This window comes from Capra hircus, chromosome 11, assembly GCF_001704415.2.
Source record: "Capra hircus breed San Clemente chromosome 11, ASM170441v1, whole genome shotgun sequence".
In the NCBI taxonomy this organism is placed as follows: domain Eukaryota; kingdom Metazoa; phylum Chordata; class Mammalia; order Artiodactyla; family Bovidae; genus Capra; species Capra hircus.
The window spans coordinates 73,819,786-73,951,843 of NC_030818.1; the positions used below are offsets into that span (position 1 = coordinate 73,819,786).

Below are 132,058 nucleotides of genomic sequence, written 5' to 3' on the forward strand. Positions count from 1 at the left end.
GCCCCAATGGGACTTCGAGCACGCTGAAGGTAGGGAGCATCTCTGAGTGTACCACCAGACTCTCATGGCTGGTCTCTGAGCAGCCGCCAAAAAACCAACAAATTTGGCCAAGGTAAATCTGGTTAGACAGGAGCCAAATGAGAGCCCGGCAGCCTTCCTTGAGAGATTAATGGAAGCTTTTAGGCAGTATACCCCCATGGACCCACAGGCCAATGAGTCACGCGTGGCAGTTATGCTAGCATTTGTGAATCAGGCAGCCCCGGATATCAGGAGGAAACTGCAGAAAATAGAGGGGTTAGGGGAACAACCCATACAAGACCTGGTGAGGGCAGCAGAGAGGGTTTTTAACCTTAGGGAAACTCCAGAAGAAAGAAAAGAATGTGTTAGAGGGAAAGAAAGAGAGTTCAGGGCCAAGGAAAACTGAAGGAATCAAAAAGAATTAGCCCAGATATTCTTTGCAGGGGTGAGACAAGGAGCTAATTTTCAGGAAACTAGTAAAGTCAGGCCGAGAGACGAAAGAAAGAGACTAAGAAAGGACCAATGTGCATATTGTCAAGAGTGAGGACTCTGGAGAAGAGAGTGCCCTAAAAGAAAACCGGGGGAAAAGCCCACCAGGGAAGAAGCACCTTCCCTGGGCGCCCACGTCTTATATGCAGGAGATGATAGCGATTGGGGGGTCAGGGTTCAGCCCCCCTCCCCGAGTCCTGGGTAACTATACATGTGGAGGGGAAACTGGTCGGCTTCATGGTGGACATGGGGGCCCAATACTCAGTCCTTACTCCTCGTCAAGTGAGAAAATTTCTTGGGACTGTTGGGTACTGCAGGCTATGGATCTTGGGGTTTGCTGAAAAGGCCCAGCCATTATATGAAGGGAGCAAAGAAAGTAAAAACTGGACTTGGACTGAGCCAATGAGACAGGCATTTCAAGAACTTTGGCAGGCTCTGCTGAAAGCCCCGGCCCTTGCTCTCCCTAACCCGTCTAAGCCCTTCCAACTGTTTGTGGATAAAAAACTGAGAGTAGGAAAGGGAGTCTTGATGCAGCAATGGGGGCCTTGGAAGCGACCTGTAGCCTACCTCTCTAAAAGACTGGACCCAGTGGCCGCGGGGTGGCCACCCTGCCTCCGAATCATCACAGCTACTGCTCTCCTGGTCCATGATGCCGACAAATTAACATATGGACAACAGCTCCTGGTCTACACTCCCCATGCCATTGAAGGGATTCTCAAGCAGCCCTCAGAGACTGTAAAACCCCCATATTGACTGTGAGATTGCCACCCCCGGAAATGGGAACCCTGCCCCTGACCCCTGTGTATTCCTCTTCCAATCTAAGCTGGATTCAAGAAAATGCCAACTGTCCAGAGGGCAAAGACGGATGGTATCAAGACCAAAATGACAACTTGTTGCTTCTGGCTAACTTGGGTCAACACCTTTGCACGCACCTACATCAGACCACCCATCTGGGAGAGAAAAAGACTCTAGCACTCTTACAGACAGCGCGTCTGCGGTATCCCTGAAAAAAGGCAACTATACAAGACATAGTCCATGCCTGTAACGTGTGCCAGATGATAAGACCAGAAAAGGACAGCGCACGGGTATAAGGTACCGGGGAGAAAGGCCAAGACAACACTGGGAGATAGATTTTACAGAGGTAAGGCCAGGCAAGTATGGGTACCGTTATCTGTTAGTTCTGGTCAATGCTTTATCGGGGTGGGTAGAAGCATATCCCACTAAGAGGGAAACAGCAACAATGGGAGCTAAAAACTCCTAGAAGAGATAGTGCCTAGGTTTGGGCTGCCGGTAACCATTGGCTCTGATAATGGATCTGCTTTTGTGAGTCAAATTGTTCAGGGATTGGCCTTAGCTCTGGGGACCAATTGGAAACTACATCGCGAATACGATCCCCAGAGCTCAGGACAGGTAGAAAGAATGAATCAGATTCTAAAAGAAACTTTGGCAAAACTGGCAACAGAGACTGGTGGGAACTGGGTGACTCTCCTTCCCTTCGCTCTCTTCCGAGCATGTAATACCCCCTACAAGTTAAACCTAACCCCCTTTGAAATTGTTTATGGGGGGCCCCCTCCAGTGTGTCCTATGTTCGAGGGAAGAATCCAGCAGCCTTCTTCATTGCGGCAGTTCCAAAAAGCTCTATTGGCCTTAAGCAAGGCGCCTGTGCACATCTGGACTTTACTCAAAGACATCCATAAAGGCCAAGAGAAGGGAACAATTCCTTCACACGACATTGGTCCGGGGGACTGGGTTTGGGTCAAACGGCATCAAGTCAAGACATTAGAGCCTAGATGGAAGGGCCCTTATGTTGTTCTTCTTACTACCCGTACTGCGCTGAAAGTCGACGGCATTGGACCTTGGGTGCACTGTAACCACGTGCGCTGTGCCACTCCGGAGGAACAAAAAAGGCCCAGAGAAAATGGAAGGTGACACCACATTCCTCCAACCCTTTAAAGATGAAGCTCACCCGTCGACAGGACCCAGACGAATCACCCTGGACCCTCAGATAGAGGAAGATTCCTCTATATGATCAAAAGACAGCGGGGAATGTTGGGACCTGACCTGAGCCATGACAGGCTCGACGGGCCACGCTAGGCCTAGGCCTCAGGTTCTTGTAAGCATGAGTCACAATTCTGGGAAGCCCCACCAAGGTCCCCGATGACACCAAGGTCCCCCCCGATGACGCCAAGGTTAAGTCAATCACCACGATGACCCAAGGTTGAGTCAATCACCACATGCCAACTACACTATTGCTGAGACAAAAGACCACTTATATATAAGCAGCTGTAATTCAGAGCTCGGGGCTCTCGTCAAGACTCCACTGTGCTGGATGAGACTTGAGCCTTAGCTCGAGCTAGCAATAAACCCGTTTATGCTTTTGCATTGCTGTGGACGTCTTATTCTCTCAGTTTTGGGGACTCAGACACTGGGCATAACAGAGGGCAGAGAGCCCCTGCCCAAAGCCTGCTCACCTTCCCGCCCTACTGTGTGCTTCCCATGGGCCCTCCTCTCTGCAGGGCTGGGGTGGGCCGGATCCTGTTTCCTGCCCCCATTCATCAGCCCTCCCACCTCCGTTTCCCTCACTGAGGATCCACCTCTGCTTTGCTCTCTCACCAGGAGGCCCCCCTCCCTGGCACCCATAACACACTTGGTGTTCTCTCTTCTTAGCTCTGAAAGAGGAGTCATGGGGCACCAGAGTTACTCCAAAGCGGCCCGTGCACCCTGAGCTGCTTGCTATAGCCAGGGAGGGTTGAGCTTCTTCCTGCTGTCCCCACCAGACATGTTCATGAAGGGACAGGTGCTGGGCTATTTCTAATCCAGTCACATTGTGAGGAGGGAGACCACCTCTCAGGTTCAGGTTTGCATAGCCTACAGAAGAGGTCTGGAGAGTATTTTAGAGGATTGTGAGCTTCTGCACTTAGGCTTCAGAGGGGCCCCCTTCCTCAGGCACTGCCTCCAGCCTTCTCTCTGCAAATAACTCTTGAGCACCAGTTCTGACAAGACACACTTCTCATACACTGGTTTGGGAACTGTCCCCTTGCAGGCCAGGGGCACCAGCTGAGTGGGCCTGAGGCCTCCCCACCCACCCCGTGACCCAGACCATGGCAGGAATGAAGTGCTCCCTCCAGCAGAGACCCCAGAAGGGCCCAAGGAGCCCTGAGAAGGCACAGTGGTTCTGACTTGAGATGGGACTGGCAGCCTCCTTGGCTTGCCCACTGTGACTTGGAGCATAGACTTGGAGTGAAAGTGAAGAAGGGCGGCCAGGATGGAGGTGGGAGTCACTCTGACCCTCCAGGCTTGAGTCGATGCTTGTCCCAGAGTTTTCGAAATGCAAGCCTTGTCCCAGAGTCTTCTTTTCCCCAGTGAAATGGTCCCTATTGCCTGGCCCCAGGGGCCTGGAGGCTGGGGGGGCCAGGCCACCCTCCTTGTGCCCCCTCCTGTGACGAGCTCTTGTCCACCCGGTGCTTGCTGCCTTCCGCCCAGCCCTTCCTCTCCCCGCGGAGGCTGCCTCCACACCTGTCTCTGTTACGCATTCACACCCTGGTGACATCGCTTTTCCAATTAAACCCTCAGAGGTGAGAAGCTGGGGTGACGAGAGGAGCCCTGGCCCTATGCCCACAGCCAGGTGTAGACGCATCACCCTGCCCCAGGAATCCTCACCGCAAGCCCTCCAAACAACACATCTGCTCCCCGCCAAAGACTCATGTCGGCTCCGGTCTCCTTCCATCTTTTGCTCCTTCCCTTCTTCCTTCCCTCTTCCCCTCTCTCCCTCCCTCCTGCCTCCTCCCTCCTTCCTTCCACCCAGGCAGTTTCTCTTGTCACCAGCACTTCCATGATAACAGGGATAAGGGCTAACTAACGCCAGGCCCTGCTCTACCATTTTTACTTGTATCACCTCTTTTCAGCCACATGGCAGCCACATGGGCGGGAGCAGTCATGCAGATAGGACACCTAATACAGAGAAGCTGGGAATTTGCTCCAAGTCACCCACAGCTAGGCAGTGGGTGAGCAGAATTAGGACCAGCTGTTCCGGCTTCAGAGCTGTGCACTTTTTTTTTTCTTTTTTGGCACCATACACACACACACACACACAAATCTATATTTTTATATTGGATGGGGGAGTAGAAAAGAAAGTAGCCCCTATACTGGGCCCTATTCAGTGGCAGCTTCTTGTTCCATAGGGTTAAGGAAGACTTTCAGGAAATAAAAGTTGTTTGGAAAAATCCAGGTGGAGTTGCTTTGTATGTTGTGATGGGTTGAAGGGATGAAGTGAAGTGTGAAGGCCCCTCGCACCCTCCATCTTGCCTCAGACTATGTCCTGGAACCCTGGGGGCAGAGAAAGCGCAACTCTCATTCCTGCTTCTTGGGATTGTTGACGGCCGCGTGGTGATAGAGAGCGACAAGCAAGAAGAGTGACACGCCCAGAATGTTGGCGAAGATGGCGAGCTGCACGTCCGTGATCATGCTGATCAGCTGGGTTCAGCTCCCCAGAGCTGTGTTCTTAACCCTGACACCACACTGTGTCATCCACGCGACCTCAGATGGGGAGAGTGTCTGTGACTTCTTCCCTGACACTGATGCCACCTCTTAAGTATTTCATGAAGCTGCCTCTGTCTGTTCTCCTGCCCCACTTTTCCCACTGCTGGCTGGACTGGTCCCCAGGCCCTGGAGCAGAGCACTGGACTCTGAATCACCCCTTGCTGGCTCCAGGCTCCCACTCCTCTGATCATCCTCCTCACTGCCACAGAAAGCTGGTCCTGTGGCTCCTTTGACCCAATCGCTGAATGGTCGCCAGCTCCTCGCCTCTGGCCTCTGACCGTTTCCACTCTTTTCCCTCTCTCCCTCTACCACCTGTACCAGCATTCTGTGACCATAAGGCTTTTCCTGCCTTGAGGCCTTTGCACATGCTGTTCCTTCTGCCTGGAATGACTTTCCTCTCTTCATCCTGGTATCAAGACTCAACCCACCTCAGCATCCCTTTCTTGGGGAAGCCCTTGCTGACTCCCTCTAGCCAGCAGAGCAAGTCACTTCCTGATGCATGTTTGGGAGGCTTGAGGCTCTGTGGAAGCAGTCTAGCTCCCCTAAGGCATGCTGAAGAGGTCACATGGCCAGACTGCATGGAGATAGAAATGTCTGAGGATCCCCAGCTCTCCTTGCCCCCAGCTGAGTCTTCCCAGTCAGGAACCAGCTACATGAGTGAGCGGCTTCAGATGGCTTGTAGAAGCCAAGCTTTGAGCTGCCCAAGCTGAAGCCAAGTAGAGCAGGGATGTGTTGGCCCTGCCAAACCTTGGCCATACTGCAGATTTGTGAGCGAAATAAATGTTGTTTAAAGCCATCACATTGGACTTCCTTGGAGGTTCAGTGATTAAGACTCTGCACTTCCAATGCAGGGCATGTGGGTTCAATCTCTGGTTAGGGAAGGTCCCACATGCCACGTGGCCAAAATGTTAAAACCAAATAAATAAAATTGGGTCTTAGCAAAAACAAAACAAAACAAAACAAAAAACCATCAAGTTTTGAGGGTAGGTTGTGATCTAGTATTAAACAACCAGAACAAATATTATTAACACTCTGGTATCTTTTCACTTTTTCTCTATTTCTATTTCTCTGTATTTATAGCCATTCCCTCCATTTCTGTGGACAATTGGTTCCAGAACCCCCTTAGATACCAAAATCCACAGATGTTCACGTTCCACAGTCAGCTTCCCCTATCTGCAGTCCCACCGCCATTGTCTAACCACGATCACGTAGGACAGTCGCACATATTTACTTAAAAAAATAGGAGTATAAGTGGACCCGTGCAGCACAAGGGTCAACTGTATATTCATGTTTTATCATGTTTCCTCCCTTCAACATACAGTGGTTATTTTTTATGTCTAAACATCTACTTTATTTTGAGTAACTGCAAAATACTCCATTGCATAGCTTTACCATAATTTTTATAAGTATACTCTACTGTTTTTATAATTATACCCTAGATGTTTAGTGTATTTCATTGCTACTATGAACAATATTGTGTGAATAGTCTTAGACAGCATTTAGGATAACTATCAGATATTTCCTCAGGAAATTTTAGGTTAAAAGGTAAAGGCTTTGGTACAGAATCACTCATCTTCCCATGGCTTTTCTTACAAGTCTCCTGTGTCTATATCTCCTTCTTTTTTGGAAGAGGAAAGCATTCCACTGTTGGGAAGCCAGGTTCTTCCTCTGAACCTCACTCTACTTAGGACTTGGATCATTTGGTTTTTCTGACTCTCACCTGCAGCATCAGTTTTCCCTTCTCGACTCTATTATTCCCATCAGCATGCAACCATGTTCTAGTAACTCTCTGCCATCTTTATCCTAGGTCCCATATTACCCTCCACCACTGCTCCATGTTCACCACTAGATTTCTAGAAAGCGTTTTTTTTAAAAGCCAGGATCAAAAGTAGAAGTAGTTAAATTCACAAGATTAATGGGGAGACTTAAAAAACATATATCTATTAGTAACTAATGAAGATGATCAATAATCAGAAAGAATATAGGTATAGAAAGGATATAGAATATTTGAGCAATCATATAATACATATTCTTTTGAAGTTTACATAAAGCATTAATCAAAATGGACCATATGTTCATCCATTAAGCAGCTCCCCAGACTTCAAGGGACTAGAAGCAAAGCATGTTCTTTGACCACAGAGGAATTATGCTAAAATGTAGTTTCAAACCAGATCTAAAAAACCCCCAGTGTTTGAAAGCTAAACAGAGCACTTCTCAATAACCTACAGGTCAATTAAGATGTCTCGATGAAAAAAAAATATTTTAAACCAAATGGTAATAAAAATATGACATATCAAAACTTGTGAGATGCAACTGGAGCTATACTTAGGAATTTATAGCCATAAATACACAGGTCAAAAAGAATAAAAGTTGAATATCAATTATCTAAGTAAAAGCATTTATTTATAATATCCAACTCAAGAGAATAGAAAGAGTAGTTAATTAGAAATTAGAAGATAAGAAATTATAATAAAAGTGGAAACTTTAAAAATAAAAAAAGTAAATGTAACAGAATATCATCACCATTGAAATTCATTCTTTAAAAATACTAATAAAATTGCAAGCCCCTAATAAAATAAATAAAAAAGAGAGAGGACATATTAATAAATTATCAGTATCAGAGATAAAAGAGGACCATAGAGATTCCATAGATCCTAAGATGATAATAAGAAGATATAATAAAAATTTCAAGCCAAAATATTTTAAAAATTTAAGTGAAATGGACAAATACCTAGAAGTACTAAACTTACACAAAGAGAAATAGACAATTGGAATAGTGTTATTTAAGTAATTGAATCTGTAGTTTAAAACCACTCAACAAACAAGCAACCTTAAAGACCTAGATGGGACCACTAACAAAACAAATGTTTCGGATAACATTTAAGGAAGAGATAAACACCATTGTATACAAACTCTTCTATTAAATTAGAGAAAATGAGAGTCAGTGGAGGGATTTCCAACTTGTTTTAGAAAGACAGCATAATTTTGACACCAAAACCTAACAGGAATCTTACAAGAAAGGAAAATCATAGGTTGAGCTCATAAACATAGATGCAAAAATATTAGATAAAATATTAGTAAGCTGAATCCAATGCTACATAATGGTAGCACATCATAATCAAATTGGGCTCATAGAACAGGAATGCATGGTAGGTGCAACACTAAAAATCAACAACGTGATTTACCACATTATCGGGGAAGAGAGGGGTAAATCATATTGTCATCTCAGACAATCAGAAGCACCTGCTCCAGGCTTTCAAAGAGGAGCTAGTGATATGACGAAGCAAGGGCGGTGACATCCTTTCTGTGACATCAGTCAAAATGGGAATAGCAAGCGCCCAACCTGGACTTAGAAGTGTCATCTGTGTCCAATGCCTGACTTTGTGGCCTCTTGTTCCCAGTAGTGGTCTGTTTGTCTTTCTCATTGGATCTGACCAGTGGCCATGATTCCAGACACCCTTTTTCCCTGCCCAGTTTTGGATCCTGGTTGCCCAGCCTTCCCAGTGATTCTAAATGTGATTCAATAGTCTGTGAGTTTACATCCCCTAAAGTTGGTCCTGCTGCACGTAATTAAGAACCCAACTGACAGAGCAGGACAGAAGCTGGGTCAATCTGAACTTTTCCCGGTCTGGCTCTTTTGCTACCATCAGCTGCCTCTTAAAGTTATAAAAATAGTACAGAGAAAAATGAGGATCTCTGATTGAGAGGGCTCATAAGCCTGGCAGTGGCAGGGGTGGGGCAGGAGTGGCTGGAAGAGGAAAGATGGAAAACAGAGTGAATTTGTTCCAGCTGTGCAAGCTACATATACAGATAAGATGAATGTGGGCTTCTCTGGAAAAGAGATGATCATGTTTCGTGCCTTGGAAGGACAATTGACCAAGGAGATCTTCAGGGAACTGGTGATGATGGATAAGCTAAATCTTAATGCAAGAGTCTAATTTTCCAAGGTGGTTGGAAGGAGAAAGGGTGTTTTAGGAAGGAATAGCATAGACAAAGAGGTGAGGCCTTGAGAAAATAGTGTTTATGGGAATGTGAATGCTGTGAATGGTCAAAGTGCCAGGAAACAAGATGGAGAGGGAAGAGATGACCCTGGAAAGAAGCCAAGGCCAGGTAATAATACCTTATTTAACTATTAAGGAGCGTGAATCTCTCTTGTGACTCCAAAGAAAAGGATTGCTGAGTATAAAGCCAGTGTTGCCAACCAGAAATTCTCAAGGGTGTCCTGAAGTCCAAAAGATCATCTGGGAATAAAGAAATTTCTTGCAAATGACACATTAAGCAAGAACCTTTTTGAAGTCCAGTTTAGTTCCAGCACTCCTGTTCACCCCCACTGCTTCCCACAATTTGCTTTTGCTTCTTTACTCCAGGTTAAGGTAGAGACTCCTCCATTGCAGGTTTCAGCGCCATTCTTTCTTCCTTGGCTTGACATTAGGGCCCTCCAGTTTGTAACAGAGGGATTGTAAGGACTCCTGACATTTTCTCATCACAGTTTCCAAACGTTGGGGAAAATCAGAGGCATCACAGACGCACTCCCTGGGTGGTGATATTTACCTCCAAATGAGAAAGAGGCAGATGCCAGCCCAAGCAGGCACACAGGTAACTTCGCCCTCTCGTTAATGATCTCAGCCGGCCGGCCAGGCCAGCCCCACACCGGGGTGCTAAGCCTCCCGCTCACCGAAACTGGAGACCCAAAACCATCCTTAATTAAGTTCTTTCCTGACGGCTGCCAGGTGTGCCCTTCAGCAAGAGAGTGTTAATTCCAGCCTCCGGGGGACAGAGATCCAGACCCCTTTCCAGGCACGTCTGCTCTCCAGCTCAGCCCCTACCTGGAAACCCCCTCCCGCGCCCCCACGCCCCCGCCCCTTCCTATGGACGGGGGAGTTGCCTGTTACGTTACAGCTGCCGGGAAGTCCACTCAACGTCTAGCGCCCACCCGGGCGGGCCCCGCAAGTATATAAAGACCGCGGAGAGCGAGTGGGACAAGACGGCGCGACGGAAGAGAACGAAAGGAAGAAAAGTGACCGAGAGGCCGCTGAACATCCTCGCCCCGGCGCAGCGGGAGCCGCCAGAGGAAGCTTCCCCGTGACAGGTAAGGGCGCAGCGGCGGGGGACTTCAATCTTATCCCCGGATCCCCTGCTCCGGGGGCCTCGGGATGCTGTCGCCCAGCTCCGATCTCAGAGGCATCTTTTGTCTCGGCGCCGTCCTGAATTCTTTGAAAACTTTCTGCGCTGAGCAGCAGCTGGCGGCCGCGTCTGTCCTGGGCAGAGGAACTCCTGAGGAGTCCTATCCGTATTCTGGGGAGATTTCAGGAGACCCAGTCTTTTGGGACTTCTGATTTGCCGGGTAGGTGTCACTTCTTAAAAGATACGGTATACTCTAGCGTAAATTGATGTTGGAAACGGGGGCAAAAGAGAAGAGGCTAAAAGTGACAACAAACTCCCTGCGTTCAGACTTCTTTGAATTCAGACTTCTGAAACTTCGTTTCCCTGCCCACCTTAGCGCCCCCGAAGTGGCTGCGCTTAGAGAATGACACCGTCTGCTCTATATAAGCTGCTGGTGTTAAAAAGAGGTGGCCCCGATGGGAACTGTCCACGGTCCTGAACCACCCAGTCTCTGCTCTCAATAGGACCGCAGAACGGACCTCCAATCCCGCAGACTTTAGAGAGCAGGGCAGCAGCAGCAGCCGTAGGAGGCGGTGGAAGCTCAGGCAAGATGCAGGCTCAGGCAAGGTGGGTTCCCAGTGAGGGAGGGAGAGTCTGCAGAGCATTTGGATCCCCCAAATTCTTCGTGTATAAATGGGGAGCTGGTGGTTCTCACAGAAGTGCTGGAAGAAGCACTTGTTTGTGTTGAGATCTATAGATCATGGCTTATTTAATGATGTAATATTCCTTTGACATTGTTTTAGGACTTGATGGGTGTGTATCATGGTATCAGGACAAAACTCTGCATCTCTGTTCCTCTAATCTTTACAGACTGGCATGGCCAGTGTGCAATATTAGAGGGCCAATTTTAGAGGGGGGTGGGGGACAGAAGGACTGGGAGTGTGGGATTAGCAGAGGCAAACTATTATATATAGGATGGATTAAACAACAAGGTCCTCAATATCATCTGATAAACCATAATGGAAAAGAATATTAAAAATGAAATTAAATAAAACAAAATATGTTTTCTTTAGCTCATAGAGAATTCACCAACACGTATGAATTCCTAATTAGTGTAGTTCTATTATAAAGTTAATGTCAAGATTAGCAAATTACAAGTTTACATTCATTTTTCCAAGCTTTCAATTATTCAACACTCCTTACAAAAAGCACATTTGACATCTACCTATTATTTTATTGCTTTAAAAACATGCAATGTAATATTTGTTTATTGTAGAAAAATACAAAATATACATGAGCAGAAAGAAGATAAGTTGCTTTCAGGAAGCTACCTAGTTTTTTAGCAGGAGATTGCAGCTCTGAGAGGTGGTGAGTGAGGATGTTATCATGTTGTATTATATAGCCCATGGGGCAAGAGAGGAAACACTGTCTGAGACTTTTCAGGAAGGTCTGACATCATGAGGTAGGTTTTTAGAAAAGGGAAGTCATCTCAGACTGGCCAACTTTGAGAAGAATTGAAATATAGTTGAGAGGATTGTCAGATCTGTATGACTTTACTTTCTTCTCTACTAAGATGCTATTTTACACTTGTCCATAGTATATAAGGCCTTCCTACGTGGCACTAGTGGTTAAAAAAAAAAAACAAAAAACCCAATTGCCAATGCAGGAGATGCAGGAGACTTGGGTTGGATCCCTGGATTGGGAAGATTCCCTGGAGGAGGGCATGGCAACCCACTCTAGTTATTCTTTCCTGGAGAATTCTATAGACAGAGGAGCCTGAGGGGCTACAGTCCATGAGTTTGCAAAAGAGTTGGACACAACTTAGTGACTAAACAATAGCAATAACAACAACATAGTAACATAAAACTACCACTTTTCTGCTTCTCTTTTTTAAACTTGGGCATTTTTTTCTGACCAAAATGTGCTGTGTGGTCTCAGAGATTTAACATAAATTACCTTGTCCATCAAATTCAGGCTTTGTACTTGAACTGGAGCACCAAAAGTCTACAACAGGAGCATCCTGTCCTTGGTCACAACTGGACACCAGGTTGACCAATGTTCTCCTAGTTACCCTGTGATGCAGATAGGCCAGCTCACTGGCTACCAGCACCATCTAATGGCTGCTCTGAAAACACTCGGGCTGTGCTTGGCAACCATTCAGAAGGGAGCCTTTTCGGCTCAGCTTTTGGGAAAAGGAGTGGGGTGGGACAGAGAGAAGGAAGTGGCTTCCTGAAGCAGACAATGAGAGGCAGGGGAAATTTCACTTCCAAAGCTGTCTCTATAAAAAGGATTTGGCCCATGCCTTCACAGATAGGAGATTCCTTTGGGCAAATAGTTTTAAATCAGAAGAGACAATTAGTCATCTACACCTTAATATAAATTTATTTTCTTATCTAATTAGATTTCTTCCATAATGGCTGGGTTGAAAAGATCTAAAATCTAGAATGACTGTGGAGTGCATGGTAACAGAGCTTAGGGTCATTTTGGAGGGGAGACCTCTGTGAGGGGTGGCAGGGCAGTATGAAAGCTAGAGGGATGGGGAAAATGTTGGGCACAGTGGGCAAAAGGCAGCATTGATTCTCCCTTTTACTGCATCTGGATCTCTTTAATTAAGCATCTGCCCAGTGGTGCTTCCTGATTTCTCTGAGAAAGTGTCTTTGGCAGGAGTTCATGATGTGATGTAGTTCCCTTCTGCTCTGTGTGATCATGTCCTTCCTTTCCACACCAACAGCATCTTCAGGTCCAGCTATTTCAGACTACATTTGAGAGACTCAGAGAACAAGAGGAAGTCTGACGTATATTGCACTCAGGAGATGAACTTGTTTCAAATGGGGATCTACTTTAAAAATAACTCTCCAAAGTCACAGGGGTCTGGGAAATAGTGATTCCCTGAGTGACTTATGTACAGGACATCAAACTGGGTTGGCTGAGGTTTTGGCTTGGTTGGACAGAGGTTTCATTTGCCATTATGCAAACCTACTATTCATAGGAATTGGAGTTTCTGAGGAATGATAGAATCCTGGTGGAGAGGAATAGACCACCTCGAGCAGGAGTTTCACAGTCCTTTGTCTTTCCCAAGTTACTCCTTGAATCTGGAGTGTTAGAACTTTAGTTTCCTGAAGATGGGAAAACAGAAAAGCTCAGTGACGGAAACAAGAGAACTTGGCCATACCTCATTGTGAAAAACCCAAGTCATTTGTCTCACTCTGTCTCAGTTTCCTCATCTCTCAAATAAGGGGCCATACCAAACGACCCCTAAAATAGCTTCCAGCCCTAACATCCTTTGGTGTCTGATTTTTAATAGGAGATAAAGGGAAAATTGTGCAGTTTATCCAGGTCCCACTGCCCTCTTCTCTATTACAACTCATACGACCACCCTGCACACCAACCTGCTCCTTGAGCTGCTCTTGTCCTCAAAAAGCCTTGAGCTCCACAAATGAGAGTATTGTTAATGTTGGCTCATGGTCCTTCCTGATGAGTGGCCAACATTGTTCTGCTCCTTGCAGGGGTCCCACTCATCTTGTTTGCCTCTGCAGAGCCTCAGCCTGCCTGGAAGATGCCGAGATTGTGCAGCAGTCGTTCGGGCGCCCTGCTGCTGGCCTTGCTGCTTCAGGCCTCCATGGAAGTGCGTGGTTGGTGCCTGGAGAGCAGCCAGTGTCAGGACCTCACCACGGAAAGTAACCTGCTGGTACGTGGGCTGTGGCCGCCATCTTGATTTGGGTATCAAATGGTACTGGGGTGGGGACAGCACAAAGAAAGGAGCATGCAAAAGGGGAGATTCATTTCCAGAGATACGGCTAACTCAGTCAAGGGCAGGAATAGACCTCTAGGGCGAAGTAAGAATTGGCCCAAGGAAGGGAGGAAGCAGCTTCAGGGAGATGGGTCTGGTCCATAATGTCTTCTTGATTTTCTTTACTTCCTGCCCTGTCTTCTTGTATAGAGAGCCACTCCTTTTAAACTATTTAGAGATAGTGCTATTAAAATAAACAATACTAATGATAGTAATAACCATAATTGCTCCCTCGACTGACCCTACCTATTCTTTCAATCTTTTAGCCTTCAAATTATTCCTTTTTAGATAACCTCATATCGCTTTCCATTTCCATTCCATTTTTCTTTCCTTATATCTGCTACCAGTTACAAAGTCAGGAAGATAATACCACAAACCAGCTCTAGAAGGAAAAACTCAGGTGCCATTTTCCACTAACTGGTGCCAAATGCCTCCTGCTTCTCGAGGACTGACCTTCTGCAGCCTTTCCATAGCATCTCAAAGCCCTTTGTGCCAGGCTGGAACTCCCTGTAGGTCACCATAGCTTGCGTGTGTATTTGTTATTATTTATTTGTATTGGGAAGTATAAATGAGGAACAATACCAGCTCAAGGCTACAAGAAACACTTCTGGTGGCCATGACTGAGTTCCAACCTACTGCCTGTACCTGCCTGGCGAGGGTGGAATGCACACCACTACATTCTGTGTGTTTTGTCAGCAGACAAGCTGAGTTAAGGTGGAGAAAGACTTTCTCAAAAACAGAGCAGGTTGCACGTAGAATATAAAATAGAAGTAAAGAGCCCAGGAATCCCATGAGCTCTGTTTCCGAGAGAACCAAGACACTCTTGATTAGAGACACCCACTGCACAGTCTTTCCTGTTGAGAGCTCACCAGCGAAGCAGCACTGGCGGTGGTCAGAGCCTGTGGGTTCTAGTCCCAGTCCCAGGTCTGTCAATGGGCGGTGGAACCTTACCAAGCTCCCTTCTCCTCTCTGAGAAATTGTGTATCATTATATGTCCAGGGGAGAGAAGTATGAGATAATTTGTTTCTCACTGTTACTATTCTGCAGTGTTATAATTCTAAATTCCTGGAGTATGAAGTTCCCAACTCAACAGAGTGGGTGGGATCCTTCTTTTTCCTCCTTTGTTGTCCCGAGTACCTGAAAACTCAAGGCTACAGCCTCAAGATCATTTTCCTAAGCAAATGTGTGCCACAGTTGTCTAGTCACAGAAAGCAGACAGGGCTCCACGTACAGGACTCCATGACCCCTGCGATGGAAATAATCCTGACTTCCTATCCTTCCATCCAGTTAGAAAGGCACAGTGAAGTGAGTCACCCCCTCCCTAAGCTCACTGATTGAGGAAAAGACAGGATCAGCTCGGAAGACCTGAAAGAACCAGAGAAAGTGCCAGATGGGTGTGGGCAAGTTTGGAGGGAGATGGCTAGGGGAGGGCATGAGGTATGTTTACAGACCACTGGGGTACGGCTGACACATTATTGAAACTACAGACCCTGGAAGCCAGACTTCTCCCAAATTTCAACCCAATGCCCTTCCCAGACTCGAAGTGAACCATATTTATTTCCTCAATATTCATTAAGTGCCGACAACTCCCACCCACCTGCCATTTTTTGATGAATTCCTATATATCTGGCTTATAAAGTTTAGGACGTTTACCCTACCCACAAAGTGAAGTTGCTCAGTCGTGTCCGACTCTTTGCGAACCCATGAACTGTAGCCTACCAGGCTCCTCCGTCCATGGGATTTTCCAGGCAAGAGTACTGGGAGTGGGTTGCCATTTCCTTCTCCAGGGGATCTGCCCGACCCAGGGGTCGGGCCCGGGTCTCCCGCGTTGTAGGCAGACGCTTTACCGTCTGAGCCATGTCACTCCAAAGCAGAGATGGGGACTTCCCTGGTGGTTCAGTGGTTAAGAATCCGCCTGCCAATGCAGGGAAGAGGGGCTCCATCTCTGGTCTGGGAAGATCGCACATGCGGACAAGCGACTAAGCCCATGAGCCACGACTACTGAATAGACTACCCACAAAGCTACAACGCAAGTACACCAGCAAGTGGGATGGGGATTTTGTTGTAGCTGCCGGGCAGGGGTACCAGGAGCCCAGGGGACAAAAAAGGCGCTGTCCGAGCTGAGTCTCAGACGTCTGAGGAAGCTCAGAGGTGGGAGTGGTAAATATCCTCTGCAGTTAGCCCAGTGGGCCCAAGTTCCCAAGCGCCCAGTGGGCGAGCCCGCACGTGCGGAGGGAGTGGAGGCGCAGGCGGCTCGCGTGAGGGGTGGGGGAACGCCGCGGCCTGGAATGGGCGGGGCCTGACGCGCTCGCCGCTCTCCCGCAGGCCTGCATCCGGGCCTGCAAGCCCGACCTCTCGGCCGAGACGCCGGTGTTCCCCTGCAACGGCGATGAGCAGCCGCTGACTGAGAACCCCCGGAAGTACGTCATGGGCCATTTCCGCTGGGACCGCTTCGGCCGTCGGAATGGTAGCAGCAGCTTCGGAGCTGGGGGCGCGGCCCAGAAGCGCGAGGAGGAAGTGGCGGTGGGCGAAGGCCCCGGGCCCCGCGGCGATGGCGCCGAGACGGGTCCGCGAGAGGACAAGCGTTCTTACTCCATGGAACACTTCCGCTGGGGCAAGCCGGTGGGCAAGAAGCGGCGCCCGGTGAAGGTGTACCCCAACGGCGCCGAGGACGAGTCGGCCCAGGCCTTTCCCCTCGAATTCAAGAGGGAGCTGACCGGGGAGAGGCTCGAGCAGGCGCGCGGCCCCGAGGCCCAGGCTGAGAGCGCGGCCGCCCAGGCTGAGAGCGCGGCCGCCCGGGCTGAGCTGGAGTATGGTCTGGTGGCAGAGGCTGAGGCGGCCGAGAAGAAGGACTCGGGGCCCTATAAGATGGAACACTTCCGCTGGGGCAGCCCGCCCAAGGACAAGCACTACGGCGGGTTCATGACCTCGGAGAAGAGCCAAACGCCCCTTGTCACGCTGTTCAAAAACGCCATCATCAAGAACGCCCACAAGAAGGGCCAGTGAGGGCGCAGCGGGCAGGGGCCTCTCTCCGCGGAAAGTTGACCCCGAAGGCCTCTCTTCTGTCCTCCTGTCGCCTCGCAGCCCGGGTGAGGACTTGCCCAGGCAGTGATGGCGCCAGGTATCCCGACTCTTAAAGCTGTCTGTAGTTAAGAAATAAAACCTTGCAAGTTTCACGAATATTGACTGGGTGAATTAAAAACGCATTTCCATCAAGTAAAGGGCAGCACATATTGGAGGGGCGATAGTGGTTTCCATGTGACTACATGTTAGTATGTTTAACAGGATATACTGAGAATCAAAGGAAAGTGTACTTCCTTCCTGCCCCTAGCAAATGGGTCCACTAGGGTCAAATAAGGTGATGGCTCAGTGTGCTGTGTTTCCCACTCTCCATCGAGTGCGGAAAGACTGATCAGCCAGCTGATGATTCCTCCCAAAGACAGGATTCCTCCTATTACCCTGGTTCCCACCTAAGTCCAAGAGCCAGTGGGACACAGATGAGCCCCCAGTGGAACTAGGAGGTCTCTGGGCTCCCAGGTGGGACGCTGTGGTTAATGCCTATGTGGATCTAGCAGTCTGTGAGAACTTGGGCAAGTCTCTGAACGTCTCCAAAGTTTAGTTCTCTCATTCCTTCCTATTATGAGTGCTATGTGATGGTTAATGAGAAACTGGAGAGGTCATCATCACTGAGAGGCCAAGTGTGAGACCTGAGGGTTGGTATGGTTCAGATTTGACTGCTCTCCCAGGCTACCCTCAGATACTCTCAAACACAGGGTCTCACCCACATAGACATATACCCATGGAGACACATCTGTAGAAATACAGTATGCACAGATGCTTCTTCCAGCCTCTGGGGCTCAAGATTGAAGTCTGTCTTGACCTGCTCTTGTCATGCCCGAGTTCTCTCCCCAGGTTACCCAGCGTCAGCCTTCTCTTCATGCTCAGTGCTCTCGCTCAGGCCTCAACTAGCCTAATAGCTTCCTAACCAACTGGTATCCTGGCCTCCAGTTGCTTTTTCCCCAATCCATTGTACAAATTCTTTATATTAATGTATATATACAAAATCTTGCTTTTGCCACGTTAGTTGGCTCAAGATACAATCACCCCACCCCGACGACTCTTATCAGTTCCAAACAACTGGGCATGACACATACAAGGGCCCTTCTCTGTCAGTTTCACTCTCCTTACCAAACTCCACTTCCCTGGTTTTATCACTTCTTCCATCCTCCTCCATCCTCTGCCTGGAATTCTCCACCATTCCCCTCTATTTTGAATGTTACACTGTTTTCAATGTGAATCCAGGCTCAAGTCCACTTCTGCTGGGAAAGATGGGATGTTTTGCAGCCAAGGCTGCTCATTTTCAGGGTTTCTGCAGTCAGCTCCTCTGCACTGAAGAGCGAGCGTGTTGTCCAGCTCAGATGACAAGTTTCTTACTCCACACGCATATTGTGCTCTTTTCTTTCAAGGAAACTAAGCTCCAAAAGGGCAGAGGCCAGGGGTTGTGTTTCTTATGTTCCCAAGATGTTTTCACAAAGTTGGGGCCACTGGTTTGTAGTCACACGTTCACAGAGTGCACACACACAGATGCATGTCGCCATGTCAACTGCATCAGTGGGTGATACAGATCAAAACCGGCTGGGGAATATTTCTGTATGGCACTTCCATATTTATATTTTGATATGGACGTTCACAATTAAAACTGGAATACACCTGGGAAGTCCTGATATAAAGGGGACAAGAAAGCCAGATTCAAAGTCTTCCTCAATGTGGGTTCTATGAAATGGGGTTGTATCCTAGTCGCTGTAATAAAGCAATGTCCCAGGCCTTCCCATCTGAGGATGCTCCCACGCTGGGAATCCTGGGCCTCCTGTTTACATCTTTGTAGCATCCTTTCACTTACTCCCCTTCCGCTGAAGGCAAGTAAAGTAATGGTAGGTGGGGGTGGCTAAATGTCAGTGGTTAATGCTGGTGGTATTTTCAGATCCTGTTTGCATCTCAAAACACCATTTACTTTAAAAGAAATAAAATATACAACTGTGCAGTGACAACATTAACATTTATTTGAAAAGGGCACTGGGAATTCACAACTAATAGTCCTAAAGAATAATCTTGCTAAGAGTCCTTCTTCCTACATACCGAACGTCACCCCCCCAATCCTTCTTCCCCTTCCTTCAAATTTGATTCAATGAGTTCAAAATACAGAAAACTTCCACAGGCACTGATTCTGCACTCACATATAAATACATCAGCAATTATATACAAACATTGTCAACTATGAACTACATTATACACACATGCACACGCATGGGCACACACACACTCAACCAGGTCATGAAGGTCTTAAGTGGACACAGACATGTTATAATGTATGAGTAACGCTGCAGCATCTGTGGATTTACAGCTCTGCACTCCATAGGCCAGAATCAACAGCCATGGAGGAAGAGCTCAAAAGGGGACAGTGATGGGCTGGGGCCCCAAGGTCCCCTGAAGGAGAAAAGACTTGGTCAACCTGGTTGGTGATAAAAGACAGAATGGAAAACAGACCATAGAGCCCTCTCACAGGTCTGTGTCCCCTCCCCACTCCCTTAGCTGGCAGGCCGCGCCACCACCGTTCTTTTGCAGACTAGTCCTAGGCCAGATTTGGGATAAAGGGCATTTTAACTAGAAGATTTCTAGGGTCATGAGATGAAGAAGTAACATGCTGCCCTAAGCCTTCTCCCCAGACATAAGGCAGATATCTTGTTTCACCACAAGCTGCCTTCCAGGGTCTGTGGGTCCAGAGAATTGGGTGTGGCCTGCCTTGAGGAGCCTCCCTCCCTTTCTACCATCAAACTTAATATTCAACCTAACAGCTCAGGTCTAGTTTTTTCCCATAAGCCCCAACTGGCCAGCTGCCATTTCATGGTCATGAAAAGGAATTGGGAGAAATAGCCTCACTTCTCAATGAGACAGTTTCTACCCAGGGACAATGGAATAGTATCTGGAAAGGTTTCCTGACCCAGGGGCCCCAAGTGAAGCCAAGAGGTCTGGCCTTTTAGGCATCAAAGCAACTGCAAGGCTGTTCTGATCCTTAAGCCAGTTGAAACATACCCTTTGGGACTGAGAACACTAGGGCAAAGGGCAGCGCCTCCATGACCCCTGCACTTCAGGCACTGTAGATGGTCCCAGCCCTGCCTTTTAACTGCTCATTCATCTATACTGATGCTTGAGGTGGAGGGCTGGACAGAGGAGAATGTCTGAGGACTTTTCTATTTCTTCTTCTGATCCACCCAGGCTCCTTCTCTGGGGAGGAGGTGTTCAGAAGTCAAGAAATCACTTATTTCTACTTTTCAGAAAGAGGAAAATGGGAACAGGCACAGGCCATGGTGGATCCCTTTGCAAGGAAAACCAGAAGGAGCCTCTAGGGTCATAATGGGGCTCTCCTCTCAGCTGCTTCTGACACACTCATGTGACTCAGCCAAGTTAAGTGAACTTCCAAATCCCCAGTACATCCGTGCTACTGGGTTCTGTCAGTATTCGAGCCAATGGGCCCTACTCCTTGCCCATGAAGTCTTTAGTGGTTTGGGGGAGCAACTGGTTTGGATGGCTTTGTTAACTCAAAATCATAACACAGAAGGGTAACAAAGAGGGCTGGTCACTTGACACAGTGTCACTAGATTCTGTAGGGTTTGGAAGGCAGGAAGAGTGATGCTAGGCTGAAGGCCTGGGTACCCACCATCCTCTGCTTGGCTTCTTTCCCAGGGCTTGGGAGGGCCAGGGAAGGGTGAAGGAGACTGCTTAATTTATCATTGAATTGTTTGAATTAATGTTCATCTCTTCTGATTCCAAGGAATCTTTGGCCAGAAGCCAGATTCTACAGCATGTCAGCAGGCAAGACAGTATTTCACTGAGTATGACTTTAAATTGAAACTGAGAAGAGGGCTACTCAAGATGCAGTCAGGTCTCCAAAAGCAGCACATCTCTGCTAGGCAGTGATGGCATAAAGAGAAAGCTGTTTCAGACAGAGGAAACAGCAGTGGAGTGTATGAAGACAGACATCCTACACCTTTTCCTTCCTCTACACCTTTCCATCCTACACTCTATTCCCAGGGTGGGGATGAGGGAGAGACAGTAGATGGACCTGGAGGTCTCTGGTTCTGGGGCTGGCACTAGAAGGAGGCTCTAGGGAATGACTCCCAAGTCCCAGAGCCAGGACCCCCAGGCAGGGCTCAGAGTACAGATGGCACAGGGTGGACCCCACAGTCAGAGAAGCATGAGAGAGAAACAGGGCCTCATGTCAAAGCCGAGCAGCGGAAGAGCCAGTGAAGACATGATTGTGGTTCAAGATTTAGATTTTCTCCAACAAGACATCTTCCAAAGCTTACTTGTCTTCAAGTTTGTTTCTAGTTATTTTAATCTTGGTTTCTTAATAAAGAGATATTAAATTAAAGAGAGATCTCAATCCATGCTTGTAAAGTTGGGTTGAACATTAGCCAAAAGCCATAGCGCAGAGCCAAAGGCCATGGTGGGAGCAGGGGCCACCAGCCCCCCTTGGCCCCGGAGTCATGTAGACCCTCTGGAAGTTGCAGGCTTGCAGCACAGAGGCAGCAATCAAGGCAGGAAACTACAGGAATGAGGGTCAGACAGCCCCCCTATCCAACAAGTTTACTGCATATGCAGTAAGAAAGTACCTAGGTTCAGAGCCTCCTGGTTTGGGCAAATACAGCTCTCTGTTCTGATAACCAGGCTCTCACAGTGCACCTGTGCTGGGCCATGCACAGGGGTGTGATCCGAGGGGGTCTCAAGAAGACTGCCCTCTCCTTAGCAGAAATGGCTTGCTTCTGACCTCACCTCATGCTGTCTAAAGCTGTACCCTCAAAAGGGGTTCCTTTGGGTCAAGAAATCTACTCACTCTCCCTCTTTTCAAAAGCAGTTTCTCCAGGGAGGAATCATTTGACCATTCTCCCCTTCCTGTGAGTCATATCAGCTCAAAAGTTATAGGAGGTTAGACTGGAAAAGAAGCAAGGGGCTCCCCTGGGCCAGAGGGTGCTTCCCCAGGAAGAGGCCCAGGGGAGGTTCTGCCAGAGGTGGCTCACATTGGGATCTTCAGGCATCAAAGAAAGAGAATCAACTTGGGAGAACATCCCTCTGGACAAAGGAGGGGAGACGCTACAGAGTGGGACAGACTTGCCCACTTCTGCCTGCTGCTCCCCTACAGGAGGCCAGCATTTGGGGAGCAGGAGCCCCTTCTATCAGCGGCTTCATCCTCTGCTGTCCCCAACTCCCACCATGGGGTGTCTACCCCAGCTCCTGTTATAAGGGCTCAATATTAACCAACATTATAAAGAACCAAGGAGAGGCGCAGGGTGAGCCAGGGAGTGGAAGAGACATCAAAGATTTGGAGGCCTTTGGTCCCTCAAATGGGGAGGAGGTGGGGACGCTCTGGAGGAGATCAGTGCCCCGTTTTCCAGCTCCCACACACCACTGCTTTGCATGAGGAGCCGGCCTCGCTTCCTCCTTATGTCTTCAGCTTCCTGTGTCTCCATCGAGTTCCCTCCTGGGGGAATGGGAACTGTGCCGCTCCCTGCCCAGGACCACTCCCCACCCCCCCAACCCCCGCGTGAAGGCCATCACTCACTACATTAAGCACAGCTTCCTGGGACCTCAGCCTCTCTCTGGAGAACCTCCCCTCCACCTCTGCCCCCTCACTTTTGGCCCCGGGCTGACACAGAGGAGACAAAGGGCACAGGTGGTATGCTTATTGGCCCCAGAGGGGCAGGTGGCCGGATCTCCCTCAGGGAAGACAAGGAGGAAGCAGGGAAGGGAGGGGCCCTTAGGAGGTGAGGGGGCCCGGGGCTCCACCTTGCTTCACTGGGGAGGTGCTGCTGTCCAAGGTGCTTATTCTCTGAGATCCCAGTTAAGATTTCCATATCATAGGGATGGGCTTGAAGGCGAGCTCCTCCCTCAGACCCTGCCCCTCAGAGAAGCTGTGTCTTGAATTCAGTATACGCAGAGATCAGGAAACTTCATCTCATAGACAGGGATCGAGTGGTTCTGAGGCTGGCCATAGGCTGCAGTGATGGTTCCTGATGGGCTTGGAGGGGGCCTGGGGCAGAAACACAAGGAAGAGAAAGACATGAGGGTCCAAGGGTCCCACCTTGTGCAACAGGGCAGCTGATTGATTTCTCTTTGACTAGGGACCAGAGATTTTGTCACTCCGTGGGTTCCAAGGTTTCAAGCTGTTCTAGAATCTTCACCTTGAAGTCAAGCTTCATAGCTGGTTCTATAGTGACTGTTGCTTTAGAAAGTAAAAGTACTAGCTTGGGACACTAAGGTCCCTGGCTCTTTTCCAGGGTTCACTGAGCTGTTTCTTTCTCCCTTCAATCTCTTGTTTCCTTACCTGGGGAGAGCTGGTGGCCGAGCCCTGGAGACAGAGGCTGGGGGCAGGGAGGGCTAAAGACAGGTGTGAAAGGAGGACTTGTGGGGAGGGGTACCTACAACTGGGCCACAGAGGTGGGGATCCCCTGCCCAGGGCTGCCACTTACCGGATAGTGATTTCAAAGATCTGATTGAGTTTGCTCTGCAGCAGTGATGCCTAGAGACAAACAGAGAAGCAAGTGAACTGGGGGCTCCCCACACCTTGACTCCCAAGCCTACTGGTCCAGCATGCACTGCAGGTACAGGGCAGCTGCAATCTTAGGAAAGAAACTGCTGTGAGCTTGTTTCCAGTGCTTATCAGTGAACCCTAACAGTGAGTACAGATCAGACAGAGGGGCCAAGCAAAGGCCTGCCGGGGACAGCACAGAGGCCAGGCAACCCCAGAAAGGACTTCAGCAGCAGTTCTGGAAGGGCCCTTAGCTCCTCCAGGTGAGGCAATAGGGCCTGTTGGAAAGAGTCTGGAGGTTTGCAGCTGGTTCCAGCTCTTTCCTTAACTCCCAAGGAGCAGCTGTGCAAAGCTGGTGTGTTAGGGATGACACTCTCTCTGGTCCCCTCTGGCTCCAACTAAGCCCATGGACACAAAGAGTGAGACTGCACTCAACTCTGAGCTCACAAAATAGGTACCTCTCAAGATAGGACAAGAACTTAGTATAATATAGATCCAGAAAAATCTGTATTATACTTACTTATATTTTTATATACCATAATGCATATTACTATAATTATTAAAACATATGAGAGGTTTGAATATATGTATATATATATTAGAAAGTTACATGTATTTTTATGGGGAAGAAAATGTACAATAAAGTATGTTATCTGTAGACTTCAGATATTTACAATTATGTTTCATTGTTACTAAGATGGACCCTGGGTCTAACAAATCCTGGTCTATCATTTTCAAGAAATGTTTGCACTCCTCCCTTACCCAGAGACATCAGACTGTCTTTCTACTTATCTGGTGCCCTCTCATTTAAATTTCTTTTCCAAGGCCAGGCTGTTCCATTCTACCCACCAGTGTTCCCCAGCTGGAGCGGCCCAGTGGCTAATGCTGGCCATCTTTCCTGTGCCACAGCCCCTCCTGTCATCTCTCCATAATGTGACAGTCCTAATGGCAACCTCACAGAATTATGAGAAGGAGATAAGCTGATAAATGGAAGATGCTCTGGTGAAGAGTGAGCGCTATTTATGTTCTTCCTCTGACGATTATTATTATTATAATCTGTTCAGTACAAGAGGCGCTGAGGTCAGGATTTCTCCCTTATATGAAAATTGTGACGTCTGAAGGGGTGTATGACTAATAGGCTTTTGGTTCATGGGGAATCAATGCAGTGTTGGGCTCTGAGCCCTAGTGTCTGGTGACAATGGTACCAAGATCTCCTAGAAACTCAGTCCTGCCCTGGACACACATCCTGTGTCCAGTTGGTCCTGGGATGGGCCCCATTCCACCTCACTTACCCGGGCCCCGCAGTGCGCTGCAATCTCCTCAAAGGGTGCCTTCTGGAACTTCTCCACCACCTGTCGCCGCCGTTCCCGCTCCTGCTCCTCAACGGCCACGCTGTCCACTGTGGTGGAGAGCCGGGTCAGCACGCGGGTCCTGCCCGCTGTTGCGGCCCCAGATGGCCACCAGCTTTCCCCTCTGCCAACAAGGGGCAGGGTGGCATGGAGGGCGTGGTGCCTCCATGCCTCCATCACTTGGCCCCGGAAGGGCTGGACCCTTTCCTGATTCTGCCTGAGGGCTCAGCCCCCTTCCCTAAGAGTCTGAAAACTAGTTAAGTAGACCCTTAATCGGGGCTAAAGCTCCATGTAGCTGCACTTGCTACTGGGACTTTCTCTCTCTCTTTTTTTTTGGTTTGTCCTATCAGAATTTTATTTTTCAAAATGATGATTCACTTTCCCACTCACATAAATGTATTGTATATTCCCACTCCTTTGAGACTTTAAATAAAATGTTTCTATCTTAATCAAGAGTTAACTGACATATAACATGGTATAATTTTAAAGTACCAGATATTATGATTTGATACAGATATGTATTATGAAATTATTACTACAATAACATTAACTAACATATCTGCCACTGGGACTCTTAAACTAAGCTTCTGGAGCAGGAAGTACTATGGGGGTAACATGAAAAGGGACATCAACAATGGAAAAGCCAGTGAAAAACCCCTGTGGCAGAGAAGTCTGAGGCCATTTAGTTTAAGGCTTCTACATATTCCTCGTGGCCCCCCAAAATGAAAAAAAAAAAAAGAGAGAGAGAGAGAGAAAGGTATGAAATGTGTTCATCATGCCCAGCTTAAAAAGACAGAGCAGTGAAACATTCAGAAAGAGCACCATGAATGACGAAAAAAGTAAACATTTGTTATCAGCAGAAAAATTCTCTAATTCAGGATACTTCGTAATCCAATAATTCAGATGAGGTAATAATACTGTATTTTAAAATCCACTGCCATTATTAAATATTAATAGGATTTGGTCTTAATAGCTTTCATTGATCAACTTGCTCTTTTTATCATACGCCACCAAAAAAATTGTCAAAGTATTCATACAAATTAAAATTCCTTTTTCACCTGTCTGATTGGCCATAACCCTCAACCAGCTACCTTTAATGGCAACCATCAGTAGAAAAAGAGTTCCTGGCATAGGACACTGACCCCTGTTAAGAGAGGGGGACTATTAATTGCAGCTTCGGTAGTTGTGAAGAATTTAGAGGAAACTGCCAGCCTCTTCCCTGACATCTGTGTGAACCACGCTTGGAAGGGCAGCAGACAAGTCGCAAGCACACCCACACACACCCCAGGACCCAGCCCCATTTGCCTCTCCCCAGGGGCCTCCCACTCACCAATGGCCTTCTTCAGCGTCTCGTAGGTGATCTCCTCGGCAGGCACTCGCTGGGGGAGAAGGGACAGAAGTGCACAGAACGCTCAGGAAGGTGGAGGGGGAGGGAGGAGGCGGCAGCAGGCACAGACCCCCCAACTGAAGGGGAGCAGTGAATGATGGAGGCTAGTTCCTCAAGAGCCACAAGTCTCACCTGAAAGAACTCACCTTCCCTTCCCTCTCCCCTCCCTCCTCCCAGAGTGTCCACTTAAGTCCCCTGGGAAGAAAACACTATAATTCAAACATCTTCAGAAAAACGTCACAGAAAATATTCGAAACAAGAGAAGGCGGTTAGCAAACATAATCTCATACGAAAATTTCAAAAACTGACTAAGATTTTTGTTCCCTTGTGGCTCAGCTGGTAAAGAATCATCTGCAATGCAGGAGACCTGGGTTCAATCCCTGGATTGGGAAGATGCCCTGGAGAAGGGAAAGGCTACCCACTCCAGTATTCTGGCCTGGAGAATTCTATGGACTGTATAGTCCATGGGGTTGCAAAGTTGGACACGACTGAGTGACTTTCACAACAACACGTGAAGGATTCTCGTCGAGTCACTCAATTGCAACTGCAAAGTATGCTACCATAGAGAGCAATCGTTTTACTCTGAAGACTCATTCACTGAAGGTTTATTCTTTGTATGTACATTCATCCGTCCGTTCACCCATCCGTCCACTGTCAGTGCTGACCAACATCAGGTGGCGACAGGGATCCATGCGGTAGTGAGAGAGTACAGGAAGCCAGATCACAGGGTAAGGGCAGGTAGAGGGATGCTGATGGAGGAGGTGGCCACAAGCTGGGCAAGGAAGGAAGGGAGATTCATGAACGTGGAGGTGGAGAGGAAGGGTGATTGCAACATGGGATTCCACACTAGCAAAGACACGGAGATGAATGAGATAGCATGGGGAAGACTGAATACCAGCCAGACGGGAGGGGAGACGAAACGCCCAGGCACTCCTGACTCCAAATGGCTCTGAATGCCAGGCACTGGGTTGGGAATTTGACCAAACCAGCCTTTGTTGATTGCCTGCTATGAGCCTGGTATTTAAGGGTTACAGGAAGTCACTGAGGGACGCTGGAGGTGTGGGGAAGGGGCATGGTGGGCTGGCTTGTAGACCAGGCTTGTGGCCCACCTCCTCCATCAGCTTCTCTCTACCTGTCCTTACCCAGTGATCTGTCTTCCTTTACTCTCTCTCTACTGCATGGTTCCCTATCACCTCACCTGTGAATATCTGATGTTGGTCAGTACTGACAGTGGATGGATGGGTGGATGGATGGACAAAGAATAAACCTTCAGAGTGAATGAGTCTTCAGAGTAAAAGTGGAAAAGGAAGTGAAAAGCATGGCAGAGGATGGAGGCCCCCACACTCCTGCTCTAGCTACTCAGCCATCACTGGGCTGAGCTGACTCTCAAAGAGGGGGAGAAACCCATGTTAGTGACAGGGAGGCCAGCAGGGAGCAGGTGGCTATGTACCCAGGGGAGCATTTCTCGTCCTTCTGCTGATTTACTTTATTTATCTATTTCTAAGGGTCTCTCGACTCTTAGGAAGGAAGAATTATAACTACGGAGGGGACAGCAGCCAACTACACTGTGGTCCTAACATGTGTGAGGCTGGCCCTGCAGAACTGGAAGGGCCTTGGAGGACACCTGGCTCAACCTCATTCCGCTTCTTTAATTAGCGTGAGTCAGAGCTTGCTTCCTTCCAGGGGAAGCTTCCAGACAAGCCTCGAAAAGCCCAGCCCTGGAGGTGTGCCCCGGTAACTGAGGAGTTGAAGGAATGGCTGAGGGCATGGTTGGGGGAGGCTTGATCTTGACCCCATTGATTTGTCTTTGCCCCAAGCCCACTGGGGAGAGGCTAGGTGTCCAAGCTGCCCTCCATGGCTAAGCCAGGCTGTTCATGCTGAAGGACCCTGCACATCTTCTTGTCCTAATTCCACTCAGATGTGTGTCCTCCTCACTTCTTGCTAAGTTCCCTCATCTCTATTAATTCCCTTAATTGGCAGTGAAATGTGAGAGCCACTCAGTCGTGTCCAACTCTTTGCCACCCCATGACTATACAGTCCATGGAATTCTCTAGGCCAGAATACTGGAGTGGGTACCCTTTCCCTTCTCCAGGGGATCTTCCCAACTCAGGGATCGAACCCAGGTCTCCCACATTGCAGGCGGATTCTTTACCAGCTGGGCCACAAGGGAAGCCCTTAATGGACAGAGTAGCCATTAAAAGCTTCTGTACTGTGGGGAGGGGATAAATTGGGAGATTGGAACCAACATATACACACTGCTGTGTATGAAATAGGAATGCAGGAGACCCCGGTTCGATCCCTGGGTTGGGAAGATCCCTGGAGAAGGAAATGGCAATCCACTCCAGTACTCTTGCCTGGAGAATCCCATGGAGGGAGGAGCCTGGTAGGCTGCAGTCCATGGGGTCGCAAAGAGTCGGACATGACTGAGCGACTTCACACGCACATATATGAAATAGAAAATAGTATAGCGTGGGGACTATACTCAAGTCTCTGTAAAGGCCTGTATGGGAAAAGAATCTAAAAAAGAGTGGATTTATGCATATGTACAACTGGTTGACTTGCTGTACAGCAGAAACAAATACAACATTGTAAATCAACTACACCCCAACAACAAAAAAAACTATAAGGAAAACAAGTGTACTGTGTCCTGAAGCTTCTGCTCCCTCGAGAGGCCTTTCTCCCTCCTCTCTGTCCTGCCCCCATTTCTTTCTCATTTGAGGGAAAAAATTTGGTATTTCCACTATGACTCCTTATTCTCTCTTACTTGTGGGTACATCTGCCTCATTTTATGAGGCAGAAGTAATAATGGCAGAAGAGATACCACATGTTAATTTAAACAGAAATTAGATATTCACAGTCCTTAAGAGATGATAGAAGAAACAGTGATCTTTAAGCTACATCTTTCTCTTTAAAAAGCACCTTTCTTGACATATCTGGAAGAGACATTGTGAAAGCTATTTTTGCCTTCATCCTCTCCGTGGGGCCTTCCAATTTCTAGCACAGATCAGGTTCACCTCCATCGTGAATGGGGAATGACAACCAGAAAAACTTTCAAGACTGTTTTTTAGAACAGCCTCATGGGAGTGTATGGAGGTTCCGTTACTTTTTCCAGATGGATGGAAATGTCTAGGGTATATATGACCAGAGTCAGAAAGAAAACGGGGCTTACTTGAGAAATTTACCTTCCATGCATCCTTAAATGCATAGTGCAGTTAAGTGGGCCTGGATCACGGAGTGTCTGACCACCTGGCAAAGAGGCAGAACCAGTCCCCTCCCCCAGGGATGCTGAGCTTCTCCAGGACAGCAGATCAAGAAGGGGACACTCACCTCCTCCTTCTCTGGGCTGTTCCTCGATTCCACCTCCACCTGCAGGGAAATGGTCTCTCCAATGCTCTTCCTCTTGGATAAGCGATCCTCATCTGGGAAAAGAGAAGCCCGGAAGCTAGAGTCCCCCAGCCCTGGAGAGGGAGCCAGAAGCATGCCTCTAGCACCATCTCCCATCTTCCCACCCTCCTCCAACCCCTCCAGGCTTGGCTGGGTCCTCAGAGGGCTCAAAGGGATTATTTATACCCTGGGGGCTACAGCTGGAGTTTATAGAGGGCTTCGAGGCTTCTCTGCCCCTCTTAGGCTGGTGAGTTTTGCTCTTCAGGGCTAAGATTTTGCAATCATTGATGAGCACAAAGAAGCTGCTTATGACTAGAAAGCATGGGCGTCGCCTGCTAACAGCTCCAGCAGCATTTGCTCCTATGGACATTTTCCTCTTCCCTCTAAGGCAGGTATTGTTAACATTCCTATTTTACAGCCAAGGCAACTGAGACTCAGAGATGCCAAGGGACTCAGCTAAGAATTTTCAGGAGGGAAGTTGCAGAGAACTGGGTCTCTGACTCCATAGTCTATGGGCGCTCTTTACAGCACAGTGGGGGCGTCTCCCACAGACAAGCCAGGCTATCTCGTGGGCCAGTTATTCCCAAGGACCCTGCACTGAGGGGAAGAGGTGGGGATGCTGAGGATCTCACCACAGATTTCCAGTGTGATATCCAAGTTGCCGTGGAAGGTGACAGAAGGGCTCACAGGTCCCTTCCATTCTGGCCCTTACCTGGCCAAGAAAAGCCAGAAGCAGGCTTGGAAGTGCTCGAGCAGAGCTCCTACCTGTCAGCTGAGGGATGTACGGCACACAGAGCCTGTCGGCATTGTAACCGCTGCCGCCCAGGACTTCACTGATCTTGCTCTGGCGGAAGAGCAGCTCAATCACCACTCCGTCAAGGTTGTGAGTCAGCCTGGGAGACAGAAAGTGGGGAGAGGCATGTGAAGGCCCTGGGTGACCAGGCTGACTTCCGGAGGCCCTTCCTTATTATAAACGCAATGCCCAAGGGAGTGCCCTCGTGGCCCAGTGGCTTGGATTCCAGGCTTTCCCTGCCGTGGCCTGGGTTCAATCCCTGGTCGGGGAACTGAGATCCTGCAAGCTGTAGCAAGGTAACACTTATTATACAAAATGACAGAGGAGAGAAAGGAAAAAAAAACAAAACAAAACACCTGCAGTCCCACTTCCCAGAGAGAACCATATCCACATTTTGTGTAGGTTCCCGTGATCATACACATTTATGCACACACGCAAACATTCCCCCGCTCTCCACAGTCCTGTTCCAGGACCTATTTTATTCACCTATTATGCAGTGACTATTTCACATGAACTGCTCTTCCAAAACATTGTGGGTGGGCTACCAGTTGTCTAATGGTATGGACAGGCCATAATTTATAAAGCCATCCTCTATTATGGGATATTTTGTTTTTTCAGAATATCTTTTCCTTGAGTTCCCCTGATGTTGAAGTGATGCTGGCCGCTTGGATTGGTGGAGCGGCTTCTCCAGGATATGTTCCCCTGGGCTTGGCCAAAGTACCCAGAGGCTCTATCCCATACTCTATCATACAGCACGTTGAGATAGTGCAAGGTGGGGATCACAGTCACATGAGGGGGATTAAACTTGACCCAGGACTTCTGCGTCACAGGCAGGGTCCATTTTCTGTCTGTGAGCTCACAGAAGCCCGAGTCTCTGGCCTCAGATCACCCACTTTCTTGCTCAGATGCCCTGAGAGTTTCCTTGACCATGTCCCCGCTGTGATGCTCACCTGGGCCTCTCCACAAACACGTCCTCTGGAAGCATGTATGGGGCCTCTTTCTTCCTGGTCTCTATCACCTGAGGTTTGGGAGGAATCAAGAGAAGAGCTGAGTTCAGTGGGGAGAGGGAGATGCAAATGGGCCAAGGAAAGAGCTCCCGCCCCAACAGAGCACTTCCTTCCTCCCACGCAGTCCCTGGTAGAGCACCCAGAGCTGAGGGAGAAATTCAGACCAACCAGGACCTCGGGGCAGCTCAGGAAGCCCAGGAGGACTGCTCAAGCTGTCTCCAGTGACACACGCGCACTAAACGTCTGCCATAGGCAGGGGACTTTGCTCCCAGGAGAGTCAGTGTCTTGCTCCCATGTCCTATTCCTGTTTTCTGTTTATACACGAGAGAGGAAGCACAGATCGCACTGTTCCCCAAACCCAGAGGCACCGCAAAGCATCCTGATGGAAAGTGACACAGTGAGTTTCCCTCATCATCCTTTGCAAATTTTTAACAAGAAAAGTGACAGCTATTAAGATGGTGAGACGTGGGAGGACAGTTGGCATCAAAGTACGTGCAGGAGGTGAGGAAGCCCCGAGGCGACTGTTTGTACTGAAGAGGATGTCAGCATCGCTTTTCCTGTCCTGCTGGACCAGCCCACGGCTGGCAAGGTCCTGCTTCGTTCAGGCTGGTCTTTGGCACAGCAAAGGTGCTGTAGCACCTTCCTCCACGCCCCCCAGCGGGTCAGGTTAGCCGAGACCTAGGCTTTCTTGTTTACTTTTGTTTTGCTGGTGTAAAGTTAACCCTGCATATGATATCATTCTACAGTTCAGTATGTTTTAAAATGTCTTTTTGCAATAACTGAGAACATTGGATTGTAGACTGGCTATAAGATAATACCAAGGCATAATCAGTCATTTAATTAATACTTTCATTATGTAAATAGCATAGCAATTGAGCAGGAAGTTGTCCATATTTTTTTAGATATGAATACTGATGTCTTTAGAGGTGAAATGACGTGATAATGAAGGTTTGTTTAAGCATATTTCAGCAGAGGAAAAGAAAAAGAGACAGATGAAGCAAATGTGGAAAAACCTTTATAAGTGTTTAATCTGTGTGATAGCTGTGTGGATGTTCACTACCCTACTCACACTGCTTTTGTGATGTAACAAAAACACTTATTAAATGTAGTTTCAGTCCCAGATGACCTGAGAAGTGTGTACATGTGTGCTTCTGGGAGTGAGGGGGGGATAGAGGGGCAGGAGGTACGGGGTAGGGGGCAGGTAGCAGGCTGGGAAGAGGTACAGGATACTGGCTATGTCTGATCCCACCTTGCTATGTCATGTCCTGCAGCAGGAGATGCTCTGCTGGGAATTTCTCATCATTAGTTCTCATGCCTGGACTAAGCACGGAGGTCATACAATTCAGCAAAAGGTTTTTTTGGGAAACCCCAAGTCAAGGGCCTCCTGAGCTCTTGGGGTCATGAGGACACCAACCTCACGGATGTGCTGGCAGAAGGCAGGCACCGTCGTGAGTTGGCTGATAAGGTTCAGGTAGGCGGCGCCCAGCGCGTAGAGGGCACAGCGGTTGTAAACAGGCAGGTTCTCTTCATTGGCCTGGGCCACATCCTAGGACAAGGCAGAGCGGACAGCCCACATGGGTGCCCACTCTCCACCGACCTCTCCCAACCTCCCTTAGAGATGACCCACCATTCTAGACCAAGTCTCTCCCCGCATCTGTCCCATAACCTTCTGGGGGACAGAAGTCACTGAGGCAAACGGTCCCTAGAACAATCCATGAGCTGGATGCCCATAAATACTTGAGTGGAGATGCGATGACCTCAATGCCCACTTTGCAGTTCCAGCTGTAGCGACCTTGATTGTCCAAACCCTCATGAATCCCCACTTCAAGGATGATGTTCCCTTCACTGCAGACCTCGGATAATTCTTGGAGGACTGGATTGGTTTGCTATGCTGGATTCACACATTAAATTGACAAAGCTATGAGAGTCACTAGGGACTGGGACAAAGAGGAATCTCATACTCTAGAATGAAGACTATCATAGCATCGGGGTTGGTCTTGCAGGATTTAGCACCATCAAGCAGGTAGCTAAAGAGTCTCCCTGACAGAATTCCCAGGTTCACCACCACTCAGAATATGATGCCCACTTAGCTTCAGGACTCTACAGACCCTGGCCTTTGAGGTCTTAAGAATCTGCTCCAATTCTTAGCATTCTGGGGAGTGTACTTTCACCCGGGCAGACCTTGGAAGTCTAAACCCTATCTAGCGCCACACTGGCTGCCTGGGAGTCATGACAGGGACTTGTTGAATCTCTAGGTCCCCGAACTTGGGTACAGTATGGGGATTATATATTTTTAATAAGTGTTTAAGGCAATTCTGAAAGCACAGCCAGTTTTGGGAACCAGGTGACGTTTAGATAAACAAGTTTGTTTGGGGATCACTGCTTCCCTGGGAGCTCAGCTGGTAAAGAATCCACCAGCAATGCAGGAGACCCCAGTTCAATTCCTGGGTTGGGAAGATCCCCTGGAAAAGGGATAGGCTACCCACTCCAGTATTCTTGGGCTTCCCTGGTGACTAAGATGGTAAAGAATCTGCCTGCAATGAGGGAGACCTGGGTTTGATCCTTGGGTTGGGAAGATCGCCTGGAAGAGAGCATGGCAACCGACTCCAGTATTCTTGCCTAGAGAATCTCCATGGACAGAGGAGCCTGGCGGGCTACAGTCCACAGGGTCATGAGAGTTGGGCTAAGAGTTGGACTGAGCGACTAAGCATAGCCCCAGGCTATGAGTACTCTCTTGGTAATCCATGAAGCCTCATTCAGGCCTTGCAAGAGACCTGAAATACTAGGGGTGAGTGGTGTTTTTGAAAGATCTTGTTCCCTGGGTCTCCTTTAGTCTGAGGATGGGTCAAAGCCATGAATTCAGCATTCTTTGGTGGTTACCCCAGCAGGACCGTGGTTTGTGGTCTTCAGAGGAATGGCCGACCAAGAGTGCAACATACCTGGGCTCCAAAACACAGTAGTTAAAACAGTGGCCACTGGGCACTCTCATTAGTGCTTGGCCCAAACAGGTCCCCTCCCCTGACCCTAACCTCCGTGTCCTGCCCACACCAGGCCCCACCTGGACGGCCAGCACCAGGCGGATGAGGTCCACCACCACCTCCTCGTTGGCCAGCTCGATGCTGATGAGCGCCAGCAGGCCGTAGAGCGCCTCGTAGTGCTTCCGTATGTTCGTTTCCTCCTTACAGCTCAGGTAGATGTGTCTGTAGAGCTGCTGGGAGTGCTGGAGAAGTGGGTGAGGGTGGGAGCAAGGCCACGGTGGATGGGGACAGGAGGGGCCAGGGCTATGGAAGAGCAGTCTGAAGGGGGTGATGCAGCTCCACCTCCTTCCTCCTGTACCCTCCCTCTCCGCCCTCAGGGACAGGCTACCTTTAAAGCAGACCCCAGTGGAATGGGGCACATGCAGGAATATGTGCTTAGGGAAGCTGGGGCCAGTGAAACCAGCAACAGAAGCTGCTGCCCAAACACAGGGGAAGATGGCCAAGCAATGGTCCTCCTCTGGCTTGGGATGAGTATGACCTGGGGGCTTGACCCCCTAGAGGGGTCGGCTGGTCATCCTGACGAATCATAGAGAGGAGGAAGCGGGCTCTGTAGGCATGGCCAGTGGTGACTTGGGGGCTGGAAGGCTGGGGTCCACAGGGCCTGACCCACCCAGGTTTCACTGTGTCTTGAGGTCACGCTTGCTAACCTTCTTCATGAAGATGGTGTCCTGCCGGGAGCACTTGTCCACTTTCAGCTTCAGGACAGAGATGTCACTGAGGGTGCTGCGAGGGGACGTGAGGGGTCACCTGAGCCCTGGTGTGAGGCCAGCAGGGCTCACGTGGTATCCCTGAGCCCTGCCCCAGTCCTTAGTTGTATCAATGTCTCCCTGTGTCCTCCCACCCTTCTTAGCCTGATCGCCACTTTCGCTCAAGTTCTCAAGCTCCTGTCTCATTTTTTCTTAAATACTGATCCAGATTACCTTCTTCCTCACTTTCTTTCGTCCCTTTCTGCCCCGAGTCTACTGATAACCCAGCATCCTCTTCTTCTCTTCCTACCAAAGAGCTCCCATGAGTACCTGCTCTTTATCTCCCAAATCTCTACTCCCTCCCTTGCTCCTTTAGACGCAAGCACCCTTTCAGTCTCCTTCCCTCACAAGAACCTTGGGGCCACGTCCATGGTCAACTCCCTGGTGAGAGGTCCCCGTTGAAGATCTGCACTGTTCTCCCACCTGAGGGTGAGACCCTAATGGGAGCCTTCTCCCCCATCACATACCAAATTGAGGTGGGGGGAGACCCTAAGTTCACCTGATGGTAGAGAACTTGTGACGGTTGCCATGACGATCAATGAAACTGATGAGAATCTCTAGAACGAAGAGACGGATCTCTGCGTCCTCCATGAGGGCGGTGGAGAGCAGGCGGTCAAGGAAGTTGCTGGGCAAAGCTGACATCATGTTGTTGCTCTGGAAGCCAGTGGATACCTGCAAGAGAGTCCGGGATCACGTGCCTAGGAACACTGGTCCTCCTGGCAGCAGTGAGGAGATGGAGAAGCAGCCAGCAGGAGCTGGGTCCCAAGCATCCATCCTCTCTAAACATCTCCCAGTCCAGTTCCCCCTGTCCTTCACTGTAGGCAGCTTTGGGGAACCCTCCAACATCTACTGAGGCGACCTGCTCAGCTCAGTTTAGCTGAGCAGATGGGGACAGTATCCAGGGACATTAAGCTGCTAAAAGCAAGCAGAGGATGAGCACTGGAGGGGAGCAAGAAGCCAGAGAGTATCTGGACCTAAAGTTCCAGCCCAGTAAGGCACACACGGTGAATGTTCACCATAAACACACTTCATCAGGAGCATGGACAGCCACAAACAAAAGGAGAGATAGTGGAAGAACTTACAGCTGGGCCGACGAATTAGAACCCACAGACATAGTCACAGTCAGAGAACACACATAGAGTTTGTTTACACCTCTTCTAGCTAGGCCATGATGGTGGTCTTTGGATTAAAGCCTGTTGGCATACTGAGACATCTCATCCGTGATATTGTCAAAAAGCAGCCAAACAGATTTATTGTTAAGTCCATGTTGCAAAACAATGCCTTTGATGATTCAGCAGGCCCTTGAGGCTCTGGTAAAGCCTGGTGACATCAGTGTTCACTGAAGTGGCGTGTATTTAAGGTGTGTCCCTAACCATCACCTTGGTAAGATGCTGGGTACAAATCAAAGAGGGTAAACTCAGCAAAGAAATGGCAGGAATACATAGACCAAGGAGATAGCCAGGTGTGGGTGTCAGTAGGAAAAGCCTTTATAATAAGGGGTGACATGAAAGGTGTGGGCTGGGAAGGGGGGACAGTAGGCCTGATCAGGAGCGAGGAGGCTGTGCTGACTAGCATGGTTAGCACAGAGACAGGTTGGGGGTGACATGGAGGTTCTAGGGGAGGGAATGGGTACGGAGGGTCTTCCAATTTCAATCTGAGAAGTTTGACATCTGGATGTACATCAATTGGAAACTGAGATTGACTCTTTAACAAGGAGCAACATTTCTAGAAAATTCTTGGTTGAATTTAAGATTGGTAAGGAGGGAGGGGGAGAAGGCAATGGCAACCTGCCCCAGTGCTCTTGCCTGGCAAATGCCATGGATGGAGGAGCCTGGTAGGCTGCAGTCCATGGGGTCACTTTCATGCTTTGGAGAAGGAAATGGCAACTCACTCCAGTGTTCTCGCCTGGAGAATCTCAGGGACGGGGAAGCCTGGTGGGCTGCTGTCTATAGGGTCGCACAGAGTCGGACACGACTGAAGCGACTTAGCAGCAGCAGCAGTAAGGAGGGAGGGAGAAACCAAGAGAGTAATCTAGTTGTGAAATGTCCAGAGTTTAGGCCAGGGCTGTTCACAAAAATACCTGAGGCACCTGTTACAAATACACATTCTAGGACCTCACTCAAACTGATGGTTCAAAGTCTCTAGGGACTCTATATAGTAAACAAGTTGGTCACGGGAATGGCATTTGAGAACAATAAATCTAGGCTCCAGTGATGGCTGCAAAGATGGAAAGAAGACAAATGTAAAAATATTGCTAAGTGAAGGGTGGGGGCGGAGATTCCCTGGCGGTCCAGTGGTTAGTTAGAACTTGGCACTTCCACTTTTGAGTCCCGGGTTCAATCCCTGGTCAGGGAACTAAAATCTTGCAAGCCACGTTGCATGGCCAAAAAAATTTAAAAGATAATTTTAAAATTAAATTACCTAAAATAATTATAGTCATTATTTTTAAAAAACTGATAAAGGGAAAGATGGTGACTGGGAGATTGAGGTGAGCATAAATGCCAAGGGAGAAACAGGTGGAGGGGACCTGGTGAGGTACTTGGAAGGAGAAAGGGCAGGGACCAGGAGATTCCATCTCAATCCAGAGATAAAGTTTGAGTGACAAGACCATCAGTAGCTGAGAAGGTACCTTTGTGAAAGTTAGAAACAGGTGTCCTGCCTGCTCTGGATAACCCAGCCTTGTGGGTGCCCAGCCTGCCTAGTGAGTGGAACACAGGTTAGAGTCAGTCCCCTAGTCACCCCTTTGGCTGGGCATGTTTGTGCAGTGTGCAACCTGCACAACAGAAAGTGATAGCCTTCTCTTGGCCCCTTGGAAGGAGCTGCCTCCTGCAGAGGCAGAGCAGGAACGGGGACAGAAGAGGCTTACCTGAAGGAGGGATTTCAGCAGCATGATCTGGGTCAGTCGATTCCTGTTCTCCCTATAGATCAGAGATACAGATGATCACCAGGATGGTGGTACAGATACAGACGACCCCGCACTTGTGTGCCCAGTTCTCTCTTGTGATTATATTCTCCATGAGGCTAAACTTGTTGGGTTACCCGGGACAGTGACTTCCAGAGGAAGGACGCTGACCAGCTAGTGGTAAAGTACCAGCCTGTCAGTGCAGGAGATGTAAAGAGATGCAGGTTCAATCCCTGGGTCGGGAAGATCCCCTGGAAAAGGTCATGGCAACCCACTCCAGTATTCTTGCCTGGAGAATCTCCATGGACAGAGAAGCCTGGTGGGCTACAGTCCATGGGGTCACAAAGAGTAGCACATGACCGAAGCGACTTAGTGCACACACACCCCTCAAGGTGGGCGATTGTTACTGATGGGACAGTCAGTGGAGTTACGTAGGATCCAAAGGCCCACGAAAGGCTGTGGAGGGATTTGCGAGTAGAATGAGAAAAGACGTGTGAGGGCAGAACCAGGAAAGTTGAGGTGGAAAAGGGAGAGAGCCGAGAAACGTGGGAAGGGGAGTTGGTGGAATCTAAGAAGGGAGACGAAGGCAGGGTAGACTTACCCAGTCCTCCCCGTCTCCATGGGGTGGTGCAGGGAAGGCAGTGGAACCTTGCTCATGATGAAGAGGATCACCTCGGAGCGCTGGTAAGTAGGCAGTGTGCTGGCAAAGGAGCCTGCGGGGAAATGACAGAGGAGAGGGCTGGCTCTGGTAAGGCTGGCAGCTGCGGGGAAAGGGGCGGGGGGGCCCTGCTCAGCCTTTCAGCTGAACAAACTACTGTGAGGAGTGCCAGCTGACTCTTCCAGGCTCCTGTCCCTGACCTGTTATTCCCATGGCTGAGGTGACTCTTTCAGGCTCCTGTCCCTGACCTGTTATGCCCGTGGCTGTGGCGACTCTTCCAGGCTCCTGTCCCTGACCTGTTATGCCCGTGGCTGAGGCGACTCTTCCAGGCTCCTGTCCCTGACCTGTTATGCCCGTGGCTGTGGCGACTCTTCCAGGCTCCTGTCCCTGACCTGTTATGCCCGTGGCTGAGGCGACTCTTCCAGGCTCCTGTCCCTGACCTGTTATTCCCGTGGCTGAGGTGACTCTTCCAGGCTCCTGTCCCTGACCTGTTATTCCCGTGGCTGAGGTGACTCTTCCAGGCTCCTGTCCCTGACCTGTTATGCCCGTGGCTGTGGTGAAGGTGTGGGACCTAGAGGGGACGCTCCATTGGCACTGGAGCAGGGAGACTCTGAGCCCTTATGATCACGTGTGGACTTCAGAGTGTCCATGCGCATACTATAGCTTTCTCCCTGTCCTCTTTCCTTCCTTTTGTCTTTCTTTCTCTCCCCTCCCCTCCAATACTTTGGCCACCTGATGCGAAGAGCTGACTCATTTGGAAAGACCCTGATGCTGGGAAAGATTGAGGGCAGGAGGAGAAGAGGATGACAGAAGATGAGATGGTTGGATGGCATCACCGACTCAATGGACATGAATTTGGGTGGACTCTGGGAGTTGGTGATGAAAAGGGAGGCCTGGCCTGCTGCAGTTCATGGGGTCACAAAGAGTCAGACACAACTGAATGACTGAACTGAACTGAACCCCTCGACGTGGAAGGATCAGGCAGGCCTAATGGGGACTGAGGTGCAAGAAGAGCTCGCCTCTCTTAGCCTCTGATCTGAACTCCAGGCTGAGAAACCCAGGGAGATTGTTCTGTGATCTGACTCAGGCCTGGCCCCAGGGACGATGTGAGCTGTGAGCTGTAAGCACCGTGGGCTGACTCCACTTCTTCCAGTGTCCCTGCATTAACACCAAGTGCGAGCATGCGTGCTTAGTCGCTCAGCTGTGTCCAACTCTTTTCAACCCTGTGGACGGCAGCCTGCCAGGCTCCTCTGTCCATGGGGATTCTCCAGGCAAGAATACTGGAGTGGGTTGCCATGACCTTCTCCAGGGGATCTTCCCCAACCCAGGGATCGAACCCAGGTCTCCTGCATTGTAGGCGGATTCTTTACTAGCTGAGCTACCAGGGGAGCCCTAACGAGATGTTGAGTGGACGACAAACCTACAACGCCAGGGACTAGCATCCTTGGGGGAACGGGGACCGCCCATCTACCCCTCCTTCAGCAGGTCTGGCCGGGGGGGGGCCCCGCCCCTCCCGGGGCCCACCTATGGTCTTGATGACTGCCTCCTGGAACATGCGCTCTTCGTGTTCTTTGATGATCTTGGTGCCGAGGCTGATGGCCCCGTCGTAGCTCCCGGTCAGAGCGTAGTCGATACTGAGCCGCAGCTGCCTCAGCAGAGTGTTGAACATCTCCAGCACTGTGGGCCCTGGGCACAGTAGGGCGGAAGACCTGACATCTGGGGCTGGCACTCCTGGCTCATTGTCCCCTGCCCAGGCTTACCGGGCAAGCTCAGACCCACTTCCAGCCAGGGGCTTCCTCTGCCCACCCCCCCCGCCCCCCGCCCCCCCACCTTCCCTGGCTGATTTCTCCTCCTGAGGTTAACTGCTCCGACACCTCCCTACCCTTGCCCTTTTCTGGAAGGAGGGACAGCCCACCGTAAGGGCAGTGCTTCATCTTTGAGGGGGTTCCCAGCCCCTGTTCCGCTCAAGATCCCCCCTTACCCACAGAGCCGGTGGCAGCGATGACGGCAGCTTCCGACAGGACCTCCACGATGCCAGCCCGCACCGTGGCCGCGCTGCGGCTATTGGCATCCAGGTGGCTCAGGAGCTGCTGGATAACCAGGTGGGAGTGCTGCGGCTGGGGGGGAGGAAGACGTGCTGGTCCCCAAACAGCAACCCCCCCCACGTGGCCTCTGAGCCAGGGCAGCCCTCCAGGAGGACCCAAAGTTGTGTGGACAAAAAGTGAGGTCCCAAAGCTAGCGGGCACTAGAGGTGGAGCCCAGATACCCTGGCTCCTCTTCCTGAGTTTCTCCCCCATCCTTGGTCCAAGGAGGAGTTGAGTCAAATCCCAATGAAGACTTGGATTTCCACGTATTTCCTGGGCCCTTTCACTTCAAGTGCGTCAAAAGTCAGTTTAAAAATACTGTCTTCCTTTTCATTTCCCCCAGGTGCCAGGCCTTAAAGTAAGGGCCACAAGCACTTCAGTCCAGTGCTGCTTAAAGTGTGGCCCATGGTCTGGTGCCAATTCAAGATCTATCTGATGCCCATTTACATTGAGCTGAGGACAGAAACTGAGAGCAAGTGTTGAGTGAGCAATCTGACAAAGCCACGGCAGCCAATTATGGTCTGTGGGCTTGTATTTTGCATGAGGCTTTCACTTACTTTTTCTGGGAATTCTTTTCATGTTTTATAAAGTAGAAGTCTGTGACATATTAGAAATAAGATGGTTTAAACCAGTCCATCTCCACGACTAGGTCAGGCAGCACCAGTTCAGACGACTAGGGGCTGGCTTTCTCCAGGTGTGCACCATCCCGCTCCCAGGGGTACCCCTGGCCAAGGGGACAAGCTGAACCTGGAGAACCATCATACCTGAATTGAGTACATGATGATTTTAAAGCAACGGATGGCGAACACCTTGGGTTCCCAAAGAGAATGGTTATCCAGATGGCTGTGAGGGAAAAAACGTGGACAGTAACTATGAAATGCAAAGAAGGAGGAGAAGCTTGGTGGGAACATAACCCGTCCTGAGAGACCCAGTCCCTCTCAAAGCTTCCAGGTAAGTAGCAAGGGCTTTCAGGTCAGGTTAGAGAAGCGGAGAAGTCAAGGAACAGGGGGTGGGGCGGTGGACTCAGGAATGAAGCCGAGCGCCTTCCTTTAGCCTTGGGACTCCTCCTGCCAACTCCTCTCCCCAAAACTGTGCTTGGCCACTACGTGGTAGCTTTTGATGCCACAATGCAGAAGAACATGGGCACAGAGAAGGGACCAACTTGGCTGCAGCCCCTCAACTGTGACACCTGCTTCCCTCCTCCCGAGTCAGCAAGGAGGTGCTGGACCTGAAACAGTTCAAAGCTGGAGGCCGGGGGGTGGGGGGCGGGGAAGGGGAACACTCACATGAGAACAGGCTTGATGGCGTTTTTGATGTTGCCAAAGGCAGCCCGGCCCAGCAGTTCCCGGAGGCACCTCTCGGCCAGCTCTGCCGGGTTCTCTTTCTCCTTCTCTGGTGCTTGGAGAGGGGAGGGGGACCGGCTGTGGAAACACACAGCCCGTGGGTGAAGAAGGATGGAATGCACAGTCTGAGAGTCAGCTTTGTGCAGGCTTTCTGTGCTTCCCTCATGCAAACAGACCCAGGAGGACAAGCAGGAACTTGATGTAGGCTGTGCGAGGTCACAGGGGCATGGCCAGGCTCTCAGAAGTTAAATGGGGTAAAGAAGCCCAGAGTGGAGGAAGATGGCAGGAGGAGGGATAAACTTCTTTTTCTGGACACCCTAGGGACAGGCCTGATGGGTCTCTGTGGGAAGGAAGGTGCCCTGAGCACCATGGACCTGGGGAGGTGCAGACCACAGGTATCTCCATGCCCGCAAGGCTTTGGAAGGGACAAGAGATGAGATAAGAAGAGAGGGATGCAGGCAGAGTTGGAGAAAGCAAAAGAAAAGGGGAGAGAGGAGCAAGGGCAAAAAGCAGGAAGGGAAAAAGAGAGGCTCAGGAGGGAAAAACGGGTGCTAGCTTGGATGTGACTCAGTGGTACCCGAGTCACAGGGAGGGGGCTCAGATCTGAACGGGAGTCCCAGGATTCCTCATCCTTAGACCACCTGAGACCACCAAGGAGCTTGTCAGAGATAATGCTATTTCAGGAACAACCACCAGAGGGCATACTAAATTTCCCAACCAGCTCTAGTTACATAGCATCAATGGAAAGAAAGTGGGGAACTCAAAAGATCTTCACTTGGTGTCATGCACAGCAGAGGTGGACAGCACCAGCAACCTTGCTCTCCATCCCATTTCACAGAGGGGAAGAGAGCAAGTGGCATGAACAGGATGAATTCATGTCTGGGGGTTCCCAGATTAAAATCTAGTATCTGGAGCTCATGTCAAATGGCTGTTGGCTAGCGGGCATTTTTTAAGGACCTGAAACACCATTAGGAAGTGAGGGAGAAGAAGGGCCCTCCTCAGCAAATTGAATCATGTTGTTCAGTTGCTAAGCCAAGTTCGACTCTTTGCAACCCCATCAACTGCAGCATACCAGGCTCCTCTGTCCTTCACTATCTCCTGGAGTTTGCTCAAACTCACGTCCGTTGAGTCAGTGATGCCATCCCACCATCTCATCCTCTGCCACCTGCTTCTCCTCTTGCCCTAACTCCCAGCATTGGGTTCTTTTGGCATTTAAAAACTTCCTTGTCCTGCTGCTTCTTGAAAGACTGAGGAAACCCGACTCTTGGTTCTTTGTGTTCAGCACACACTCACCCCAGGGAGCCCAGCACCATCGCTGCTTTTCCTTCAGGAATGCAGACCTTAAGGGGTACGGAGGGCTGGCAGAAGGCCAAAGCCAACGTTCCCAAGGAACCAGCTTTGGATGCTCTGCGGAACAAGCCACAGACGCCAAGATCCCAGGCCTTGGAGCTGGGTTTTACCAACCAGCCCCAGCTGTATGGTTGCTGAGCACCCTGGGAGGGCTGCAGACTGGCCGTGCAAGCCGCTCCCTCGCCTGCTCACCTCTCTGCCTCCTCCACGTGTTGCAGATTGAAAAGCAGTGATGGCACGATCTTGTCCATGTGCTGTGGGTCCCAGATATTGGCCTGCAGTTCATCATTCACCGTCTTCCTCACCACCCCTTGTAGACCTTTGATGCCTGACATTCGGATTCTGTAAAGAATAGGGAGACAGGGCCACGATGTCTGCAAACCTTGGCAAGTCCAGCTTCTGTGACAAGGAGGGGAGCACAGCGAGGGGTTTACAGATGCCCATAAAGGCAGAGGGGAGCCCACCTTCTACTCTTTGTGTGACTGGGCCTCCTGGCTGGCTGCCTGAAAGCCATGTCTTCCAGCTTGTCTTGGAGATTCCTAGACTGCCCTTGCCCTGTACCACCCAGGTTTCATCCCTAGGGTGCCAGTTTTCTCCAGGCTTCTTAATACCCAGCTGGGTTTTTTCCAGCTTGAGACTAAGATAGAAGAGCCCAAAGGGCTGCCAAGAACTGACAAGGCAGAATAGGGCTGAGGGCAACTTACAGGGGGAAGGGATCTGGAGGGGGAGGCACAGAGCTGTCAGGCTCTCGGGCACAAGAGGGTCTTGGCTGGGACCAAGCTGGCTGAGAAATCAGAGGAACATGAGTAACAGCATAGAGGGGACCCCTTTTTCACAGGTCCAGTCTCCAATGAAAGTGAAAGTCACTCAGTTGAGTCCCACTGTTTGCAACCCCATGAAATTCTCCAGGCCAGAATACTGAAATGAGTAGCCTTTCCCTTCTTCAGGGGATCTTCCCAACCCAGGGATTGAACCCAGGTCTCCATTGCAGGCGAATTCCTTACCAGCTGAGCTACAAGGGAAGCAATGGAGTAGCCATCATAGTCGACAAAAGAGTCCAGAATTCAGTACTTGGATGCAATATCAAAAACGACAGAATGATCTCTGTTTGGTTTCCAAGGCAAACCATTCAATATCACAGTAATCCAAGTCTATGCCCTGACCAGTAATGCTGAAGAAGCTGAAGTTGAACGGTTCTGTGAAGACGTACAAGACTAGAGCTAACACCAAAAAAAGATATCCTTTTCATTATAGAGGACTGGAATGCAAAAGTAGGAAATAAAGAGATACCTGGAGTCACAGGCAAATTTGGCCTTGGAGTACAAAATGAAGCAGGGCAATATTAAGAAGAGGTGGCAATAATACACAGAAGAACTATACAAAAAAGATCTTCATGACCCAGATAACCATGATGGTGTGATCACCCACCTAGAGCCAGACATCCTGGAATGTGAAGTCAAGTGGGCCTTAGGAAACATCACTACAAACAAAGCTAGTAGAGGTGATGGAATTCCAGTTGAGCTATTTCAAATCCTGGAAGATGATGCTGTGAAAGTGCTGCACTCAACATGCCAGCAAATTTGGAAAACTCAGCAGTGGCCACAGGACTGGAAAAGGTCAGTTTTCATTCCATTTCCAAAGAAGGGCAATGCCAAAGAATGCTCAAACTACCACACAACTGCACTCATCTCACACACTAGCAAAGTAATGCTCAAAATTCTCCAAGCCAGGCTTCAACAATACGTGAACTGTGAACTTCCAGATGTTCAAGCTGGATTTAGAAAAGGCAGAGGAACCAGAGATCAAATTGCCAACATCTGCTGGATCATCGAAAAAGCAAGAGAGTTCCAGAAAAACATCTATTTCTGCTTTATTGACTATGCCAAAGCCTTTGACTGTGTGGATCACAACAAACTGTGGAAAATTCTGAGAGAGATGGGAATACCAGACCACCATACCTGCCTCCTGAGAAATCTGTGTGCAGGTCAAGAAGCAACAGTTAGAACCGGACATGGAACAATGGACTGGTTCCGAATAGGAAAAGGAGTAAGTCAAGGCTGTATATTGTCACCCTGCTTATTTAACCTATATGCAGAGTACATCATGAGAAATGCTGGGCTGGATGAAGCACAAGCTGGATCAAGATTGCTGGAAGAAATATCAATAACTTCAGATATGCAGATGACACCACCCTTATGGCAGAAAGCGAAAAAGAACTAAAGAGCCTCTTGATGAAAGTGAAAGAGGAGAGTAAAAAAGTTGGCTTAAAGCTCAACATTCAGAAGACTAAGATCATGGTATCCAGTCTCATCACTTCATGGCAAATAGATGAGGAAACAATTTAAACAGCGAGAGACTATTTTTTTGGGCTCCAAAGTCACTGCAGATGGTGACTGAAGCCATGAAATTAAAAGACGCTTGCTCCTTGGGAGAAAAGCTATGACCAACCTAGACAACATATTAAAAAGCGGAGACATTGCTTTGCTGACAAAGGTCCATCTAGTCAAAGCTAGGGTTTTCCCAGTAGTCACGTATGGATGTGAGAGTTGGACTATAAAGAAAGTCGAGAGCCAAAGAATTGATGCTTTTGAACTGTGATGTTGGAGAAGACTCTTGAGAGTCCCTTGGACTGCAAGGAGATCAAACTGGTCAATCCTAAAGGATATCAGTCCTGAATATTCACTGGAAGGACTGATGCTAAAGCTGAAACTCCAATACTTTGGACACCTGATTTGAAGAACTGACTCACTGGAAGACTCTGATGCTGGGAAAGATTGAAGGCAGGAGGAGAAGGGGATGATAGAGGATAGGTGGTTGGATGGCATCACCGACTCAATGGACATGAGTTTGAGCAAGCTCCGGGAGGTGGTGATGAACAGGGAAGCCTGGCGTGCTGCAGTCCATGGGATCGCAGAGAGTTGGACACGACTGAGCAACTGAACTGCATTGAACTGAGTAGCCACTGTGCTGAGCCAGGTGACAGGATGGCCCTGCAAGGGGGGGGCCTCTTTCCTGGCTGTTTATTTCATCCTGAGGTTCCTCTTTTTAACCAAACATTTTTCTGATTATTACATAATACATGCTAATTATAGAAAAGTGCAAAGATGATTTATCCCCTGCCATCACCACTTAAAGATAATTATCACTGGCATTTTGGTGTCCTGCTTTTCTTCTGTGGATAATATGTAATAGAATAAAGAACCTGCTGCATATCTAATTTGTATTGGCTTTTTTCACCCATAGCATTCTATTACAAGCACTTTCCTATATCATAAACTCACAAACATGTTGAATGGTTACTTGATACACTGTTATGAGTTTCTAAACTAGTTTCCTATTGGTCATTGGTTGTTGGTAAACTTGCTTCTGTAATAATGCTACAGTGGACAGCCTTGTATAAAGTACTTTGTTGTTGGTGAGTTGCACAGTTGGAGTTGCTAAGCCAAGTCTGACTTCACTACATTCCATTCCAAATCACTGCCGTGAATAGAATTACTGAGTCGAAAGATAAGAAATAAAAGGCTCCCAATTTTGCCAGATTCCTCCCCCACCCCCATCGTACAAGCTGCAGGAGACGGCTGTCCTCACTGTTTCTGCCTCAGCACTGGGATCTCATTTCAAACAACTGCTCTAATTTTGTAGCTCAGAAAAATCCTCACATCTTGTAGCCATTTCAACTCCTGTACCCTTTATTGGAGTTGAGCAGTTTTTCTAAACATTTAGTTGCCATTTGTAACTTCAACTTCAGTCTCAAGTGCTGTTGCCAAGGTTCAATCTCTGGGTCGGGATGATCCCCTGGAGAAGGGAATGGCACCCCATTCCAATACTCTTGCCTGGAAAATCCCATGGATGGAGGAGCCTGGTGGGCTACAGTCCATGGGGTTGCAGAGTCGGACACAACTGAGAGGCTGAGCACATGCACACCAGGGTGCTATGTTGAGCTTTTAACCCAGAGAACATAAATGGGGAGTGGGGTTTGCCTAATGCATCAAGATGCCCTGGCCCAGGGCCAGTTAGGCCTGTGGCAATGGACACAGATTCCCTGGGCAAACACTCAGCTACTCCCATCCTGACCCCCAGTCAGCACCCTGAGCCAAGGCTTTCCAGATTGGAGAAAAAATTAACTGGAATACAGTTCTGTTAACTATTGTTGGCTTCAGGTTAAAGGTTCTCCCTCGTGCAGTACAGAAATAAATCCCAGACATGCTGGACTCCTGTCCCACCCAAGAGAGTCTGGCTGGCAGGGAAACCAGGCCTGGGAGGTGGAAAATTTTCTACTCAGGGTTTCGCTCTTCATGACTATGAATTAATTTTTATTCACTCTTTCAATTTCCCCAGAATCCCTTCCACATATGAACACATTTCATTCCATGACCCCGGCGCTGACTGACTGGGACTGAAGGAGAAGCAGCTTCTTACTGCTCCTTGTAATGGGCTTAGTGGAGGTCTGCCTGCATGCAGGGGACCTAGAGAGGGTGAACCCAAGGGGATTACACACACACACACCCCACACCCCTATTTATGAGACCCAAGGATAGTTCTTAGAAGGGAGCTCTGGGCTCTGCAAAGGCTGTGAAGGACCAGGGGAGAGCTCCTGGAAAAGGGATGCAGGGAGGTTATGGATGGGAGACAAGAGGAAGGGAGAATCACTTCTCACCCCTCAGCCTCCCTTCCATGGGTGGCAGGTGCCAGGCTGTGGGTGCTGAGGGCACTACCCAGCTGACAGGAGCAAACCTCAGCACCCTTCTCCCAATGTTCATTCGTTGTCCACGTCATCAGGACGGGGTGTGACTGTGTCTTCTCCTTTCCTACCGTGGACTGTGTATATGTGCATGGTTGTATGTGTATGGGTGTGTGATTGTGTGTGGGTTTCCCTGGTGGCTCAGACAGTAAAGAATCTGCCTGCCATGCAGGAGAACCAGGTTCAATTCCTGGGTCGGGAAGATCCCCTGGAGATGGGCATGGAAACTCACCTCAGTATTCTTGCCTGGAGAATTCCATGGACAGAGGAGCCTGGAGGGCTACAGTTCATGGGGTTGCAAAGAGTCCAACACGACTGAGAGACTAACACAACAAGACACGTGGGTTTGTGTAGTGAACGTGACTGGGCGTGTGGCTGTCATTGTATGTATGTGTGTGGTTGTGTATGCAATTGTGTATTGTGTGATGGTGTGCATGTATGTGATGGCGTATGTGTGTGAGTGTGTGTAGAGCGGCAAGACAAGTGACCCCTGCCCTCCCTTTCCCAAAGCAGGGCTCTGCCTGTGTGATCAGCATCCCTTACAGTCACACCTGGTTACCTTTCTGCCTCTTCCTCACCTGCTTCTGGACACACCCCACCTGCACCTGCTTCTGCCTCTTCATAGCCATCTGGAGTGAGCTGGCTGCTGCGGGAATCAGCACTGGGGAGACAGGGGGCTCCTTCCTTCCCTGACCCGCACTGGCCTCACAGAGGCACTGCAGCAGCTCAGCCCCAAGGACCCCCTGGCTGATTCCAGAGAGGGGAGACTGGGGAGCCGGGATATTGCAGGCCAGTCACACGGGTGCTGCCCCAGAGCAGTCCTGAGGCTCAGAAGCTTTGGGAGCTGGCAGCCTGGGGGATGGAGGGGTTTGCGTCCTGATGTTCCTCCAACCCAGAACATCAGCCATGGTTTGCAAGCTGTCATTAAGGGCACACGGGGCCCCCTGACCCTGCCATCACACATCATGTGGCACTCCGGGTCCCTTGGGGTGCTAACATGATGCAGGAAGGAGCCAGCAGCTGAGTTCCGGAAAAAAGCCATGGAGAACTGGTCTCCTGTGGGCGTGTTGGCCACCCAGCCTCAGCCTCCCAGCCCCTGCCTCCTCCGACTCCTGAAGCTTTGTCAAGTGAATGGCTCAGCCCTTCTCCTTCCTCCCTCCTCCTTTTCCATGGTTTCATATCACCTCCCAGAGGTGATAACGTACTCTTCATAGGCAGGGGTTTACTTTTCATTCTTTGCACCTCTCAGTTCCAAGGATGATGCTTGGCACAAAGCACCAATGTACTGCTTCATCAGCCTGATGCTGTGTCGTGATTTGTCTATCTGTGTCAGCCTATGCTTGTGTGAATTTCTCTGTGATGTTATTTGAGGGGTTTAATTTCTATGTCAATGAGTCTATCTCTGTGAGTGAAGCATTTTTGTGTGAGTGTGTGTGCATGTGTGTGTGTAAAAGTGTGCTCTGTCATTTAAGAAGTTCATCTGAGAAGCACTTATCCCTTCATTCACTTACTCAACAAGTATTTCTTGAGTGCCTGCTGCTCTCCAGGCACATAGCATGCTTCAGTGAATGAAAGTGATTCCTGACCTCACAGAGCTGACATTCTAGTGGGGAGAGACAGACAATGAATGAGAGACAGATGCAAATGATGAAACATGTTTGAAGGGGAAATAAAAACAGAGCAGGGTAAGGGAGAAAGGGATGGGGTATGTGGGAATTTTCAGGGGAAGGCGTTGTTGACAAGGGGATATTTGAGCAAAGCCTGGAAGAGGTGAAGGAGTGAGCTGTACAGATCCACACAAGAAGCATTTCAGGCAGAAGAACAGACAGTGCAAAGGCCCTGTGGAATGTGCCTGGTGTGTTTCCAAGGCAGCAGGGAAGCCTGTGTGGCTGAAGGGGAACGTGCAGTGGGAGAGGGGATGAGATGAAGTCAGGAGGGCAGCAGGGATTGGCCAATGTGAGGAGTTTGGCTTTTTATTTTGGGGTGTATATTTGTGGGCTTTCCTGGTGGCTCAGACAGTAAAGAATCTGCCTGCATTGCAGGCGACCCAGATTCAATCCCTGGGTCAGGAAGATCCCCTGAAGAAAGGAATGGCAACCCATTCCAGTATTCTTGCTTGGAGAATCCAATGGACAGAGGAGCCTGGCAGGTTACAATCCATAGGGTTGCAAAGAGTCAGACACTACTGAGTGACTAACACTAACACACTATTTTGATGGAGAGTGGTAAGTGGGAATATTTCTGGGGTGTGTAAGTGCATGCACTTCTCAAAAGAGAGCGTAGGTGTTTGTGTGTGTGTGTGTGTGTGTGTGTGTGTATGTGTGTGTATGTGTAAGTGGCTGGCTCTCAGATTGGGCTCAGAGGACCATGACCTTACACCTCACTCTGTATTCTGTCCCTTGAGGCTGTTCCTTTAGAAAACACGTACCATACCGGGAGCACAGCTCTGCCCATGCACTCACCTAAGTCCCGCTGGGAACCTTTTCCCTGCCAGCAACACCAGAGCTGTGGTAAATGCGGTAAAATTAGACACGCAGTCCGGGCTGGGAGCTCTGGGGACCCGCTGATGCTCCTGCCTTATACTCACTTAGTCTTGATCTCCAAGTCCTCGTGGCTGGAGTGGCACATCTCACTGAAGCGAGACACGAAGAAATCGTAGCTCCGATGGTAGGACGGGGTGTCCTCCTCGATGTTGGCGAACTTCACAAACTGTGTGGGAGAGGAGAGGGAGAAATGACAGGAAGGTGACCCGCCACGCTCCCCACCTTTGGGCTCTGGCACTTGGTGTCCCCAGACCCTTTGCCATAGGAAAGCCACAGGCTAACACATCTCGGGAAACACACACACCACTGGATCCAGCTCTAGTCTGCTTCCCAGAGCACACTGTGAGATTTGAGAACCAGGTTCTGGAGATCTGAGTACCAAATTCTGCTCCCCTTTCTTGTCTATATGAGACAGGAATCCCTGGCCCTTCCCTGCTAGGTGAGCAGAGAATGGAAGAGAAAAGGGGAGCTCCGTCACTTAAACTCCTGCTCCCATTAACATCCAGAGCTGCCCCAAAAACATAGGCTGAGAGGCTTCGCAGAGCAATGCTGCAATTGAGCAAAAGCCAATCCTAAAGCATAGAGCACCCCCCTAGAAGACATTCTGGGAAATCAGGGCAAATCTGAACTTTGATTAGAAACCATAACTACGTTTCATTGTGAAAATTTTGAGTGTGTGTTGAAGATGCGCCATTTCAGTTCATTAAGTCTTGCTCAGCATTCTCAGCTGCTAGATCCCTTCCGCCATCGCTGTGCTGCGAATTTGCAGTTCTAAATAGGGACTTGATTTCTACCGAGCCCCGCGGAGAAGCGAGAGTCACAGACTGAGTGGAGTTAAATTACCCAAAATGAAATATAATTCTTACAGCTTATTTTGCTTAGTACTACAAACAACTCTAAACAGATTTGATTTAGACTATATTCTCCATTATTCTGCCTTGTACTATTATTCAATTTTTACAAACTTTTGTTGGTTCAAAAAAGACATACTGTTATTACTAAAATTATCTAGTTAGTACACTCACAATATTCAGTATCGTCAACCTGTTGTCCCCATTTAAATACTTAAAAGTTGTTAATAACTTTTTTGGGGATGAAAATTGGCAACCCACAAGCATTCTTAATTATTATAGCATTTTGTTCTTGCAGTAATAAATACACATTTATTTTCTGCTGACTCAAAGATCTCAACATGCAAAGCAAATAAGGAAATCTTTCCTTCAGAGATACATCTATAATGTATATATGTATTTGGAAGTGATTATTCTGCTATTAGCAATAAATCCAAATGACATTGCTTGATTTATTGATGTTGTAATGCAGAAGAAGTGTAGTGTTAATCGATGTGATCACAAGATCATCGATTAGACATAAGTTTGGGAGTTCCAGAAACAACCCACAAGCATTGGCTGTGGTTTGGCTATGTGATCTTCCTAAACCCTGCAGGCTAGAACACAAAGTCAGGCCGATACAGAGTGAGGGAAAGTCGCTCAGTTATGTCTGACTCTTTGTGACTGTATAGTTCATGGAATTCTCCAGGCCAGAATATTGGAGTGGGTAGCCATTTCCCTCTCCAGGGGATCTTCCCAACCCAGGAATGGAACCCAGGTCTCCGACATTGTGGGCAGATTCTTTACCAGCTGAGCTACCAGGGAAGCCCAAGAATACTGGAGTGGGTAGCCTATCCCTTCTCCAGTGGATCTTCCTGACCCAGGAATTGAACCAGGTCCTGGTGGCTCAGAGGGTAAAGCATCTGCTTGTAATGCGGGAGACCTGGGTTTGATCCCTGGGTTGAGAAGATCCCCTGAGAAGGAAATGGCAACCCACTCCAGTATTCTTGCCTGGAGAATCCTATGGACGGAGAAGTCTGGTAGGCTACAGTCCACGGGGTCGCAAAGAGTCAGACACGACTGAGCGTCTTCATTTTCTTTCTTTCTCCTGCGTTGCAGGCAGATTCTTTGCCAGCTGAGCTACCAGAGTTGATACAGAGGTTGGAGCTAAATACGGGTACATCGCTGCTCTTAACCACCACGGAGATGGTCCCAGGCTTCACTCCCCGAATCAGAAGCCTGGTTTGGTCCATCAAGTGAGAGGAGTCATGCAGCTATGCGGTTCTAACTACAGATCTGCCTCTAACTGGCAGGAGGACCTCTGAGTGAGACATTTGTCTTCTCTTATGTCTTGGTCTTCCCATGTGAGGAATAAGCAGCCCTTCATTTATTATAGTTCTTTCTTTTACTGATACTCCATCTACTTCAGATATGATAAGGCAGTTTAAGATAAGACTGTGTATGCAAGAGTGTGTGCCTTTCAAAATAATTGAAACAAGACTGAAGAATAAAAGAGGCCAGTAATAAAGAAGGAGACATTGTTAAAGAAAGACTTGGTCCCTGAGACTTCCCTGGTGGTCCAGTGGTTAAGAACTTGGCTTCCAGTGCAGTGGACACTGGTTTGCTCCCTGGTCGGGGAACTAAGATCCCACATGCCCTGGAGCAACTAGCCCACCTGCAGGCAACTGCTGAGCCTGTGCACTTCAGAGCCCAAGCTCCGCAACAGGAAAACCCTGAGCAGCGCAATGAAGACCCAGCACAGCCAAAATTTTAAAAAAATAATAAATAACTAAAAAAAAAAGACCTGGTCCTAAATATATATTGACTGTGTAGACCCAAATATGTATCAGGAGAATGAATAACCAGACTTCATGGTCACTGGTGTGGGAGTTGATAGGCTAATAGCAATGATGTTTAGAACATACATGTATCATACCCTAAGCATTTTATATGTATCAGCTATTTCATTTCATAAAATGACTCTAATTTAGAGAGAGATTATTATTCTCACTTTGAAGACAGAGACTGGTCTCCACAAATGTTACATAATTGCCCAGGGTCCTGCAGGAAAAACCCGGGTATCAACACAGAGGCCTCACTGCAGGTCTCTCCAGCAGAGCTCTGCCCAGAAAACCTCCGGCTTTGCTCTTGATCCTGGCTTCCTCTAGCGCCTCAGACCAAACGACCCAGGAGCGTTGCTTTGGGGATGGGGGCAGCTGTCGGGGGAATGGGCAGAGGATGAAGACACCGCTGGAGAGGACCTTGTGTAAACCAAGTCACTTCAGTTGTGTCCAACTCTGGGACCCCATGGACTGTAGCCCACCAGGCTCCTCTGTCCATGGGGATTCTCCAGGCAAGAATACTAGAGCGGGTTGTCATTACCTTCTCCAGGGGATCCTCCTGACCCAGGTATCAAACTCCCATTTCTTATGTCTCCTGCATTGGTAGGCGGGTTCTTTACCACTAGCACCACCTGGGGAGCCCAGATGGGGATCTTTGTTGTCGTTCAGTTGCTCAGTCGTGCCTGACTCTTTGCGACCCTGTGGACTGCAGTATGCCAGGCTTCCCTGTCCTTCACTATCTCCTGGAGTTTGCTCAAACTCATGTCCACTGAGTCAGTGATGCCATCCAACCATCTCATCTTCTGTCGCCCCGTTCTCCTCATGCTCTCAATCTTTCCCAGCATCACAGTCTTTTCTAATGAGTCGGGTCTTCGCATCAGGTGGCCAAAGTATTGGAGCTTCAGCTTCAGCATCAGTCCTTCCAATGAATATTCAGGGTTGATTTCCTTTAGGATGGACTGGTTGGATCTCCTTACAGTCCAAGGGACTCTCAAGAGTCTTCTCCAGCATCACACTTCAAAAGCATCAACTCTTTGGTGCTCAGCTTTCTTTATGGTCCAGCTCTCACATCCGTACATGACTACTGGGAAAACTTCGACTGTATGGACCTTTGTCAGCAAAGTGATGTCTCTGCTTTTTAATACACTGTCTAGGTTTGTCATAGCTTTTCTTCCAATGAGCAAGTGTCTCTGTCTCTGAGGCCCAGAACTGCCCAGGAGGCTACAGCCTCCCAGCTCAGGCTGATTATTCCATTGCCTTGCTCTCTAAGATTCTTGCTCTGTTACAAGATCTGGGGATGAGAATGTACTTGATGCCATCCACAGGGTGTGAGCCCCATTTATTACATTATGAGTGGCATCAGGGCTAATAAAACAGCCACTTTTTGGTACCAGGATCTCTGAGCATCCTTGGGAACCTTTGGTTTGGTAGCTTGATAGGAGGAGCTTCCCTTCCCCGAGTCTGAAAGTTGGACAACAGAGATGATATGGTCAGGGAATGCTGGCTTGAGTATCCCCATGGGTGCTGCTCCAAGAAAGCCCACCTTAAGCTGCTCCTGAGTCCTCCAGAGCTGATGAGAGGAGGCCAAAATGGAAACTTTGGTAATCGTGGTTCAGAGGATCAAATCGGAGGGCCCTGGTCATGGGGCCACACTCACTGTAGAAGTCCACGTGGAAAACATGCCCAAAGCTGGCTGAGATGGGGGCTGAGACTCTGGGCTTTAAAGCAGAGCCTCCATTCCTCCTATTAGAGGCAGAACAGTGTCATGATTATGAGAAGAGGTTTGAAGCCAGACTACTAGGAGGCTGATCTGAGGCTCTCTGTGCCTCAGCCACCCCATCTGTACAATGGGGCTAGCAAGAGCAGCTGCCTCATAGAATTGTATGACCAGTCCATCACCGGTAACAGTTGCCACCCCATTTTTCCCACAGTGGATTTTGGGCTTGCTGTCAGTACTTAATGAGTTTCCACTGGGCCCCTGTACTTGTGTGACCCACTAATGTTTTTAAATGCCTGAAACAGCAGGAACTTCCTGTCTACTTCATGCCGATCACTGCTAGTTCATACCTGAAGAATGGCTTTCGTTAAAATGCTACTTGTCTAATGCATAAATAATAATAAAGTAGGGCCTTTTGTTTTATTTTTTAAAGACATTGTCACGATGAGGAAGGTCTCCATAGCAACAAACTGGAGACTGTGAAGATGTGACATTTCAAAGGCCATGGGCACTGCTTAGAGCCACCCTTTCATGATCAAAGTTTCAGCTCTTCATATGCAACAAAGGGTGCTATGCTTGCAGGAGTTGCTCACCCACCCTCTGGCACAGGCAGGAAAGAGCCGCAGTTGAATGAAAACTGAGAGTCACTAAGCGGTTGGGTCAATAGAGAGAAAGCAAGCTCCAAATATTGACATTGCAAAACCTGCCCTCCCTGGGTCTGGAAAATGGAAGCTGACCTGCTGGTCGGCCTTACTTCAGTGCTAGCCAAGTCTCTCCAAGCACAAGCCAGCCTCCTCTCTTCTGTAGTTGGATATTCTGAGCCGCACAATTTTCTGCTGTCAACAACAGAACCATGGTCTAAAATACTGGGTATAGAGAAACCCCGACTCTTTGGTGGATCTAGGACTGCAGGCCTTTTTACTCTGTTCACCTTCATAAGAAGAAAGTTGTTTCGCTGCACTAAGATGAACCCTAGTTGGGGAAGATCTCATAAAGCGCACTTACCTTTTTTTAAAATTAGAGGCTAATTACTTTACAATACTGTGATGGTTTCAGCCATACATCAATATGAATTGGCCATAGGTATATATACGTCCCGTCCCTCTTGAACCCCCTACCGACCTCCCCCCCCATCCCACCCCTCTAGGTTGTCAGAGAGCACCAGCTTTGGGTTCCCTGCGTCATATAGCAAACTCCCACTGGCTATCTATTTTACACATGGTAATGTGTATGTCTCAGTGCTATTTTCTCAATCATCCCACACTCTTCTCCCACTGTGTCCAAAAGCTTGTTCTTTATGTCTGTGTTTCCTTTGCTGCCCTGTGAGTAGGATCATCAGTACTATCTTTCTAGATTCCATATATATATATATATATATGTATGTGTGTGCGTGTGTGTGTGTGTTAATATGTAACATTTGCCTTTCTCTTTCTGACTTCCTTCACTCTGTATAATAGGCTCCAGGTTCATCCCCCTCATTAGAAGTGACTCAAATGCATTCCTTTTTATAGCTGAGTAATATTCCACTGTGTATATGTACCACAACTTCCTTATCCATTCATCTGTCAATGGACATCTAGGTTGCTTTCATGTCCTAGCTATTGTAAATAGTGCTGCATTGAACATTGAGGTAGATGTGTCTTTTTCAATTATGGTTTCCTCAGGGTATATACCCAGTAGAACCACACAGTTTGACTTTAACATCCCCTATCCATTCTCCCATCTGCTTTTGTTTATAGCTAGTCCTGGGAGAACTTTTCCTTAAAGCCGAAGGAACAGTCCTACTGTGACATGTTGCTGCTGCTGCTGCTAAGTCACTTCAGTCGTGTCTGACTCTATGCCACCCCATAGACAGCAGCCCACCAGGCTCCCCCGTCCCTGGGATTCTCCAGGCAAGAACACTGGAGTGGGTTGCCATTTGGTGCCCTGCAAATCACCTGACTGCCGGCCAAGGTAAGTCCCTTCACCTAAGGCACCCTCCCCTGTGTGCATGTGTGCTAAGCCACTTCAATCGTGTCTGACTCTTTGTGACCCTATGGACTGTCCCACCAGGCTCCTCTGTCTGTGGGATTCTCCAGGCAAGAATACTGAAGTGGGTAGCCATTTCCTTCTCCAGGGGATCTTCCCAACCCAGGGACTGAACTCGTGTCTCTTACATCTCCTGAAATGGCAGGCAGGTTCTTTACCACTAGCACCACCTGGGAAGCCCTAGGACACCCTCCCCTGTCTACCCATAGTACAGCTTTCCTCCTTCAAGATTCTTTGCAAAACTGATGGTGGTTTTAAAAACTCCTGGGAAAGCCCAGTGTTGCTGCCCGAAAAGGTGACCTCTCTGGTCCCAAATAGCCCCATGTGCTAGCCAGCCTCCAAGGCCTACACTTGGGAAGTACAGACCCAGGGAAGCCCGGGCTGCTTCTGCTCTGAAACCCTCATCATTTGCTGGGGCTGACCCCTGTGACCTGAGCTGTTCCCCCAGCATCACAGTGCTGCCCCACCTCCCTTCATGGAACCCACATTTAGCCTGCTGGTTTTTTAGCAGTGCTGATTTCTACCCTGGTGTGGGAGACAAGAGAATTTCTAGTCTATAGGTGACAGTTAAAACCACAAGAATTGATGAAATTGTCCAGAGGGAGCACACAGAGAAGAGGATAGAGCAGTAAACTTGGAGACCACAGACATTTCAGGGGGACGTGGAGGAAAAGAATCACTCAAGGAAACTGTCTTAGTTTCCCATTGCTGCCGTAATAATTTAGTGCTGTAATAAATAGCACAATTTAGTGGCCTAATGCGACACAAATTTATTACTTTACAGTTCTGGAGGTCAGAAATCTAAAATGGGGGCTTGCCTAGTGGTCCAGTGTTTAAGAATGCACCTTAATCCAGGTTAGATCCCTGGTCCAGGAAGATCCCACATGCCACACGGCAACTACGCCAGTGTGCGATGACTGCTGAGCCAGCAGGCTTAGAGTCTGTGCTCTGCAACCAGGGAAGCCGACAGTGAGAAGCCCGAGCACAGCAACTAGAGAGAGCCCGCACGCAGCACTGAAGACCCAGTACAGCCAAAAATAAAAGTAAATGAAAAAAAAGTCTCAAATGGGTCTGCAGGGTTTCATTCCTTCTGGACGCTTCCAGGAGAGCATCTGTTTCCTTGACTTTTCTAGCTTCCAGAAGCCACCCACATTCTTTGGCTCATGGCCCCCTTCCACCATCTTCATGGCCAGCAGAGGAGCATCTTCAAACTTCTTTCTCTCTATTCCTGATCTGCTGTCTGACTCTGATCCTCCTGCCTCCGTCTTAGAAAGATGGGAGCACATGGAGAATCTCCTTATCACAAGATCCTTAACTTGATCAAACCTGCCAAGTCCCTTCTGTCATCTAAGGTACATTCATGGGTGTCAGTGATTAGGATGTGGATATAGGTAGGGGACCATTATTCAGCCAACCATAGACACTAAGAAGGATGGGCCAGGTGGGAAGAGCTGGGGTGACAGGGCCAGGAAGTCAAGGGAGCATGAAGAAGGTGCAGTCAGCAGGGAGAAATGCTACCAGAGACAGAAACATCAGCTGGAAGCTGAGTGAAGAATGGGTTGTTTGCATGGTTTCCACAGATTTCTAAGTGCAATAGATAGTAGATAGTGAAGTTGCTCAGTCGTGTCAGACTATTTGCGACCCCATGGACAGTAGCCTACTAGGCTCCTCCGTCCATGGGATTTTCCAGGCAAGACTACTGGAGTTGGATTGCCATTTCCTTCTCCAGGGGATCCTCCTGACCCAGGGATCAAACCCAGGTCTCCCGCATTGTAGGCAGACGCTTTACCGTCTGAGCCACCAGTGCAAAGACACACACACACAAAAACTTTTACAACTGAGAGAGTTGGCTGTCACCACCCTAACTTGGGATGGCACTTAGCATCCATAGAAGTGGGCTGCCAGACACTTTGGCCCCTTTTAGATGCTCAGTGCCCAGCACTCTCCATGAAGCGTTATGCCCCAAAGGTATTTAACTGCATCCAATCAAACATTCAGACCAAATTCTAGTCTATGGGAAGTATAGGAGACAAGAGAGCAAAACGAAGAACACCACAAGGAGATAATCAGACAAACCCAGAATGCGGGACATTCTACAAAGTGATGACCTGGCCAACACCATGAACAATGAAGAGGGACGGGAGAGGGGTTGGGACAGGTTAAGAGACATAAGAGACACCGAAAACAAAATAAACATGTGATCTATACTGAATCCTGATTTGAAAGACAGTAATACAAGACAATGGGGGGACTATGAGGGAAATTTTAATTTGAATCAAATAATTTTTTAAAATCAGGGAAAGATAGCAAGTTTTGTCAGGTGAGCTGAAGGTACTCTGTGGTTATGCAGAATGTAAATTGTTTTTAGTTTTCTTTCCCGTGTTTGCTTTGTTTCTTTCGTTTTATACTGGAAGTTTTGAACTTATATTTAGACTAAGGGAAGGAATCAGAAAAAGGGGAAGAGTGGAGACATGGAGAGAAAAATCATGGATGTAGGGAGATTCCTGAGGAGAAGGGAACCTTTGGGGAAGAAAAAGATGGATACAAGTTGAGGGACCCCCAGCAGATAGTCCCCGTTTGCTCAATGAACAGAAGAAGGCAAGACCACCTCTGAGACTGAGGCAGCAAATTCAGGATGGTGCTTGAGGAGACAACAGGAGGTCTCTAGTGACCACTGAGAAGATGAGAGAAGGCGGTGGTCAGAGAATGGATAAGGAACCGCTGTGAAAGCCCAAGTCAACTTTAAAGCATGCATCTGTAGATGCCCCAGTCCTCACATCAGGCAGTTTTCTGAGGGTGGTTCTCTGAGTGGGGCATTTGGGTGCAGAAGGCAGGGCATGACTGCAGCAGGTGGACAGGAGCCTGGTTCCTGCTGGGTCTGGCAGGGAGGCCAAGAAAGGGAGCCTCAGAGGGAGCTGACCCTGGGTAGAGGGAAGGGAAGGCGTCTGAGAGGTGAGGTCTTGAAGCGGCGAGGGTGGTTTCTTAGTGGCTCAGGGGGTAAAGAATCTGCCTGCAATGCAGGAGACCCGGGTTCAATCCCTGAATTGGAAAGATACGCTGGAGAAGGGAATGGCAACCCACTCTAGTCTTCTTGCCTGGAGAATTCTATGGACAGAGGAGCCTGGTGGGCTACAGTCCATGGGGTTGCAAAGAGCCGGACATGACTAAGCGGCTTTCACATTCACAGAGCCTCCAGGCAAGTCACAGCCCCTCTGCTTTACCGGGAGGAGAGACCTCCCCCCACCGGTTCCTGACAGGCTTCAAGAGCTTCCCTCCCCTCCCAAGGGACTCGCTTCTGTGCTGCCTCTGAGTGTTCTTGCCTTCAGGCTGGGGTGCAGTGTAAACACAAAGGGCTGTATGCCACAATCTGAGATGAAAGCACAATTGTTAAAAATTTGGGTAAAATTCACAAAACAAAAAGTGAACCCTTTTAAAGTGCAAAATTCAGTAGCATTCAATACATTCACAATGTTTGGCAACTAAAGCAGAACCCCAAAAGGAAACCCACATCTTGGTCATCCATCAGTCACTTTCTATTCCTGTCCCCCCACCCACCCCAGCCCCTGGCAAACACTAATCTGTCTTCTGTCTCTATGGATTCACCTATTCTGGTATCTCACTGAAATGGAAATACAATATGTGACCTTCTGGTTGTGTCCACCTTCTGGCTACTATGAATCGTGCTGCTAGAAACGCTGGTATACAAGTATTTGTTTGAGTATCTGTTTTCTGTTCTCTTTGGTACATATCCAGGGAGAATTGCTGAGTCATATGGTAATTCTATATGTTTAACTTTTGGAGGAACCAATAAACTGTTTTCCACAGTGTCTACACTGTTTTACAGCTCTGCTAGCAAGGTACAAGGGTTCTAATTTCTACACATCCTCACCAACATGTCATTTTATAGGATTAAAAAAATATACAAACAACCTAGTGGGTGTGAGGAAGTATCTCTATGATTTCTGACCTGCATTTCTATAATAATTAGTGATGCTGAGCATCAGTTCATGTGCTTTTTGGACATTTGTATATCTTCTTTGGAGAAATGTCTATTCAAGTCCTTTGCCCATTTTTAACTGGGTTTTCTTTTTGTTGTTGAGTTGTAAGAGTTTTTCATATATTCTGGTTACTGAGCCCTTACTCTGTATGAAAATCACAAACATTTTCTCTCATTCTGTAGTTGTCTTTTGTTCTGTAGTGTCCTTTGATGCACAAAAGTTTTTAATTTTGAAGAAGTCAAATTTATTTATTTTTTCTTGTTGCTTTTGTTTTTACTATCATATTGAAGAATCCGCTGCAAAATTCAAGACCATAAAGATACATCCATATATTTCTTCTAAGAGTTCGATAAGTTTAACTCTTATATTTAGGTCTTTGATCTATTTTGAGTTAATTAAAAAAAAAATTTATTTGTTTATTTGGCTGCTTTGGGTCTTAGTTGTGACCTGAGGGTATTTGGAGTCTTCCCGGACCCAGGACTGAACCTACATCTCCTGCATTGCGAGGCGGACTCCCCACCTCTGGGCCACCAGGGAAGTCCTTGAGTGAATTTTTATATATGCTGTGAGGTAAGGATGAAAGTACAAACTTTAAATCTATGATCCTTCATAGTATTTTGTTATTTATACTAGGTTCATTTATTAGATCGCTTATGTAAATAACCTCAGCATTTTCATATTTAATATTTTCAGTTTATCCTTAGAGTGATCTCAAAAGTCAGAGCACATGGTCACTGCACTGTTCCCAGAACTTACATTTGGACCCACCAGACAATAAGGCAGGTGTGCAGAAATAAATGTCTAAGCAAATAGTTGAGCTTAGTTGGCTCCATCATCTCCTGACTCCAGATCCCTCAACATCACCTCAAGTTCAGATATTCTCATTAAAGACTTGAAGGCATCAAACAAATTTTAAAACCTATACTGCATATGATATGCAGGAATGGTATTAGCAAAATCAGATTATTTTTTGGGTGATGAATTTCAGCACAGCTTCAAACCTTGGGGTGGTCAAGCACAGGCTGGATAAATATCCATTAAGAAAGAAGGAAGAAACAGAGAGAAGTCTCAGGCTTGGAGAGCTGGAAAGAGCATCTTTCTGCTAGCCAAGGTTGCCTCTGAAGCTGAACTCTGAACTTCCTGCAATTATCTGACTCATTTATAATCACCTGTCCTTATATAATCTCCACTGTCTGCAGTACACTAATCATTAGTCAACTGCTCTCTTGCTAATGCAGTGATTCACTGTGATGAGGAATTGAGGAATTTGCAGGATCTGGAATTTTCAAGGCTGTTGCTAACAAAATGCGTACCAGGGGCCAGGATGTGCTGCAGGGAACTCTGGGGCTGGCAGCCACCTGCTTCTATATCTCCCCCTGGGGAGATGCTGTGCGGACACATTGATGAGTGGTTTATCTTCCATTTAGATGTTCTTTTCCAGACTATAGTTATCTTAAACAGGACAAGTGAAATGGTATCTGAAGCTGTTGCCAGGGCAACGTGACAAAAGACTTTACCCTTGCTACTGTATATGTAATTTATCAAAGGCAGCTGGTTCACAGAGAGAGGAAAGAGGGGAATAGGTGGTTAGTTTTGGTCTTTGAAAGAAGAGTTGAAAGACTATCTTCTGGTTAAATCAACTTTAGAAGAGGAAAGCAGTTGTGACCTGTGCAATAAAGATTCAGAAAAGTCAGGTTGGGAAAGCTAAGAGCACAAACCTTAAACCTTCCTTTTTTTTCTGGTGATATCTGTAAAATAGTTGCATGTCAGGACTTTCACCACCAAGCTGCTCGAAGGCCTAGAGCTGAAAGTATTCCCTGAAGGGAAAGGAACTGAGAGAGAGAGCAAGAAATTGAAGAAAGCAACTGGGATAGTCAAGTAGGACAGATGCTTAGGAAGTTGGGAGCTCTTTTTTGTTGTTGTTTAAACTTTTTATTTTGTATCAGGGTATAGCTGATGAACAGTGTTGTGATAGTTTCAGGTGAACAGCGAACAAACTCAGCCATACGTATACCTGCATCCATCCTCTCCCAAATGCCCCTCCCATCCAGGCTACCACATAACATTGAGCAGAGTTCCATGTGCCATATAGTAGGCCCTTCTTGGTTACCTATTTTAAACACAGCAGTGTGTACATGTCCATTCCAAACGCTCAAACTATCCCTTCAAACTTGGGAATTCTTGACACAACTGATAGTTCTTCTCTCCACACACCAGAAGCAGATAGCAGCCACTTGTTCAGGGGTAAGTTATGTTACAGAGCTTGGACTGAGTCCAATCCACTCATGGTATCACTGAAAAGCTAGGCTCATGAAAGATAACCTTCTCGAGGTTACCCAGCTAGGAAAGGGCAGAACTAAGCCAGAAGCCCTGCCTCCTGCTTCCCCGTGATCTTTCCACTTATCTGATGCCTCTGTCCTGTGAACATCAATGTATTCTATCTTTGAAAGAAGCACAACCTGGACAGCTTTCAAAGTATGCCCCATGGAGTCAGGGGCCAAGCTTCGAGGGTGCTGGGCACCGCCTGCTCTCAAAGGAATATCCCCCTTTCTGCTTTAATATCTATTGGGGCCCCACCTATAATTATTTAAGGGAAAAATCATTTTTAAACATCAGAAAACAAATAGGAATGGATCATAACAAAGCCGACCCAGAGGTTCTGCCCCGCTCTCCCCACCATGCCCACCCTCCAGGGCCCCTCAGACCTCCTTACCGAGTTGGTGCCGAGGATCTGCAGATTGGGTTTCTCTGACTCAAGCAGCTTGGCCACCATCTTGAGGAAACTCTCCACGAAGAGATTGATGCTCTGGCAGTGACAGGCCATGAGCAGCTGGTCCAGCGCCTCCATGGCGATGCACACGTATCTGGGGAAAGCAGCGCCACCGCCGTCACTCAGCCTCATGCTGAGTACTCAGTACTCATCACAAAGTATTCAGCCTCATCACTCAATCACCTGCACCACATGTCTGGGACAACCTCGATGGCAGGGCAGTGACCACCTGGGCAGCATCCAGCTAATACGGCTCTTCCCAGGTTGCCATGTCTGGACAGCTGTTCCATCAAGTACCCACTCCAGCCCAGCACTGAGAAGCAGAATGAAGCAGAGCTGCAAGGGAGCCTAGAGGTGAATTCATCAAGCCCCTTATTTTACACACGAAGAATATGAGGACAGACAAGGTATACCATTTCATGAGGAAATTTGAGCAGAAAGAAAACCTAATAACCACTATCCTTTATTCACAATTCTACTTTCAGAAACAGCAAAAAAGAGGACTGAACCTTCTGCCTGCCAGCCCTTTAACCACTTGATAACAACAATCTCTTTTACCATGTTCTTCTCTTCTCTGTGCTAAAAATACCCAGCCCTGGGAATTCCCTGGCAGTCTAGCAGTTAGGACTCTGCGCTTTCACTTCTGAGGGCCTAGGTTCAGTCTCTGGTCAGGGAACTAAGATACCCACAAGCAGCATGGCATGACCAAATTAAAAAAAAAATTAAATTACATTGAAAAAGTTAAAATACCCAATCCTTTCCAGGCTAGTCTTTGTAGGACAACCCCTAATTGTGATCTTCTTCAATGCCTCTTTTAAATCCCAAGAAAAATGCCACAAATCAAATTCCTACTGAGAATTAGGGATGCATGCCTAAACTCAAACCCAACATTTATCCCACAATAGTGACGTAACGAGCATACGGTCAGGTAAGGCATGTCAGGAAAGATACATCCCCCACTTACAAAGTATTTGCATTCTAAAGAAAGCAAGGCAGACATACACAGAAAAGAGGGTTATTTTTAACTTCTAATAAGGCAGCCTCAGCAAAGCTAACCTGGTTAAAAATGTTATAGTTTTCATTAAGGATTTAGGTGTCTGGGGCAGAATACTAGATGTCTCCCCTGGAAACGATTTTTGCCCTTCTCACTGGTTATTTAGAAGTTTATCTGAACTGTGGCTGCTCATTGGGAACATTTCCCAGCCTCTCCTGCTGCTAGGTGAGGCCACATGACTTAAACATTGCCATTAAAATGAGGGGGAGTGATGCAAGCGGTGTCGAGCATCATTTGCTTGAAAAACAGGCTTGCCCTGTCCTCTGAGTCCTCTCTTCTCTCTTCCTGCTGGTTGTGGAGTGGGAGCAACTGGATGGCAAGAGGTGAAAGCCCCAGATGACCTTGTGGAACAGAGCCCATTGGCCCAGACTGGATTATTGCTTGAGAGAGAGAAAAAATACTTCTCTACTGCTGGTTGTTTTTCAGTCGCTCTGTCGTGTCCGATTCTTTGCAGTCCCATGGACTGCAGCACGCCAGGCATCCCTGTCCTTCACCATCTCCCGGAGCTTGCTCAAACTCATGTCCATTGAGTCGATGATGCCACCCAACCATCTCATCTTCTGTCACTCCCTCTCATCCTGCTCTCAACCTTTCCTAGCATCGGGGCCTTTTCTGAGTCAGCCGTTTGCATCAGGTGGCCAAATTATTGGAGCTTCAGCTTCAGCATCAGTCCTTCCAATGAATATTCAGGGTTGATTTCTTCTACTGCTGGAGCCAGTATATTTAAGTCTCTTTATACCTAAATAACACAAGTATCTGATAATCAGATTTAGGAGTGCTTTAGAAACCTGAGGGCACAAATAAAAGTAGAACCTGAGCAATCCAAAGCAACTCACAGGCAAGAGAAGTGAGGGCTGAACATGACTCCATCCTGTAGGAGGCGGGAGTCACTCAAGACTCTGTGGATGAGGAGTGTGGCTCATGTGCCTATTACAGGGCGGCGATCCCTCTACCCGCAGAGTCAAACCACATGGAACAGAAAAGTACTTCCTGATAGAAACAAAATGCAGGCCAGACAGAGAGAGTGGACAACTCCAAACCTACCGGGGTGCTGAGGAATCAGGCTGATGCCTGTAAGTCAAAGCAAGTAGGAAAAGGCCTCTCTTCAAGAAGCTGCCCAGCATCAGGTTTATAGGCCATGTATATAATAGGGGATGAATTAAAAGATTCATTCTAAGGACTGCCCTGGCAGCCCAGTGGTTAAGACTCCAGAGTTCACTGCAGGGGGCACAGGTTCAATCCCTGGTGGGAGAACTAAGATCTTACCCATGCCAAAATAAACAAATTAGTAAAAATTGAAAACAAGTTAAGAAGTTATTAAAATCTTAAGATCTTGCAGACCCAAGCCTGGCACATTCTGGGTCCACCGTGTAGGTCATGAAGCAGGCTGACTCTTGCAGGGTTGAGGGAGCAGCCTGGGGTGGGGCCCTTCCAAAGGGCTGGCAGGGAAACATGCACATATTCTGGCAATGAAACACGGCAGCTGAGAAATGGGAGCAGGCAGCAGCATGGAATTCTCTTCTTCTATGAATCATCCCAGAGCATGCCAGGGGACACAGTGGTAAAGAATCCGCCTGCCAATGCAGGAGATACAAGAGATGCAGGTTCAATTCCTGGGTTGGGAAGATCCCCTGGAGTAGGAAACGGCAACCCACTCCAGTATTCTTGCTTAAAAAATTCCATGGATGGAAGAGCCTGGCAGGCTATGGTCCATGGGAGTCACAAAGAGTCAGACATGACATGAATCATCCCAGCGTCCTTCAGTATGAAGGGTTTCACCATTATTTTACAGAGTTTAAATGAGGGAAAGGAAGGGACGGGGTGGGGTTTGGCAAGAGAAGAAACTAGAAGGCCTCCCAAACCCCAGAGCTTAGATTGCTGCTTTTCCTTTTCCTGTAAAAAAATTCCCAGAAAGTCCTGATAAGGAAAACTGTCCTTTGCTAGCCAGGGGGAGAAAAAAAAATTGCCTAATTACCAGGAGTGGAAATTTTGATGGAAAGTGAAAATTATGCTAGAAGTGAAACTGAAAAGTAAATGAAGTTTAAGTTCGCTTCTTTTTCTTGAAGATTTTTGTTTTCTTTTGATGTGGATCATTTTTGAAGTTTTTATTGAATTTGTTTCAATATTGCTTCTGTTTCATGTTTTGGCTTTTTGGCCAAGAGGCATGTGGGACCTTAGCTCCCTGACCAGGGGTCAAACTTGAACTCTTTGCATTGGAAGACAGCGCCTTAATCACTGGACCACTAGGGAAGTTCTAAAGCCTTGTTATTTGAATACATACATGCTGTGTGCTCAGTCACTTCAGTTGTGTCTGACTCTGTGTGACCCCATGGACTGCAGCCCGCCAGGCTCCTCTGTCCATGGAATTCTCCAGGCAAGAATATTGGAGCAGGTTGCCATTTCCTTCTCCAGGGGAGCTTTCCAACCCAGGGATCGAACCTGCATCTCTTAGGTCTCCTGCATTGGTAGGCAGGTTCTTCACCACTAGTGCCACCTGGGAAGCCCCTTTGAATACACTCTCTTTCAATCCTCATCTTTAATCCTAACACTAGGGAAGGAAGGACTGTAATTGAGAACTTAAACTTTTCAAAGTATCTCAGAAGACTAGAAGTTAGTGGGATCTTGGAACCTCCTAGTTTAATGCTCACTGCTTTGGTTCTATCTTACAATAACCTTCCTGGGTACATCCTATGCTTTATATCCATAATCTCAAAGGGAGAGAGCACAGGCTTCTCAGGGTGATGTTCACTGAGCAGGACTGGGACCAGATCAGTCTCAGCGGAGATCTAATCTAAACTTGGGATCCTGAAAGGGATCCAGTGTAATAATAGTTCTGAGAAATGGACCTGACTGGGTTGTTGGAGCAGGGTGGGGAAGGTCGAGGGTGGTGAAGACTAACCTACTGCAGAGGCCTAGAGGAGAAGGCAAGAGCGGCGCACAGACCACAGCAGCAGGGGATGACCAAGGGTCTTGGATCCACTAGTAGGGCTTCCCAGCAGAAATCAAGGAATCTGGGATGGACTGGAGTTCATGGGCAGTCACTGAGGTCAGGAGTGGCCAGTTAGTAGGTTACAACAACAGGAACTCAGGGTCATGGACCAACCAAAGCAGAAGGTGAGTTATAACAACTGAGAAAAATACGCAGGGGGCCTGGTGCTTGGGGAGAGTCAGGAAGTTCCTTGAATTGAATTCTAGAATATGCAGCTGCTTCTGCTTCCCTGGTGGCTGGGATGGAAAAGAATCTGCCTGCAATGCAGGAGCCCCAGGTTCACTCCTTGGGGGAGGATCCCTGGGAGCAGGAAATGGCAACCCACTCCAGTATTCTTTCCTGGAGAATTCCATGGATAGGGGAGCCTAGTGGGCTACAGTCCACAGGGTTGCAAAGAGTCGGGCACAACTGAGCTACTAACACTGTCACACTTGCTGCTTGAACACCTCTCATTCAGCAAGGAGTGGCCTTAGGACCCTCTGGGAAAGGAGGAGCCAGCATGCAAGGTCTAGGAACCAGACTTGGTTGGAAAGGAGTGCATGTGCAGGGTCAGAGATGGGGACCAGCTGGCAGAGAGAGAGGGCAGCTTTAGCTGGGTCAGTCGTCGACTGAGAATCACTCAGAGAGCGGCAGTCTTGACAAAGAACCTCTCATTCTGGGCAGTCTGAATATATGCAGTCAAGTTCTCCCTACCGAACAGAAACTTCCTGGTTTTAGGAGCCCAGAAGCAGGGGTTGACGTCAGCCAAGGAAGGGAAGGATGAACCTTCCTGTCTGGCAGGAATCTGCAAAATCTCTGTCTGCAGGGTCAGCTCCACTCTCTAACAGGGTTCAGAGTCCCTCTGGGGGACTGTATATCTCTTGGGAGCCCCACTAAGTACCAGGCCCAGGCTCCTGGGGAAGTAGCTCAACTCTTTTGGCATGAGTGTCTCCATCCTCCAGTCACTGGGGAACCTGACGATTCACTTTTTTAAATAATTTTTTTTTGGTTGACTTATTTGGCTGCACCAGGTCTTAGCTATAACACACAGGATCTTGGATCTTCATTGCGACATTTGGGATTTTTTTTTTTTTTTTTTTTTTAGTTATGGTGTTCAAACTCTTAGTTGCAGCATGTGGGATCTAGTTCCCTGACCAGGGATCAAACCCTGGGGCCCCTGCACTGGGAGCTTGGAGTCTTAGCCACTGGACCACCAGCGAAGTCCCAATCTGACAGGTTCCACTGCAGCCTTCTACATGTGGTCATTGCTCTGGGGTCACTCAACCCCAAGTCTCACCCACAACTGCTGTTACCTTCCTTGCTCTTCAGTTTCTAGGGGTGTTCTAGCAATTGGGCTGAACTGAAAGGAGGAAATAGGAGGAATTCTTGCTTTTTGTTGCTCTGCATCTCACTGTCCATTGTAGCCCACACCAAGGAGAAATACCTTGAAATTCTTATCTTATTCTCTCTCCGCTCACACTGAGTTATCACCCCTGATGCTAAACACATGCCTGTCGAGGAGGGTGGTTCTACCACTTGGTCCAACACCCAAAGTTCTCATGTATATGGTCAAATCATAAACACAAACACCTGAATGATGGCAGGGAGACGGCTCCTCACACCATCTCCCCTGTCTGTAGGTGAATATTTTGCTACGCCAAAGCTGCCATCAGTGGTTAGGACAATGGTGATGAGTGTGGAGCTGGGTAAGGAAATTCAGGGAAGAAGCAGAAAGAGACCCAGAGAACAGATCTAACAGATTTCTCTTCTCCCAATGTTTATGATTAAAGCCCCCAGTGAGGCCATCAAGGCTTTAAATACTTAGACACTGCAATGGCTATTTTTAACAGAATGATGCCAATTTTGAGTGATAGTTCTGAGGGCAGTGGAATGCTTCTAAGTGGCTCTGCTGGCTACAGGACATTTTTTACTGAGAGAACCATCACTGCAGAGAGGGCAGGCAAAATTAGTATTAAATGTTTAATGTCATTGCTTGCATATTAGTTTCAGGTTCAATCTAGGATAAAGATATTTTTATTGTACTTGCTTGAGCCTGCTTTATAATATGTCAAGGAGATTTATATAATCAGCATGTTCAGTATATTCATGCCCTTTTTATTGAGCATGTTAACCTAATTTTATTATATTAATAGAAAGGGATCATAGAAATGAATTGTTTTCAGTCGTGTTTTTCTATCAGGGGTAGCTTGATGTAAGAGTCCTATGAGGTGGGTCCTATGGAGGGTGGACCTCTATACACTGTCGGCACAGTGCATACTCTCACCCTCTGGTTCTCACTCCACCTTCCTCATCAGGAGGAAAGGGCCTTGGAGGATGGTGGTGGTGACAGGTGGTAGCTGAGGGGCAGGACAGAGAGGGTCCAGGGAGGTAATCACTGCAAAAGCACAGAAGCCAGAGTGTGAGGTGGGGGGTCATTAGCTAGTCCATCTGGAGGAGGTGTAGAGCAGCTATGGCACTTGTGGTGGGTTTGGCTGGGGTTAAAGGCAGTTTGGGGCTTCCTTGGTGGCTCAGTGGTAAAAAATATCCGCCTGCAATTCAGGAAACATAGGAGATACAGGTTCAATCCCTGGGTCAGGAAGATCTCCTGGAGGAGGGTGTGGCAATCCACTCTAGTATTCTTGCCTGGAGAATCCCAGGGGCAGAGGAGCCTGGTGTGCTGTCGCCCATAGGGTTGCAAACAGTTGGACATGATTGAAGTGACTGAGCACGCATGCAAAGGCAATTTGGGGGCAGGTAGTGGAAGACCTTGGAGAAGGCAATGGCAACCCACTCCAGCACTCTTGCCTGGAAAATCCCATGGACAGAGGAGCCTGGTAGGCTGCAGTCCATGGGGTCGTGAAGAGTCAGACACGACTAAGCGACTTCACTTTCACTTTTCACTTTCATGCATTGGAGAAGGAAATGGCAACCCACTCCAGTGTTCTTGCCTGGAGAATCCCAGGGACGGTGGAGCCTGGTGGGCTGCCGTCTATGGGGTCATACAGAGTCGGACACGACTGAAGCGACTTAGCAGCAGCAGCAGCAGCAGTGGAAGACCTTAGAAGTCCGGCTGAGGAGCTTGGATTGGAAGCTAAAGGAGCCAGGAAAGTATAGCTTTGGGTCTGTTTTAATGATCATAACTAGCAGTATTGATCTGGAAGGGCCAGAACAGGAAAGATGGGAAGCAGGGAGACTATTTCCAAGGCCACTGCAGTAACCCGGAGTCTGCACCAGGAAAAAGGTAGGAGCAGAGGAAAGTAGGGGATGGATATAAAAGGCTTCATGGAGAATAGAACCAATGGGACTTACAGACAACTGCCCTGGATCTGCTTTTCCCTCTGTCCCATCAGCAGCGCCACTAGAAACATCTTAGTGTTCCCTTTACACCCACCCCACTCCAGATCGTGACAGTAGGTAACAGACATGTCTCTCCTGCAGTTGACTTTTTTCATTGAGGAACCCAAGTATTGCCCTAAAAATATAATATTATATAATCTCTGAAAATCTCTCTCCCCCTCTCATACTACTTACCCATATCGATGACGACCCACGTCACGGATGAGCCTTTCGGAGAGGTAGGCGCCAATGCGATCAAGCTTTTCAGGAGCTGAGAGGGCATAGAAGGTCAGCTTCTCCATGTTGGTCTTCACCAGGCCATCCTGTAAAAGACAGGTCATCCTCACCGTGGCCATGTGATGGCTAGAAGAGTTCAAGTCCAGAGGTAAGTGATCATTCAATTTAATCAATGTTTAACAGAGTGCCCATCATGTATGTGACAGGTAACATGTGGGTTTCGGGGATACAGAGATGATTAAAACATAGACCCCGCTCTTTAGGAGCTCACAACCTAGCCCAAAGTGTGCTAGCTATAAATAAAAATAGTAAGTGATAGAAATGTACATATATGTGTGTATGTGTATATGATATGGGTTTACACACTTATATGTATATGTTCATGAATGTACAGATATGTGTGTGAATGCGTGTGTATATGAATGGATGACAAGACTTCAATGAAAGCAACCCAGAATTAAAATGTTTTGGATCTCCAAAATCAAGAAGTGAACAGAAAGAAGGCAGCTCTATTCTATAGCTTTCAGGGAATAGTCCAGACGATGCTGGAAATGTGACCTCCCCAACCCCTGCCCATCAAGAAAAGGCCATTGATTTCTAGAGAGCAAGTCAAGTACATCAAACCTTGACATTTCTGAAACCACATGACCCACATTGCAGTCTGACAGTTGAGTGGCGGCTTGGAAACCAAGAAACCAGGTGTCTCGTGTGCCCACCTGACACCTGGCAGATACCCGAGGGAGCACACAGAAGACCATGAGCTCCAGAGCCAAAACCCAGAAAGGGAAATGCTCACACCTGATGTCAGGGAAATAGTACCCTCCAGAGAGTTAGTGGCTCCAGGAACTATCACTCAGAGAGAGACGAGTGAGCAAGATGCTCAGCAGCGGCCGGAAGCACCAAGACAAACTTCCGAACCCTCTGCAGATCTTGCCTTCAGAGGGGTCCGAAGATCCTCAGCTTTCAGGCTTCCAACTGCCTCTGGTCACTGACAGGGCTGTGGCTGTGGTTTCGGTGTGTCTGAATGACCTTGGGGGGCTCGCCTCTCCTTGTGGCAGCCCCTAGGGCCCTGGATCGGGTGGGACAGTGAGAGGCACACTGGTGGCAGGAGATGCGACCCACCTCGGGATCCTCAGGGAAGATGTTGTCCACCAGCCTTTTGTACCTGGGGCGCAGGGCACCGCAGCAGCCGCACACACCTGGAACAGCAACGAGAATGCCCTGTGAGCTAAGCCTCCTGGGGCCAGGCTGGGCGGCTTCTGAGAAACCAGATCCAGACTGGAAACAGAAGGGTCCCTCCGTTAGAGCACCAGGGCCTCGGTCCTTCCTGCTATTTCTCTACCCCTCCCCGACTCTTAGACATTGCTTTTCTTGTTTGGTGTCTTTCGCTTGGGGATCAGGCATAGGTGCCAGCAGATTAGAATTAGTTCAGGAAGCCAGGCCATTGAACACACATGTGTGCGCGCATTTGCGTGTGCATGCGCACGCAAGCACACACACACACACTCTGGGCCAAGACTATATAAAACTGCCTGCTGCAGCCCAAGACTCTTCCCCAGGTCCTCGGAGATCATCCAGCTGGGAAGGGCGGTTACTCCACCTACCCTACCCTCTAGCTTTCTGTCCACTTCTTCTCTACTCTGGTCCTCAATCTCCTTTACCATCCTCTCTCCTGGGGCCATTTCTATTATAGAATGTTATGTGAAACTATGATAAATTAACATTGCCATTAATTATTAACCTTTGAAAATGCATCTTTAATACAGCAAGACCACGGTGTTTGAAAGCCGTGGTTTTGAGAGCTGGAGGGTTTCCAGGGGCCACCTGGTCGGTGGTTCCCAACACCAGCCCTCTCCCACCACAGGAGATTCTCACCAGTCTGGGGCAAAACAAAAACCTAAGATAATGTGGGCTTCTCTGGTGGCTCAGTGGTAAAGATTCCTGCAATGCAGGAGCCGTAGGAGACTCGGGTTTGATTCCTGGGTCGGGAAGATCCGCTGAAAAAGGAAATGGCAACCCACTCTAGTATTCTTGCTTAGGAAATCCCATAGACAGAGAAGCCTGGTGGGCTGCAGTTCACGGGGTCACAAAGAGTTGGACACGACCGAAGTGACTGAGCGAAAGAATAATGTACGTTGTCAGAAAGCTGCAGACTGATGTGAGCTCCTTTGTGAGATAGTGTTAAGAAATCAGTGATAATAGAACAAACCTTGGGAAAATAAAAACTTGATTCTAGAGGTCCCACCATAAAAAGTTTTCAGTTAGAACCACTGCTCTTTTCCTCCCTTTCATCCTCGGCAGACACCTCCCTTGGCATATCCCAGCTGCACCCTCCAAGAACTGGGAAGGGGGGCAGTGACCCCTGAGGGAGTGGAGAGGATGGCAGGGAAGGGCCTGGGAAAGTCCACTCCCTTCCAAAATAATTGCCTTCTCACTCTACCAATTAACACTTTTTTTTTTTTTTGTACAAATGCTCTACTTGAAACGCAAAGGTGCCCTGGAAGAATCAAGCCTACAGGTCATTCAGAGAAGAATGAATTACTTTAGTGGGAATTACTTTAATCACACAAAGAGCCACAAAGAGCTTTACAGTGGAGAGAAAAGCTGTTGGGGGGTGGAGTGGGGGGACCTGGACTGGGAGGGGGTCGGGGTAGGCGGCACCACCAGGAGGAGGAAGGAACCGAGGCAATCTGGGCTCCCAGAGAGAGCCGGGTGTTAGGGGATGGGCATGTCCCTGGGGAAATGGGGCACTCCAAAGGCAGGATATCAGATTTCTGATATCAAAAGACCACCAGGGTCCCAGTGTGTCCCCTAGTCCCTCACCCACCCCAGGCACAAGGAGGATGGTAGAACCAGTCCACAGCTGCACACTGGCCTCTGGGTTCCATCTTTCTGGGCTGAACTGGCACTGATGTCACCTCATCTCCTCCCTGCCCACCTGGGAGAAGGTGTGAGGGCTCCAACTGGCTGGCATCCAGGGCTATCTCTTGTGATGGGGCAGCTCCCTGGGGGACCCTGACCCCGAGGCTCAGGATTGAAACCTGCCCTTGGGCCCTCTGCCCAGTGCGGCCATCAGTGCACTTCTAGGATGCCCCGGAGCATGGGCCCTGCGCGCTAAAACAGCAACATGGATGTTTGCATCTTCAAGGGAGTTAGAACTAGAGACAAGGAGAAATTAGGGCCCCCAAGCCCTCCAATGTCAGTCCCATTTTCAAACCTTTCTGAAGGACCCATGAGCTGGGACCTGCCCTGCACTGAGGCCAAGCTCACGGTTGTTAGAAACCCAGACTTGTCTGAGAAAGCACAAGCCTATTTTGGGTACTTAGGGTATAAATCTCCGTGCAGGGGTCCCTCTTCCAGCACAGAGGCCCCCAGAAGCCATAAGGCAGGGGGAACCCATCACATGGAGGCCCGGGCATTTCCCTCCTGTGGGGAGAGGTGAGAAAACTGTAGAACAGGAGAGGCAAGCAGGTGCCCAGTCAGCAGAGCTGCCCTGCTTCTGGGTGCTTCCAGACCTACAGGCTTCCTTGGTGGCTCAGACGGTAAACAATCTGCCTGTAGTGCAGGAGACTGGGGTTCAACCCCTGGGTTAGGAAGATCACCTGGAGAAGGAAATGGCAACCCAATCCAGTATTCTTGCCTGGAGAATCCCACGGACAGAGGCTACAGTCCATGGGATTGCAAAGAGCTGGACACGACTGAGCAACTAACTTGACTTACATCCTGTGATTCCTTCTTGTCCACTCTTTCATTCCAGCCTCCTCTTACTCCTGGAGGGCAGGGGCTAGTTGAGGCCAAGTGGGCAACAGCATAAGTTTCAAATCAAATCCTGGCACTGCCACTTCCCAGATGTGATGCTGCGCAAGGAGTGGCATTCTGTGGGTGCGGGTGTCCTGGTTTGGCGCTTGGGGCTGCTGTGAGGCCAAAGTGAGTTTATGCTGCAAAGCACTCAGGGCAGATCACCACCAGCCGCCCTTCCTTCCACATTCCCCAGCCCAGGGCGGCAGAGCCCTTCCCAGACTGCCAGCTGGTCCATGCTGGCTGGTACATCTTAGTGCAGCTTCCCCACCATTCACTTACTCAGTAATGGTGACCAAGGGAAAGGACAACTGGAGGCCTAAGAAGTGAGAGTCCCAGAACATTCCTGCAGAAGCCCTAACCTCACTGGCCTATGGGTTTGCAATGATAAATTGACCTGAACCTCCAGTCACTGCCAGCCGGCTTCTCAAAGTCAGCATTCCCAAACTTTCCTGCCTCAGCATCAGCTCCACAAACCTCAATGCAAATATGACATATTTCCAGCATACACAACAGACCAGAGTCAAATGCTGTTGAAAGATAAAGCAAGAGGCTCACTGGAGAGAGCCCACGGGACTGGCTGGCTGTTGGAGGGTCACCAGGAGGGCAGCTGTGGTGGGTAACTAACAAGCACTCTTCAGAAAAAGGGTCTGAGGACAAATAAATCTATGAAGCCATGCACACCAAATCCCTCATTTTAGATTCGCAGGCAAATAAGCTTACTAAAGCCTCTGAAAAGTCATAAGGCAAAGAAATCTATTTAAAATTTCAAAACAACATCTCCCCATTTTTCACTGTTATAAATAGCAACATGATGAATACTTTTAATATTCTTTTTTCAAGGCATATATATTGCCTACTCTGTGGGAGGGCTTCACAAGTGGCGCTAGTGGTAAAGAACCCGCCTGCCAATGCAGGAGATGCAAGGGACATGGGTTCGACCCCCTGTATCAGGAAGATCCCCTAGAGGAGGCCATGGCAACCCACTCCAGAATTCTTGTCTGGGAAATCCCATGGACATAGGAGCCTGGCAGGCTACAGCCCATAGGGTTGCAAAGAGTCGGACACAAGCGACTTAACATGTATGCACTAGATGGGAACACCGCTGTAAATAGAGTACATTGGAAACAGTGCTGGTTTTTTTTTTAGGTCTTGAATAGGATTTTATTTTAGAATATAAGAAATAATTAAAATAAGTGGATTATGTTTGAAACTTAACAAAATGAAAAGAGAAACAGAGTTAAAATATGAGAAGATGTTAAGGAAACAGAAAACAAATAGCAAAATAATCACAAAATACGACCTCATTATTTGAAAATACTCATAGGCAAACACCAAAAGATACACATTGCCAGTTATCAAAGAAAAAGAGATACACCAAATAATAAGTTTAGGAACAAAAATGGAACATACACGGGGAGAAAAGTGTTGAAAAAGGAACACCTTAATATCAGATGAAATGGACACTTTTTTAAAAGTGTAAAATTAGTGAAAATGGCCCAGTAGCATACTTGAATAGATCAAGACCAGAAAAGAAATCCAAATGGTATTATTGATCTGGCTCTGCAGGAGGCACCAAGGTGACTGTTGTCAGCTCTTCAAACAACAGGGGTTATTGGTGGCAATTTTGCTCCATAGAGTCACTATTAACAGAAACAGTGGAAATTTTGGAGTTTAAAAGGTTTTGAGTTCAAGTCCCAGTTCTGCCATTTGATCTTTGAGACTCAGTTTTCTCATTAATATAATAAGAGAAGATTTTCCCCTAAGGTACAATCCTATGATTGAAGTCCCAGACCATTTGCAATAGAATCTAGAAAGGGAAAAAACACCTTGAGCTCTGCTGGTTGGGAGAAGGCTTCTCAGGAGAGGACAGACAAGACGATGAGGGGTGGGAGTCACAGCGCAGTGGCTGCTTTACTTCTTATGTGTCAGTTCAGTTCAGTTGCTCAGTCATGTCTGACTCTTTGCGACCCCATGGACTTCAGCACGCCAGGCTTCCTCGTCCATCATCAACTCCCAGAGCTTGCTCAAACTCATGTCCATTGACTTGGGGATGCTATCCAACCATCTCATCCTCTGTCATCCCCTTCTCCTCTTGCCTTCAATCTTTCCCAGCATCAGGGTCTTTTCCAATGAGTCAGTTCTTTGCATCAGGTGGCCAAAGGATTGGAGCTTCAGCTTCAGCATCAATCTTTCCAATTAATATTTAGGACTGATTTCCTTCAGGATACTGGTTTGATCTCCTTGCAGTCCAAAGGACTCTCAAGAGTCTTTTCCAACACCATCGTTCAAAAGCATCAGTTCTTCGGTGCTCAGCTTTCTTTATGGTCAAACTCTCACATCCACACATGACTACTGGAAAAACCATAGCTTTGACTAGACGGACCTTTGTTGGCACACTAGATGGACCTATGTGTCAGACACAGTGCTGAAATATTTTACAAGCATCAACTCATTAAGCCTACAACCCCGTGGGGTAGGTATTGTTTTTATTCCTATTTTTACAGATGTGGAAGTTGAGGCACCAAAAGGTTAAGTTACCTGCCTAGAGCCTCATAGTTAATAAGTGGCAGGATTTGAAACCCCAAAATCTACCTCTAGAGACACTGATGTTCTTAGGTACTATTCTAGGGAAGGGATGCATTAGCTAGGGAGCTAGACCAGGCTTATACAGAAAGGCAAGGACCACTAAGGCAGTCCATCTTGAAGGAAACCAGAGTATGTCGTCGCAAATATGCCTCTTTGACATAAAAAACTGTCTTGAGCTGAAAGCAATTAAGTGGCAGCAAAAGGCAGAAAAAGCTCCCCCCTTTTTGCCTAAAGACAGGAAATAAATGTTTCTCTTACTTTAGCGACTAAACAACAACGACAAACTGGAGGCAGATTTTTAAGAAGTCACCAGAGAAATCTGCAAACAAACCTTGTTAAACTAACCCTTATCCAACAAAGGTCAGTCTAGTCAAGGCTATGGTTTTTCCAGTGGTCATGTATGGATGTGAGAGTTGGACTGTGAAGAAAGCTGAGCACTGAAGAATTGATGCTTTTGAACTGTGGCGTTGGAGAAGACTCTTGAGAGTCCCTTGGACTGCAAGGAGATCCAACCAGTCCATCCTGAAGGAGATCAGTCCTGGGTGTTCTTTGGAAGGAATGATGCTGAAGCTGAAACTCCAGTACTTTGGCCACCTCATGCGAAGAGTTGACTCATTGGAACAGATTCTGATGCTGGGAGGGATTGAGGGTAGGAGGAGAAGGGGACGACAGAGGATGAGATGGCTGGATGGCATCACTGATTCGATGTCTGAGTGAACTCCGGGAGTTGGTGATGGACAGGGAGGCCTGGCATTCTGTGATTCATGGGGTCCCAAAGAGTCGGACACGACTGAGCGATTGAACTGAACTGAACTGAACCCTTATCCTCCCAGTTATTTCTTCAGCCTTCACTACCCACAGGTCAGTTCTTCACAAATGCATTGTTTCTTTGCCTAAAAGGTATAAAATCTCTTTGCTCTGGTCACTTCTTCGGCTTTTCGTTCTCTTGAGAAGGCTTCCATGCACATGTGAGAATTCAATCACATTTGTCTGCATCTCTCCTGTTAATCTCTCTGTCAGCTTCATTTTCAGACCTAGCCGGGGATCCTAAGAGGGTCAAAGAAAACTTTTTCCTCCTCTACCACTGCAAACTGTAAAGAGCACACTCATCATCTGGGGATCTTATTAAAATGCAGATTCTGCTTCAGCAGACCAGGGCTGGGGCCTGAGGCTCTGCATTCCCACCAGGCTCCAGGTGATGCTGATGGCCCTGGTCCAGGGACCACACTTTGAGATTGCAAGGCACCAGAGCACAGCGGCTAAGAATTTGGGCTCGAGTCAGGCAGGCTCAAGTTGAAACCTCAGCTCTCCTAATTTCTTACTTGTTTGATCTTAAGTTACTTAACCTAAATCCAAGTTTCCTCATATGAAAAATGAAGATGATATGGTTCCTTCTTAGAGGAAAGTAAAAGAAAGTGAAAGTGAAGTCACTCAGTTATGTCCAACTCTTTGCGACCCCATGGACTGTAGCCTATCGGGCTCCTCCGTCCATGGGATTTTCCAGGCAAGAGTACTGGAGTGGGTTGCCATTTCCTTCTCCCGTCTTCTTAGAGGGCTGGAGATTAAATGATAGCATCTTCCTGGATTCTCTCTTTTTCTTTTTTTCCTCTAAATTTCTAGAAGGAAAAATACAGAAGACCAGATTGAGGCCAGACTGAGCACAGCCTTGAACAACAGGCTGAAGCGGTTAGATTTTGCCTGGATGAACCGTGAGCTCTAGGAACCTCGTGAATCGCCCCAGGTGAGGGGAAGATACCTGAACTGGGTGATATCAGAAGAATCAGCAAGACGTGAGGGTTTCTGTAGGAAAGAAGAAGAGGAAGGTATGAAGCATGACTGCGGGCTTTCTGTTCCAGCGACTGGAGACCACAACCCCCTTGACTGAAATGGAGGAGACGGAGGTGGCTGGGACTAGGGGAGCGGAGTCGACTAGTTCGGATCATCCCGTTAGTCGTGGGGAGCGCTGAGACTCATGGGAGAGACTAGGCTGAAGCTCTGAGCATCGCTGGCGCTCAGTGAGCACTGGTGCATCAGACAGAACCTGATTGCTCAGGGGAGGAGGAGCAGGATGGAGGAGCAGATCCCCAAGGATGGCTGCCTTGTCCACTTTCTCTGTCACTTTCTTCCTGTTTTCCCCACCCACTACTTTCCTATAAAGGCTTTCACCTTTCTTTTTCTCATTTCTCTGCCCGTTCCCCAAGGTCCTCCCGGCTAAGACATTTGGGGACTTCAAGCTGCTCACACTGACCCCAGAAATACTCCCTTATTAGCCCCCACTCCATCAAAATCCCTGTCTGATTATCTAATTCAAGAGATGCTGGTAGCTGATCAATAGTCTTCCAGAAGGTTTATGCATTTTTCTTCATATGCATTTATAAAGGCTTGAAGCCAAGTAAAACAATGTCTAATAGTTGAACTTTGAAAAAATTTAGGTAGTGGAGAGTATTTACATGAGGAAATCAGCATACAAGTGTCTGAAAACTGTTCTGCTATGTTGGGCTCTAAAGTTTGTTATTTAACGTTTTACATACCCAGTTTTAAGAAAAGTAAGAAGCAAAGTTAATAGCACTGTTTTGGCCAGGGGTTGGGGGTGAAGTAGTATAGAAAATGTTAACCACTTTTTGTTTGTTTTTAAGTAATCACAGTAACTTTCAAAAGAGGATGACCGTAGACAACAATGAAGCCATAGAGCTGACCGTATCCTAATTCAAGGAAAGAAACACAAGAAAGGATCATTGAGGGAAATAAACCCAAAGCTATTTACCAATTTAAATCTGCTCTACTTAGAAAGCAGATGATCAGTCATATAAGTAAAGAGATTTGGAATCTCAGCCAGAAGGCAGAAAACCCTGAGTGGCACCGAAAGCTTCCTGGGTAGGTAATCAAAGCAGCAGATAAAGGTCTCCTCTCTGATAAGGCAGAGTGTGAGGGCTTGGTCAGGAACCCCCGGCCTCTGCATGCCACAGCAGCCCAGGAGGTGACCGGAACCCACAGGCACCCCTCGAAAGCTTCCCACCAGTAGAAGGTCATTTCAAAGTAGCCACAACCAGGCCAAGGGAAAAGAAGCCCAAAGAACAGAAGATATTTAAAAGGAATTGAAAACAGTTCTTTGTTCCGAGAGATTGTGATACATTCTAGCATATTTCTTTAGTCCGGCCTCTAATGGTATTTATCCTTAATGTTCATACATAGAAGTATATGGAGTTCAACTCACAGCCAAGTGCCTATTAAAAGAACCTTTTAGATTCTGAGCCATTTTATTTCTAAGAGAGAAGCACTCTCTACTAGGGCCTTCTCCCCTTCTCTGGGGATCAGGTCTGGCAGATTAAACCATGGATGCCAAAAGTAAATTTAATAAGGATGCTTTTCTGTCACTAGGACTTGTCTTACCTAATATGTTTATACCTATTTTTTAAGAAAGAGAGGGAAACGTGATATGGCCAGTTTCACTAGTAAATATACAGCTGCTCTGGTTTTACTGAAAAATCAAATCAGTGAGATTAACAGAGTGTCTAATGACACTCAGTGGCTTCATTTCAGTGGCTTCCTCCAACTTTGCAAACTCTGAGAATCTTTAGACCTGCCCCAGTCATCTCCCTATAGTTCATCCTGCCCCAACCTCAGGAGCCTCCTTGCACACCATTTGGCTTCAGGACCCTTGACTTAATATTACCCACCAGGAGGGTTTCTCTGTGTTTCCTCCAGGCTCCCATGCTCATTTCCCTCAAGGGTTTGCCCCAGTGCCACCTAACTGGAGAATTTCCCCAACCACCATCCTCCTTTAATTTTTGATCTCTATTTCCTTTCGTAGCACTTTTAACAGATCAACATCCTTCGTCTGTGTCCACACTCTGTCTGCCCGCTTCGAAGGTAAGTTCCTGGAGAGCAGGAGACATGCTTATTTGACCCTGTGCATCCCGGAGCCTGAACAGGGTGTAACCTGTGGCAGGGAGGTGGGGGGCAATGGTCACACACGTCTGTTGAATAAAGGAAAGATTGTGTGATTGGGAGAAAAGCAATCATGGATTTCAAAGTCAGTAAGGGAAAGGAATGGTAATCTACTCCAGTGTTCTTGCCTGGGAAATCCAACGGACAGAGGAGCCCGGTGGGCTACGGTCCAGGGGGTTGCAAAGTCAGATTTGACTGAGCAACTAACACTTTCACTCACTTTAAGGGAATGACAGGGCATTTAACAAAAGGTCCCCGGGTGCTCACAAGACCTTGTCCTGGGAGGGCTAGGGGAATGTTTCTATTGAGAACCATTGGCTCCAGTTCCTGAATCCTGCCCAGCTTGTCTTCTGGGGTTGGCACCTGAGGCTCAGAGCCAGGCTCGCTGGGGCCAAACTCCCTCCAGGTGTGTGAGTGGGGGAAGGGGGTCTTTGGGTTCCATTGCTCTGCCCCTGCCTCCTGCTGGCCCTCTGCCTGCTAGCCCCAAACCCCCACAGCCCCGCTTGCTGGCTCCAGTCCAGCCTGCTATCAGAATCTCCTCCTGTCTCTGAGGAGGGGCCCGAGGAGATCCTCTGTGACTCTGGCGCACGGCCAGAGTAAGAAGCCCTGGCCCAGCTCTCTGCCTGACGGCATGCGACGGCAGATCTCATAGTTGCTGGCAGCGTCTGTGGAGTCTGACCTCTCACTGGCTGCAGCTGTGTGCTCACACCTCCCGCATGCTGTTGCCCTGGCCTCCTTTGCTCCGCTTGCCCGATCCTGTTTTTTTGACTCAACTGACCCCTTGATCAGAGCTTACTCACTACCTAGGGTGATGGGAGGCTTGAAACAAGCAAATGCTCTCAAAACACCAAGCACATCATGCTTCTAAACATCCAGGCCACTTCCCCTCCAATTCCCTATTTCTAACCCAGCATCGTCTGCCAGGCCCCCTGAGATATAATATTAGATTTTTTAGATTGATTCATCGCTGATCCAGCCTCTGTCATGCTGATCTTTAATACCTAAAAAATACCATGGTTTACCACCTCTGTGCAAAGCACTAGGCCAAACACTTTATAAATATTTTCATATATATAATACTCATAATAAAGCACTAAGGTATGTACTATTATTCTCATTTTATCAAAAAAGAAGCAGGATCAGAGAGGTCAGATGCCTGCTCAAAGTCACACAGCATGTGCTCTTCTGCAATGTGTATGTGTGTGTGCACTCAATCATGTCTGACTCTTTGCAAACCCATGGACTGTCCCATGGACCCCCACCAGGCTCCTCTGTCCATGGGATTTCTGAAGCAAGAATACTGCAGTGGGTTGCCATTTCCTTCTCCATTTATGCAGTAAGGGTCCCCTAATTTTTTTTCCCATCATGTTCCCTCAGAATAAATCCTCAACAGTTTCTCAGCTTCACCTTGCACTCTCCTTTGCCACAGCTGCCGTGCTAGGTCACCTTCTTGACACCTGATATCCAGTCCTTGTGAATGCCCCTGGGCCCATTTCCTTGCTTCCATTCATTCCCTGGGTAGTTTTGAGGTAAATCTTTGCTTGATTTAGTTTGCTGCACAGCCAAGCCGTGAACGTGGCTCACCATTCCATTACACGTCAATTCTGCCACTTAGCACTCAACAAGGGATGCCCTGGAAAGGTGGGGGTTGTTCTGCCTTCACGTCCTTCCTCTTGGCACAGCTCTTGTCCAGCAGCCAGAAGTCACGGCAGAGTCCAGCTGTGAGAAGGACAGGGTGGTCTGGGGAGCAGACTGAGGGGGCCATGCAACCATGCTGAGGCCCACAGCTGCGGAGGAGAGGATGTTCAGGTGATAGGGACCAGGCAAAAACTGGAGACGGTAAAGGAGCAGGGGAATCAGAGCCCCAAGAGTGTCCTGGGGGCCTAGAAGTCATCACACTGGGTGGGGTTGGGCGGCTGGCAGACCCCAGCTCCTGCTGAGTCCTCCTTAGAAGACCTTCATTAATAACACCCCCAACTCTAGGCTTTATTTCCCCTCTGCCAGCTAACTTCTGTACACCCCTTGTACCATATTATCTTTCTTTAGAAATTAAGTAATTAATTATTTTTGGCTGCTGGATCTTCGTTACTTAGCATGGATTTCTCTAGATATGGAAAGTGGGAGCTACTCTTCGTTGTGGTGTGCCAGCCTCTCACTGCGGTGGCTTCTCTTGCTGCAGAGCATGGGCTTTAGAGCAGGGCTCTGCAGCTGTGGCACATAGGATTTGTTGCTTCCCAGTATGCAGAATCTTCCCAGACCAGGAATCAAACCTGTGTCGCCTGCAATGGCAGGAGGATTGATTCTTAATCGCAGTGACACCAGGGAAGTCCAGTACCATGTTATACTACACAGTCTTCTACTTGCTTCCTGCTTGCTCAAGCTGTTTTTCAGTGAATCGTATTTTCTACCCCCCAGATAAACTGTAAATTCCTCAGGTCTCATTTCCTCCCAACCTCAGTACAGTATTTGGAGCCCAGCAGGACTTGAGGAAAGCTGGCATGACGCGTGATGCCTTTGATCAGCGTGAGATCCAGGGAAGTCACCTCCTCTCCTAGACCTTGGCTTCCTTTTTATAAACATCAATGCCATTATCCCCATTCACCAAGAAAAATGCCTTTTTGCTCAAAATAGTTCATATTTATTTTCTTAGCTTTACAATCCCCTTGTAAAGGCAAGGGCTGGACTTGCTCGTCCTTACCAAAGAAAACTGAATTCTTTTTAAACAATTTACAATAAAACTTAACCCACAGCTAATGGCACAGACACTCCTTTGAAATGAATTGGAGGAAACAGAACAAAGTTCAGACAGAAAGGGGCGTTAGATTCAAGTACCTCCCATGAGGACCAGGTCTTGTGTCCAGCTGATGTGAACTGAACTTTAGCACTTTGTACAGTATTCTTGCTGGGTGGGGTGGGGAAAAGGAAAAAGTTTGAAATAGATAGGTTCTGCCATCAAAGAACTTACTCTCTAGTTTGGGACATAAAACCCACCCACATTTAAAGTCAATGATATTTCACAATGAGACTAAGAAGCTCAAAAACTGAAGAAATCTCTGGGAGTTTGATGAGTCCAGGAAAGCTTCCTGGAAGAGGCAAGACCTGAGGCGGAGAGAGCTGGTAAGTACTGGTAAACCCATGAAAGGAAAAGTCAACAGGTCTTCAAAGGGAAAAACTTTAAGAAAATCATAAAGGTTCTCTTTTCTGTTTTCCCCTATTTCAGATTTTCAAATGAATACATGCTCATGCATATAAAAGTGTAAAATAGGAAAAAAATTAAAATGAATGCAAACATCACTTGTAATCGCACTGTTTGTAATTATTAACATTTTAATGTATTTGTTCTAGTTTCTGTGTTTATGCATATTTTGAAAATATGCACATAAAATTGGGCTCATGCAGTATAGCATTAAAACCTATGTTCTTATACTGTGCCTGTCATCTCACTAAATTTTTTCAGAACCTCATTTCAGAGGTTACTTATTATTCCATCTTTTGATCAGATCCTCATGGCTGTTTCCAATTTTTCATTATTCTGAATGATACAGTGATTTGCCTTCGATAATTAAAACCAGAAATTGTACAGGGAGAGCCTGATCTGTTTTTTTTGGTGATAAGGAACTCAAGTGGCGCCAGGTGTCTGAGAGGCCAGCAGTGCTGTGGAGGGGGCATCTCTAGGCACCAGGACCTGGTTATCTTGTCCAAGGATGATTCAGGATCGAAAGACCAAGAGGAGGTGCTGACGCAAACGTGTTTGGGGAATGAGGCAGAGTCCGAGTTTCCAGACAGATTTTATTGGAAGTGGAATTAAACAGCAGCTGAATTCTCCCTGGGGAGACAGTTTGGACCAGGCTGTGTCTGAATTCACCGACAACCAGTAGCAGTCAGTAGCCTGACTTTTTCAAACTCCATCACTTCCAATACGCTCACTGCTTTCCGGCCAATGTTGGCTAATCTGATTGCCATCTTAATTGAGAATGGGCATTTAAAAACAGAGAAATGTGTCCAGTTGGGCTTCTATTCTTTACGAAATGTAAGCTTCCCTGGGCTTGGGTATCACACTTTAAGCAAATAATAGATAAACAGAATGTTTTTCCATTCCTTGTCTCTTGGAAACACTAACAGCAGGAAAAAAGTATCCCAACTATTTTCAGGAACCAGGCAGCCTAATTTCCAACCCTAGTTTCAGCTCTCACAAGCTGTGCAAATTTAGGCAGGGTTTCAAGCTTTCTGTGCCTTGGGCTACTCATCTGCAAAATGGGAACAATAGAACCTACTTCATAGGTTTGTGGTGAAGCCTAGAAAAGGTGCTGGAGAAAGGATAGGCTACCTACTCCAGTATTCTTGGGCTTCCCTGGTGGCTCAGCTGGTAAAGAATCTGCCTTCAATGCAGGAGACCTGAGTTCTATCCCTGGGTTGGGAAGACCCCTGGAGAAAGAAATGGCTACCCACTCCAGTATTCTGGCCTGGTGAATTCCATAGACTCTATGGCCCACGGGGTCACAAAGAGTTGGACATGACTGAGCGACTTGCACTCACTCAACTCATTAGATAAGGTAACACAAGTGAAGTTATTAGAACTGTTCCTGGCGTATAATAAACATTAAAAAAATAGTAGCTGTTATCATCATCGATACCAATATGGTAGTTATTATTAAAATCTCTTCCCTAACTTAGGAGAGAGAAGGTGTGCTAAATTGCTTCAGTCATGTCCGACTCTTTATGACGCTATGGACTATAGCCCACCAGGGTCCTCTGTCCCTGGGATTCTCCAGGAAATAATACTAGAGTGGGTTGCCGTTTCCTACTCCAGGGGATCTTTCTGACCCAAGGATCGAACCCTGGTCTCCTGTGTCTCCTGCACTGGCAGGTGGGTTCTTTACCACTAGCGCCACCTACGTAGGAGAGAGAAGGCAGGATAGAATAAAAAGGAATTTTAGAGCAAGAACGGCCCTTAAAGCCTTTTGTTTTCATTTTATACTTGGAGTGCACAAACAGCTATTAAGAAATCTAAATCCAAATCCACATAGACAAACATGACCTCTGGGATGCCCAAGGACAAATCTCCGAGTAGAAGCACAACTGATTGGGGGTTATTCTGACCAACGGCAGCAGCTACCATGTTTTCAGATGGTCTGTGCCAGGCACCACCCTACGTGTCTCACCTGCATCCATGCATTTACTATTTACAAAAGTCTATGAGGTTGATACAAGTATCCTTGTTCTGTAGATGGCACCAAACCAAGGGTCTTTCAACCTGTTGGCTTGTAGAAAATAAAGCACCGAGTTGATAGGTAAAAACAGAAATGAAAATACAATCAACAGAGATGTGGACCAAATAATCAGGATCATTCTAATTAAGTGCTACACATCCGCAGAGTAGGATTGCTAAGAAACGGAATTGGAACATGTCAGAGCAGGCTAATTTTGACAAAACTAGCCTTTATAAGACAAAAAGAGGGCTTTCAATTGTGACAAAAAGAGGGCTTTCCATGAAGCAAGAGGGTAGAGAGAAAACACTAACAGTTCCTGAGTGCTTATTATATTATGTGCCTAACTTAAACACTTTCCAGTTTTTTTTTTTTTTTTTAAATCCCATGAAGTATTATCACTTTCTAGGGGAGAAAAAGCAGAGCTCAGAGAGGTTAATTAATTTGCCCAGGATCACTCAGGGAGCAATGAACAAGGCCAGGAACAGAACAAGGAAGGCCCTCTGATCTCAGAGCAATACAATTTGAAGTGAGAGTAAATATGTTAGGCAGGGATATGAAGAAAAAGTACTTGAGTAGAAAATGATAAAATTTATGTACAGCTGATGATGGGGGAAATCTGAGCCAGCTCTGTGGACGGTACCCACACCAATTTCCTGGAACTGATACGGAACTATCCTTGTGCAAGATGCTAACATTGGAGGAGGCTGTGTGGAAGGTACGGGGGCCCTTCCTGTACATTTCTTTGCAATTACTTAGGAATCTATATTTCAAAATAATAAATCTTTTTAAACTTATTTATGGCTGCGCTGGGTCTTTGCTGGGGTCTTTGTTGCCATGCTCTGGCTTTCTCTAGTTGCAGGGCGTGGGATTCTCACTGCGGCGGCTTCTCTTGTTGGGGAGCATCGGCTCTAGGGTGTGCGGGATTCAGCAGTTGTGGCCCGCGGACTCAGTTGCCCTGCAGCATGTGGGATCTTAGTTCTTGGATCAGGGACTGAACCCGTGCAGGGCAGATTCTTAACCACTGGACCACCAGGGAAGCCCTCAAAATAAGAAGTTTTTTTTTTTTAAAGCGTGGCATATAGGACTTCCCTGGTAGTACAGTGGGTAAGAATCCACCTGCCAATGCAGGGCACACCACTTTGATCCCTGGTCGGGGAAGATTCCACTTGCTGCAGAGCAGCTAAGCCCATTGCCACAACTACGGAGCCCGCCCACCGAGATCCTGTGTGCCACAAGAGAAGCCTGGGCACCACAATCAAGATAGCCCCTGGTCACTGCAACTACAGAAAGTCCGTCAAAAAAAAAAAAAAAGGTGGCATACAACAAAGGCAGAGTTCATCTCCTCTGAGTGGAGACAGTAACTAGCAGAGGAACTTGACCGAGGACTGATCTGCTCGTGGGGTGGGGAGCACGGTGTCACACCAGAACCTCTCCCACAAGTCCTTTGGGTAGCCAGCCAGCCCCACACTCAGTTGCCTACAACTGGAGGGAGAAATAAGGTTTGCCAACACACATACTGAGCACCTATCATGGGCCCCTGTTGCACCAAAGGCTTCCTGGAGATGTGAAGTGTTACCAAGACACAAGTCTGGCTTTTGGGGCTCTTACAGTCTAGTTGGAAAGAAAAGGCGCAGTCAATAAAATCTAAGCTGGCCTGGGTGTACTTTTCTTGAACTTTCTCAAGGAAAGTTTCACATGTTACGGCAGCGACTCAAAGGTAAGAGCACGCTCCCTAGGCTGGATTGGTTAAGGAAGACTTCTCAGGGGCAGTAGAATTTCAAGAGCCTTAAAGAAAGTTCTACAGTGGCTATAGTCCACAGGGTCACACAGAGTCAGGCATGACTGAAGTGACTTAGCACGGGACTATGAGCTGTGTGACCTCAGATAGGTCATCCAAGCTCTCTGCTGATTTCTTCCTCTGTGGGAGATGAGCAAGGCACCTAGCATGAGCTGGTGCACAGTGGAAAGTGGAAAGTGAAGTCGCTCGGTCGTGTCCCCATGGGCTGTAGCCTACCAGGCTCCTCCGTCCATGGGATTTTTCAGGCAAGAGTACTGGAATGGGTTGCCATTTCCTTCTCCAGGGGATCTTCCCGACCTAGGGATCGAACCTGGGTCTCCCACATTGCAGGCAGACGCTTTACCTGCTAAGCCACCAGGGAAGCCATCACACAGTAGGCACTCCATAGAGGTGAGCTCTCTGGTCCCTTCATCCTATTTCATAAGCATTTTTCCTGTTGCTGAATTGTCATCAGAACTATCATTGTTAGTGTGGCTCAGATTTCCAGGGAGAAGATCTATGACCATTTACTGAACTGTTTCCATATTATTTGACATTTACCTCATTTATATTTTCATGCTATTAAAAAATAAGGTTGACTATGACTGATTCATTGTTGATGTTTGGCAGAAACCAACACGATTCTGTAAAGCAAGTATCTTTCAATTAAAAAATAAATAAACTTAAAATTAAAAAAATAAAAATATAAGGTTGAAATGAGGGTGTGTACCTTACAGATTGTTTCACTTTCTGGATTATCTCCTAGGATAGATGTTCAGAATTCAAGTCAAGAGATATGGATATTTTTAAGACTTGAGACTTTGAACTGCCTCTTCAGGAACAGGAAATGGCCAAGACTAGGTCGAGAGGCGGTTTCAAGCAGAAGCCTCTCAAGTCCTTAGGATACAAGAAGCTCTGATTGCCCAGGTAAGGAATCCAGATTTGATCTTCTAGGTAAGGGGGAATTATTTGAAGGTTTGTTGAAAAGGAGGTGTAAGAGGATGAGATTAGTGTACTCTAGGAAGACCAATCAAGAGTAATATCATCACTGGAGTTTGAGTTTAGAGACAGCAGAAGAAGGAAGGCCATCAAGAGGAGCTGGAACCAAGACGTAGGGAAATACAGGTGGTGGGAAAAGAAAGAGCCAGATGATGCCAAATCTGGGACTTCCCTGGTGGTCCAGTGGCTAAGACTCTGTGCTCCCAATGCAGGGGGCCTGGGTTTGATCCTTGGTCAGGGAACTAGATCCTGCATGCCACAACTAAGACCCTGCTGCTGCTGCTAAGTCGCTTCAGTCGTGTCCGACTCTGTGCGACCGCATAGACGGCAGCCCACCAGGCTCCCCCATCCCTGGGATTCTCCAGGCAAGAACACTGGAGTGGGTTGCCATTTCCTTCTCCAGTGCATGAAAGTGAAAAGTGAAAGTGAAGTCACTCAGTCGTGTCTGACCCTCAGTGACCCCATGGACTGCAGCCTACCAGGCTCCTCCGTCCATGGGGTTTTCCAGGCAAGAGTACTGGAGTGGGGTGCCATTGCCTTCTCCGAACTAAGACCCAGGGCAGCCAAATAAATAATTTTTCTTTTAAAGGAGCTGGAATGAAGACATAGGGAAATATGGGTAGCGGCAAAAGAGAAAGGAAGAGCCAGATGGGCCAAACCTGAGTGAGAACAACCCACAGCCATGACTGACAGCACAAAGGTGGGGGGAAGGGTCCGGAGCTTGGAATTAATGATAGAAATGGGGATGTCTCACCCTCCAGCGGTGGCTTCCTGCCCACACTGGTCTTGGAAATGGGCTTAGAAACTCTTCCTGCTACTGTGGAATGACAATGTCAGTAATATCACATCACCACAGTGACATGCGAGGTTGGGGACCGGCCATGAGAAAAGGTAGATTAGGGCCAGAACACCACCCAGTAAAATCAATGCACCGAAAGCCGATTACAAATCTGGAAGGCAAACAACAGAGAGAAGCCTGTAGCATTGCACTCTGTTTTCTGATGTCTATTAATCATAGGCGTGCACTACCACCATGATGTTTGCAAATGAAGGAACCCAGTGTAACTTAGCCAGCTGGCTGCAACGCATTTGAATAAATAATTTAAGTGCAAACCTTACTGGCATACTTTGGAAGACCAGGTGACAGCATGGAAAAATGCCTAGAGTGGAGTGATGGATGAGAAAGGTATATATGCACAAAACTATATCCACAGTATGGTCCAAGCTATGAAAATTAAGGGCTTCCCTGATAGCTCAGCTGGTAAAGAATCCACCCGCAATGCAGGAGACCTGGGTTCGATCCCTGGGTTGGGAAGATCCCCTGGAGATGGGAAAGGCTGCCCACTCCAGTATTCTGGCCTGGAGAATTCCATGCACTGTATGGTCCATGGGGTTGCAAAGAGTCGGACATGACTGAGAGACTCACTTTCATATACTTCATATACTTTCACATGAAAATTATGATTAAATTAGGACAGGGGATTTGGAGAAAAGAAAAACAGCTTGACCTGCTGGTGTATCAAACCACAGGGAATTTTCTCCTTGATTTTCATTTCCATGAACACTGTTTGGATATTTGCAATTCCCTCTTGCCTCAATTTTGCTTGTCTGTAAGCTTGGAGAAGGAAATGGCAACCCACTCCAGTATTGCTGCCTGGGAAATCCCATGGACAGAGGAGCCTGGCAGGCTACAGTCCGTGGGGTCACAAAGTCGGACACGACTGAGCAACTGACAACAACAGAGCCTGGTGAGCAGGGTCTGCTTTCTCTGAGCCTCTGCTCCCTTTTCTGGGCTCACTTCACTCCTCTCTCCTTTTCCAGCTCTTTGCTGCAGAGGGAACCACGCCCACTCCTGGCTGTGATGGGGCATTTCTAATTTAAAGGATGCTATGGGCTGCTCACCCTTTTCCTCCTCCATTTTTCATTTCAGCTCAGCCATCACTAACCCCTCCAGGGTTGAATTACTACTGGGAGAGGAAAAACTTGCTGTGGAATCTTTAATAACTTTTATTTCAGCACACTTTGAAAAGGGGAGTGGGGCGGGGGGAAGTATGGCCTGAGATAAACTGTGACCGCCACAATGCGCGACGGCTTCTCTCCTCACTTTAATGTCACTGACTCCCAGCCATCCCTAGGGCCTGGGCCTCCTTTCCCTCAATTAGAAAGTGACTCTGGTACAGATCAGACAATGAGTCTTTGTTTTACTCATTGCTCAACACCCAGTATCAAATGCTAGCAAATACACAGATCTTTAAACCGAGTTATCTTATCAATATATTTGTGTCCCAAGATGGGTCTAGAGAACACGGTTCAGGAAATCTAACTGAATACGAGGCACTCAACATTCCAGATTGTCCAAGTCTGCACTGAACTCAGCTTGTAGATGGATGCTGTCTGTGCCTGTCATCCTCAAACTGTTATTAACATCTCAGTATTTTCAGAGCTCATCACAGCCTGTTTGATAAAATCTAGGTTTCAGCTTCTCAGCATGGGGAGTGAAAACAAAGATCAGAGTAGAACACAGCTGCCAGCTTCCTACAAAAAAGTAATAATAATAACAAAGGCTCCCCAACACTGTCTCAGATACGGGGGCTGGTAGGTCACATCAGCTCTGACCCTGTACGGCAGCCCAGGAGAAGCAGTGCTAGGAGGTTCACAGAGGGAATATCAGCACTTTTCCTCTCCTTGGCTCAGAAATCCCATTCTTAGTACTGGCACCTGCTCATATGTACAAGGAAGCAGATATGAATGAATTGGTGGCTTTGTTTGGAATAACCTAAATGTACCTCAATAGGGAAATGACCAAATAGACCAGGGAGCAACGGACACTGTGCGGCAGTTGAGATGAATAAAGCAGAGCTGACAGCGCCACTCTGATAGCTCTCCCTGATGCCATGTGTGCGAAATCCTCACTGGCCAAACCCTCAGTGGTGCATGTGTAAATATGTCCGTGAAATACGCTGTGAATGCACAAAGAAAGACCTGTAAGGTCACACACAGCAGGGTCATCAGGGTCACCTCCAGCGTGGAATGAGGAGATGAGGGAGACACCAGTCACTCGTGGTTATTTAAATCAAACAAAATTTAAAATTCGGTTCCTCAGACACACTAGCCACATTGTATGTGTCCAATAGCCACAGCTGGCTAGTGGCTACCTTATTGGACAGTGTAGATAAAGAACATTTGCATCATCTCACAAAGGTCCTTGAAAAGTTCTGATTTCAAGCTTTAGTTTTTAATTTGAATTTCCTTCCCCAACAAAAAATATTTTATATTACTCCTCACTTAATTTAAAATAAATATAATTTTTAATATTTATCCCATTATTTTCTTTGGGATGAAACTCCTCACAAAATCTGATGGGAATCACTTTCTGTTCAAAGATATGGAATCCAAGAGTTCAAAACACACACACACACACACACACACACACACACAAACATGGACCATTTTCTGTACTTGCTCAGCTTGGTTCTCACTGGAGCTGATTAAAGACCTGGCGTAATCTTATTTATTCATGCACACACCAGGCAAGCAACACAAATGAATCGAGTCCATTGGACATAGATGGGGGAAAAAAACCAAAAACAGGATGCACAAGTCCTCATCCCCTTGGGCATGCTGTCAAGCAGCCATAACAAGAGGACGAGTATCACTTGAGTCAGAGAGCCAGTGTGCTGGGACATCAGAGGGTGGAAGTGTCATTTCAGCTTAGGTGCTTCCCAACAGAAATGAGGAACAGATAAGATGGTGACAAAGAGAAGGGAGGGCCTTCCAGACAGGGGGAACAGCATCTGCAAAAGCTCGGAGGAGCCAAGCCCAAGTCCAAGAGAGCCTTTGAGAGAAGTCAGTAGACCAGTCTGTCCAGGGCTGCATGACGGAAGCTGGGGTGTCAGGCAAGGGTCAGGTGGTGAGATGCCCCCGGATGCAGGGAAGCTGGGGTGTCAGGGAAGGGCCAAGCGGTAAGATGCCCCCGGATGCCAGGCCAAGGGGGGAGGACTGTCATTACACTAAATAACAACCAGGTCACCCTTTATTGTGCTTTACAATGCATAAGGAATCTACTTCCAGTGTCTAGATGGTTGGGGCATGGCCAGGAAGTCACGAAGACTGTGACGGTCCTGGCAGGAGAGTAAGACAAGACTCTGAACAGGTATGTGCAGCTGGGGGTGTGACACACGTGGGGAAGTCACCCAGGGTGAGCCTGCAGCCCAGGCGGGCGGCACACATTCAGTCTCCGCCCCATGGCAAAGCAGAAATAAGCGGAAAGGGGAATCAGGAGGAAGCAGAGGCTTCTGATGGGGCTCTCACCAGCCCCAGAGCCAAGGGACGACATTTGGGAGCAGGACCAGAGATGGGCTGGGCGGAACGCAGGCTAACCTCAGCCTCTCTCCCTTCCTTTACACAAGAGGGCCACCAAACAGAGCTGACAGCTGAAGGGGGAGTGGAGGGGCTTCCTAGGAGCCACGTTAGAGACAGAAATGGCCGGGCATCTTGGCTTTGGCACAGCATCCACCAACACAGAGGGAGGCGAGGAACACAGAGGGCACCGGGCCACTGCAGTCTGGGGCAGGGAGTGAGTTTCGAAAAGTGAAAAAAGTCCAGAGAGGAAAAAAAAAAAAAAAAAAACCCAGTGGGAACTGAGAAGGCAAAGGCAAAGGGCCCAGCAATCAGGCCTCAACTGGTGATCTTCCAGACAGGTTTTCAGTAAGTTGACCTCAGAATCTCAAATAAAATGAGCCAAGTGGGGAATTACTTTTTTTTTTTGGCTGTCCTGGGTCTTAGTTGAGGTATGCAGGATCTAGTTTCCTGACCGAGGATCGAATCCAAGCTCTGTTGCATTGAGAGCCCGGAGTCTAAGCCATTGGACCACCAGGGAATTCCCGAAATGACTATTAAGGGAAGAGAACAGGTAATCTCAGCTTCCATGACTGCTGGTTTAGAAGCATCGGGAAATATTATATGAAACATTGATTTAAAAACAACACCACTGACAGTGCTTGGTCTGCCTCTATGTGGTTTATGGGAACACAGGGCTTTGGAGGCTCAGCCCTTATCAGGTGTGAATAATTGAGGAAATCCAGGCTGCCTCCAAGATCAGCAGCGGCACAGGCCCCAGGGCTGAGGGTAAACTTCTGAGGTGGCTTTGAGACCTTCTGCTTCCACTGTGGCCTTAGGACCCTGGAGCTATTTTTATAGCTTTGATGATAGAATTACTGCTAACAGAACATTGTTGGCATTTTATAATTTAATTGGTACTTACTTTATAAATTTTATCAGTACAAGCAGTGTATTGGTTACATATATGGAAGGACGTACTTTGTGGGTCTTTAAAACTGAGTGAATCCAAATAAATGAGATCAAGGCGGGTGGGGGAGGGGTGGGGGTTAATAATGCTTTTGTACATAGCTGTCTGTAAGGTGTTCTGAGCTCATGATAAGAATTTGTTCATCTGAAATTTATCCGTCTGGATATCTACAACTCAGCACATTGAAGCATTCACTTTTTTTTTTTTTTAAGAACATAGAAACTATGGGGTTAAGAAGCCTTCTGATGAGTAACTCATGCCCTCAAAGAATCTGCAGCTCAGGGAGTAGAATCCATCACGTGAAAACAATACAGTGTTAAAAATTTCACTGCTGATTTGGTTTAAGTTTGGAGCTAAGAACCATACACCAGGACTCGGGATTTACCGTTTATGCTTTCCCCATTCCCATGATATTTATATGTCCATTTTCCTACTATGGTCACCAGGCAGCCTATAAAAAGTAAGGTTGCTCACCTCTATCTTTCCAACTGAACGCACTGTATCAAATATAGAAACTGGAGGAAGCTTCATTGTTACGGAGCCAAAATGACTGAGAGCAAGAGTGAGTGCTTTAAATATACAGATGAACTAACCGATTTAAGACGCAGATTCTTAAAGGCTAAGATTCCAAGATCAATCATTCAAAAGTCCAAATATATAATCAGAGAGTCTGTCACAGCATGAGCAGTGGTGCTGGAACACAAAACAGGCACTGTGCCCGGAGCTGCTAAAAGATAAAAGCCAGACCATGGGGTGACCCTGGTGCCAGAGGGGAGTTTCAGAAGCAACACTTCTGAAATGCAAAACAGAGTTAGGAGCAAGCACCAGAATTCTGCAAAAACAAAACAAAACAAAACAAGTGCTAGGTTGAGCCACACTAAAACTGCCACGTAAGCAGCAGTCCAAGCACAGCCAAGACCCATTTTTAATGACGCAGTTTGAGTGCACATGGGCCTACTGGGTATATACCTGCATGAACAGTGTCCCTCCAGCAGGGCCTGCCCACATTGCAAGAAGCAAAAAGCAGACAGTGTGAAAAAGCAGCTGAGCAGGCTGGGTCCTGAAAGCAGAAACCCAGCTGGCCAGGGACAGCTTCTTAAAAAGTTATGAATGAGGGATGGCGATTACATTCTCTAAATCAGACCCTCAGCCTCTGGAGGGGTGGCTCTGTTACTGCTATGTTGTCATTAAAAAAGATCTGTTGATAGTAAAATATGTATTATGACCTCTCCTATTAACATCTACATCAGCTAACATTAAGCTCGCGCTTTGCATCTGGAACTGTTAAGAGGGTTGAATGAATTATTTTATTCAATCTTCCCAACAACACTGAGGTGGGATCTATGTCCCCATTTTACAGATGAGCAAAACAAGGTTTAGCACAGTTGAAAAACTTATCCAAAATCACACAGCTGTTACCTGGGATAGTGGGATTCAAATCCAGGCCTACCTGACTATAGCTTTTCACACTTCACCCCAGGGCTGCAAAGGAGATACTGAGATTTATCCACTCTCATGTGCCATTAGATTAAAAAAAATCCAATTTTAGCTAGGGAGATGTAGATCTTTGTGCAGAGATGTCACAAGCCAGCACAATATTAAGAAACAGGTGAATAATAAGGCTCTTAAAAGGCTATGCATTTTTAGGAGAATGACATCCCTGGAAGGTCATAGAAGCTCCAAGGAAGAAATGGGAAAATCAGTCCTGCACAAACACCCAGCCCTGCTTAGCCATTGGCCGTGTCTGTGCTGATGCTGAGACAGGGCTGCAGGCCTGGTTAAGCCGGCCTGTGTTCTGTCTTTAAGGTCCAGTGAGATTCAGCAATGCCATTGGCAATGCTCAAAAGGCCTTGCACCAGATGGCTCTTTTTACGGGCCCTCTGCCCACTGCCCAGCCGGCTCCATCAGCCTCCCAGCTGCCAACGCCAGGCTGGACTTCCTGGGTCAGCTTCTTCCACTCTCTGCTCAGTATGTAAGTTTTTCAGCAGTGTGCGCCGCGACCAGCAGCTCTCAATGAGCGCTTTCACTGGGGTGCTGGGGACCCTGCTGGGCTTCGGCTAAGAGCTCGGTGCTGGCTGGCGCAGATCCCTGGCTGTCTTCTGGCACACCAACTGCCAGCGATGCGAACAGACCCGTGATTGTTTGCATGCCTGTTTCCTTCTTTCCCTGGCTTTCCTGCTGTCTTATTGCAACATACTTCACACGCAGTAGATGCACAGATCTTACCAGTTCAGTGCTGAGAGTCTCAACAACTGTTTGTACACTTGTGTAACCACCACCCAAATAAGAGAGAAAACTTTGGGATGTCCCCAGAGTTCTCTTTTCCAGCCAACCCCTGCACCCAACCACTATCTGATTTCTAACTTCTATAGGCATTGATTTGTTTTTGCCTGTATTCTTGCCTAATCAGAGATCCAACTGCCAACATCCACTGGATCATAGGAAAAGCAAGAGAACTCCAGAAAATATCTACTTCTGCTTCACTGACTACGCTAAATCCTTTGACTATGTGGATCACAACAAACTGTGGAAAATTCTTAAAGAGATGGGAATACCAGACCACCTTACCTGCCTCCTGAGAAATCTGTATGCATGTCAAGAAGAAAGTTAGAACTGGACATGGAACAATGGACTGGTTCCAAATTGGGAAAGGAGTACATCAAAGCTGTATATTGCCCACCTTGCTTATTTAACTTACATAAAGAGTACATCACGTGAAATGCTGGACTGGATGAAGCACAAGCTGGAATCAAGATTGTGGGGAGAAATATCAATAACCTCAGATATGCAGATGACACGACACTTACGGCAGAAAGCGAAGAGCTGAAGAGCCTCTTGATGAAAGTGAAAGAGGAGAGTAAAAGAGCTGGTTTAAAACTCAACATTCAAAAACTAACATCAGGGCATCTGGTCCCATCACTTCATGGCAAATAGATGGGGAAACAATGGAAATAGTGACAAATTTTATTTTCTTGGGCTCCAAAATCACAGCAGATGGTGACTGTGGCCATGAAATAAAAAGATGCTTGCTCCTTGGAAGAAAAGCTATGACCAACCTAGACAGTGTATTAAAAAGCAGAGACATTACTTGCTGACAAAGGTCTATCTAGTCATAGCTATGGTTTATCCAGTAGTCATGTATGGATGTGCAAGTTGGACTATAAAGAAAGCTGAGTGCCGAAGAATTGATGCTTTGAACTGTGGTGTTGGAGAAGACTCTTGAGAGTCACTTGGACAGTAAGGAGATCCAACCAGTCCATTCTAAAAGAAATCAGTCCTGAATATTCATCGGAAGGACTGATGGTGAAGCTGAAAGTCCGATACTTTGGCCACCTGATGCGAAGAACTGACTCATTGGAAAAGACCCTCATGCTGGGAAAGATTGCAGGCAGGAGGTGAAGGGGACAACAGAGGATGAGATGGTTGGATGGCATCACCGACTCAATGGACATGAGTTTGAGTAAACTCTGGGAGCTGGTGATGGACAGGGAGACCTGGCATGCTGCAGTCCATGGGGTTGCAAAGAGTCAGACATGACTGATTGACTGAACTGAACTTGCTTAATTATATCTAAAACATAATTAGAAGATGTTCGATAACAATCCACAGGCCTTTGATGATGAAAAACACTTTGGATCATAACTATGATCTGCCATTAAAAGACATGCTCACTATACAACATGTGAAAAACAGAAAATAAGGGGGTTTGTATGTGTGTGTTATTTTATTTTAAAAAAAATTTAATGGAGCATAGTTGACTTACAATTTTGTATTAGTTTCAGGTATACAGGAAAGTGAATCAGTTACACACACACATATATATATATCCACTCTTTTTTTAGATTCTTTTCCCATATGGACCATCACAAAGTATTGAACAGAGTTCCCTGTGCTCCACAGTAGGTCCTTATTAGGTATCTATTTTAAATAGTATGCATATGTCAATCCCAATCTCTCAATTTATTCCTCCCCCATTTATTCCCTGCTAGCCTAAGTTTGCTTTCTATATTTGTGACTCTTTTAAAAACTTTTATCAACTCTTCTAAGAACTTTCAAAAATTAAAAACAGAGCTACCATATGATCCAGTAATTCCATCCCTAGATATATACCAAAAGTTTTTAAAAGAGTTTAAAAATCACCTGGGATCCTATCACCCAGAAATAACCACTATTAGTATTCCAGTGGGTTTCTTTCAGGGCCAGTACACATGTATCGATGACAGGTTCTCTAGCGTGGCATTAGCTTTTTTTGTGGATAAATAAAGCTTGTTGCTGCTGACCTCAGAGCAGGTCATTTGGAGTTGCCTGTGTAAGAGACAGCTCCACCAAAAATCAATCTGCAGTTTCAAGCACCAACTCTTGTGGTTCGCTTGGGGCCAATATCTGAATTCACTGCTTGTTTTCTTCGGTGGGATATGTCTGACACTCTTTCCCGCTGGCAGTCATATGACCTCTCCTGGTACCTCAGTTTCACTTCTCAGAAGGACAGTGGCTAGCTCCTTGAGATATACCTTGAGCTATACCTCTACAATGTGAATAACGCATTTGCCATTAAATCAGACCATCTATGGGCTTCCCAGGTGGCACTGTTGGTAAAGAACCCGCCTGCCAACGCAGGAGACAGAGGAGATGCAGGTTCAATCCCTAGGTCGGGAAGATCCCCTAGAGGAGGAAATGGCAACCCACTCCAGTATTCTTGCCTGGAGAATCCGATGGATAGAGGAGCCTGGTGGGCTACAGTCCATAGGGTCACACTGACTCAGATACGACTGAAGAGACATAGCACACACACAGATCATCTGCAACAAAATCTCCAAACTGGACAATCATTTCTCTAGCTACTTTCATAAGAATGCAGCCATAGACATGCCCTTGATATTACATAGATTTTCTTTGAAAGATGGTACTTTAATAACATCCTTAATTTTAAGTTGGAGGAGTTTTCTAACGATCCCAAGAATAGGACGGTGTTAGTTGCTGAGTCTTCTTTTATATACATCCCAAGCAACAAGGTAACCAATGCTAGGTCATCTTCCCAGCATGAATTATGCTCCAGAACTCTTTTCATCTCGCAAAACACTGTACCCATTAAACAACTCTCCACACCCCATCCCCTCAGCCCCTGGTGACCTCTGTTCTACCTCCTGTCCATGAAGCTGACTGCTCTAGGTATCTCACATGAATGAAATCACACACAGTGTGTCATTTTGTGACTGGTTTACTTCACTTAGCACAACGTCCTTGGGGTTCATCGCTTTCATTGCACGTGTCAGGATTCCCTTCCTTTTCAAGGCTAAATAATATTCCACTGAATGTGTATACCACATTTTGTTCTATCTAGATATATTTAGCTAGCTTCCACTTTCGGCTGTTTCTCATGATGCTGCTGTGGGCATGGGGATACTGTATCTTTTTGAGGCCCTGCTTTTGCTTTTTTGGGTATATATCTAGGGATGGAATTACTGGATCATGTGGTAGTTCTGTTTTTAATTTTTTTCAAAAACTGCCATACCATTTTCCATTGTGGAAATTATTTCCATTTTACATTCCCACTGGCAGTGCACAGGATTCCAATTTCCGTACACACTCATCAACACTTGTTATTTCCCGCTTTTTAAAAAAATATATAATAGCCATCTTAATCAGTGTGGAGTGGCATCTCACTGTGGTTTTGATTTGCATTTCCCTAATAATTAGTGATACGGAGCATCTTTTCATATATTTGTTGGCCATTTATATATTGTCTTTGAAGAAATGCCTGCTGCTGCTGCTGCTAAGTCGCTTCAGTCGTGTCTGACTCTGTGCGACCCCATGATGGCAGCCCACCAGGCTCCTCCGTCCCTGGGATTCTCCAGGCAAGAATATAGGAGTGGGTTGCCATTTCCTTCTCCAATGCATGAAAGTGAAAGTGAAGTGGCTCAGTCATGTCGGACTTGTCTATTCAAGTCCTATTCCCATTTTTAACCAAGTTGTTTTTCTGTTGCTGAGTTGTAAGCAGTCTTTATATATTCTGGATAGAATTCTCTTATCAGATACAGGATTTGCAAATATTTTCTGGGTTGCCATTCCATGGGCTTCCTTGTCACTCTGTTGATGGTGTCCTTTGGTACATCAAAGTTTTAAATTTTTATGTAGTCCAATTAATAACGGTGTTTTAAATAAGAATACATTTGGACTAGAAGAAAGAAGTGTTGGAAAAAAATCCAGACCTGGGTTTTTTCTTAGTTATGCCACTTAATGAGCTGGATGACCCTGGACAAGGCATTTAATTTCTCTGAACTTCATTATCCTTCTTTGAAGACTGTGTCTGTTAGTCGCTCAGTCATGTCTGACTCTTTGTGACCCCATGGACTGTAGCCTGCCAGGCTCCTCTGTCCATGGGACAGAGTGGGTTGCCATTTCCTTCTCTAAGGGATCTTCCCAACCCAGAGATTGAACCTGGTCTCCTGCATTGCAGGCAAACTCTTTACCATCTGAGCCACCAGGGAAGCCCTGTATGAAGATGGGAGAGGGGAAAAGAAGCCACATAAGGCTTTTGTGAAATGTGAATGCACACAGAGCAAGAATCAGAGTGCCCAGCACTTGGAAGACACATGCCTCTTCTCCACGCCTACCCCAGCATACTTGTCAGCAAGTATCAACTCATTCAACAGGACCCCAGGACAGGCACTGTTCGAATTAACAAAGGGATCATTATCCTGGTCTTATCAATGAGAAAGTGGGTGCATGGCCAGGTTACCTAAAGAACCCAAGACCACAGCGCCTATACAGTTACCACCTAGATCTTCTGCTATGGGTGTACCCCTCACTCCTGGTCTCTGCTGTCTCACTCACAGGACAGACCAGTTGCCCCAACCCTGGTGCAGACATAAGAACTGGGAAACCCTTAAAGACCATCCAGTCCAGCTCTCCCAACTTACAGATGAGAGAATATGAGGGAGGTTGAGAATCTTGCCCAGATTCACAGAGCAACATTGCCTGAGTCACCCTGCCGGCCAACCCTCCCTGCCAGTGTGGCAATGAATGCCCTTGAGAGAGCAGAAGGGAGGCCTTGTTTCAGGTCCAGCACCACCCACTCCTCCCCGGAACGCTCAGCCCTGTTCTCCTCTGACAGTGTTGTCTGGGGGAGAATAGGACATTCTCAGCAGTGCTGGAGAATAGAATAGCTTTGGGGGTGAAATTTCTTAAGACAGACAGACAACTGGACATGTTTATTTAGCAGCCCCTAGGTCCAGGCCTGCTAGGAGGGCCAGACCTCTCTTGGGGGTTGAGGAAAACAATAGGATGATGCCGGTATTTTTTCCCCTTCCTACCCTGCTGTATAAGGCCCCAGCCAAGGTCAGCACACCAATTATCGCAGGTGCCCTTGCATTCCAGCCTTGAGATGGAAGGAGCACAAGGGAGCAGAGTGCTTTATCCCAGAACATTCTGGCCAGTGCTTCCAAGCAATGAGAAACAGACATTTCATTGCTTTTGCTTCAAAAGGCCTTTTCATCTTTCTTGTTTCATGAAGGAATAATGCACAGATGATATGAATGGAAATCAAAATAAAAATTTTCCCATAATTATGCCACTAAGTAACCTTGCTTTTTGAAGAAAATGATTGTACCATTTATTCTGAGATCCACAAACCAAGAAAGAAATGTGTAGGAATGACTCTCTAACTGCCTTAACCATCTCATCAGTAGGCCAAGTGGTTATTTCTCATGACTAACACCATTAAAATCTGGAGGAAAAACCAAGCGGTTATATTCTGGCATATTCTTTATTCTATAAAGAATATTTTATTCTATACAAAATTATGATCTATGCAGGAAGGCATAGTAAGATGATAAAATATTATTGTCTCTGACCTTGGAGAGATTCCTCAGCCCACCATCACTGGTTTCTTGGAAACCTGGATTGCCACATATGTATGTATACTTGGATGAATGACACATATAACTATTTTATAGTTCAATGCAAATATCTGAGCTCTTACTACATACCAGAGATTTCCCCTAGGCGCCAGGAAAAACAAAGATTAAGATAGAGGTTGTGTCCTCAAGAGGTTCACAGATCTGCTGTGTAAAGAAATAAATGACATTTAGTGTGACAAACACATGATAAAAATAACAGCAAAGTATAAGATACAGTTGGGGACACAAAGAGGGCTTGGAAGAGGCTGCAGAGCTCTGAATTTTTTCAGCATCCATCCTGTATGATTCAGCTCCAGGAGCACCTCCCGCACAAGTAGTGAGAGGCTTGGAGTGATGCTAGGAATGCATTGCTTTATTACAAGCAGGGCCTTCCTACAGATCTTCACTCAAGATCTTTATAAAGGTGCTTGTACCTTAGAGGTTCTGATTTATAAATGCTATTTCACATACCATTCACCTAAAAACAAAGTTGGGACATGGAGAAAAGTCTTTCTGAATAGTTATGATGAAGCTTGGAGCCCTACCAAGCTACCAATCTCCTGGTTCCCAGGTGCTTGAATTTACCTGAGTCATTCTGTAGGGTAAGGAAAAAGTTGGCATTTGAGCCCAGAAATCCTAATTCTCAGATTTATAGGCACACTTCAGGATGTGCATTAGGGCACTGAGCTTCCAAGTCCTCACCAGGCACCCATATTCCTAGATGTTAAGCCACAGCTAAACTACGTACAGGCTACTGAAATATTCTGTTTAGAATTCTCTTGTGGGGATATGTACTGTTTGGCATAAGACACTTGTCAACGCCATCAGGTACAAAAGCAGTGTTTTAATCTCACATGCAGTTCTGTGAACACTTGCTCAGGAGACAGTGGAGAGAATGAACTTCACCCAGCTGCGTGACCTTGGCCAGATGATTGGTCTTCCGAATCTCTAGGTCCCCAGCTCAGCCACTGACTTAACGAAGTCCATCACCATGACGGTTGTTCTGAGTGCTTATACTGCACAAAATGACTAAACATAGCTGCAGTTTAGTAACGCATAAGGATTTAGCATGTTCTGAGGACTTAGATGAAGATGTCATTCCTGCCCTCTTTGTGGTCTAAGAGATTTTCTCATCTTTCTGGTACAGAGATGAGAGGGACACAGTCATGGCCCACCAATCTGCAGATGGTCCTCTAGGAGACAAACAAGTGCTCAACAGAATAGGTGTTATATCCCCTCTCAGGGCTCCCATCTGGCAGGCTGACTTCCCAGAGTCAGGGGCTCAGCTTGCCAATTCTGCAGCAGCTCTCGGGTTTGCATTTTTATTACCCAAAACTTCTGTCTAAGGATTTTAAAAAATACAGCCGAAGTATGACATATGTATCTTTGTAAGCAGGGATTATCACTGTTTCTAGACAGGGCATGTTCATGCCCCAGAAGAATCCACAAGAATTACTCAGATGGTAATAATATCCCCCTTCATAGGTACCATGTTTTGTAACGTAAATACATGTACAGGGACATTTTCTCGTTTGACCCCTCTCTCAGGTGTTTCTACTGGTAAAGAACCTACCTGTCAATGCAGGAGAGGTAAGAGATGAGGGTTCCATTCCTGGGTCAGGAAGATTCCCTGGAGGAGGGCATGGCAACCCACTCCAGAATTCTTGCCTGGAGAATCCCATGGACAGAGGCACCTGGTGGGCTACACTCAATGGGACTGCAAAGGGTTGGACACGGACATGACTGAAGTGACTTAGCATGGAGCATGCCCATACAAAGCAAATTAATTATCCCCATTGTTACTGGGGAGGAAATACGCTCAGAGAGAAGAACTAGGCACCTATGGCTTGCAGGTGGCCACTGGGGACTTCGACCACCACCCCTCTCTCACACACACAGCCAAGTCCCAACCCGGCCTCTCAGAGGCAGCAATCACTGCTTCCAGACTGGATGGATCTGAAGGTGTAGGGAAGGAGTTCTAAATTCAGGGACAAACTATCAGAAAAGCAGAAGCTCCTCCCGTGAACGAATGTCTCAATCTCTAGAATCTTTCTTGGTTCTCCAAGCCCTGACCGTGGACCATGTTGTTAAGAACACTGCAAAGCAGGCATATGTGTGACTCAGTGCTGGCTGACAGCCCCACCCTGTCTGCCCATCTCTCTCTCTCTCTCTTTTTTTTTTTTCAGATCATTAATTTTATTTTATTTTTTAATTGAAGGATAATTGCTTTACAGAATTTTGTTGTTTTTTGTCCAACCTCAACGTGAATAAGCCATAGGTATACATATATCCCTTTTTCTCTCTCTTTCAAGAGGCAGCCCATGCTCCCGTTTTTCATGACGTCCCTGGCATTTGCCTCTGTCTCCCACTCTCACCAGCTTACTCTCCTGACTCCTCTCTTACTTGCCCTTTCCTCATCTAGGTCCCAAGACTCTTCCTGGGGCCCTTTCTCTCTCCAACAAAGTAAACAGTCATAAAGCAGGTGGGCAGGCTGCCAAGAAGCAGAGGCTCCAACCAGAAGTGACAGCTCCCAGCTTCTCTGCTGACTGGCCTGTAAGCAACCAGAAGGCATGTCTCCTCAGGAGTTCATGTCTGTTGTGTGCAGTCTCCTTTCTCCCCAGATTAACATGCGCCACTCTCTGCAGTGCAGGAATCTGCAAAGGAAAGAGCCATATTCTCTGAAACATTTGGAATATTCTAGGGACAGCAGTGTAGGAGTAGGGGTGGGGTGAGCCCACAGTCTGGAGTTGGAATGCCGAGGTTCAAATCCCAGTGCAAACACATAAGTGTGTAGCCACAGGTGGGTCACTAAAACTCTCAGCATCTCAATTTTCTCATTTCTAAAATGAGGATAATAATTCCCAATCCTCAGAATTTGGGGAGGATTACTCTGATGCTCAGAGGGATTGGGGGCAGGAGGAGAAGGGGACGACAGAGGATGAGATGGCTGGATGGCATCACCACCTCGATGGACATGAATTTGAGTGAACTCCGGGAGTTGCTGATGGACAGGGAGGCCTGGTGTGCTGCGATTCATGGGGTCACAAAGAGTCGGACATGACTGAGCGACTGAACTGAACTGAGAATCAATAAGTGCTTTCAAATTCTGATGCTAGAGAAGACTGCTGGAAGTCTTTCAGACTGCAAGGAGATCAAACCAGTCAATCCTAAAGGAAATCAACCCTGAATATCTGGAAATCAACCCTGGAAGGACTTATGCTGAGGCTGAAGCTCCAATACTTTGGCCACCTGGTGAGAAGAGCCGACTCATTGGAAAAGACCCTGATTCTGGGAAAGACTGAAGGAAAAGGAGAAGGGTGCAACAGAGGATGAGGTGGTTAGATAACATCACCAACTCGATGGACATGTATTTGAGCAAACTCCAGGAGACAGTGGAGGACAGAGGAGCCTAGCGTGCTGCAGTCCATGGGGTCACAAAGAGTCAGAAATGACTTATCCACTGAGCAACAAAAAAAATCAGTAAATACTTAAAAAGTGCTTAGACTACTGCTTGGCACATAGTGGTGCCCAATGAATGGAAATGAAGTTATAAAGAGATAAATTTTAGAAAAGACCTCTAGCTCAGGGTTCATTCATTCAACAAGGATGAAAGAGCAGGTTTTTGAGCATCTGCTCTTTACCAGGCAGTGATCTGTGCCCTAAAGATGCAGTAGGGAACAAGAGAAGTGAACTGTGGGAAACACAGACAAGAGGAATATTAGATTGTGCTCAATGGCTATGCAGTGAATTAAAATATAGTAAGTCCCCTACATACAAGTGAGTTTGGTTCGAAGAGCAAGTTCATAAGTCCAACAAAGTTAGCCTAGGCACCCAACTAACACAGTTGGCTATGTAGTACTGTACTGTAATAGGTTTCTAATAATTCTCACATAAATAATACATACATAAAAAACAAACACAAAAAATAAACATTTTAAATCTTAGAGTACAGAACCTTGAAAAGTACAGTAGTATAGTACAACAGCTGGCATCCAGGAGGTGGCTCAAGTGAACAGGCAAGAAGAGTTACTGAATGGAGGAGGGAGACAAGGTTGGAGATGGTAGAGCTGAATGATCTTCAGCAAAAGGAGGTGGAGGGAAAGCAGCAATTTAACTCACAACATGATGGCACAGGTTCAGGTTCCTTGCTGGAACCAGATACACGTTTGCATCTTTGAAAGTTTGCAACTTGAAGGTTCCTATGTAGGGGACTTAATGTAAGGCAAGCGAATGAGAGGGATAGACAGCTTCCATGGATTGTAGAGGCAAGAATAGCTTCTCCAGGGAGCAAATTCTCAAAAGACATGAGGAGTGACATTCATCCACGGAGGGAGAAAATAACATCCACAGCTTCAAAGGTGGGCAAGAGCCTCAGCAAGTCCTGGCTTATCCTAACTAGGAAAGAAGCCACGAGCAGAGTCTGCGGCAATTTCTGAGGGAGGAGTCAGAACCCACAAACTCCAATTTGGACCAGTCTTCATACTCTACCAGGGGCTTCCCTTGTGGCTCAGCAGGTAAAGAATCTACCTGCAATGTGGGAGACCTGGGTTCAATCCTTGGATTGGGAAGAGTCCTTGGAGAAGGAAAAGGCTACCTACTCCAGTATTCTGGCCTGGAGAATTCCATGGACTGTAGAGTCTATGGAGTTGCAAAGAGTCGGACATGACTGAGCGACTTTCTCTTTCTTTCTTTTCTTTCATACTCTACGAACTGGGATACAGCCAATGAGGGGAACTATATTTTCAAAAGAAAAACAGAATTTAGGTCAATACTTTTGAAATATCTCCTCCTTAAGGAGGAACTCGGGGAGGAATTTATCTTAGCATCTCAAAAAGCTGTATTTGTCCTAGACAACTGCATTTTTAAAAGTTTTATAGACGCTATGAGTTTTGTGAATGACTTTTCTCTTGTGAGCTACAGGAAGCTCAAAACTGAATTTGCAACAGGGCTAGGTGGTAGGTACTTTTTCCCTGAAATGACTCTATTTCTGGCTTTTTTCCCTCTGTTTTACTCTTAGATTTTCTTTGAGTTGATCTCTTTATTTATTGTAGCACAGGTGCGTGTGTGTGTGTGTGCATGTGTAAAATATATGCTCCAAATCCTCTTTAGTACTAGCTGCTGCTGCTGCTGCTGCATCGCTTCAGTCGTGTCCGACTCTGTGTGACCTCATAGATGGCAGCCCACCAGGCTCCACCGTCCTTGGGATTCTCCAGGCAAGAACACTGGAGTGGGTTGCCATTTCCTTCTCCATGCATGAAAGTGAAAAGTGAAAGTGAAGTCACTGAGTCATGTCCAACTCTCAGCGACCCCATGGACTGCAGCACACCAGGCTCCTCCGTCCATGGGATTTTCCAGGCAAGAGTACTGGAGTGGGGTGCCATTGCCTTCTCCATTGTACTAGCTAGATTATAATAAATGTACTGTTTGAAGTAATTTAGCACCTATTTCAAAATAAACAAACTATTTTTTATATCTTCTTATATAACCCACATTTTATGTACCATGGGAATTTTTTAAGTTTCAGTTCACCTTATCCCCACCTGCACCCACTCTCCACCCACCCACTCCCATCATTAATTTTTTTAAGGGGCAAACATCTTCTAGTACATATGCACAGTTGTAACTGGTCCAAAACTTTCTCACTCCTGCAGCTGTAGCATCTATCTCCCTCTTTTCTTCATCTTCCCATCATCCCCCACTCCCCGCCCACATATATTCTGCACAGCGCCCCCTAGTCTTCATTTCTTTAAAGCATCAGCTGAGCAAAAGCAGCCATTTGACAGTTTCAAACTCTTCCCTGGCTCCTACTGCTCATAGGGATAAGTGAAAACTCCTTATCCTGACAAAATCTCCTTCTCATCACACACTTCGTCACCTAAACTCTGCCCAATCCCAAGTAGCTCCCCTAACTGTCCCTGGATGTCTCTTCTTTCCCTGCCTCTGTGCACAGACACTGCTCTGTCTACCTGGCACGCCTGCCCCACCCCCGGGGATCCATCCTCACAGCCCTCAAAACCGCACGCAAATGCTTGCTGTCCTCTGAAGCTCTCCTAATGGCTCCACCTCCCAGGGGTCTCTTCCAAATCAAAATATTGCTGGCTGACTATTTGAAGAGTAACTCCATTCCACCTTGCAAAACTGTGTAATTTTACTGACCCTGTCTCTGTATTGTTTAACTTTTTGCAGGTCTTTACAACTCGTTTGCCCACTGGAATTGGCATCTTTTTGATGCTCTGTGTAGTATCATATAAAATTGATACTCCACAAATACTTGACAGTTCGTGTCTCTTTCCCTTCAAAATACAAAGCACAAAGCAAATGACAGACAAAAGGTTAGATCCTCAATAAACTAGTCATATTCATATGATAATTCACTAAAACGCAAAAGGTTAGAAAACATAGGAAGTATTTAACTTCACTAGTAATAAAGAATACAAGTTAAAATGTTGTTTGCTATCAAATTAACAAAGATAAGGAAAAAATCTCAATCTTTAAAGCTTTTGAGAGTGAAAGGAGTTAGGTACTGTCATAACTGCGGGTGTAATCAATACAAATTGAAAACAATTTGACTATATGTAAAAGCTTTAAAATGTCTGTACACATTGGTGTGTGTGTTCATGCATGCAAGCTAAGTCGCTTCAGTCGTGTCTGACTCTTTGCGACCCCACGGACTATAGCCTGCCAGGCTGCTCTATCCATGGGATTCTCCAGGCAAGGATACTGGAATGGGTTGCCATGCTCTCCTCCAGGGGATCTTCTCAACCCAGGGATCTAACTCACATCTCCTGCAGTTTTTGCATTGCAGGCAGATTCTTTACTGCTGAGCCACGCGGGAAGCCCCAACTCACTGGAGTGTTAGAGACATATTCCAAAGTCCAGAGAAAGCCCTGGGCACGAGGGACTCCTCCCAGGGTTATAATACTGAATCTTTATGAATAACTTAAATGTACAATAAGGAAATTATATGTCCATTAAGTGGACTGTTATAGGGCATTAAAAATGGCAGCCAATGATTCTGTGTTAACTTGGGGCTGGGGGAATGCTTATATGTAAAATTAAGTAGAAAAAAATAAAATACCAGAGTATAAGAAATGAATAATTCTAACCACATAAACAAATGCATGAAAGAAAAGATATCAAAACAGTAAAAGCAGTTATACTTGCTTATAGTTTATTGTGCTTTCCAGGTTTTCTAGAAATATTGGATGACTACTGGAAGCGGGTGTGGAAAAGATGCTTTTCTTTCTTTTTTGGCAACGTGCCGTGGCTTGCAGGATCTTAGTTTCCTGACCAGGGACCGAATCCGTCCCCACCCCCACCCCCACATCCCGCAGTGAAGTGCAGAGTCCAAACCACTGGATTACCAGGGAATTCTCAAAAGATGCTTTTCAAGTAATTTTTTTTTTCTTTTCTTTATACCAGGAACAGCATCACAAGCACCATTATTGAGCTTTGAGACATAAGTTTTCATTTATTTTATTTTTGCACCTGTTTTGAAACTAAGAAACAGAGAGACGAGAGAAAGTTGAAGAAAGGGAAGGAGAGAGAGTGTGAGGGCAGCTCTCTGACCCTGATTAATCCTTGCCATCAAACAAACATTGTCATCTTGGAGAGCCAGGAGACAGGCTCAGAAAGTCAAGTTCAAGGTTACCTGAGGGGCAGAGGCACCATCACAACCAGGCTACTGTGCCAGGATCGGGCAAGAGAAAGAGAAAAGAAAGGGCAAGGCAGGTGAGCACAAAATCTCAGGGGTAATTTATAGAACAGTATAAAAGGGTGGTTCTAGTGGGTAAGATTGCGGGTGGTTTTTTTCCCCTCCTCATTTTTCCAGGTTTTCCATAAGGTGATATGAACTTTTTGTTTTTATTTATGTGCAAGAAGAAAACTGCAACCATTTGAAATCACTGAACTGTGAGCAACAAGAGAGAAAATAGGCTCTACTCATCCCGAATCCCCTCCTAAGGGGAATACAAGGGTTGGAGGGAAAGGGGGGTGTAGTCTCACAACCCTGACTTGAACCATATGCTGCACCATGGGGCTGCCTCAGGATTCAGGGGACGAGGGTGGAGCGTGTGTGCCTATGTGTATGTTGTGGGAGTCTCCTGTGATGAGGAGCAGCAGCATCCATGGAGCTGTCTGCAAAGGTGAGCTGTTGGGTCGCAGGTGGAGTCAGCCCCCCCCACTGCAGGTCTCCCCACCATCCACAAGTCACACACAAGCACTCTGTAAGGCACATTTACAGGAAGCTGTGTGCCATGGCTGTTTTCCCCACGGTCAGCTTTCTGGATCACAAAGCATGAAGAAAGGCATGTGTTGGGGATGGGGCAGCACCTAGAGGTGAGGAGGGGTTCATTAGGGCAGCTTTAGTTTTAGGGGGACGGGGCCACCCAGACAGGGGTTCTGGGAAAAGCCATCCCAATTGTCTTCATGTCCAGCTGCCCTGATTCCGAAGGCAGCATTTCCTAGAGAGCTTGGCCTCACCTCGGGGGTCAGTGGGGGGCTTCTAGGTAAGACCACTGTGGCTTCATCCCCAGGGAAAGGGTTAGGGAAACTTTTAATTATGTAATTCTAATATATACACACACACAGAAAAACCTAATTGGAATCCATTTTTTGCAGAGTATTTGCCCACAGTCTTCCCATCCAAGTATAAAGTGCTTTCTATTTTCCCAGGTCCCTTGTTAACCTATGTTCACAGGTATAAACAAGATTGTGGGGAGTCACCTGTGACCTTTTGGAGAGCCATTTCCAAAAAGTGACTGGGGTTTAGGAATGAGTGATGGTTCAGAGCGGCATGGGTAAGTCTGGTGAAGGGAAGCCGAAGTAGTTCAATGGCTTGAGTGGTTAGCTAGGTCAAGGTGACTCGTGTGTTAAAGTGGGAGGTGGGGGAGATGCTGCAAACACACATCTTCAGAAGCCTCAGAGAGGAAGAGAGAAGGGCAAAGGCCTAGGAGGACCTGAAGGGCACAGGCTCTTGAGTGATTTGTCTTGTGAGTGCAGAACCTCCTATAATGCACTGTCACATCCAGGGGCCAGCCCTGAGGCTCGCACAGAACTGGGGGACACATGGGTATCTTGTCATTTAATACAGAGATGTGATTCCAAGAGACAAACCCACCTGTCTAAGGTGAAATAGCCATGATCTGACTGGGTTGAGATGGGCTGATGCCAGGTCTAGGATTCTTTCTGTTCCAGATGATACTGTGTCCTCTAACAAAGACAAGGGACCCTTATTCACCCATAGATGGGAGGAAGAAGATGGGGGAAACTGAGGACCCAGAGAGACTGAGATGTTGAGGACAGAGGGAAGTGAGGAAGAGACAAGAGGGGAGATGAAGATCTGTCCAGCATCACCATGCAGCTGAGAGGTGGCAGTGGGAGTGAGGTTATGCACGTTGATAATGGATCCCGTAACCAGGTGCATGGTCAAGGGACGCCTTTACCTAAGGCTCTTAAGTGACTGTTGGCTCCACACGGGGGCCTCACTGTCCATCAGTTAATGAAATCCCTGGTGGCATTTTCCTAATGAGCACTTACCTAGGGCATTAGGGGAGGGGTGGGGCACTGGGCTTGGAAACCCCCATTTTCATTTTGCCATTTTCTATATAACTGTGTCACCCTGGATAAATCACTAGAAAAATAAGAACCAAATATAAGAAGTCTATTATTCTACACCTTCCCAATCTCCCTATTCACTTGTTATTTCATCATTTGACTGCCTCTGAGGACAGAATGATTGAAAGTATGACGTGGGCCTTTTCTTTTCATAAACATCAAGAAAATACTAAAATCCAGGCCAACGAGCCCTCCCCTTGGAGACTGGGTACCTCTCACAACTCCTGAGACAAGGCTTTGCACTAAAACTCAGTAGTCATCTCCCAACCAGCACTGGCAAGACTCTGCAGAGGATCCCTTCATTATAACCCTTCTATGAATGATTCAGAGGTGAGCACCATCACTGTTTGTGTCTGGAGGAATAAGAACATATTATAAAAGAGACCTGAAAATCTGTGATGTATCCAAAAATAGCACCCAGATACGCCAGCTTCCCGGCTCACCTTTCTGTACCATCCAACTCTTCCTTGACTTGCTTCATACAACAGAGGTAGATTGGGACCCCCATAGCTCAGGTGTCCTGGGATCAGTCATCAAACAGTCTTGGACTGAATGCTGCCAGGTGACCCAGCAGAACTAGCACTCCTAATTCCTACCCACTCTGATGGGCCTTGTCCTAACTCCTTCCCCACTGCAGGTGCCCCTGCAGTCACATGCTTTTGTCAAGTGATCTGCAGCCTTAGGCTGCTCACTCTGCAGAAAAGAATGGGGGGGGGGGGTGGGGAACAGAGAGTAAGAAAATATAGCTGTCTCCTGGGAACCTCACAAGCTTCTAGCTTATAAAACATAACTGCCTTGCTACCATTTCTGCAGAGTCCCCACTGGCCAGCAGCACACACTCTGAAGTCAATCCCCTCCCACTCTACTCCCCAGCCTCGGCCCATTGGGAGAGGAAGGATACTTGCTGAAGGGACCTGCTGGTGTTCCCCATGGTTCAGAAATGCACATGTGTGACCAAAGGGGGCAGGAGAGGAGGCTGATCATAAGGTGGAGTGTCTCTAAATAAAGAGGCCCACCGACTGCTGAGCATCTCTGCACTCCATTCTCAGCTTCCTGTGCCTCCAACAAACTTTGTGACTCAGTGTTTGCAGAGTGAGGCAGCCAAGCAGACTCGGTGATGGATTAAATCCAGAATGTGCTTTTCTTCCAACACTCACCCCTCGGGTGCCACCTGAGCCCCTACCTGGCTGCGGGGGTGGGAGCTGAGCATAGCTCCCGCTCTTCTGCTGGCCCTAAATAGCTACCAGAGCCTGAGTTCTGACGACTTTGGTCCATGGGTATCCTCTCTCTCTTCTCTGTCTTTGTCTGTCTGTCTCTGACACACACACACAGCAGCTGGAGGCTCTATAATGCGTTGATTTCTAAACTGGTCTGGGTCTTCCGTGCTCTATTCCTCCAGGCTGCAATCTGGACCCCCAGTGTTCTTTTCTTCACCCACACTGCCGCCAAACCCAGAGGAATTTCTGGGAAATTTTAAGGCAGAGCAGGGCATCATGAGGGTCTGGCTAACTGTTGCACATCAGTTGAGGGGATGGCCGTGGAAGGGGGCAAGAGAGATCGGGTGACAGACAGAGGTGGCCACCCAGAGCTGCCTGGCACCCTCGGCAGCGTCTCTCCCCTTCAGCATGGCCGAGGGCATATCCGGAAGTTTGGGAGCTTGGGTCCCACGGGCGGCAGGGGAGGGCAGAGGCCAGGTCCATCCAGGGGCGGCGAGACCTGTCTCCCTCTCTCTGGCCAGCCCTCTGCACCGCCGGCGCCGCCTCCCGCATCCTCGAAGCCGGCACAGGGCAGCCAGTGAGCGTCTCCCCGCAATTCCGGACCGGCTTCCCGCATAAAACTCCCCAGTACAACCTGCTTTTGTTAATTCTGCAAATGCTGTCACACGACCACCTCCACCAACACCCCCGCCCCCTTGGCACCAAGGGAGACTCGCTTTCCCCAAAACCCAGCTGCTTCGGATCCCCCGAGCCCCGCCGCACCCCGACGGACCACCGCCCACTCGCCCCAGAGCCCTCAAACAAGCGGCCCGAAGGACCACAATGACCCCTGGGTCTCCGGTCCTGAGCATCTTTGTCCTCCCAACGCAGGCGCGCGCACACCGAGCGACAGAGAGAGCCCAGCCGGGCACCGAGTCCGCACCCTCTGGCCTCGCCGGGGCCCCGCAGGGGGACAATGGTCCGCGTCCTGCAAGTTTGCCAGCCCGGAGGCAGAGAGCTCTCCTTACCGTACATCGTGGCGGGGCGAGCGCCTCCCGGGAGGCCGCGTCGCCTGCAGCCAGCCCCCGGTGGCGCCGGCCTTTCATTCACAGCCGGGTTGGCGGATGGCGGCGGGCGGCGAAGGCCCGGGCGGGGCGGGCGCCGGAGCGGGTTCGGGAGCGAGAGCTGGGGCCCGAAGCGCGAGGGCAGGGGACGGGAGCCGCGCGCCCATTCAGCAGCCCGGGCTGAGCGCGGCCGGCTTCCACTCGGGTTTCTGGGCTGGGCTGCGCCGAGAGGGGCGGAGGCTATGCTAATATTGTCCCTCCCCCCGGGCTCAGTCACTGCCTGGCCGCCCCGCCCACACCCCACCCCGCCCCGCCCCCTGCAATTCCCACCCTCTTAGAAACCCAGATCCCTAGAAGCACCTTTCCCAGGCTGTCGCCCCCAGGTGCTGGGTGGAGCGTTTTCCAGCGGCAGCGTCCCCTATGGGAAGTGACCCGCCCTGCTCCGGTTGGAATGCTTAGGCCGACAGCTAAGATCTCTCGTAACGTGCGGGGTCCGAGGGTCAGCAGGGGTGCTGGAAACTGCAGGTGTAGCCCCTCCCCCAAATTTATCCAGAATACGTTAGCTAAGCCAAGGGCCGCCAGGAAGAGGAATTGTGGGGGGAGTATTACCCCCTCCCTTGGCCCCCTTAATAACCCCGTTCCCTAATCAAGCCCTTAGTTATTACCCTCCCAGCCACTCTCTGGTCAAGTGCTCACTACCAAATCGCGTCCTTCCCGGGCCAGGAATGCAATAAATGCTCCCCGTCCTACCCCTCAAGCGCTGCAGGAAGTCACTTGCTCTTCCTCTCCCGGATGCATACGTGTAATTCACATGCTTCGTGTCCAGGATACTCTCTACCTGTGCCCCAGGGATCACTCTCTGGACTCAGACACAGACGGGCAGAAGTCTCATGCCGATAGCCTGAAGACAAATTCTAGCCCAGTTCAGGGCTCCCCCAAGGCTTCTCACCCAGCCTCCATTTCACATCTACCGCATGATTAAAGGGGTTTGTCCTCAAAATTCTGCTAGTAGAAGTTCCCGTGATGCTGGGAAAGATTGAAGACAGGAGGAGAAGGGGATGACGGAGATGGTTGGATGGCATGACCGATTCAATGGACATGAATTTGAGGAAGCTCGGGCAGTTGGTGAAGGACAGGGAAGTCTGGTGTGCTGCTGTTCATGGGGTCCCAAAGAATCGGACACTACTGAGCCACTGAACAGTAACAACAGAAGTTAAGGAGGAGAGATCCTTAAAGATCCGTTGGATCACTGAAAAAGCAAGAGAGTTCCAGAAAAACATCTACTTCTGCTTTATTGACTATGCCAAAGCCTTTGACTGTGTGGATCACAACAAACTGTGGAAAATTCTTAAAGAGATGGGAATACCAGACCACCTGATCTGCCTCCTGAAAAATCTGTATGCAGGTCAAGAACCAAAAGTTAGAACTGGACATGAAACAACAGACTGATTTCAAATCAGGAAAGGAGTATGTCAAGGCTGTATATTGTCACCAGCTTATTTAACTTATATGCAGAGTACATCATGCAAAATGCCAGGCTGGATGAAGCATAAGCTGGAATTAAGATTTCCAGGAGAAATATCAATAACCTCAGATACACAGATGACACCACCCTCATAACAGAAAGCAAAGAAGAACTAAAGAGCCTCTTGATGAAAGTGAAAGAGAAGAGCGAAAAAGTTGGCTTAAAACTCAATATTCAGAAAACTAAGATCATGGCATCCAGTTCCATCTCTTCATGGCAAATAGATGGGGAAACAATGGAAACAGTGACAGACTTTCTTTTCTTGGGCTCCAAAATCACTGCAGATGGTGACCACAGCCATGAAATTAAAAGACGCTTACTCCTTGGAAGAAAAGTTATGATCAACCTAGACAGCATATTAAAAAGCAGAGACATTACTTTGCTAGCAAAGGTCCATCTAGTCAAGGCTATGATTGTTCCAGTAGTCATGTATGGATGTGAGAGTTGAACTACAAAGAAAGCTGAGCACTGAAGAACTGATGCTTTTGAACTGTGGTGTTGGAAAAGATTCTTGAGAGTCCTTGGACTGCAAGGAGATCCAACCAGTCCATCCTGAAGGAAATCAGTCCTGAATATTCATCAGAAGGACTGATGTTGAAGCTGAAAGTCTAATACTTTGGCCACCTGATGTGAAGAACTGACTCATTTGAAAAGCCCCTGATGCTGGGAAAGATTAAAGGCAGGAGGAGAAGGGGATGACAGAGGATGAGATGGTTGGATGGCATCACTGACTCAATGGACATGAGTTTGAGTAAACTTTGGGAGTTGGTGATGGACAGGGAGACCCGGTGTGCTGCTGCCCATGGGGTTGCGAAGAGTCAGACATGACTGAGTGACTGAACTGAACTGAACTGAGACAGCATATTGAAAAGCAGAGCCATTAATTTCCCGACAAATGTCTGTCTAGTCAAAGCTATGGTTTTTCCAGTAGTCATGCATGGATGTGAGAGTTGGATTCTAAAGAAAGCTGAGCACTGAAGAATTGATGCTTTTGAATTGTGGTGGAGAAGACTCTTGAGAGCCCCTTGGACTGCAATGAGATCAAACCACTCCATCCTAAAGGAAATCAGTCCGGAGTATTCATTGGAAGGACTGATGCTGAAGCTGAAACTCCAATATTTCGACCATCTGATGCAAGGAACTGACTCATTGGAAAAGACCCTGCTGCTGCTGGGAAAGATTGAAGGCACGAGGTGAAGTGGATGACAGAAGATGAGATGGTTGGATGGCATCACTGACTTGATGGACATGAGTTTGAGTAGGCTCTGGGAGCTGGTGATGGTCAGCGAAGCCTGGCATGCTGCCATCCATGGGGTCGCAAAGAGTTGGACACGAATGAGGAACTGAACTGAAATGAACTGAACTGACCCTTAAAGGTGATATCATGTCTCTAATTTTAGTGAAGAGGAACCTGAGGGTGTGAGAGGTTAATTTGTGTTCTTTCCCTCGGTACACTGAGCTGTGTGTCCATAGGCCAGTCATCTCCCTCTCTGAGCCTCAGCTTCCTACAGGGCTGTTAGAAAATTTATATAAAACTTATGTAAGTACACATTGGCACTCATGTATACCTTTTCTTTCCTTTTTCACCCAAGGCAGAGATAGAGCCAGGGAGAGAATCCAGGTCATTGGACTCTTGGAACAGTGCTCTCTGTTGTATCCCAAACCCATGCTTCCCATTTCTCTATGGCCTCACCACCCTCTCCCACTCCCTTGATGTTTCCAAATTTTGTACCTGTCCTTTTGTCTCTTTACCTCTCTTAGCAGCACATGCAAGTTTTAGGGGCCCCACGGGAAATTCTGAGAAGGTTCCTGGAGCTCACATTTAACGGAGACCCTCAGGTGGCTCAAAGAAGCTCATCTTCTGTTGTTCAGTTCTAGGATCAGGTCAGGTGACTTTGAGATTTACTGAGAGTCACTTATACCCTTGAACCAGGGCAGAAGCAAGAGAGTGTAGTCTAGCTTGGTCTGGACACACAGAGAGACTCCTACCCCTGCAATCTGTGCAACACAAAATATATTCATTAAACAATGGTGTCTGCATCACAGTGGGAAATGCAGTGTCTGGCTTTAGAGTGAAATCTCTAGCAGAGATGACAAGACAAATACTGATACAATATTACATGACAAGGAAGAATATGATAAACTGTGCATAAGAAGCACAGATCTCATTTAGACGTACAATATAGCACAGACCTTATTTAGACTTTACAATATAGACCCTATTTAGGCCTTCAGAGGGCTGATAGGCTAACTCATTCTTTTTATCAAATACTTACTGATAACTGTTTTATCTGTTTTATACAGTGGAAGGTGCTTAGGAGAGGGGAGACATGCAAAAATAATAATAAAATGTAAATAATTACTATGGTGAAGATCCATAGAGGAAGCAGAGCAGAGCTTCAGGAAGGAAAAACATTCACGATGGGCTTTGAGGAATGGGTAGGATATTAGATGTGGAGATAATGTAAACAGTAATAATTTCAGCCAGAGGGACAACAGTTTGCAAAGGTCAGGATGGTAGAGGGGAGAGAGAATGTGAGACACAGCCTGGAGTTTCATCTGGTTGGAACAGAGTTAAGGATGAGGAACAGAAGTGGGAAAGGAGGGGAATTCCCTCGTTGTCTAGTGGTTAGGGCTCTGCACCGTCACTGCTCTCACTGTTCGAGTTCAATTCCTGGTCCCAAAACTAAGTGCCCACAAGCTGCTAAGTAGGAAGGGAGGCAAGAAAGGTGGTCCGGGGCCATATCGGGAAGGCCTTGAGCACCCAATCCAAAGGTTTCCCTGTTAGATATTTAGCAATTAAATTTGAATTTTGAATAAATAAGGAATAATTTTTAGTGTGTGAAATATGGGAGACATGCTATACTAAAAAAATTTTTTATCTGAAATTTAGATTCAACCTATGTTTTATCTGGCAACTTTAGTTGGTACCATCCTTTGGGAAAGTGATTCTGGATCCTCATAACTAAACCAGGCCTGGAGTGGTCCTCACCCTCCCCACCAACCTGTATTCCCAATTAGATCCCCTAAGGGCCCAGGGATGGAGTCACTCTGGCCAGCCTGCACCCTTTGCTGGGGTGCTTTGGCCTGACCACTCAGGTCCCTCTGGGTCAATACATTCAGTGGTGAAGGAATCTGGCCCATACCCAGCTTCTCTGAAGTATAATCAAGATGTTTAGATAAAATATGTGCAAAAGATGGTGTTGTAGAAGGCTAGGGTAGTGATGTTACATACAGGGAAGCTGGAACACAATCTTCCAGCTCACAGGTCAAAACAAAAGAGCAAGGACTTCCCTGGGGGTCCAGTAGTTAAGAATCCACCTTCCATTGCAGGGGATGCAGGTGCAATCCCGTGCCTCCTTTCCTCAATTTTACCGGCATTTGCTCTTCCTCTTCACCTATATTTCCCTCCCTCATTACTTGGGTTTGGACTGGAGAAGGTCTTGGGCTGAACAGACCAAAGCAGTTGCTCTACTTTCCACCCCATTCCTGGGCCGACAGCAGTGCACCTGCTGTGGCAGCCACAGCCTTCAGAGCCCAGAGGCCTCCTGGGACTGGTTGGGTCAGGCCAGAGGAACTTGCCTTAGAAAAGCTTATTATTCTTTGGCCAAACTTGCCCTGATTAGCACAGTCACTCTGAACAATGTCCTTTGTTGCGCAGCTCAAAGGATCCCCTCTGCCGTGAGCAAGCACCACAATTCCCAGTTTCCTTTCAAACCAGAGACTCAAGTGCCCTGCGTATAAGAGAAAGGCAGACTTAGAAGTGGGAAGCAGTCTCCCACCATCACACAAAACACAGGTCCCTCACTTGTACCCAAGATTCCATGCCAACAGGCCGGTTCTTTAGTCCAAGGCTTCGGCTTCCTGAATCTCCAGCCTCCCACGGCCCTCCCTCCCTACCCCCCACCTCCACCTCAACTCATCCAAGTCTGCGCAGAAGCTTCTCATCTCCCCATCAGTCACAAAACTGCAGCAGCTCTTGCTTGGGTACCAGCCTTGAGTGGCCAACAGCTTTAAAGGGCCTTCCAGAGGGATGCAAGAGGGAAGAAAGTGACGGTTCCAGGGAATTCAGCTTCAGAGAAAATATGTCAGGAGACCCATTGAAGGGCTGAAGGAGAACCAGAGGGGAGAATGGGTCCCTGAGACATCAGGTAGCTGATTTGCTGTGAAGCCTGAAATAGTCAGGATTCCTGACTCCAGGCCTGGTGACTTGAACCCCTGGCACCTCTCCCTTAAAGCGGGTACCTTGACCTACTTCTCAGAAGCCGCAGGGAAAGAGCAGCCTATAAAAACTATAGCCAAATACAGTAGCAGATAAGTATCCAAGGGCCAAAGACAGCATCTCCACAACACAGGACACCTCGGGAGCTGGGTCAGGGGAACATACTCTTGGCCAGATCCCTGAGATCTGCTTTGGCTTGAAGGGGGGTCTAGAGGGGGCACAGAGCTGCCTGCTGCTGGGAGAGCAAGACCTGAGTATCTAGGGTGGAGAAGGCTACTGCAGACAGAATTTTACCTTCTCTAAACCAGAGTTCACCAGAGAGTTTGTGAAGTTTGAGATATTGATTATTGACAAGCTGAGGTTTAAAAGTACTAAGTCAGATCTCTGGCGGCCATCCTCCTCTCTGCCTTTTGTTTACCCTGTGTTTGCTCTCCAGACAGGTCAGGCTCCCTTCATTGGCTGCAGCTCCCCATGGTCCCTGGAGAAGAGTTTCCTCTTCTACTTGAAGCTCAAATCCATGTCCATGTTGCTTCCAGTTAAGAAGCTCAAGCTTTATCATGCCCTTAGCCTGACTCTTCCATCCTTGCACTCTCTCCTTGCTCCCAGCTGTTGGGAGGCACCTACTCCCCACTGTTTACCTCCCATCTCCAAGTGTGATCCTTGCCCTCACAGGGAGACCCAAGCCCACCCACACTCTGAATGACTCGAAGGCCCATTTTATGTCATTTTCATTTACTGATAGATGTGACTTAGAAAAGAAAACATAGGAAAATGGACAGCTGGGAAAAGAAAAAAACATATAGTTGGTCAGATAGATAATCTCAGAAGATCAAATCTGGCTTTCCAGGCCATGGCTAAGGAGATCTGCATCAAACAAACCACAGACAGAAGGAACAGGCTTGACCAGAGGCTGGCCAACCCGGCTAACTGCTGCTGCTAAGTCACTTCAGTCGTGTCCGACTCTGTGCGACCCCGTAGACGGCAGCCCACCAGGCTCCCCCATCCCTGGGATTCTCCAGCCAAGAAAACTGGACTGGGTTGCCATTTCCCTCTCCAATGCATGAAAGTGAAAAGCGAAAGTGAAAAGTCAAAGTGAAGTCGCTCAGTCGTGTCCGACCCTCAGCGACCCCATGGACTGCAGCCTACCAGGCTCCTCCTTCCATGGGATTTTCCAGGCAGGAGTACTAGAGTGGGGTGCCATTGCCTTCTCCCAACCTGGCTAAAGAGTGCTTTAAATGAAATTGGGTGAGAGGAAGAAAAACACCTCCAGAAAGTTGTAAACCTGGCTACTGGGGAAGAAAATAGAAGATGATGCTGAACTCTAAGACCTGAAAGTGGCGCTGGGGGAGGAAGAGCCCCAGGACCTCAATGGGGTCAGATGCCAACACTCCGAGGAAGTTACCCTGGCCAGTCTGAGCCAAACCCTGGCTCCTTGGCTGTGTCTACTCACTGCCTTGCAGTGGCTGCGGACCTTGAAATCACCCCTCATTCTCCCCCAAATGATGCTGGTTTACTTGCTCAGCTTTTGGCAGCCCTGAAGTTAGAAACCCCTGGCTCCTTTTCCACTCCCTGGACTCCGGAGGCCACAAGACTCCTCTTTGATAATCAGCCCAATTATCAGCTTCTAAATCTCTAGCCCAGTTTTCTCTTTGCTGGCTCAGGGATGACAGCTCATTTTAGTCTCATGACAGGATGCTTAGCAATTCTCAGGTGAAAATAATGGAGAAGCTCAGACATCTATTAATATATACCAACACGCATGTAACCAAAAAAGTCAATTTGATTTTGAACCTGTTAATATCTGATGCCTTTTAGGTCAGGAAGACTTGTGTTCTAATTTACAGAACATGCATTTATTGAGAGCCTATTACATGCAAGAGATTCTGGAAGATGCAGTGAGGAGAGAGAACTAAGAACATCCTTGCCATTGAGAGAAGTGACAGTCTAGGAGAGTAGGTAAGTAAAGACAGAATAATGACATGTCAGAGGAGAGATAAAAATAGTCCCAGGATGTAGATTCTGAAAGCTACAGAATGCAGCTTTAAAAAATTAAAAAAAAACACAAATAAATAGAAAGACATCCATGTTCGTGGATTGGAAGATTTAATATTGTTAATATGTCCAAGGACTTCCTTGGTGGTACAGTGGCTAAGACTCTGTACTCCCAATGCAGGGGGCCTGGGTTCAATCCATGGTCAGGGAACTGGATCCCACAGGCTACAACTAATGGTTTTCATGCTGCAACCCAAGATCCCACATGCTACAATAAAGATAGAAGAATCAGTGTGCCACAACTAAGACCCAGTACAGTTAAATTAGTTAAAAAAAAGAAAAGATGTCCATAGTATCTAAAATGACCTTCAGATGCAATGCAATCCCTATTAAAATTCCAATGGCATTTTTCTCAGAGGTAAAAAAAAAAAACCCTAAAATTCTTGAGATGTGTGTGCTAAGTCCCATTCAGTCATGTCTAACTCTTTGTGACCTCATGGACTGTAGCCCACCAAGCTCCTCTGTCCATGGGACTCTCCAGGCAAAAATACTAGAGTGTGTAGCCATGCCCTTCTCCAGGGAATCTTCCCGACCTAGGGATCAAACTCAAATCTACCTGAATTGCAGGCAGATTCTTTCTTGTCTGAGCCACCTGGGAAGCTCAAATAAATATTACCAAAAAAAAAAAAAAAAATATATATATATATATATATATATATATATATATATATATATATGTAGTGAAAAGCTGGATCCACCACCTGAAGGCTGTGGAGGCTGCAAAACCCAGGAGCTATTCCTCCTGCAGAGGTTGATGCCCTTGAAGGTGGTAGTAGAGGTCATGGCACTGAGAAGCGACGCAGGCTGGCATGGGAGCCAGGCACTGGAAGGGTCTGATCGAAGGGTAGAGAACAGTTCCATACCCCAGAGCCAGCAACCACTGCAGGAGCCTCTGCCTGAATCAAATGTTTTCTAATGGAGTCTGGTTTTTAAATTTTAGAATTTTATTTTTTAAAATATATTTTAAGTCAAATGAGATCCCACTAGTTTAGTATTTATTTTGGTACTGAGGACCCATGATTAAAAACAAAACAAAACAGAACATGAAGGTGTGAAACTTCTGATTATCATGCTGACCTTGCTGCCCTAGATGGAAATTTTGTCCCCATGTCACTAGCAATTAAGCATCAACATACAGCCTCTGCTGAGCCAGGATCTGTACATTGTAATTGAAATGAGGGGGGAGGGAGCTTTGCCATAGTAGACATCACAGGCATTCCTGGCCTACTTAGAATAGCCACTAAAGCACTCTCTAAGGCTTCCTTCATGAGCATTCTCTGGGCTACCTTAGAGACACAGTAAGAGGACATGATAATTCTGTCTTTCAAGGTCTTTGAATTTCGTCCTCAACTTTATACTCTACTATACCTCCGCTTTGTTTAGCGTTTTCTCCTGTGACTAGGTTTTAGGCAAGCCACCAAGAAAATGTTTAGAAACACTTCCAACTACTCAAGCCAACAAGTTAAATTCAAATTTCTAGCAAATACACCCTTGTCGATAAATTCAGCCTGAATCTAAAATGTTGGGTTTTTTCCTCTTTAGAAAATCCATCCCCATGTGTGTTTCCCCTGTTTTCTTGTAAATTAGCAAATCTCGGTGTGTGGATGCTTGTGTGGTGTGCACCTCGTCTGCAGAATGTGTGATCAGTAATCCCAGGTTATCCTTTATAATTGGCCTCCCTGAGCATGCTGGTACCTAATTTTAGTCAAATGTTTGGAGTTAATGAGGAGGGAAGGGGGTAGAGAATAAGGATAATCGGCTTCCTTCTGCTCGATAACTCCCTTTGGTGGCGCTTCACATAAAGCAATAATAGCCTCATTAAACAAGGGGCAGATTGTGCTTGGACTGGTGATGTGCCCAGCGAGGTTTAGGGGCACAAGGGTCCACGAGTTCTGCAAACATTCACATGGATTCCCACTGTAGTTCTTGAGGGGCAGCACTTTCTTGATCAGTGCCCGTTCACATAAGTGACCTGGTGAGGCTGCGGACTCAGTGGACTTGGTCATTTGACGACTCATGGAGTTTGGCTTTCAGTTACCTCTGTTCTGTGAGAAATGAGTTTCTCTTTTGGCACAGTCTTAGAAAATGTTACAATTTCTATTATGATCTGAAAATCTAAGAATTTGAGCTTGTCATTTATTTTTGTTTAAGTAAACTAGATCCAACAGAAGAAGTGACACCATCCACAGTCCTTTAATTCTTTCTGACTTTCCTGTAGTTTGGCAGGAGCAAACAGTTGCTTCTAATGAGCAATAATCAAAGACTTTATTTGTCTTTTAATTTTTCTACCATGGTATGTCGTGGACATATCATCTCTATACTGTATACTAACATAATGTTTATTGCTCTCAGTCTTAAGTAATCAGCTAGCATAGTCCCTTTCCTGTCCATTTCCCCAAGGTCCTGTTGCCTACAACTGTCTCCCAGCACCAATTTTTCTGTATTAGTCAAGGCTCTTGATCCAAATAGCATAAACTAACTTTGGCTAACTTAGGCAGAAAAGAAATTCATTGGAATGGTATAGGATCACAGAGTCAATGGGAAGCTCAAGATAAAAATCCAGCCAGGAACCAAGAGAGACGGAGCGTCCAAATACAGTCAAGATTATGCCACCAGAATAAGGCCACCATCACTGGCACCACCACCGTTGGCTGCTGTGACTCTTGGTGTCACAAAGGATGCCCCCTCCCCATATTAATACTCTAGACTTCTCTACTATAGCAACAATAGAAGTCTCTCCTCTCCTGTCTTCACATCCCTCCCTCAATATTAAAAATCCTGTGCAGTAGCATCTGACTCACCAAGCTGAAATCACATGCTAATACCTTTGGGAGAGAACAAGAGCTGTCCCCTTTGGTTTCTACAGTGGGAGGTGGAGTTCTGTTTCCCATATCTTTTGGGTTTTTGTTTTTGTTTTTTTTTTTCGGCTGTATCGTGCAGCATGTAGAATTTTATTCCCTAACTAGGGATTGAGCTTGCGCCCCCTGCACTGCGAGCATTGCGTCCTAACCACTGGACCACCAGGGAAGTCCCTCCCACATCTTTTGGATTCCTTTAAATGAGAAGGGTGTTTGAATGCTAGGAGTCCCACTGCATTCATCCCAGAAAAAGTCTACTATAATCCTTAAACAGAAAGGATTTAGAACAAACATTGCAAATAAAGAATTAAAGCAACGTAATTGATTAAAGCTACTTATTTTAATACATTTAATATTTAAAAATTTATTCAAAACTGATCATTAAAACCTCCCATAACTAGACAAATTTCTTTCTAAGATGTTAAGAAGACAGACTTGGACAATGGATTGCAGAGTAACTATTGATAAACCTTAAAAATTCACGAGAAACTAGAGAGGATTTGAAACAGGGTTGACCTTGTATGAAAGGAAAGAGTAAGTTCTGCTAATTACCAGCTTGGTGGTGAATATTGACAATTAATAGAATCCCCTGGTTAAACAGAGTTGCTTGCTGTGAACACCTAGAAAATAATTAAATGAACAGTTGGAGCCAGTATGAGTTTGTTAAGGACAAATCAGTGTAAATGTTTTTCTTTCCTTTTTGAATCAATTAATAGATTTGTAGACCATTGGTGGAAACAGGAGGCTGTTATAAAGATTGTTAACTTTAGAGTTAAAAATACTTTCAATATGCTATTAGTATAGAAGTAAAATATAAAAATTATAGAAAAGGTAGATAGAGTTTTCTAGTTTAATAACCCCAACTATTATGTGCTTCCTTCCCACTGAAAAACACTAAAATTACAATAAAGGAACAAGAAAGATAAAAATTCATAAAGATAAAGTGATTAGGAGAGGAGATAAAAAGAGCAGTAACGACAACAAATGTTTGGAAGGTGAAAAATAAATGGATGAGTGGTAACTGATTTGGCAGAGGAAAAAAAAAGCTGAAAGCAGGTGCGTACAGAAGATGCCAAAGAAAGAAAGACATTTTGGGCAGCAGAACCCCAGAAAGGCTCAGGAAAAGGCAATATGAACCTCAGATGTAAGTAGTAGAGTTAAAAACAGAAGAACCAGGTATAAGCCCTGCCTGTTTACATTTCTAATAATCATTTTAGTCAGTTGCTTTTAAACATAAACTAACATGACTGAGTGACTTCACTTTCTCTTTTCACTTGCATGCATTGGAGAAGGAAATGGTAACCCACTCCAGTATTCTTGCCTGGGGAATCCCAGGGACGGGGGAACCTGGTGGGCTGCGGTCTATGGGGTCGCACAGAGTCGGACACGACTGAAGCGACTTAGCAGCAGCAGCAGCAGCAACAGTCAATCAGACCTTTAAGAAAAGCATCTAACATGAAGGACAGAGAACAAAATACAAAACAAATAAACAGTAAAAAGGACTTGTAGGATATAGAGACAGAAGAAAACTTTACATTTTATATCACCAAAGAGAGAAGATTTTATATGCATGAAAGATGACTTATTTTACACGGCATTTGTAGAACCATATGAATTTATTATACAGGCAAGAAGCAACCAACTGGGAAAACCTCCCACATGTAAGAGCACTCTTGTTTTGTTTTACGTATTGGCATTTTTAAAGTGTCTTTAACTTTTTTAAGGGCTTTAGAGTTAGATTGTTTTTTAATTACAAGCAGCAGAAACTAACCCTGGATAACAAAAGCAAAAACGCAGTTCATTAGAAGGTAACAGGTAGTTCACTACATCAAAAGCATAGGTGACAAATCAGAATCAGAAAGGGCAGAAGCCAAGGGTGCTCTGGGCTCCTGGCAGCAGAAATTAAGAGCCATTTGGATCAGGGCATGCCTGCTATGATGCATCTGTTCCAACTTTTCTTTGGTGCTGGAAGACAGAGCCAGCCCCACTGTCCTAGGTTAGGCCAGGTATACACCCACCAGCTAGGGAAGCAAGAGATACTGTATTAGATAGTTTAACTAAAGGTACCCCCGTGAGAAAGGGAAATTTCCCCCTAAGAAAATCAGTGATATAATCAGAAGAGGGAATAAAAATCAAAGTGAAAACCACACCAGATTTCTACAATATCTATAGCTAAAAATAAGTTTGGAAACTATGAATCTGCAGAATTTTATTTTTTTATTTTGCAATAGTAAAGAGTAGTCCATCGAAAATATGTACAAAAAAATGTATTAATCAATGACCTCTTATTGGACTTTAAGGTTGTTTTCTATTTTTTGCTTTTATAAACAGTGCCTCAGCAAACTTGCTTAGAGTCCAATTTTTGCAGACATCTTTATTAAGGAGTGGTCATTTTGGTCATCTTTATAGAACATTTATAGACAAGTTGGGAACTTGTAGGCTGAGTGGATTACATATGAAAAATGTTGCTGTTCATTGATACTGATTCACAGAGACTTTTCTAAAGTTATGTTGATTTTGCCTTGGCCTTTTTCTATTCAATAACTTATAAAAATAATTTGAAAGAGGAGAAGTATTAATATTTATTTATCTGATTGCATTGGGTCTGAGTTGCAGCACATGGGAACTTTGCTGTGTCATGCCAGGTCTTTCATTGTAGTGCTTGGGGTCAGTGGTTGTGACACTCAGCAGTTGTGGCATATCAGCTTAGTTGCTCTGTGGCATAGTGGGGATCTTAGTTCCCTTACCAGGGATTGAACTCACATCCCCTGCATTGCAAGGTGGATTCTTAACCGCTGGACCACCAGGAAAGTCTCTCCTGTTCAACAGCTTCATGGATGACTTAAATATAACATTGAAAGACATACTTACCTTACAGATGAGGAAGATCTAGGCATAATAACAAATATAGTAGAATGTTATCAAACTTTAAAACGATCTGTATGAGCTAAAACACTTGGTCCGAACCAACAAAATTAAAACTTATAGGAACAATTTAAAAGTTCTGTATTTGCTTTTAAAAAAGATCAACTGTCCAAAGACAGAAAGGGTAAGTGCTATTTGGACAGAAATTCACACAGAAAGGTCTAAAGGTTTTGTTAAATGCAAGGTCAATATAACTCAACAGTATGATATAGCTGCTAAAAAACAAAAACTATTCCAAGTGTAATCTTAGATTATATTGAAATTAGTAAAAATCTAGATCTTGTATGGTGTTAGCCCCTTGTAACTTTTGCCATGTGAGACTAAATAGAATTTGGGGTTTAATTTTGACTGGTTACATCTCAGAAGACTGCATTTACTGGTTTGATGCAAGATCAAACTAGTCAATCCTAAAGGAAATCAATCCTGAGTATTCATTGGAGGGACTGAGGCTGAAGCTGAAGCTCTAATACTTCGGCCACCTGATGCAAAGAGCTGACTCATTGGAAAAAAAAAACCCTGATGCTGGAAAAGATTGAAGGCAGGAGGAGACAGGGATGACAGAAAACGAAATGGTTGGATGACATTGCCGACTCAATGGATGTGAGTTTGAGCAAGCTCCAGGAAATTGTGAAGGACAGAGAAGCTTGGTGTGCTGCAGTCCATGGGGTCACAAAGAGTCTGACATGATTGAGGAACTGAAAACAACACACCTCAGAAGAGATTTCAACAAAATGGAGTGCATCCAGAGAAAGGCATCTGAAAACTATAACTTGCTGGGTGTTTACTATGTACTAGGTGCCATGCTGAAAACATTTTAAAACTTCTGAAATAGGCATAAATTTATACCTATTTTACAGATGGGAAAACTGAGTCATAGGAAGTTAAATATCTTCCTCAAGTTTACACAACTGAAAACTGGGACTGAAACCCAGTAGTACAACCCTAGAGACAGCTGTCAACCACCCCACTCACTGCTTCTCTATTTTGTAAAGCAAAACACACACCCCCACCATGTAAGTGTGATTTGAGAGACTCTGGGCTGATCCTCTGCAGAAAAACATTTCACTGGTTAGTTGGACAGTACAAACAGACTGAAGCACTTGACTTTTATAGTTATTTTATGTCTAAATCTAAATATCTAAATATTTCACAAATTGAAAGTCAGCTGAGAAAAGATTTTGATAAAAGGGAGAATTGCTAGACAGAATTGATGCATTCAACAACTGTTTACTGAGTACTGCAATGTACTTGACAATGTGATAGGCCCTGGTAACAGAATATTGAAAAAGGCTATTATTTCTTTGCCCTGAAAGAGGTAACCTCCAAAAAAGGACTGAAAAATAGAATAAGTGATATTAACAAGTGTAGTTGATGAATAAGGAAAGAAGAAGGACTATGGGATCATATAGTAGGGAAATCTTCCCCAGTCTAGTGGGGTCAAAGTTTGGGGGTGGGTGTGTATTTCCTTGGGAAGTGAAGGCCAAGTTGAAACTTGAAGAATTAAAGACTTTTCCCAGAGAAAGGGATGGAAAAGGAAAGAATTTTCCAGCAAGCAGAACTGTTCAGATAATTCCAGTAAGAGACAGTGATGGCTGCAGGGTGAAAAGAGAGTGGATTTTCTGAAGAATGTCATGCATACCATTGATCAATACTTGAGATTATTTTAAGTACTTCACAGATATATACATCCTTTTACTAATTGTGTGTTTATTTTAATATATATTATAAAAATATATACGGGCTTCCCAGGTGGGGCTAGTGGTAAAGAACCCGCCTGCCAATGCCTGGAGAATACACATGGACAGAGGAGCCTGGAGGACTACAGTTTACGGGGTCTCGAAGAGTTGAACACCACTGAAACAACTTAGGACACAAGTACAGAAAAATATGTAAGTAGCCTATCAAGCCTGTGTTTTCCCAGATAGGATTGTTTAAAATGAAGTTTAGGATGGTTAAGACACTTGAGTTTTACAAAGAAAGTCAATTAAAATTATTAACCAAAGAATGATACTTGTGGCATTGTGTTTAGAGAGCACTTGGTGGGGAGCTAGGCTGAGTTAGCTGGGTGTACCACATGGCCCAGGGTCAGCCCCGCCAGTAACAGTCTTGTCCTGCCTCCCCTTCCCCCACCTTCCTGGACTCTTTCTCTAGGCAATGTTTGCCCCAGGTCTTGTCCTCCTTTGTCTTGTTCTTGATATTTCTTTCTCTGCTCATGTGTAAAGAGCTTTCTCTCACCATCTCCTTATCACTGGGTTTTACAGCACTCTAATTCAGACTGTTAATATGAGTTTCAGCTCTCTTAATAGCACTTCCTTTTTCATATAAAAAATTTTACCCCTTTATTTTAAAGTTTTAAAGATGTGTTTATATAAACACAGTGGTAAACAATTATCTGGTAGTTCCCACACTCCTCCCACCACCCCCGACTCCTGTTCTCAAGCCCACCTGTACCTCTCGGTCCTTCCAGCATCACTGTGGATTCTCATTCCAGGACATGCTATCGACACCTTAGCAGAATTAGAGCTCAGTTCCAGTGGTGATAACCTACTGTATTCAGATGGAGCACAGCTGAGCAGGATGACTGGGTCTGTGAATGAGGTTCGGTGTTTGAACACGCTCCTTGCACACTGCTGCTGGAACAAAGCATCCATTCAAACACCACAACTCCATATTCCAACAAGGATGTAGAAGAGGGGCTGTGACACAAGCAGGATGTGCAACAGGAAATACTTAACATGCAAGAGACAGGCAACACACACAGAATCGCACTCCAGTGACCACAAAGATAACCCTCTGTGTGGAACCAGGAGCTATCTCACTCCTCTAGCCTCTGGCCCGGGGAAATGTGCAATGCCTGGTTCAGGTTCAACATCAGGGAAGGGAGACAAGGGTGTCATTGCCATGGTCTGGAGCAAGTAGGTCTGAGTCCTGGAACCATGCTTCCCTTTCTCCTTTCTCCCTGTGACCCAGAAGCAACTCTGGAAATAACCAGTTGTGGCCCCTAGCCACATGGTTTAAGGGACAGCCAGACATTTAGTTCTGAGATATCACGGTGACTATTTTGGAACAAAGAGGGAAATGAAAAAGCAGAGGGCTGGTTGCAATATCCCTGGACACTGACTACCCACTCTCAGCCACACTCCCTATGGTGGAGGCCACATTCCTGGGATGTCCCAGGTTCCACTTCAACCTTGAGCCAATGCTTTTTTGCTAATATCAGAGGATTCAGTGGTAGGACTTACAGGGGTCATATGGAGGTTTCCAAGAGCAATAGAAATCATTGGGACAGGGTCCACGAGTAAATTCTGTTACAATTCCTTTTTAGAAAAATTTATTTAGTCTTTAATTGAAGGATAATTGCTTTACAGAATTTTGTTGTTTTTTGTCACACCTCGACATGAATCAGCCATAGGTATTCACATATCCCCTCCCTCTTGAGCCTCCCTCC

At 47.0% G+C, this 132,058-nt stretch overlaps 3 protein-coding genes across 4 annotated transcripts; 1 reads left to right on the forward strand and 2 right to left on the reverse strand.

Annotated features, from left to right (window-relative positions):
• Positions 4,626–4,988, reverse strand: LOC102191146 (dolichyl-diphosphooligosaccharide--protein glycosyltransferase subunit 4-like). The gene has a single exon (XM_018054775.1). The coding sequence runs from the start codon at positions 4,969–4,971 to the stop codon at positions 4,858–4,860; it is 114 nt and encodes a 37-aa protein (XP_017910264.1). The 5' UTR covers positions 4,972–4,988; the 3' UTR covers positions 4,626–4,857.
• POMC (proopiomelanocortin) lies at positions 13,706–17,119 on the forward strand. Its single transcript, XM_018055554.1, has 2 exons — positions 13,706–13,837; positions 16,265–17,119. Exons 1-2 carry the CDS (start codon positions 13,706–13,708, stop codon positions 16,943–16,945), a joined length of 813 nt encoding a protein of 270 aa, XP_017911043.1. The 3' UTR covers positions 16,946–17,119.
• EFR3B (EFR3 homolog B) lies at positions 18,975–115,234 on the reverse strand. 2 transcript variants are annotated; one of them, XM_018055556.1, is made up of 23 exons: positions 114,993–115,234; positions 72,749–72,825; positions 71,585–71,712; positions 63,975–64,125; positions 50,892–51,013; positions 43,756–43,905; positions 42,157–42,291; positions 41,635–41,713; positions 40,768–40,876; positions 40,311–40,472; positions 38,730–38,841; positions 38,093–38,144; positions 35,726–35,898; positions 35,128–35,203; positions 34,501–34,662; positions 32,857–32,988; positions 31,386–31,453; positions 30,408–30,535; positions 29,586–29,677; positions 26,202–26,250; positions 24,815–24,921; positions 23,464–23,513; positions 18,975–23,024 (listed from the first exon to the last, which is right to left on the reverse strand). In XM_018055556.1, exons 1-23 carry the CDS (start codon positions 114,997–114,999, stop codon positions 22,919–22,921), a joined length of 2,427 nt encoding a protein of 808 aa, XP_017911045.1. In that variant the 5' UTR covers positions 115,000–115,234; the 3' UTR covers positions 18,975–22,918. The 2 variants fall into 2 exon arrangements, with proteins under 2 accessions (XP_017911045.1, XP_017911044.1); XM_018055555.1 differs by having other exon boundaries at positions 40,768–40,903.

Bases quoted from the DNA above. Each gene is read 5' to 3' on its own strand.
- LOC102191146 (XM_018054775.1), bottom strand. From the start codon at position 4,971: ATGATCACGGACGTGCAGCTCGCCATCTTCGCCAACATTCTGGGCGTG.
- POMC (XM_018055554.1), top strand. From the start codon at position 13,706: ATGCCGAGATTGTGCAGCAGTCGTTCGGGCGCCCTGCTGCTGGCCTTG. The intron at 13,838-16,264 runs GTACGTGGGCTG...GCTCTCCCGCAG, and splicing joins CCACGGAAAGTAACCTGCTG to GCCTGCATCCGGGCCTGCAA.
- EFR3B (XM_018055555.1), bottom strand. The intron at 38,145-38,729 runs GTAAGTCTACCC...TCTGATCTATAG, and splicing joins ATGGAGACGGGGAGGACTGG to GGAGAACAGGAATCGACTGA. The intron at 34,663-35,127 runs GTTAGCAAGCGT...CCACTTCTCCAG, and splicing joins ACACCATCTTCATGAAGAAG to CACTCCCAGCAGCTCTACAG.